The sequence below is a fragment of the Drosophila gunungcola genome, assembly GCF_025200985.1.
Source record: "Drosophila gunungcola strain Sukarami chromosome 2L unlocalized genomic scaffold, Dgunungcola_SK_2 000007F, whole genome shotgun sequence".
Taxonomy (NCBI): domain Eukaryota; kingdom Metazoa; phylum Arthropoda; class Insecta; order Diptera; family Drosophilidae; genus Drosophila; species Drosophila gunungcola.
The window spans coordinates 1,711,205-1,855,383 of NW_026453162.1; the positions used below are offsets into that span (position 1 = coordinate 1,711,205).

Genomic DNA, 144,179 nt, shown 5'->3' on the forward strand with positions numbered 1-144,179 from the left:
CCTGATATTTGTATAGTGTTATTAAAGTCCGTATCAACGAAGTGGTCGGAATATTCTTTAATGAGGAAAGTATCCGCTCCGCTGGCTATAAAAAAAGTGAGTAATTTTTTTGTAAGTTTATGTTTTACTTTTACGATATATTTAAATAAAAAGTAATATTGTGAACTGTGTTGTTTTTATTGTTGAGTTCTTAAAGGAGCTCCTCGTTTTCCGAGTTAATTTGAGCCATTCTAACAGTATTATTTCTATTGTTTTGGTTGATGTAAGATTTATTAATGCATTGTTGGCCTCCATTACCGCGGCTTAGCGGTAGCTTTTATCAAAATTATTGTAGTTTTTATAATTATTTAGTTAATATCCTCGGCCATAACCTCTTGCTCGATAATTTCCTCTATAGTTATTACCTCGGAAATATTGAGTTTTATTTGTATTAAATACATTGCACAGTGGGCCAGAAAATCCAAAAAGTTGGAAAAAAACCGATTTCGGAATTTAAAAAAAGTAGTTGTATTAAAAACGGATATATTGAACTAGTGTTTGTCAAAGTTTCAAAGCATTTGGTTACAAATTACAATTTTTACAAGGAATTTAAATAGAAAAAATTGCTTGAAACTCATATAAATGTACCTTGCCTTAAATACAAATAAATTTTTATTTCTAGTGATACAAAACTATTTATTATTTTTTTACAACTAATAATGTTACGGAAATTTTTCCAAAAATTGAATGATTCGAAAAATGATATCGAACCAGTCTTTGAGTATATTTTAAAAAAGTTACATTTTGATCCAATCAGCTCATCTCAAGAAGCAATGAACCGCTTAAGAGTGTCTTTAGGAACTTTAATATCAAAATACAAAGGAAAGTTGAATAAAGCCAATAGAAAACACGATCGCTTTTTATTAAAAAACGAAGACTGGATGAATTCTTATTTTAATATTCAAACCGAAGGATTCGGATTACTTGAAAAAAGTAATGTAAGTCATGCGGGCCCTGGTCTTCCAAAAAAAAAATTCAGTTCTAGACAGAATCGTTGTAAGAGATACGAAATTGCAAATTTGAGTGCAGAACACAACCATAATGCAGAAAAACTATTGATGGCTTGTAGGTAAAAAACTTAAAACTTATTCAAGCTAGCAAAGTCTAGCTAGAACTGGGACTGAGAGTAGATAAACCGAAACCTGGTGGCTCTGGAACTACAAACGATGGCAATACAGCCCGCAGAGTTTTTGCAAATCCAAAATTGTTTGCTGAAATCTTAGGCCTAGATTCACAACTAGTTTGTAACTTACAAACTATTCTAATAGCACTGTCAACAAAAAGTTGACAATTTGCTACTGCTACTGCAAAAATTTATATTAAATATTATGATTGGTACCCTATGTCAGCAACACTTCAAAAAATTTGTATGCACGGCTCTGAAATAATAAGTGCAAGTTTGCTTCCTATAGGTATGCTTGGAGAAGAAGCATAGAGGCTCGAAATAAAGATTATAAAAATTATAGACAATTTTTGAGTAGAAAACATAGCCGCATAACAACTTTAGAAGATGTTTTTAATCGAGCTATGGACACTTCTGATCCGAAAACATCCTCTATAAACCATTCTTCGCGTCTCAAACGCACAAGATTATTGTCATTACCTAAAGAGGTAATTGACTTATTATTAGGGGCTGCAACTGAAAGTAAATCTTCAGTTGAAAAAGAAGAAGAAGATTTCTATGATGAGGATAAACATAATATGTCAAATATACTCAATGAACCGGATGAAATTGAGCTCTCAGAAAATGAAGAAAATGAAAACATTTAGGAAAATTTTAAAAAATTAAAAAAATAAAAAAAAAATTAAATTTAAATATGCAAAAAAAAATTAAAAAATAAAAAAAAAAATTAAAAAATTAAAAAAAAAAAATTAAAAAACCAAAACAAAAAAAAACGGGATGTTAAATCGGTTTAGGAGCCTTCTCGTGGCACATCCTGAGTGCTTTAGCAAAAGCAGCTAATCCTAAGCGTAATATATAATTATAATACAAAATTATCACAAATCCTTTTTAAAAACATATAAATTTATATAAAAAAATTAAAAATAATGATTAGAAGTAATTTAATAACAAGTTTCAATGAGAATTAATCAGTTTTTAGAAAAGTCATCATGTTCAGTCCGCCATTTTGAGTCCGCCATTTTGAATTTTGAAAATCCAATTTCAGATTCGGAATCAGCGACCCCAAGAACATAAGATAACATACTAAAAGTTTTAATTCTATTGATAATTTGCGAGTTATTAATTTTTGCCACTTTTTCCAATCCTGGCCCACTGTGCATTGTTTGCATTTCCTGTGATTTCCGTGCTGCAATAAATATATATTTTGTAACAGCTTCATTCATTGTTTTAAACATGCCGGCTTCACGAATGGTTTTTAATTTTACATTTTCACAATTCTTTAGCATTGCAGAAATGGCTTCTTTTGTGCTGTATGAAGCTTCAAATAATTTCAGAATATTATTTACTTCAGTTGTAAGTGTTCGTTTATTTCGCTTTTACAACATCATAAGATTCGCCCACTAAAATCTTTGCAAGTCGATTTTTTTCCGTCGAGCTCTGGAATGGCCGAGGTGATTTCTTTTATGTATTATGTTTCGTCGGAGTCCGAGTTTTCCTGATTTGACAGTTCGGTCAGCGTTTATATCGCTGGAATTGTCAAGTTGTGTATGTCCTTTGTTTTTGGGAATTGGATTTTCGGACTGTTAAAGTTGAGAAGGAGTTGAAATGTCTTATTTATATTTTTCTATATATTTTAAAGATTGTTTCTAACTTTAGATAACAGCTTTGAGATATATGTCTATTTTTTACTAGATTTTAAGGTGTGCTTCATTAAAGCTTTCTACTAGAACTTTGGCGTGTTGAAGTATGGTTGTCTCTGACCATTTCTGTTTTGCGAAACACATGTGTATGATTTGTCAAAATTTGTTCTTAAATCTTTTAATTACATTAATTACATTGCCAACCAATGAATTTTTATCAATGGCAGAACAAATCTTTTCTCTTGTAGATAATACTATAGCTCTATAAGCTATGCTACTGTGCGTATTATTGCAATACATTAATATGTGTGTTTTGAGAATAGATCTTAATTTATAATCAAACATGAGTTCTCTTTCCCGTGTGTTTTCTATATATCTGTTTGTGTCTATAATAAAAAAAATGTATATACTTTCCTTATTAGACTTTTTTTGGGCTTTGTGTGTTTACATGTGTATTCACATTATGGTGACAATAAAGCGTCTAGGAAGTCTGCCGGGCATTCCTTTCTAAGTACTGGCAGATGTTTCTCTTTCGGAGGCGACTTTTTCTCAACAGTTTCCCCGATGATTCCAATATTTTGGTTACATTATTTGGGTCCTGGAGTTTTATTGAGCTATGACTTACAAGTTTTTTTAGGTCGTCTAGCTCTGCGTGAAGTTCTCATGCTTGTTTCCATGAGGACTTATCATTTGGGGTTATGATTTTTTTCTGAATCCTCCTTTTCTTTTATTATTTTTAACTTTTTTGTGCATCCTTTTTATATAGTTGTAAAAATGAAGATGAATTGCAGCACAGTGGCAACCCCACGCAGCATAGAAGTATCTGAGGATAAAGAGAGGAAGACACAGTCGTTGAAAAGAAGACAAGCCGTTGCAAGTCGTTCAGTTGTTAAGTCCCGAGAATCCAAAGTTAAGTTGAAAGTCGGGATATGTCGCGGATAATCAAGAATTATATTTAAAACATATAATTATCCAATATCCAATAAAACTATATTAAACTATATTAACCTAAAGCGCAATAACTTTATTTTTGCGCGGTTGCCAAACTGCAGCACCGATTTCTTCGTCCAATATGAATATGAGGGCATGAGCAATGAGGACAAAAAAAGACAACCATCTGGTGTAGTGACAAGGACACAATTAAAGAACTTCCAACAGCAGTGTATGGGGAAGGACAACGAAGGAGAGGATCACCTAAGCTTACTAGAACAAAGTCCAACCCCAAGAGACACAAACATGGCTGAGATGAATAACTAAATCATGTAGCAATAGTTCAGTTGCTTTCCCTAAAAATGCAAGCTGATGAAGTCAAATACAGAAGTATTCTCACAGCTGAGTTCAAACGAGTTCAAACGAATGCCGAAATACATCAAAAGCTAGTGGAAAGAAAAAAAAAAGAGATGAAAACTTCTTAACATAAAAAAAAAATGCTGCTTTAGGACAAGTAGATGAGGAGTCCGTGATCGGATATATAGTGGACGTACTGGACATAAAAAGGGAGTACAAATTCAGTATGTATGACTGCCGATCTTACCAGGAGCTGAAAGAAAAATTCGACGTGTATGGGCGCAAATGTGTGAAAGAACGAACGGCTCTACAGCCAAAAAAAAGGTGTCCACTGAAAAAAGAGACTCTCGTTCCTTTAACTGCGGATCAACAGAACACATGCGAAAGGATTGCAATGCGCAGACAAAATGCTTCAAATGCGTGGTGTTGGGCATATCTCAACCAATTGTATGGAGGCCGTGAAAAAAGTAAACGTTATAAAAGACACGAAACATTGGGAGGCAATTTTATTCAACGGCCTAAAAGTGACGGGTCTCGTTGATACTGGCCCGGATGTGTCCATGCCAATCGATTTTGAAACTCCTGAGAGTGTTCAGTGCTTCAAGGTTAGGGAAATCGCCGAGTGGAACCCCTGGGTTGCTTTATAGGGACTGTACACGTTGATGGAAGCACCTGTTTCTTGTTGTTCCTGATGGAAAAATGGAAAATGACGTCTTATATGGGATTTGATTTTGCTTCGAAATTCAGCTTTTCCCTCAACGAGAATGGAAGTCTTCAGCGCAGCCATATACTGCGGGACAAAGCTAGCTAAGAATTTATAATATAGTCGATTCTAAGCATGAAATCGATGTTCCTCAGAAGATTCAACCTCTTGCCCAGACAATGATTGAAGAATACACACCAATTAAAGTGCCGTCCATTGGTCCTGTTCAGATGAAGATCACACCGGATGAACTAAGAAAGTCATTTCGACAAAAAACAGCTACATACTGGAGGTACCTTGCCTCTTACAAGTTCCGTCATTTTTTGCTTGGTGTGCCATTAAAATTGGTCACCGATTGTGCCGCAATTACTATGACAGTAAAGAAAAAGGATGTGCCGCGCGAAGTTGGTCAGTGGATTTTAAAGTTCAATCAATGGTAACGATTTACTAGTCTTATCAAAGTCAATGGCACACGAAATTATTACATACGCTCATAACATGGGGCATTTCTCGCTGCAAAGAATGAGCACTCATTGCGCCAACAGTTCTGAGTTCTCATATAGAAAGTAGGGCCACACAAGTCGACAGTCCCCTCCACACACTGCATATAGATCACTTGGGACCTATGGATGCAACAAGTACAAGTTCATTTTCGCCGTTGTTGATGCCTGGTTGTCTGGCTGTTTACTACAAAAACAACAAACAGTGAGCAAGTCTTAGGGATTGGTCAGCCGTCTTTGGATAGCCATCCGGCATTGTTAACGATAGAGGAGTAGCCTTTACCTATAATCTGTTCATGGAATCGAACATGTGTGGACTACTACCGGCGTAGCTTGCGGAAACGGACAAATCGAGCGGGTAAACAGATGCATTAATTCCAGTATTTCAAAACTGTCTGCAGAAGATAGTATAAGTTTGTACCGCAGGTCCAGCGGAGTATAAATTCGCACATTCATTGCTCGACTAAGATGACACCTTTTCTACTTATTTCAACGCAGAACAAAGTGAGTGACAACATTCTAATGATAAAAATCATAGGAACGAGAATATATACAAAGAAGGCGATTTGGTCGCAGAAAATTTAATCACTGTTAATCACTGTCACGGTCGTCATGTTAAGAAGAGAATAGGTTCCTTGTATTTTTATTAATTTACTGGCTTGGTTTTTAATAAACATTTATTTGAACTTATTTAGGTCGTGGTATTTTCTAAGCTTTAGATTAGCCCTATGCTGCAGCTGCCTTTTATGTTATATACGATCAGAGAGAGAGAGAGAAGGAACGTTATGGATCAAATTTTTTCAGTCGCCAAGCTGTCGGAACAAGCTGGCGCAACTTATCACTCGCTTATGGCGTGAGCGGTCAATTTACGTTTGCACTTGAAAAGTGCTGGTCCTGCAGATTTGGCTAAAACTGTTGCCGATGGTACAGTGTGTACTGTACTGTACTGTTACATTAAACTTAAAACTAATTTTCATAAAAACTAACTTAAGTCGCCTTCTAATTTTACTTAAATTTACGTAATAGTGTTTTTAAGGTGTGTGAATAATTTTATCTTGAATTGCGTGGCACTGCTAATATCTTTAAGATGGTTTGGGAGCTGATTCCATGATCGAATAGCATTAATTAAAAATTGTCTTTCGGATGTCAATGATCTAGGTCTCATGCAAGTAAGATTGTTTGCTCTTCTAGAGGATGTAAATTGAAGTTTTTCGAAAAGATACGAAAGTTCTTTTTTGAAAATAATTTTTTGCAGAAAAATTAAGATTCGCATCTTTATCCATTCATTTAGCGATATATCGAATATTTTCAGCGAAAGTTCGGATACGTGATCTCTATGTGGTAGGTTGAATATATACCTGGCTATGCAATTAAATAGAACTTTAATTTTGTTCTTACTTGTAGTGTCACAGTTTGAAAAAGCTTCTACTCCATAAAATAGCGCTGGAACAATGCAGGTTTTAGCTATTAGTAAACGTATATGGGTGGGCAGGCAATTTTTAGTTACGGATAATGTCCTTATTATGCCATATGTTTTCCCTACAGACTTTGTAATATGATCATTCCAGGTAAGAGTTCTGTTGAATGTAAAACTTAAGTTTACAGCTGTATCAACGTACTCAACTGGCGTGCTATTCATACTCAGTGGCTGCAAATTGTTAAAAATTATCTTTTTTTTACTTATGACAAGACATTTTGATTTTGATGGGTTGATCCCAAGTCCATTGTTGCCGGCCCAATCATTTACACGTTCAAGTTCTCTGTTACAAACATCTATACATTCATTTATTCTGTTTAAAGGACGACTCACATACATTTGGACATCATCAGCATACAAGTGTACAACTTCTGTTTTTCCTAAAACCAGACTGATTATTAGTGAGCATTGCATTTTCGGACATAAGTTTATTAATTTGATCAGCCATGAGATTCTCAAATACCTTTGATAGGTACGGTAAAATGGAGATGGGTCTCTACTCCTTATTTGATTTAGGGTTTATGTTGTCAGACCCAGTGGCGTCACTTTTAAATTTCACTATACTTTGAAGGACATCACACTGATTAACACACATAAACCTAAATCTAATATCACAGACAGTTTCAGGTACAAATCGTGGGTTCAGATATTTATTTTCAGTGATTTCAGGTACTGTGCAGATTAAGAACTTTTTATTAAGTTCATTTACATTCATGTCTTGTTCAAGTTTTGGTCTAACTTTGCATATTCCCAGGTTTTTAATTATTTTCCATGTCTGAGCAGTGGAAGATGCGTTCTTGAAATTATGGGAATAGAAATTTTTCTTGGCGGTGTCAGTAAGTTTGGTCACTTTATTCTCAATGACTTGAACACTGCGTAATCTTGATGTGTCCTGTACCTTTTCCATTTGTTGTACGCCCCGTCACGCTGTAATATTGCGTCTTTCATGTTTCTTTGGAACCATGGTATTTCAGAAAAACGAATAACTTTGCTACGAACAGGTACGAGACAGTTATATAAATAACAAATATTGTTTTGTAAAAGGTTAACTTGTTCGTCTACTTCGGAAAGGGAATATATGTCATTCCAATTGCAAAAATTAAAGGTGGAGTCCAAAAGGTCATAGTTGATATGTTTGAAGTCCCTTAAAGCTATTGGATGGTCAAGGTATTGTAGGTCAAGTGCGTAAGACAAGTATATGAGGTCATGTTTTGAAAACGATGGGACAATAAGTTGGTCATATGTAGCTACTTTGTCTGTATCAGAGTAAGTCTAAAAGCTAGTTGTGGGATTTGGTAAAATGCGTAGGGGACACAAATTTAACCAACTTCATCCCCAGCGATTTCATGTCCTCTGCAAGGTGGGACTCCCTTAAAATACCGCTATTAAAATCGCCTGTTATAATGACGTCTGAATAATTAATTGACACGTCAGGAATGATGTTTAAAAATTGTTCATAGTCAATCCGGCAGTTAGGTCGGTATATACACCCAATTAGTAGCTTATCAGCATATCTTTGGCGTCTAATTTCTATAAATAAGTATTCAATTGCATTGTTTGAGTGTTTACATACAAACGTGGAACATAACTTTTTACTAACATATATTGCAACCCCACCCCCATGACTATCCCGATCAGAGCGTATGTAGTATGCACACTACAAGAGATGTGGCGGATTTATAAAAATGCTGAAAGCTAGAATAGGACCGATTTTGAGACACAACCACAAAATAATTTTTAAAAGGTCAAATATGTTATTACAAACTAAATTTGTTAAGCAATAATATTCTTAAAACATTAATGAATAAGAATAATAATATAATAAAACAAAACAAAATATTGTTTGCATTTTAACTTTTCGCAAAGTATTTAAGATCAATTAACCTCTGTGCTTGCGGAATTGAATCCGCCAGCCAATGGCTTGGCGGAAAAATTTTGTAATACTTTTCCGGAAGAGGAAGATTCCCTCTTCCGGAAATTTCCATGTGAATATTACGGAAGTGATAACTGGAACAGATCTGGGAAATTCGAATCCGTGTGAATCTTTCGGAAGTGAAAACTAAAACAGGCCTCTATGTTTTTATACCCTTGCAGAGGGTATTATAATTTCAGTCAGAAGTTTGCAACGCAGTGAAGGAGACATCTCCGACCCAATAAAGTATATATATTCTTGATCAGCATCACTAGGCGAGTCGATCTAGCCATGTCCGTCTGTCCGACCGTCTGTCCGTCCGTTTCTATGCAAACTAGTCTCTCAGTTTTAAAGCTATCTGCATGAAACTTTCCCAAAAGTTGTCTTTCTATTGCAGGTAGTATATAAGTCGGAACGCGCCGGATCGGACGACTATAGCATATAGCTCCCATAGGAACAATCGAAAAAATAAATTTAAAAAAATTATAACTTTGCTGTTTTTTAATTTTTCTATCAGTTCTTCGACATATAGTAATGGTTCAATATTTCTGAATTACGGTTTAAATTTCATCAAAATCGGACGGCTATATCATATAGCTCCCATAGGAACAATCGCAAAAAAATACAAAAAAATTATAACTTTGCTGTTTTTTAATTTTTTTTTACTTCTTCGACATATAGTAATGGTTAAATATTTCAGAATTACGGTTTAAATTTCATCAAAATCGGACGACTATATCATATAGCTCCCATAGGAACAATCGCAAAAAAAATACCAAAAAAAATTATAACTTTGCTGTTTTTTAATTTTTTTTTACTTCTTCGACATATAGTAATGGTTAAATATTTAAGAATTACGGTTTAAATTTCATCAAAATCGGACGACTATATCATATAGCTCCCATAGGAACAATCGCAAAAAAATACAAAAAAAATTATAACTTTGCTGTTTTTTTAATTTTTCTATTAGTTCTTCGACATATAGTAATGGTTAAATATTTCAGAATTACATTTTAAATTTCATCAAAATCGGACGTCTATATCATATAGGTCCCATAGGAACAATTGGAAAAAAAATACAAAAAAAATTATAACTTTGCTGTTTTTAAATTTTTCTATTAGTTTAAATTTCATCAAAATCGGACGACTATATCATATAGCTCCCATAGAAATAATACAAATATATAAAATAACTATCTAATAATTGAGCTGCAAATCATCATAGCTTCAATGTTTTTAGACACATACGCAAGTAAATCATAATTTTAATGTTTTAAAAAATATTTAATTTTTGCAATAGCTGCAAGGGTATATGAACTTCGGCTTGCCGAAGTTTGCTTCCTTTCTTATTTTCAATAAAACTCGCTCCGCAGCCCAGAATCCGTGAAATTTTTCGAGCACGGAAGACACAAAATTCTACGATTGATCCGATTATTTTGATTAAATTAGACACTGCCCAAGAGAAAATTGCTTAACCACGCTCCATAGCGTCTTACCAGCGAAAGAAAAAGCTACATGATGGGCTTCGACTTGACGGCAGCTGTGTACGCGAATGAGCAGCTTTTAAGAAAGCATTTCACAGTTTTAAAGAGATGATGCGATTGAAGAAGCTTAAAATTCTTAAAGCTATCGTTACTCGAAGGGACTTAGTCCACGTACGTTCCTCCGAAAGGGGAAAACTATTTTTAAATTGGGCGAAGAGATAAGCCTTCACCGCTTGCGAAAGAACATGTGCCGGAACTCTTCCCCTGTCTCTTCAAGCATGTCGACTGTATCCGCAAGCGGACCAGAAATTGGGACTGCCGCCAATGGGCAAAGAATTGGTTTTCGTTTCTAAATTTTTCTCTTTTAATGTTAGTTAAATTAGTTAGTTAGTTAGTAATTGTTATTCGGTTCACTGGCGTGCTATGCAAATGAGTTTGGTGATTCATGGATAAATGCATACCTAAAGTCCTAAGTAACCAAAAAATGGGTCTCAAAAAAATTGATAAACTTGAGTTCCTGTCCGAGCGTTTCGGAGTTGATGTTATATGCGTCGCGGAGACTTGTTTTTTTTTTTTTTTTTTTTTTTTACCATATTCTTGTGATCTGTCAATAAGTTGTGAGGATTTGTGGTTTATTGTGAGGATCGCTCTAGCAATGGTGGCGGTGTTGTAATTTATGTTAATAACAAACCTATGCAGCCAGATATAAGTGCAATAGAGTACTTGTTTTTAGAAATATCAAATAGACTCGCGGCTGCTAAAACTTTAGTTGTTTGCATATATCGACCCAATCGAAACATCGACTACGAACCCCTTTTGGGTGCTATCTCTGACGTATCTAAAAACAACACCGACATTATTTTTGTGCCATTTTGTAACCATATGTATCTGTGCATTTAATAAACATGACCTTATGTTCTTGATGTGATATATCTTTAGTGTTAAATGTTGAGTCCTATACTTTTAGAGATTTTAGGAATATTAATAACGAAGTACTGAAACTACAATATAATATGTGTGACTGCTAACCTATTTATAGTTTTGCGGATGTGGGTTCCCAGTTAGCACTTCTGTAGAAAAAGGTCACGTTCACCATGTGGAAAGGTTTTAAATTCATCCCATTTGATAATATGAAAATACGCAGTTTAAGTTAGCTTGAGGGGCGTTTGAACGCTCCCATCAAGAATCTTTATTGAATGTTCTTTAATTCTATTACATTGGCGCATATAGCTACGATCGCTCAGCTATGTCGGCAGAGTCGCCAGCAGAGCAGTGATCGACGTTTATGTATTAATGGGTATATATGTGTAAGGCTGACGGAGGATCGCTGCGGGAGTGCACTGAAGAGCGGTCATATTACCTAGCACTTTGGGAACTGCTTAAGTCGTATGTATGTCAGTATTGTGGCCAAGTGCTACAATGTGTTTGTGCTTATATTAATGCATAACACCGAGCACAGTGTGCAATCGATATGTGAACATATTACACTTCTCAACAACAATATTTTCAATTTGTTCGATAAATGTGCTGTTAAAAAAAGAGTGTCTCTAAACCTATCCTTGGTTCAGTCCGGATGTAAGTATAAGATTGTTGTGCGGAATAGTGCGTACCAAGAGTAAAAACGCTACAAAACCGAAAACTTTTATTTGGTCTACACGGGAGCATGATCAGCGGTAACAAAACTAATAAGATCGGCAAAATGTGAGCTATATAGATAAAAGCTTAAATTGGCTATTTCTACCAAGAATGTTTGGAAAGATCTTAAAACTAAAGTCGTAAGGAAGATACAATAACACGTGGACGAAATTGTTGATGTGGGAAGTTTAAGTAATAGGTTTTCTGAGATAAATGTACCTTTAATTTTCATTTAATTTTCATTTGTTAATATCATAACGCTACAAGTACAGACTTATTTTTATTGCTTTAGTCACAACGAATTTGAAAACCGGTTTCAAATTATAATTTTGAAAATTGTAGGAATACTTAGATATTAACAAACATAAAAATAAATACAACTGTTAAAAATTAGAACATTTCTGAGGAAGAAGCTGGATCCGAGAAAAGGCCCAATTCGTCAGCAGACCGAAGCAATGAGAACAATGAAGCCGGGTCTACGTCGCTTACTTGCAAAAATAACGGCGAAACCCCAAACAACGTTAACGTTCCAGAAGTTTCGTTGGAATCCATGAATCGTCAGTTGCAATTACTCCAATTGGAAAACGAGTTGCTGAAAATTTAAGTTCATCGGCGTCAGTCGTTAGACAGTGTGACGGCATCCTTAACAAACGATATGCAACAAGGTCAGAACAACGTGGCAACATCAAATAACAACATTGGATTTTGAAAATGTCGTCGCCGAGGAAGTCAGATCTGGCATATCATCTCCTAATAACAATTATTTGCTGATCATGGTAACAGAAATGCTCCCTGTTTTTGACGGTGCTATTGCTCATCTGCTACGTATGCTAATGCCATTATTAAGATGTACAAACTCAGCGACGATCTAATTCGCATGCTAGTGATGTCCAATTTAAAAGACCGCGCTCGAGTTTGGTTACACTCCACTGAAAATATTTTGACTCTGCCAGCTCAGGAATTACTGACCCAACTTGCGTAAGTTTTTCAGTCCAAGGAAAGTAAGATAATGCCCCGACACAAGTTTCAGGAGCGCAAGTGGCAACCTACCGAAGACTTTGCCACCTATTTCAAAAAAAACACGTTTAGCTGCGCACATTCAGATGGACGACGAGGAGCTGATTGATAATATCATAGAAGGAATCCCGTATACACTTCTGCGTCAACAAGCGCACATGTACTGCTTCAACTCGTCTGCACAACTTTTGCAGGCATTCACGAAAGTTTCGTTACGCAAAACACCGTTTACAACGGGAAAGTGGCTGCCGGGAATGGACCTGGTTTGGGCACCACTTTCAGAAGTTTCAACTGCAACTCTGTTGGACATTTCGCAGCCGTTTGCCGCAAGCTAAGGCGCGAGTTTGGATCCTGCTACGGATGTGGAAGTCTGGAGCACCTAGTGGCTCAGTGCACCGAGAAGAAAAACATACCTAGCTACGAATCCGTAAGACCGTTTCAAAAATACTTTAATACAGAACCTAATCAGTACTTGTTAGTAGAATGCCTAATTGATTCGGGGAGCCCAATTAGTATTAAAAATATATCGTGCGTTGAAAGCATCATGAAAAGTAAATCTATTAGTATGAGTATAATCTTAAATACTTACAATGGCTTAAAAAAAAGCCCTTTAAATTTATATGGAATATTACCATGCTTTGTTGTTATGAATAAAGAAAAATTTAATTTTGAATTACTGGTTGTGGTGAACAAATCAATGGCATATTGCGCTGTTCTAGAAAGAGATTTTATGAAGATATGTTACTTTAAGATCCTTTTGAAAAATGATTGCTCAAATGATAGAAATACTGAAAATGAGTGCTCAAATGATAGGATCACTGAAAATTATTGCTCAAATGATGGAAATATTTAAAATGATTGCTTAAATGAAAGGATTACTGAAAATAGGAAACATTGAAAATTATTGCTCCAATAATAGGATTACTGACAATTATTACTTAAATGATACGATTACTGAAATTGTTTACACGAATGATATGAATATCGAAAATTACAACTGAAATGATAGGATTACTGAAAATGTATTATCGTTGTATTATCGGTTGATAAAAAAAAGGTTAAGAACAGTCTGATGCTAGAATTTAAAATGATAGCAAGATAGATAAAACTAAAAAGTTTAAGAGTAAAGTTAATATTGAATTGGAGAGCAATGTAATGAAATTGAACGCAACTTGAATGGTACAAATGATACGGCAGAATCAAGTCCAAATTTATGCGAGCAATTCGAGTCCTAAATATTGTCAATTGAATACCCGTTTGGATTACGAAACGCCCCTGCGGTGTTCCAAAGATTTGTAAATTTAGTGAGAGAAGACAAGGTTCTTATTTACACGGACGACATTATGATAGCAACAAATAATAGTAAGAGTCATTAAGAAATATTAATTGAAGTATTTAAGAGATTGGTAGATAATAAACTCAAACTAAGGTTAGAAAAGTGTGAATTTCTTCAAAGTGAAATTTAGTATATACATAATATCAGGAAAGGGTATTAAACCTGATTTGAAAGGTATGCAACCGGTAAAAGATTTTTCTGTACCCACAAAAACGCATGAAGTTCAGAGCTTTCTAGGACTGCGTTCCTATTTTAGACGATTTGTAAAAGATTCTTTAACAAAAGCAAAGTCATTATACGATGTGGAAAGAAAGGATAGAAAATTTAATTTTGGTGGGACACAGCTAGAATGCTTCGACGTGTTAAAATGAAATCTTGGCATTGTATAAACCGACAGCTCCGACAGAATTACATTGTGGTGCTAGCGCCTTAGGTTTCGGTTTAATTCTGATGCAGAAAAAGAAAGACAATAAATTTCGCCCGGTGTTCTATTTTTCTAAGCGCACGACAGATTTGGAAGCGAAATACCATAGTTTCAAACTAGGAACTCTCGCAGTAGTTTACTCCTTACGACGGTTTAGGATTTATCTTCAGGGAATATCGTTTAAAATAGTAACAGACTGTAGTGCATTCACCCTGCCGTTGAACAAAAAATAACCATTCCCGAGGATAGCAAGGTGGGCGCTATTTCTTCAGGATTATGACTATAGTCTAGAACATAAAGCTGGAAAGCGCATGCAACACGTTGATGCACTGAGTAGAAACACACACATACTCACGATAGATTCTATCTCATTTAAAGAAAACTTAGTTATTTGTCAGAGTAGAGATAAGGAAATCAAAAGCTTTGTTGAAAAATTGCGAGAAGAACTCAAAGATTATGAAATGCGTAATGGAATCGTTTACAGGAAAAAGGAAGCGAAATGGAAAGACATGTTTTGTTTAGTTGTCATGATCAGTTAGGACACGTTGGTATACATAAAATGGTAGAAGTAATTTCAAAAAGCTACTGGTTCCCAAAAGTTTGAGAAAAAGGCAAGCTACACTTTAATAATTGCCTGAAATGTATTGCCTATTCAGAAAAATCTGGAAAAAATTAGAGTTTTCTTCACAACATCTCCAAAGAAACTACTTCCTTTGACGTAATACACAGTGACCATTTTTGTGCTGTAGATAAAAGTATATCTAACAAACACGTATTAGTAATTATATATGCGTTTATGAAATTTGTAAGGCTTTATCCAGCTAAAACCACAAAACCACGTATAAGGACTATTTTAGGGCTTTTAGTAGGTCGAAATGTGTGATTTCAGACCGGGGAGCATGCTTTACATCCAAAGAATTTCAAGATTTCTTAGAGGAAAACAACGTTAGGAACATAAAATTAGCTACTGGATCTCCGCAGGCAAATGGTCAAGTCGAAAGAGTAACCTAACCAGGGAAGGATATTACTGGAATACAGTTTTTGGAACGGTTGAACATGCTCTTATTTATACAGTTCAAAGATCGATAAATCAACGTCAAAGTAAGGTTTTGTTCGGAGTGTCTCAAAAGGGGAAAGTCATAGATAGCTTTATGGAAGAATTAGAAGAATTAAATAAGCATAGTGAAATAAGAAACTTAGAGAAAATTAGATTAAAGCCAAAACAGCCTCACAGGTACGAACAAGAGGATTTAGTAATGATTAAAATCGAATATGCGCCTCTTGTGTGAAACACGTTGTCAACCGAAAAACCGATCGGTTTAAGTTCCACTCTTGTGAAATAGGTTAGGCATGCATAACTTTGAAAAGACTGAACTCACTTTTGTTGCGACCACTGAATAAACAACACGTAATTATGTCTTCTACACAGTGAATATCACAACAATACAACAGAACATTTGGTAAGTCATTATCTTAATTAGAGAAAATCAAAGGTCCTAGCCAGGACCAAAGTCTCGCCAGGTGTGTTTAGTGGAAAGATTCTGAAATTTAGATCTATAAAAGTCACACTCAGCAGACCTTATCAACAGCCGTACCTCTTTTCTAGCCTGTGAGAATTTTGATTTGAAAAACTCGGTGTTATAGAGCTTCCACTTGTTGTAAAATGTGTCACGGATGGCTATGTTCCTTTAAATGGCATCTGTAAACCATTTTTGCTTGCCGTGAATTTTTTTTTTTAATTTTGCTGTTGAAAGTATTTAATTGATGCTCGATATTAGGAGACAGGTATATGGGCGTCTGATCACAGCAATTACATTCTGAGAATGCTGGTGTTTATGGCGAGGGAGATCTCGGGCAGTATTGTGATATCATTGTCTTAATAGTACGGTTGGCGCGCTCCGTCGGATTTTGCTGGGGGCAGAACGGAGCGGTGTACTCCAGTTGAATACCGTTGTTCCGGCAGAACGCCCGGAAGCTTCGGCTGGTGAATTGCGTGCCGTTGTCGCAAATCAACCTCCTGGGGGCTCCAAAGCGAGAGACGATCCTTTCTCGGAATCCGAACTCCAGTTGGGCGGCAGTGGCCTTCTTCAATGGGATGAGCTCTACCCACTTGGACAATATATCGATGAAAACCATGAGCATGGTGTTTCCGCGTTGGGTCCGGAGAAGGGGTCCAACGAAGTCGGCTCCGACGAGCGCGAACGGCTCCGTTGGTTGGCGAGTGAGCATCTTGCCAGCTGGTTTACGCTGGCTAACCTTGTACTGTTGGCAGGTCAGACAGCTAGTGACATACCGTACCACGTCCCGATGAAGTCCAGTCTTCCGGATGCCCAGGTGCCCGGCGGAGGGATGGTCGTGGCATTCTCCTAGTACGCGTTGACGCTGTTCTCGGGGTACGCACAGCTTCCAGGGGTTGCCTACCCTGACGCCTGTGGGATGCCCTATGTGTCTATAGAGCTGTCCATTATCCAGGGAGTAGTACGGAAATTTCTCGGGACGTCTTTGGACCTGCTCCTGCATCTTTCGTACCCATTTGTAGTGGCACTTAAGTTCCCCGAGTAACTGGAGTCTTCCGAGTGGTTGCCGGGAGAGGGCGTCGGCGACCACGTTGTATTTACCCTTCCGGTAAAGTACGTCGAACTGGTACTGTTGAAGCTCCAATGCCCACCGAGCTACCCGTCGGGTGGCCCACACAATGGCGCGGCACTCCTTTTCCGTGGCCGAGTAGTTCTCCTCTGCCTGCTCGAGTCGACGGCTCACGTAGGCGATTACTCGTTCGTCGCCCTCAATGTTCTGGGTGAGGACCGCGCCGAGTCCTTTGTCGCTGGCGTCCGTCTGAAGTTGGAACTTATACTCAAAATTTGGGCAGGCCAATACCGGGGCGGACGTTAGTCGCGCCTTAAGAAAATCGAACGCCTGCTGTTGGGGTTTTTCGCAGGTCCACTTTACTCCCTTCCTCAGAAGAAGCGACATTGGTTGTACTAGGGAGGCAAAGTCTTGGACAAAACGTCTGTACCAAGATGCGATTCCGAGATGGCAGCGAAGTTCCTTGACGTTAGTCGGGGGATGTAGTCCCTGAATTGCCGCTATTTATACACTTATCTTCTTCGGAAGAACTTGCACTTACCCTGATTTAAGCTCAGATTTGCCTTTCGAAGGCGCCGGAAGACTTCCCTCAGATGGCGCGCATGGTCCTCCCACGTTGCCCGGATGACGATGATGTCGTCTAAATTAACGAAGGCGTGGGGCTCCATATCGGGGCCGATGACGCTGTCCAGGGCTCGTTGGAAAGTCGCTGGGGCGGAGTGAAGTCCAAACGGCATGACTTTCCAGTGGAAGAGTCCACGTCCGGGGACAGTGAATGCGGTGCATTCTCGAGTGGCTTCTGCCATGGGAATCTGCCAGTACCCGTTTTTGAAGTCCAACGTGGAGATGTACCGGGCGTTCCGTAGACGTTCCAGGATATGTATGGACGCACATTCACATGTCCCCTGTCTTCTTTCGGACCAGCACCAGCGGTGCGCTGTGCGGGCAGTTCATCCACCTGCTCGTTGATGATACGCTGCATGGCCGGGTTCTTGGGATAATAGCGCTGTTTTAGCGGTTTATCTTCTCGAAGAGTGATGGTGTGCTCGGCTATATCCGTTGTTCCTTGCAGATGGTCGAAGTGCCTAAGCTCCTCTTGAGGGAACCGGAGGGTTTCCGCGTCGAGAGGTTCTTCAGACACTAGCGATTCCGGCGGAGATTCCGCGACTGTAGCCAGGTGTCCGTGAGGGCAATTCTTCCGGAACGGATTGCGCCTCTGAGCGTTTTCTGTATCCAGTTGGGCGGGTAGTTTATACTTCGTGGGAAGTTCCTCTCGTTGTACTGGCTAAGCGTTCCTGACTCGCGAGATACTTCCGAAAAGGGTTCCTTTTCTTGGACACGGCGGCATCCGGTAGCGGCTGGAGGTTGTACTGGTTTTCCTTGATGGTGACATCGGCCGTTGTTAATTCCGTAATAGTACCGGGGAGGATCGGTGGTGGCGAGTGCTCCGAGGCACACTTGACCGCAGATTAGAATGGCCCGGATGCCGCAGAGGAAGTCAATCCCGAGGATCACCTCGTCCAATATCGTTGGCAGGACCAGGAGGGTCATGCGGACATGTTGTTGGCCTAGGCGCACTTGTGCGTGCAGGGCCTTGGTGACTTCCTTCGGGGATCCGTCCGCCAGGGATATTTGGGTGCGAACCTCTTTAATGTTTTGACCCGAATCGAGTCGGTTGGCGACCGCTTCGCTGACAAAGCTTCTGGAGGCTCCCGTGTCGATTGATGCCGAGAAGAGTTGTCCCTCGATGGAAACCGTGGCGACGATCCGGCCTCCCGTCAAAATGAGAGGTGGATCTTATGGTGGGGGAGCGCTGGGTGGGTCGCCGCCTGCTCCCTGTGTGTGCGAGGACCCTCCGCGCAGCGACTGCAGGCTCGGGCCACGTCGACGGGTGTTTCTGCCTCCTGGGAGATCATCCGGTTTGATTTCGCTGGACTCGGTGTGCTGAAGGGCGTCGTCACTGGTCGTATGGGCTCTCGTCTGCGAGGGCCGGGCGGAGGGCTGCTCCCTGTAGTGTAGCTACCACTGGCGAATGGAACTAGTGCTGCTTGTCTTACTGGGTCTCGATCTCGAGCTATTTCGAACGCGGTGGCTAGTTGCGTCAACCCTTCCAGTGAGGAGAATTCATGGAGCCTTATAAAGAGTTGTAACGACCTGATTTCTATGTATTCTCGCTCGCTACGTTAACGGGCGGCTAGCTCAGAGAGGTTATGGGTTCGTTCCACCAAATTTATATTGGGTGATTGCCTTTGACCAATGAATAACGCAAGAGTTCTGTTGGGATCGTAACTGTCTTTATTCGTCTCCTTGTACAAGCCTCGCGGCTCTTCAGCTGCTGCTGCTCCTCGTCGTCGTCCTCTGCGGCGTCGCTCCTCGTCGCTGTCCTTCGCGGCGTCGCTCCTCGTCGTCGACTGCTTGCTGGTATCTGCCTCGTGACGGCTCCGTCGAGACTCTGGATGTTATGCGAACCTCACTATCGGGACCGGCAAGGTGTTTCGCCTAGCAGGTAGAACGCCGTTCTGCCTTTTCGCCTAGCCACCTTTATCGCAGGCTCCCTAAGTTGGTCCGGATTGTGTCGGCAAGGTGTATCGCCTAGCCGGTTGAACTCGGTTCGACCTCTTCGCCCAGCCACCTTTATCGCAGACTCCACGCAAGGACTCCCTGAGCTCGATTTAACCACGACCTAGCACCCGTTGGATCTCAGCGTTGAAGCCTCAGCCTTGTAGACTCTCAGTCGTTCGGCGTCTCGACTTTGCGATCTTGATCCTGGTACTCGGCACTTGATTAACTTGCTACTGGTCTCGCGTACACGCACTCGCTTTGATTCTCGCACTATTACTTTTTCCTGTGCTGCGCTTGCGCCGCCTTTTATAGCCTGTGATGGTTCCGTTATTTTCCTTTTCCAGCTCGCGTGATCGGGTCCAAGGTCCACTGCCGCACCGTTAGTTCACGGTGCGTCCTCTTTGTGCGGGTCCGAAGTCCGCCAATTTACCGTTCGACCCTGTTGCCGTTGCCGTGTGAGGGTCCAATGTCCAGCGTGGTACCGTTAGTCCACGGTGTCTCCGCTTTGCCCGGGTCCAAGGTCCGTTGTTTACCGTTTGACCTTGTTGCCCTTCACTCCTCCGGCATTCTCGCCTCCTTCGCTGTTGCTATGCAGCTCTCCTGCCTCGGAATTTGTGGGGAGTTTTAAGACTCCTCACATTTCCCCCTTTCTTCGGAAATGTGTGACCGTTTCTTGAGAAATCCAGTATTTTTTTGTACCCATCGATCGCAACTATCGATCGACCGCCTATCGCCTGGCGCCCCCGTCCCTAATTTCCTCACGGCCTCGTTGTTTTGAAAAAACTGGTAAGTGAACTTGCTGATGATAGTTTTCCTTTAATTAACGACTTTTTTCTTTACAGCGACACCATGACCATGATGCCCCTGATGCCCCTGACATGTCTCGGGGTGCTGACCCTGGACCGCGTGCCCCGGGAGACCCTTGCGGCGGCAAGTGACCCCCCTCGCCCTACGCCTGCGGCAGCCTCGTGTTTTCTGCCGGCCCGCGTGCTTGGCCCGCGATTCCCCCCTCACCGCCCCCGTTCCGAGATCGGCTGCTGCGGCGGACCACTCTCTTTTTTCCTGTGTTGTGCCTTGTTGATATCCCCTGCCCAAAAAAAATAACTGCTGGGTTCAAATGCTGTTATCTGTTTATTGGGCCTTAAACACCCGCACCCGGCCCCCTGCCGCTACCGTCGGCGCACGTGGTGGCGGTAGCGGCGGCTGCGTTGCCGACGGCGGCTGCGCTGCCGATGGCGACTGCGGTGCTGGTGGCGACTGCGGTGGCTGCGGCGGCTGCGGCTGCCCCTGCGGCGGCTGCGGCTGCCCCTGCGGCGGCTGTGGCTGCTCCTGCGGCGGCTGCTCCTGTGGCGGCTGCGGCTGCCCCTGCGGCGGCTGTGGCTGCTCCTGCGGCGGCTGCGGCTGCCCCTGCGGCGGCTGTGGCTGCTCCTGCGGCGGCTGCGGCGGCTCCCACAGTGCGGCCTCCTCGGCCTCGGCGTCCCTCAGCCTCTGCTGCTCCCGAGCCCTGCCTCCCGAGCCCTGCCGTCGCCCTGCTCAACCGGCGGCAGATCATCCGGTCCCTCGCCGCTCGCCGCGCCACGTCGTCCTCGTCCGAGGACACCTCGGGACTGACGGTCTCCGTCCCCTCCTCCGCCTCCTCCTCCTCACTCGCCTCTGGCCCACTCTCGTCGGAAGAGATGGCGACGACCTCTGCGACCTCCGTCGCGTCTGCTCCTGGGTCCTCCTCCTCGGACGGCAGCTCCACGTCCGAGATCTCCCCGGTGGACTCCTCGTCAGCCTCGCTGACCGGTGACGGGGATCGCGACACCAGGGGGGACGCCAGAAGCTGGAGAACGGAATCGGAGTCCCGTCTCCACTTCGCCACTGGCTGTTCCCTGGCGCGCTCCTCCCTCACCTCGTGTTCCACTCGCGATTGGGTGTTGCTCTTACGTGCGCTCATAATGGTTATCTATTTTGGAAAGACCTGCACCATGCAGCGCCGTCGCTGACGAAACCTCGGTTCTTCCGCGTATCCTCGGTTCCGTTATTCGCGGAGACTTGTACCGGTAACGGGACTCGCTCTCCGCTCTGTGTCCGTGTAACGTTTACAAGTAACGGTGCCCTCCGTGTACACGCCTCCTACGCAACCCGTGCATGTGTGTGTTTAGCCGGTTACGGTGCCTACGGCTTTTTAAACCCTCCCTGTCCCGCTCTCGCGCTCCTGACGTGTGTGCCTGTGTGTGTGTGCTTGACCGTTAATTTCGATACTGTGTATCGTCCTCCCCCTTTCTTCGGTTAGGGTACAGTGCTCCTCCGATACGCCGGATTTGTGACTGTCCCTCTTTGCTTTGGGGTTTTAACTGGCTTATGTGTGTTTTCCTTTCTTTGCCCGTGTGTTCGTGCCGCAGGTTGCAAATAACCGGAGAATCGAAATTAATTATTTTAAACGGTCCCTCGTATCTGGGGGCCAGTTTCGCCGCGAATTCTTCTGCCGCCTTGGATAGATGGTGCTCCTTGGCCCATACCGTGTCTCCAATCTGTGGTTTCCAAGGGCGCCTCCGGAGATTGTAGTGGCGCGCCTGATCCTGCGCCGCCTTCTCCATGTTCCGTCTGACCAGCTCGAAGATTTCGTTTATTTTTTTCGCATTCTCCGACGGGGTCTGGGTTTCTTTTCCTGTGCCGGTGGTTTCTTCATCAAACAACGCGCTCGGTAACCTGGGCTCTCTACCCTGCGTGACGAATGCCGGCGAATACCCTGTGGACTCGGCTACACTAGTGTTCACGGCCAGCTGCAATTCTGGCCAGTTCTCATCCCACGTTCTCTGGTCTTGTCCGGCAAACTGGGCGATCATTGTTTTTACAGTTCTATTGGCCCTCTCCGTGGGATTTTCTTGTGGTGTGTACGGGGCTGTGAACTGGTGCCGCACTCCCAACTCTGTCAGGAACCGCTTGAACGCCCTGCTCGTGAACTGCACCCCGTTATCGGTGATTAAGACCTTCGGCACGCCGTAACTTGAGACAATCCTTTCCCGGATTGCCTTTTCCAGCGTCTCCGTGGTAGCCCTACGCATTGGCACTATTTCCGTCCACTTCGAGAACCGATCTACGAGCACTAGTAGCATCGAGTTCCCGGCTGCCTGGAGCTGACTGGGCTTGTACCTGAGGCAGCTCTCACAGTTCCGCACGTGCTTCCTAATGTCGCGGTGCATGCCCGGCCAATAATACCTCGCTGCCACCCTCGCGATCGTCTTCCGGCTGCCCATGTGTCCGGCCGTCGGCGTATCGTGGTTCTCCACCATGACTCGCTGCCTTGACCCGATTGGTACGCATAGCTTCCATGCGACCACATCCTCGTTGCCTGCTCTGTGAGGAATGTGCCGGTACAGCCGGTCGGCCTCCACTAAATAGTCCGGATATTTTTGGGGGTTCTGTGCTATCTTGCCCCTTATGTCCCTTATCCAGCTACATTCGGCTTGTTCTGCTGACTGACCAGGTGACTTCGTTTTCAACCTTCGGCAGGTTTCGGGTAAGGGCTGCCGCGACAGTGCGTCCGCCACAATATTCAGCTGGCCTCTTCTGTATGTTATTTCGAAGTCGTATTGCTGGAGCTCCAGTGCCCACCGCGCGATTCTTCCGGTTGGGCTCTCGATGCTATTCAACCACTTCAAGGCCATGTGATCTGTTATCACTTTGAAGTGGTATCCCTCCAGGTATGGCTTTAATTTCCTTATGGCCCACACGATTGCTAAACATTCCTTTTCAGTGGCGGAGTAACTTTTTTCCGACCCGTTTAGGGTCCGACTGGAATAGGATATCACCCGCTCACCCTGGTCGGAATTTTGAGTGAGAATGGCGCCCAGCCCATAATCGCTGGCATCGGTCTGCAGCACAAACGGCTTTGTAAAATCCGGGCATGCCAAAATTGGGTCGGCGACCAATCTTGCCTTGACAGCTTCAAAGGCCTGCTGGTGGTCGTCGGTCCATTCCCATTTGACACCCTTTCGGAGAAGGGCGTTCAGCGGATGCACTAGCGTGGCAAAATCTGGCACAAAACGCCTGTACCACGACGCCACTCCCAAGTACTGCCGTAGTTCCTTGAGATTTGCCGGTGGTTTTAGCAATGCTATCGCTGATACCTTTTCCGGATCCATCCCGATGCCCTGGTCTGTAATGCGATGCCCTAAGTATTGAAGTTCCTTCCTGAAGAATTTACACTTATCCGCGTTTACTTTCAGGTTTGCCGCTCGCAGTCTTCTGAATACTTCCTTTAGGTTCCGCATGTGCTCCTCTAGTGTCCGTCCGATGACGATTATATCATCCTGATACGCGAAAGCGTGCGGCATCATTTCAGGTCCAATTACCTGGTCCAACGCCCGCTGGAATGTTGCTGATGCCGAGTGTAAACCGAAAGGCATAACTTTCCATTGAAACAGGCCTTTCCCTGGCACTGTGAATGCGGTATACTGCCTGCTGGCTGCCTCCAACGGTATTTGCCAGTACCCGTCCTTTATGTCGAGGCTGCTAATATATTTAGCTTCTCGGAGTTGGTCCAGGATGTAGTTGATCATCGGCATTGGATATGCATCCTTCACGGATTTTGCGTTGATCTGCCTGAAATCCACACAGAGCCTCCATTTCCCGGTCTTCTTTCTCACCATGACTATTGGTGAGCTGTACGGACTCCTTGACGGTTCGATGCATCCCTTTTCAAGTAGCTCGTCTTCTTTGGCGTTGATCTCGCCCTGCATTTTTGGATTCTTCGGATAGTACCGCTGTTTGACCGGCTGATCGTCCTTCATGGTGATCCTGTGTACTGCCACGTTTGACGTGCCTTGCAGATCTTCCATGCTCTCCAACTCGGTCTTTAAAAACTGGTCCACATCCTTCTCCGAAAATTCCTTCGCGGCTTCCACGACTGCTACCGACAGTTTTTCCTCTAGCCAGCCTCGGTGTCTGTCCCTCGCCGGTATCATCACTCTGTGACCTGCGCATTTCACCTCGGCTCCGATTTTGGTGAGGAAGTTCCATCCTAGCACCAGTTCGTCAATCAATCCTGGGAGGATCAGCAGCTCCATTGACACTTTTCTTGTGCCAAGTCCGATTTGAATTTCTAACTGCGATTTTACGTCTCCGCATCTACCGTCCGCCATCCGTACTTGCCTCTTTGTGGGTCCAACCTTTCCTGCCGCCTGCAGCCTGTCCGCCAACTCGTTGTCGCGCCGGTGTCCACCGTGGCCTTAACGTTCGCGTCACCTATGAGCACTGTGGCGGACAGTTGCATTTCTTCCGCCTTCAGGTCTCCCATTATTTTTGAGAGGCAGCACCTTACGATCCCTGGCCGCCCCTCGGAGGCTGGGATCGTTGCGCGTTTCCCGAACAGCACTCCACCGTTCGGACGCCTATCTTTCCGCATCGCCAGCAGAATGTGAGTCGCCGGTTCCGGCACTCCTTCGTCCAATGGTCCGCGCCCCCGCATCTGCGACACGCGTTGGCCGGATTCTGTATAAATCCACTGCGATCGGCTGGTGGTCCGTGTTCCTGCGGCGTATGCCTCCGTGGCGCCTCCGTGTCCTCCTGGCACCGCCTACACACCGCACCCTGCTCTGCCCTTGGCCTTGGCACTGGGCGGTTCTGTGTCCTCTGGGAGTGGTTTTCCATTTCAAACTTCTCCCGTTGCTCCTCCAGCTCCTCGAACTCGTCTGCCAGCGCCATCAGGGTGTCCATGTGCCGACACTCGTACGGCCGGATAAACATTCGGAGGGCCGGCGTGCTGTTCTCCTTTATCCTGTTCAGGACTTCTTTGGCAGACATACCCAGGGGCCGCATCATCGTCTGCATGTCCACCATGTAATCTTTAAATTTTTCCCCGTATGTCTGCCTCCGCTGTCTGACCTGGTCCGCTAGCTTCTCCATGTAGCCTCGAGGAAGGAAATATCCTTGGAAGCTGAATATGAAGTCTCCCCAGTTGTCCCACTGCCGGTTGTTGGCTATGAACCACTTTAGGGCTCTGCCCTGCAGCAGCTCCGGCATTGCTCGTGGGATCTGGTTTATATCCAGACCATATGTCACGGCTGACCACTCCACCTCCAGGAACTCCAGTGGCTTGTCGTTGCCGTCATACCGAAAGTTCCACTCTCGGACTTGCTTGGCCACCTTGGCGTAGTCCTGCGGATGAGGCCGTACGCTTTCTTTCCTCTCGCGGCTGCCTTCTCGCTGCCTGCCGTCGCTTGCCATGCTCTGAATATCCAGGCTTGCTATAACTCCTTCGGCATCTGCGGCTGTTAGCTTGAATTTTGCTGCTGCTCCTCTTCGTCGTCCTCTGCGGCGTCGCTCCTCGTCACTGTCCTTCGCGGCGTCGCTCCTCGTCGTCGACTGCTTGCTGGTATCTGCCTCGTGACGGCTCCGTCGAGACTCTGGATGTTATGCGAACCTCACTATCGGGACCGGCAAGGTGTTTCGCCTAGCAGGTAGAACGCCGTTCTGCCTTTTCGCCTAGCCACCTTTATCGCAGGCTCCCTAAGTTGGTCCGGATTGTGTCGGCAAGGTGTATCGCCTAGCCGGTTGAACTCGGTTCTTCGCCCAGCCACCTTTATCGCAGACTCCACGCAAGGACTCCCTGAGCTCGATTTAACCACGACCTAGCACCCGTTGGATCTCAGTGTTGAAGCCTCAGCCTTGTAGACTCTCAGTCGTTCGGCGTCTCGACTTTGCGATCTTGATCCTGGTACTCGGCACTTGATTAACTTGCTACTGGTCTCGCGTACACGCACTCGCTTTGATTCTCGCACTATTACTTTTTCCTGTGCTGCGCTTGCGACGCCTTTTATAGCCTGTGATGGTCCCGTTATTTCCCTTTTGCAGCTCGCGTGATCGGGTCCAAGGTCCACTGCCGCACCGTTAGTTCAAGGTGCGTCCTCTTTGTGCGGGTCCGAAGTCCGCCAATTTACCGTTCGACCCTGTTGCCGTTGCCGTGTCAGGGTCCAATGTCCAGCGTGGTACCGTTAGTCCACGGTGTCTCCGCTTTGCCCGGGTCCAAGGTCCGTTGTTTACCGTTTGACCTTGTTGCCCTTGACTCCTCCGGCATTCTCGCCTCCTTCGCTGTTGCTATGCAGCCTCGGAATTTGTGGGGAGTTTTAAGACTCCTCACAGAGTTGATACTCCGGCAGCAGGTTCTCGTAGATCCTTTCGAGCTCAGGCGTATTTCTACCACATAGAATTTGAAAGGCTCGCCGCCTTGCTGGTGGCGGGCCCTGATTGCATCCTCCAGACGCTGATAATACCGTGGAGGGAGGAAAAACTCCAAGAACTCCCGCTTGAAAGTTTCCCAGGGCACGGCGTGCATCTGGTAGGCTTGGTACCAGCCTTCGGCGCGGCCTGATAGCAAGCCAGCGATGGCCCGTGGGATGTCGCTGTTCCGGACGCTGTATGCTGTAGCGCCTTCCTCGACTCGTTCCATGAAGTGCAGAGGGTCGGTTTGTCCATCGAAAAGGACGCCCCATCCTCGAAGCTTTTCGGCCAACGCGGCTGCTGAAATATGCTGGGGTGGTGATGTGGACCGGTTGGACACTACCTTTGGTGTAGGAGACTCAGGGTAGATGGCCTCCGGGCCTCAGACTCAGGGTAGATGGCCTCCGGGCTGTGGTTGGACCCTCCGATGAACGATGCGAGCCGGGTCGCAGTTCGTCCACCTGGCCGTGGGTGTTCAAACCGAACTCCTTGAGTAGAGCTTGGAGTTCGTTCTTTCGCCGGTAGGAAATCCACTTGACCCCCATGGCTTGGGTCGCGGATGCGTCGTCGGACTCGGAGAACTCCCCTCCTCGATCTGAGCGGCGGTCGACGAAGCTGGTTTTTCTTCTGCGTCCTCCGACGCTTTTCGTTCTAGGTCCGTTTTCATCGGTCGACCCGGTGTACGGTGCGGCTGGGTGTCAGCTGCTGTAGGGATGATGAGGTGGAAGTGGCTGGGTCTCCCGACTGGCGGCGGGGGATCCGGTGTCCTCGTCACGGTGAGTGCTGTAGGTGGTGCGGAATGGGGCGCAAGTCGGCGGCGGAGTTGGCCTCCGGGGTGCTCCTGGTGTGAGCGGGCTGGGTAAGCGCTCGGAGGGCGACGCAGTTGGTCGCTGGGATGCTCGTGGTGGGCGGCGCAGTTGCGGAGTAGATTGGCGTTGTCGTAAGTGGCAGTACCGATTTCCCTATTTACTCTTTGTCTAGGCTTTTAAATCTTGGGTGCTCCTAATCAAAACAAAATCTCACGGCTGGACATTGGTCTTTAAACCATGCGGTTAATACCAAAAAAAAAACCCAACTCCTACAGGATACCTAGGTCGTCCCTGCTCGGGCGCCAAACTGTAAGGACTTTTTCATAGGCTGGGATAGGCTTCAGTCCGGCCAGAGTCCTCTACAGTTAAATTTGTAGAAACGCAGGAGACGAAAACGGGACTGGGAGTTGCCGCCGGGATTTTGTTATCGGGATCACGTAGCCGACCTCGTCGTCCGTGTTGCGTAGAGAAAACAGACCTCGGAAACGCCACACGAAAACGGGACCGGCGTAGATTTAACTTGCGGGGATTTCGACTGGGCCCTGCGCGGAGCGAAGGGGGGGCGCGGGGAAATCGGCGGAGATTTGCCCGTCCGGAAAGTGTTCGGATTGCGCAGAGTAAACCTCGGAAACCGAAAATATGGGAGCTTGTGGATGGGCACGCGGGCAGCTTTGGCTTCCGCGTTTTGTAGAAAAAACCAAACCTCGCAGACGCAACTCAGAAGCCTCACTGGCCCGAAAAAGCCCCTCGGTGAAATTCACTAAATTTTACTAGCCTGTCCCTAACCTGCACGTGAGTAGAAAAGACCGGCGGCAGTTTCCCGCTCCTTTCTCCGGTATGGTAAGCGTTCGTATTGCGTAGAGAAAACAGACTTCGGAGACGCAACACGAGAACTTGCCTGACCTGGAGTAGCACGTGGGTAGCTTTGGTGTCCGCGTTGCGTAGAGATAATAGACCTCGGAAACGCAATACAGCAACCTGGCCAACCCGAAAACACTCCGCGAAGTTCACTAAATTTTATTACCGGCACTTGGGGTTTTTAATTTCACAAGTTTATCTTCCTTTTATTTATTCTTTTATTCTCCCTAAGCTTCAGTACTGCCTGCCTCTGATCTCTGTTGCTTATCTTACTCCTGAGCTTGATCTGATGTCGCCGTCCGCTGGTTCCTTCCGCTGAGTTTTCCTGGTGGTCCGTCCTGTTCGGCTGCCGCAAAAGAAAGAGAGCGATCTCAGTGGATTGCTGTGCCACGCTGTGTTTTTGCGCTTTACAGCACGCTCGCGTTATCAGCACTAAGCTTGCCTTTAACAGCAAGCTCGCGCTTAACAGCACGTTCGCGCCATCCGCGCTAAGCTTGCCTTTAACAGCACGCTTTGCTTAGCAGCACGCTCGCATGTTCACGGGTGATTGCGATAATTTTAACAGCACGCTTGGCGCTTAACAGCACGCTCGCATGTTCACGGGTGATTGCGATAATTTTAACAGCACGCTCGCATGTTCACGGGCGATTGCGATAACTTATCGATACCATCGACTTTCGACCCGACTGGCCAGCTGACCGATCTTGCTGATCAACACTGGCAACCTCGCGCGCTTATGTTTGAAACTAGGATAAGTTAGGTTTTAAGCTTAAATCTATATTTGGAAACTTAACATGTAATGAGAACATAATACTGCCTTCAATGGCTGAGATACTGGGTTTTCAAGTGGGTAAAATGTGCAGTTTTTGGTTGCAATTGCAGAATTTTGGTTGTTAGTACATTCAAATTTTTATTTCTATTTCACGAATGCAAAAAGATAAAAGATGGGCAAAAACACAATTTACAAAACGCCACAGATTAACTTTCAACTTTTAGCACTCTATACCTGGTTGGCCGACTTGATAATTGCAACTTCCTTTTTAACATCCATGTTCCAGCGGCAGCAGCAAATTAAGCATTTAAAGTTGCAGCGGCGAAAGAAACGTCTTGGGCAACACAAAGAACGGTAGAAAATTTCCAGCGACGAAATTTGGTGAATTTAATTTTTTGGCCGAACAGACACGAATAAATTCCTTTTGTGTGTTTGTTGGTAATTGTTATAGTTTACCACCGAAAAAAATGAAAACAAATCGCTAACGTTGGGGTCACCATGAAAATTTAATACTATTTTGTATTAAGGAACGCGAAACTTGTGACTGCAGTAGGTTTGAGACGATTTTTTTGGCGATAATTTGTGTAAAAACTTTTGCGAAAGTACGACAACGGAAAGGGAGTGGTTATGCTGAAGTTCGATTGATCACTAAATTTAATATTCAATTTCTCTTAGAACCTAACTTATGCTAAGTTGGCGAAAGACAGGGCGAATTCGCAAGAGCGAACGGACGAAATCTTTATTGGCTCCCGCTCTCGCCCTTTAACTAGTGACTTCAAATACAAGCGCCAAGTGCGCAAACAAAGGGTATATTGTAATAGTTGAAAAGTATGTAAAGTAAGTATAAAAACCTTTAATAAAGCATTTAAAAAGTCAGTGTAAATGACGTCTGTTTGAAGTATTCTTTTAAAGACTCTTATCACAAATGAAGTGAACTCCAGACTAGTGGTGGTTGGTCTCCGTCCCATAATTCCGTCCTGATGTGGAGATATATTTTCAAAAAGTTTTTAAAATAGACGACAACTTAGATACACCTCTTAGTACTTGTCATTAATTGTAATATCTTTCATGTGAAAAAAGGAAAGGTGATTCGCATTAATTTTGAAGTTAAATAATTAATTTATCAAAACAATTACATGAATATATGTGAACGTAGAGGGGGATGGCCGAGTCCTCTGGAGGTTCCTGGAAGGTGCACAGGTCCTGTAGTTGAATGACGAGTCGTAGGTGTTTCGGTGTTTGGTAGGGGTGTGGGCGCAACCACTTTTATTCACTATGAAAATCGAACTAACTATTCTAACTTATTCTAATGCTATTGAGAGCGCAGTGGAGACTTCATGGAGACTTCGTGGTGGGGAAAAGGGAAGCTGGGTGAGAGCGGAGAGCACATGGGGAGAGCGGAAAGCCGGGAATACCGGGTGCTCCTTCGTGGCCTGAACATTCCGCCCCCCTTGCAAACGCTAGCGTTGCAAAAGAAGATGGCTTCTAAGGTTGGTGGCAGGCGCCGGAAATGATCCACCCAAAAACCGTCTTCTGGGCGACCGGCAGTCCTTCGTCGACCATCAGGAACCCCGACTGGATCACCTTGGGGTACACGTCCGCCCCAAGAATGACAGAAATTGTGGCGGGAAGATAGAACCGCTCATCCGCGAGCTGTATGCCCTTAAATTTGGTACGAACGGCGTCGTTGAGTGTCCGAGTCGGTGTGCGAATGCTCACCTTGGCCTCCATCTTGGTTGTCCCGCATTTGGACTGTATCGTCGCGTTGCACACCTTGTCGTCACCAACAATGGTCGTTGGCAACCGAAATGCGGTGGCCCGAGAAGCGTCGATGCAGCTCACTGGTGTGCAAGGGTCGATTAAAGCTGCGGTCTCGAAAGTCTTGCTTCCGGTCTTCACCATCACCGAAGCAGTCGGAAGGACGTTGACGCTGTGACGTTGTAGCAGCGATGAAAGCGACGGAGCTGGTGTAGGGGACGCTGAGCGCTGCCTTGACGTAGGCGTCGGGCGATTTGGCTTTTTTTTGGATTTTTGCCGGCGCGAACGCTGCGCAGCGTGTGGTGGTTCCGTTGGCACTTCTTGCATTTTCCACTGCGACAGTCAGCTTTCGAGTGGTCGTGGGCAAGACAGTTCGAGCAATACTTGTTTACCAAGACTGCACGAAGCCGCTTCTCAGCGCTCAGCTTCAGAAACCTGCTACACTTCCGTAGAGGATGGACTCCCTTGCAGACTCGGCAACGGTAGGATTTAATACCTCGAGTACGTCTGCCGTCCAGGGGTTCTTCGGTGCGTGTTCGGGGAGCCTTTTTTCTGATCTAGATCATGGATGAATGAAGGTGAATAAAGGGAAATCATATTAGGAATTTTGGATAACAACTTAGGACTAAAAAAATGTGGGCCAATTTATTGTGGAAGTTTTGAAGGCTCCACAGGCAGAAGTACGACTTTGGTTATTGGACGTTTGACAACCCCGCGTGCCGTGTGGATGTCCACTACACGGACATTGCCATCGGCTCCTGGGAAGACAGAGTCAATTCTGCCGAGCCGCCACTCGTTGGAAGGCAAATTCTCGTCCTTTATGACAACCATGTCGCCGACGTGAAGATTCTTCGCGGGGGCCTGCCACTTATTGCGCTTGTGAAGTTCTTTAAGGTATTCTTCCTTCCATCGCATACGAAACTGCTGATGGAGAGCCTTTAGATGCTGCCAGCGGTTGATTATAGACCTGGTGTCCCCTTTGACTTCTGGTTCCACGGTAGACAGAAGAGGTCCTCCAACAAGAAAAAGACCTGGTGTCAGGGCCAAGAGTTCGGTAGGGTCTTCGGACATAGGGGAGAGTGGCCTGGAATTTAGGCAAGCTTCAATTTTTGCCAGAAGCGTCGAAAGCTCTTCGAAAGTATATTTTCGAGTGGCTGTGGACTTATAGAACAGTGTTTTAAAGCTTTTAACACCAGCTTCCCATAGTCCTCCCATGTGAGGGGCTCCCGGAGGTATAAATTGCCAGGTGAGCTGCTGATGACCATAGGCATCTGTCACAGACTCTTTTACAGCCTGAAGGAAGTCGCGAGAAAGCAAGGCGGCAGCGCCAACGAAGGTTTTTCCGTTGTCAGACTGGACTTGTCGAGGACACCCTCTCCGGGAAACGAAGCGAGCGAAAGCGGCGAGAAACTTCTCGGTCGTGAGATCAGAGGTAGGCTCTAAGTGGATGGCCTTGGTGGAAAAACAAACGAACACTAACACATATCCTTTTGTTATGAGACACGCTCTTCCGGTATAATTTTTAATTTCGAATGGGCCGGCGAAGTCCATTCCCGTGTACGTAAATGGTCGGGAGAACGACGCACGGTTTTTCGGCAAAGTGCCCATCTACTGTGTTTGTAGCCTTTTCTTGTAGATCACGCATACCTTGCAGGAGTTTACTATTGCCTTTACTAAGTTCTTTAGTTTTGGTATCCAGTATCTTGACCGAATGAGGCGTACCATTAACTGGTTGCCGCCATGGAGGGTTATGCGATGAGTGAACTGGACAAGTAGGCGAGAAAGTGGGCAGCTATATGGAAGGATAACTGGATGCCGTTCATCATATTGAAGGCTGTCGGAGGCCGTCACGCGACCGCACGCTCTTATCAGACCATGTTGATCTTTGAACGGGTTCATGCTCAGGATAGAACTTGAAGAAGGCACAGAGCGCTTTTCACTTAAGCAGTGATAATCATGGGAGAAGTCTCTGCGCTGAGTATTCAGAATAAGTAGTCATTCCGCGGCGGAAATTTCCGCCGCTAGCAGGTGCTTATCAGAAAGTGTTGCTTGTTTTTTGCATCGCTGGATGAAACGATTGACATAAGCGAGAACCCGCAGTGCTTTGTCGAACTTGGAAAAACGGTCAAGGAAATCTTTAGACGGAATAGTTGCGACGTGGGACTTAAGGGGACGTTTCTCTAGCTCGGTCGCTGGGGAATTGTCGTCCTGACTTGCCCATTGGCTGCGTGGCTTTTGCAACCATGCGGGACCATGCCACCAAAGAGGATTGTCGACCAATTCCTGAAGTGCTACCCCTCTGCTGGCCAGGTCTGCGGGATTGTGTTTGGATTGAACAGGCGACCACTTCTCGGCCTTTGTAGACTGGGTAATCTTGGTCACCCTATTGGCAACAAAGGTAGTCCACTGGCAAGCTGGCTTGTTTAACCATGCGAGCACAATGGTGGAGTCTGTCCAGCAGAAGAGTTCGGATGTGAGTATTGGCATACTCGGAAGAACACTTGCTGCCATTTCAGCCAGTAACAAGGCCCCGCAAAGCTCTAATCTGGGAAGCGATACCGTTTTTACCGGCGCAACTCGCGTCTTTGCAGTGAGAAGGTGCACCATAGTCGTATGCCTCACTTCCACTCGTACATAGATCGCAGCACCGTATGCCGTTTGAGACGCGTCACAAAAACCGTGATGCTCGACTCTGAATTCTGGTCGGAAGGAGACCCACCTTGGAATGCGGATTCGATTCAAGGCGGAATAGCTTTGTAGAAAGCACTGCCATCTCAGACACAGATCACTTGGAAGTTCGTCGTCCCACCCCAGGTCCTGCAGCCAAATCTCCTGCATGAAGATTTTCGCACGCACTACGAAGGGCGCGAGCCACCCTGCAGGGTCAAACAATTTGGCAATTTGTGACAGAACCTGGCGTTTTGTAAGGGACGATTCATCGGATAATTCGGGCGGAACAAAGAAATATTCATCAGATGTGGCTTTCCAACGGACACCGAGCGTTTTTGCCGTGCTTTCGGCATCGATCTCCAGAAAATCGGAGCGCAGAATATGGTCACTCGGAATGTGAGCCAAAATATCCTTATGATTGGAAACCCAGCGGAGTTGAGGGCAATTTGTAGCTCTTGAATCGAGAGCCGAGCGTCTTCTTTAGAGTCGGCGCCAGCTAGGATATCATCTACATACATAAAATGACGAATGACATCACTCGCTTTAGGATGGCTGTGTTGTACGTCAGTGGCCAGTTGTTGAAGCACGCGAATGGCCAGGTACGGAGCGCAATTGACTCCAAAGGTGACCGTTTTCAACTCGAACTCTCGGATGTCCCCATCAGGATTACGGAACAATATCCGCTGGAAAGGCGTGTGCTTCGGATCTACCCAGATCTGCCGATACATCTTTTCAATACCGGCGCTAAACACGTATTGAAAATACCGCCACTTTAGGATTTGAATGGTAAGGTCGGACTGTAAGACTGACCCAGCATTAAGGATATCATTTAAACTGGCCCCATTCGCAGGAGGACTGGATGCGTTGAATACTACGCGCAGCTTTGTAGTAGTGCTCTCAGGCTTAAGTACGGCATGATGTGGAAGGTAGTAGCTGGCGAAATCGTGGGTAGGAAAGACCTCTCTCATATGGTTCAGATCCAGATATTCTTGAATCACTGAGTCGTATCGTATCTTTAGCGGAATGTCTCTTTTTAAGCGTTGCTCGTTTCTCAAAAATTGAGATAACGCAAAAGACCTGGAGTACCCTAACCCTGACCCGGGATGTTCCGGGTCGCGAAAAGGTAGGGTTACAACGTATCTGCCGTTCGCATCTCTCGTGGTCGTTCGGAGAAAATTATCTTCGCAGACGGAATCGGATTCCTTTACCAACTTTATTGGTAGATCCTCCACCTCCCAGAATTTGGTGAGGATTTTATCTAAGCCATTGTCGTACGCTTGGGAAATTTGCGTAGAGAAGGTGGCAATCTGACTCTGGGTGGAAGCGGATACTGGCCCAGTGAGCACCCACCCGAAAATTGTTTCTTGTCCAAGGAGGAGCCACAGATGTTGGTTTTTGCCCCATTTAGGAGAACCGAAGGCAGAATGTCGGCTCCTATCAGAACATCTATCTGTGCGCTCTCATAAAACTTCGGATCCGCCAATGGTAAATCGGGAAGATTTCGAAGAAAGTCTTGCGGAATTGGGTAGGAAGGCAGATTCCCTGCCAGTTGAGGGAGGACATAGGCTGACGTCTCTAACTGCAGAGCGGGCCTACTTGGAGATCTGATTGTAAAATGACAGAGCTTCTTGGACTGAGCGGACACTGTCTGATTTAAGCCTGAGACTTGGGCTTGGACGACTTGGAAGGGTAATTTGAAAAGATTGAACAGACGCTCTGTTACAAATGTTGCTTCGAATTCTGAGTCGATAAGGGCACGAGCTTGGAAATTCGAACGCAGGTGGCAAATATTTATGATGGCTGTCCCCAGCAGAACCGATCTTGCACCTGACGCAAAAAAGACTTGCACTCCCGACTGGTCATCGGAAGCGGCTGAGCCTTCTGTCGAAGTTGCTGGTCGTGACATGGGAACATCAGGCCGACTTGGAGGGCTGGCAAAAGGGTTGCTTCGGTGCAGCAGTGTATGGTGGCGACTGCGGCAGGTGAAGCAGCTGTGGGTGCTTGTGCAGTCCCGAAGCTGGTGCCCTCGGGCAAAGCAGTTCAAGCACAATTGCTTGTTTCTGATATAGGCGGCCCGCTCGTCTACTGTCATTTGGAGGAAACGTGGACAAGTGCGTATAGGGTGGCTTTCCCTTGGGCACAGATCGCAACGTCTCGGTTTCGGAACTATCTTAGTCTCAGAATATATTCTGCTTAAAGACCCGCTCGCGTTCGTTGCTTTGGACTGCGAATGAGGGTTCGATGGCGCTCAGTGAGAAAGGTGTTCAGGTCAACCCATTTTGGAATTGCGGCTTTATCGTGCAAAGACTGCTCCCATAAGGAAAGTGTAAGCTTGGGGAGCTTTGACGAACACATATAGACAAGAATGCAGTCCCAATCTGTAATCAGGATTCCGGACAGTTCCAAGGCGTTCAGACAGCCTTGAATCGTAGTTTGCAGTTCCTTTAGAGCTGCCCCAGATTCTTGCGAAATCGACTGGAGGTTGAAGAGGATTTTAAGCTGGCTATTTACTAGCAATCGCTTGTTGTCGAACCGCTCAGTTAGGTTATCCCAAGCTGAGCGAAAGCCATCGTTGGTGAGAGGGGAATTTGCGATTATGGCATGCGCGTCACCGCTCGTTTTAGCGTTTAAGTGGAACAGCTTTTCCACAGGCGTGAGCCTTGGATTATTTATATATATCGCTGTAAAAAGGACCCGGAAAGTGGGCCAGCGTAAGTAATCGCCTGAGAAAACCTCTGTGTCGCACGGAGGCAGCCGACAGCCAGAGGAGATATAGTTCTGGGCAGGGGCTTGAGCTTGAGCTGGCGGAGCTGTGCCCTGTTGGATTATATCTGTGAGCTGAGCGGCGTATCTCTTATACACTGTATAACAGTAGTTATACTTTGACTTGAGAATAAGCAATGTGGAAGCTGCATCCTCGCCTGCTGCCGTAATGCACTCTGAGCATACGTCGAACTCTTTCTCCACCTTGTCCCATAACACTCGGACTTGCTCCCGACGGATTTGGAGCATGGAAACGCTTGGAGTTTCGTTCCCAGGAGTGTTGGTTCTGCTTTCGAGATCGCTTAGACGATCTGAGACCGCAATGAACTTATTTAAAGCTAACTCGTAAGCAGTTGAAGCCATTTTTTGTATGGATCGAGTCACCCTTGAACTGGGTTTGGCGTTTGGACTTAATGAACTTGGAGTTTTTGGCGTAGCCGGCTTCACCACGATGCTTGGTGGGCTCTTGGAGCTTTTGGTTGCCAGCGGCGAGAGCGTGGACTTGGTTTTGCTCAAGGGGGAAGCAGATACCTTTTTCTTATCGTCTCCACCGGGCATACTAAGACCAAAAAACGCTCGCGAATAGCTGTGGATCTCGCCACACTATGTTTGTGTCAGTTTGGATGAAAAAAAATTCGGAATTGTAGGTGTGTGGAACGATTGGAATGGGGCACGCTACTTGAAAAAATTGTATTTTTGAGTTTTTATGGACTCTGACTTTTCCGGAATGTTGGAATTGGAATTGGAATTTTTCAATTCCCAGGCGAGAAAAAAAACAAATGTTGATTTTTGTGCATAAGCCTCCTGTTTCTTTTTGCACCTCCGCCCATGAATATAGTATCTCGGAGTTTTTTATGGACTCGGGCTTTTCCGGAATGTTGGAATTGGAATTTTTGAATTACCCAGACGAGAAAAAAAAACAAATATTGATTTTGTGCATAAGCCACCTGTTTCTTTCTGCACCTCCGCCCAAGAATAGCTGAAATCAAATGTTCATATATGTATTTTGGTCAAATAACCATATGTAAGAGGCTGCACTGTAAATATGTATTTTCGCTCAGAGTAGAATATGTAAGTATGAAGCCTCTGTAAATATGTACACTCGCTCTGAGAAAAATATGTAAGTATGAAGCTTCTGTAAGTATGTGTGCTCGCTCAGAGAAAAAATATGTAAGTCTGAAGGCTCTGCAAATATGTATTTTCGCTCAGAGAATAAAATGTAAGTAGATCAGAGAGTAATATGTAAGTAAAAAATGCGATTGGACAATTTTGTATTTTATTTGCAGCGCCGACGGGAAAAATGTAAATGTATGGTTGCATGTAATTTTTTTACCAGGGGAGGTGAAACATAGTTAATATTTCTTGCCGGCGGGTATGTGTAATGTTTGTAATTGTGATTTTTTTTGTTTTGGAGATAAGTGGACAGTAGAATGTATGTAAATGTGAATGTAAAATGTAACTTTTTGAGCGGAGGCTCTACACAGTGAAAAAGAACAAAAACGAATGGGGGCCAATATTGCCGATACAATTTAATTGAAAATTGTAATATTTTTTCACTGTGGCACGCGCAAAAAATTAACACTTTTTTTTAATTTAGGAGTTTGTAAAATTATTCGTAGGAATTTTTTGGAAAATTGCAGGTTGATGTATGAATGATGCACGGCCAACTGGACTTAGAATTTTTGTACATTAATATGCACAAAGGGGGGAACGATTAAGATGGCCGCACACAAATTGCAAGTGGAAAAGTGAAAATTTGAAGTTATTGATTGCCGTAATGTCGGATTGAAATCGGAATTTGATTTGACATGAATATCATCCAGAAAGTAAGACGAAATTGTATATTCGAAACACTTACTGGAGACCGGCAATTAGTAATTTATTTCGTACTTATCTTGCTGTTGTATGTTGAAGAGGATCGAGCCACCGAAGCGGGGTATAAAAGAAAAATATCCGGCTGAAGGATCAAAAATGAACGTAGAGGGGGATGGCCGAGTCCTCTGGAGGTTCCTGGAAGGTGCACAGGTCCTGTAGTTGAATGACGAGTCGTAGGTGTTTCGGTGTTTGGTAGGGGTCTGGGCGCAACCACTTTTATTCACTATGAAAATCGAACTAACTATTCTAACTTATTCTAATGCTATTGAGAGCGCAGTGGAGACTTCATGGAGACTTCGTGGTGGGGAAAAGGGAAGCTGGGTGAGAGCGGAGAGCAGATGGGGAGAGCGGAAAGACGGGAATACCGGGTGCTCCCTCGTGGCCTGAACAATATGTTAAATATGAATACGAAAATGTTATTTTCAGGAAAGTGTAACTATTAAATTTGAGTGTCATTTATTTATTTATTATTAATAAAGGAAACATTTTGTAAAAAATATTACATTTTTTTAATTAAGACTTTTTTCAATTGGTATCTTTAAAAACTAGACTTAGTAACGTACGTCCGTAAATGGCAGTTATTTGATTTTATTTTTAGCCAAGCTTTCCTTTAAGCTTCTCCCAGAATGAGGGCTCTGCGGTCGCTTCTTCCTCCATCTGTAGAAAGAGATTATTAGCTTATTTCGGCATGTGTATGACTAATCGAATACTCACTTTCGAGGATTGAGGTTGAAACTGGATCTTGCTTTTGGATCCATTTTGATCTTCAACTTGAGCTTGCTGCTGCCCAAGATCCTCAAACTGCTGGTTCCAGTCCGGGTCCTCAACCTGCTTTTGCTGTTCAAGACCCTCCAGATTTCCGTTCCATCCTAGATCCTCCACCTGCTGCTGTTCAGAGGGATCCTCTTCCTGTTGTGACGGTTCATCCCCAGCCGACCGATTCCACTTTCCCATGGTTGCAGAGGCGCTAGCAAAGGATCCGGCGGCTCCCCCGCTTGCCGAGGACGAGGCTGTGCCTATTGGTACGTTGAAGTTGTATTCCTGACGCCGGTACTCGTACCCGCCTACTGGCCCACCCTTGTTTTGTGGAACAGGCGTGGATGTGGACATAATGGGAGAGGGATGCGGAGGTCGAGGAAGGCTCATCTCGCCCTCTAGACCCGGTTCGTCACCCTCGTCAAAGGTCTCCCCGTAGGTGTGCGGCGGCTGGTCACCGCGTTCTTTGGAGAATATTGGTTTGTAGACAGCAGTGGCGTTGGTGCTCCCTGGATCCAGAACGTATCCACCGTCAGCGCTGCTGCTTATCGGTAGGTCAATAAGTCCCTGACTAAGCAGGAAAAGGGTTCGACGCCATGCAACCAACTCGTCTCCAAACTTGCCGTATCTACTCTGCAAACGCTTCAGGCACCACTGGTGACGCGATTCCCACTTTTGGACTTCGGTGACAGACATAAGGGTGCGGTGGTTCTCGTAGGCTAGATGGAGCAGTTCACCCTCGCGAAATTGTTGCAGGTCACTCTGCGACATGCCGTAGTATTGTGCCAACTGCTTTATGCGCTCAAGTTCCTGCTTCTGCCAGTCCTTGAGCTGCTGCTCCGAGATTTCATACCTCTGAGAAAAGTCTTGCAGTAAGCGGGAGTTTTGGCTCTGCCAGCTCATTAGCTCTACCTGCGTCATGTTTTGGTTGCCGATGAAATCGTAAAGGCGGTCACGTTCCCGCTGCTGCCAATTAGTAAGATTGTTCAGACGGCGCTGCTCCAGCAACTGCTCACGGGCCATGTTGCCGATAAAAATGCGTTGCACTGGCGCTAACTGAACCAGACCCACCTGATAGAGGTGGGCCAATTGCGTCTGGAACTTCATGTCCTGTGAGATGAACTCAAGGAGCTCTTGCTCAGTTATTACTATGGCGGTTGCTACTTCGCGTAAGCGTTTTCGCTCCTGATTGCGCCAGTTGTTGTCCGGACGTCCAGTGTCTACGAAAAATCCCATGTCCGAGAAACGAAGCAGCTTATCCTGAATAAATAGACGCAGCTCTTCCACAGTGATTCGATACTCTCGGGCCAGGACTTGGACGTCACGTAATAATTGATTTTCTAGAAACTTTCGACTATTGCCCTGGTTTTTCAGGGTTGCTAAGTAGATCCGTTTAATTTCAGGACTCTGCCACCAAAGGCCTTGACCGCGGTCGATCCTGCGCTGCTTCAGCAGTTGATTAAGCTCGTTTTGGTACCATCTTCTCAGCTCCTCGACAGTCACATGATATTGAGCAATGACATCCTGGATGTGCTTCAGATCGTTTTCCAGTCGGAGTTCAAGCTCCTCGATGGTCCACCTCAGCCGCATGCGCCCTTGCTGGTTGATCAGATCTTCGATGTGTAACCGTTCATTGTCTTGCCAAGCGGAAGTGACTAGGCCCTCGTTGCTAGCACTCTTTTGCAGCCAAAAGTGGATATCTTCGATAGTCACGTGGTACTGGCGTGCGATCTGCTCAAATATCGGCTTGTTACGAATCAAATAGCTCTCAAACTCTTGCCTAGAGAATGGTCGCTGGTGGGTAACACTTCGAAGACGCGCCACCAGTTCTTCTTTCCAGGAGGAAGACTTGTCTTCAACCCATATTTTGCCAATATCCTCGTACTTGACGTTGTCCTGCGGACGATCTATGACTCCAATGAGCGAAAGACGAGCGGCTTCTTTTTGAACCTGTTTAAAAAAGGTGTTAAGTTATTTTAGAATTTAAATTTACAATTAAACAATAAATAAATCTAATAAATTGTCTGTCATATCTGCCCAAATTTGCATAATGTTTTTGCTGTTATATATAACTTTGTCAACATTTAACTAATCCCAACATTTGTATATGTTACATTTTAAAATTGATTTAAAGTCCACCAATCTTACTGTCAAAATGCTTTAACTGTTAATTATTGTTGTAATTACTGTTAATTATTAACAAACAGTAAAATAACCAAAAATTGTACATTTAAAATGCTCAAAACAAAACAAATTAGTTAAAAATAGAACGAGAACCGCTTTCGACTTTTAGATACCCGTAATTCTGCCACCTCCGGCAGGTGACGCCAGCAAAGAATTTCGCTAGATATAAAGTAGAAAGCATTATATTTTATAGAAAACATATAAAGAGATAACGCTTGCAATGACATAACTGATTATGTTTGATTTAAATGGCTTCTAAAATAGTTGATCGATTTTAAAAAATGTTTGGTGTGTCGATAGATATAGACCGAGTAACCACATACCATTACTTTGCAGTGTCGGAAACGCTTAATTCTTATAGCAAGACGAACGTAAACCAATTTTTACCAAAGGATTACACTATGAGTACCTTAATCTTTAGTTGTTAAGTTAGTAAAGTTATGTGAGTACAGCTTATTAAGCATCCATCGATGAAAGCGCTTTCGGCGGCGGAAAGCTGCTATTTGGAAGGAACTTAAAACTGTATTTATTTAAACATTTCCCAAAACCTCTAAAGGAATTCTCGTACTTTTGCATGGGATTTCTTCTTTGACTTTTTTTTTGTTACTTTAAGCCTAATTCATATTTAAAACTACCAAAAAAACTCCAAAAAAGCCACACATTCCTTATTTTTACTCACTCACTAGATAACTCACTCTATTCGCACACCAAAGATTAATAGAAAAAAACAATAAGACTAATTTAATTCCATTGATTTTTCCACATTGCTGCAGCTTTTGCTGCTTAATTTCTGGTCGGGCCTAAGGATTAGGCTATATGCAGATATTATGCCCCTTCTCGTGGTGCAACTCAGAAACCTTCAACGGCAAGGTCGACTTTGGCGAAACGCTCGATCTCGCGCCGGACACTGCTTTAATCGCCGGTTTCTTTTGCTCTGCTCCTTCTCCTTTTGAAGCGGCGATTTTGCTGGCTTTTGGCACTGCAGCACTGGCCTACACCTATGCAAGAAATTGAGCCCCCTTAGAAAATCTAACAGACCTCATTCGCTTCTTACTCACCCCTGACTTGGCCGTAATCCCACTAATGCTGGGCTATTCCTTTTGGGCTCCTTTGCCGTGATACTTGCTGTTGGTTGCCTCGCCCGATTGAGCACTTTTGCTTTGAACTTTATATTAAACACCACTTCTTGAGCCAACTAATCACTTTGGATGCCAAACTAGGAATGGCACTAATGACGCTGCAATAAAGGCGGCAACCTATCTCCCCACCTAGTTGGAGAAATTCTCTCACTCAGGGATTGTCTGGCAATTCGCCCTGTTTCCCGATTCATCTTAACCAGGCCACCGAGATCAAGATGGCCGATTATTACTTTGCATCTAGATGGCGTGGGACCATCTGCAGCTGCACCAAGCGCTACAGGTTCATGAAACAATATGCCCGCGATCAAAAAGATGTGGTACCTAAAAACCTGATTGACCAGGAATGCTGAAAGAATGATACGCCAAATAGAAATAGATAAAAATTTGCAGGCATTGGAAATATTAGTTGACTCATATGACAAGCCAAAACAGCTTGCGACCACAGTTATTAGTGGATTGCTGGACCAGAACTATATCTAACTATTATAGAATCCCTCGCCTCGTTAAAGGGCCCAGGCATTCACGTTTTAACTAAGGATCCATTTTTTGTCGTGATGCTGTCAAAATAAGCTGGTCATACCAAATAGGGCTTTGTATGAGCAAAACCTTGGAAGCTCTAAGTCAATACAGCCTTTGCATACAATGCTTGATTTCCTTGACCAAAGAATACGAATTTTAAATACAGGAAAATCTGAGGAAATGTCGAAATCAAACAATTTGACGTGTGCATCATCAACAAGGGGCAAAGTATATTCTGTAGGAAGGAATGTGAGGAATTGAAACCAGAGAGGTATTCGAACGGTTAAATTGGGTACTGAAACTGAAAATATGACATTGAAGCTCCACGAGGGTGGTTTTACACAACGAATTGAAGCATTGTCATTACCCCATATATCAGCCGATCAACCGCCCAATCAGATTATATAAATTTTTGACCCAACCATGTCGAAAGTTGTTTCACGAGAACTATGACATGGGTGTCTGATGACTTTCCTTCTGCTTGCCTGATTTTGTATAGTTCGATTGCAGCTTCCGTTGAGACCGGAAGCATTTGGACTGGTGCTAGATTATATCTGATTTTATTGAGTTGTTCTTTTAGTTGCTTCGGAGAGTCCAGAGGACAACTAATTGACCGATGACTAATATCAGTTAATAGGTTTGTCTGTTTGTATTCGTTGCAGACTGGAGGTTAGCAAAATCAGATGAGCTGTTAATACCATGTATGCTTGCTTAAGGTGTTCACCTTGAAATTTTCCGTCCTTTAGGCGGTTATCAGTGGCTACCCTGCTCCTTTTGATGTTTTTTTGATAGTTCATAGTTAGTGCTACCCACTATATTCTACACCGGAAATTAAAAATGGACTTGCTTGTGTGACTCGTCTGCTGTCAGGTTTCCCATGATCTTTTGCATCAGTTTGGGCCTGGTGCATCCAGAGCATTGTTCGGCAATAAAATGTTATGCTTTGATTTGTAAGAAGGTGCTGATTTTTCTTTCCACGGATTCTTATTACACCATCCTCGTCCAGTACGGTAGACAATTATGCTATGCGGCACTTATAACGTTGTAATTGGTGTAGTTCTGCAGCAAACTCTATTTGTTGGATAGTACGCAGAATTAAGCTTTGAGCGCGATGCAGGTCTCGTGAGGTTACCGTTACCGTTGTTGTTGTTGTTTTTTTTTTGTAGCAGAAACGCGCTAATCGCTGCAAATTATGGAATGAATTGATGGGCTTGCAGTTATAGAGTTCTGGTCCAATTGTGTTTGGTGAAATTGGTAAGCTTATATATTTTTTTCTTTCCAGCGGTGGACCATTAGCATGTCGAGCCATGCAAAAATAGTGGTCCGTAGAACCACAGATTATGATCGTCTAGTTTTCTGGCGAGGATACCTCGTGATAGGACATTCACTGCATCGTTCGCGGATGATACGTGGCGGCATTGAGCTTGACTTATTGTACATATGTTGATGCTGATGTATTACTACATGATAATACCACCGTGGAATCACTCCAGAAGTATACTTTAATGCTAGAATTAAAGGACAGATTCTTTATGACCCTTTCGGTGAGTTTGGCTTCTAACACTGCAGCTTATAGTTCCAATCAAGACAGCGTCTGCTGCGCCTTCGGGGCTACTCGGGACTTTGAGCAGAGTAGTCGATCTGAGACCTGGTTGTTTTGTAAGATGATTTTTTTGCCTTAGCCACAACCGGTGCCAGCAGCCCTAACGGATTAAAGATCTGTGCCAAATCAGAGCAGACAATTCTTTTTGTGATGTTTGAAGAGTGGCCATTTTGCAATATTTCACATAGTTGATCGCATCCATATAAGACCCAGCGTTCTTACGTGATGTTCAACGGCTTCGTCAATGCTTGCGTTGTGAACAATGTCATTTTTGGAATTTTCTTCTATTTTTTTTTTTATTTGAGCACATTTTGCGGAGCTTGAAACCAACAGGAAGACAAATTTGTGTCAAGAATCTGAATAATTCCATCAATCTTATCTGCTCCTGATAGGCAGTCGTCCACGTAGAAGTCATTTCAGAGCTGATCCCAACGGATACTTTTCTTTCGTATCATCGCTAAGTGGTTTAAACATTTTGTTGCCAAAAACGAAGCAGATGTAGTATCATTCGATACTCTTAAGTTCTTCCGACTGCGTTTTTCCTTCTCCAGCCTGCGTATTCCTTGAATAACTTTGAATTTTTCAGAGATAATGATAGATTGGCTATTATATGGGGTAACACAAATGCTTTATTTCGCTGTGTAAAATCACCATACTGTAACTTCACTATATGTGAATCCCTTCAATGTGGCATCGTAGAGCTTCAACGACAACATTGAAACCATTCATTCAGTGATCAGGTTAGTTTGTGATTCAGAGTCAAGCAGAGTTCTGAAATAAGCGTATTGCCCACTATTGGCTTGCACTTCCACCTTGGCTGTGGCAAGAAGGTTGTAGATATTGTTGTTCGCCGCACCCACAGTTGGTGCTTGAGGCTCCATAGATCTTTATGCGTTTTCAATATAAACAAGAAAGGAAGCAACCTTCGGCAAGCCGAAGGTCATATATCCTTGCCGATATTGGAAAAACTAAAGATTCTTGAAGACATTAAAATTATGATTTACTTGCGTGTATGTTTAAAAGCTTTGAAGCTATGATGATTTGCAGCTCAATTATTTGAGTTCCTATGGCAGCTATATGATATCGGCAAGCCGAAGGTCATATACCCTTGCAGCTATTGCAAATATTTAAGATTCTTGAAGACATTAAAATTATGATTTACTTGCGTGTAAGAGCTATACGCTATAGTCGTCCGATTTTGATGAATTTTAAGCCGTAATTCTGAAATATTTAAATATTACTATATGTCGAAGAACTAAAAAAAATTAAAAAACAGCAAAGTTATAATTTTTTTATTTGTTTTTCTGATCGTTCCTATGGGAGCTATGAGAACCGGTTCGTTCCGACTTATATACTATTTACCTGCAATAGAAGATCGGACGGTCAGACGGACATGGCTAGATCGAGTCTCCCAGTGATGCTGATGCTTTATAGGGTCGGAAACGTCTCCTTCACTGCGTTACAAACTTCTGACTGAAATCATAATACCCTTGTAAAATTCTTAATCGACTACCAAAAGTCGATGCCTGCCGCAGCTCCGACATACGCTCATAACTGTAAGCAACAGTAATGCAGCAAGCCTCTAAAAAATTCAGACGATCAAATGTTGGAAACACCCAAAGCCCGAAATAGAGCCCCTTAAGAATCTTGACGAGCCACCAACACGTCGAATAAAGTAGTGATGTGTAGCACTATGTTAGCAGTTCTGGCACTAATGCTTATTTTCCCCTAGCACTGGCACCGCTCGGATGGCAGTTTCAGAATGGACACTTATCATTTTTTTTTTTTTTTTTACATATGCATTTTATTTATTGAATAAGTATATAAAATCTTAAATTAAAAAGCTATATCTGACAGTCAAGTTGACTGACGCGGGATGTAAGGGCTCTAATAACTATTGCTGAGCTGGAAGGTCATTTCGTTGCAATCGGGTCCGGTTGGAAACCCTGGCTAGGCCCCTGGCGAGCTGGTTTGGATGAGATGTTAGCTTGGTGTGGTAGGACGCCTTTTGTTTCGAAATTTCATCTTTTACGGGTAGAACGCCAAGATCTCTGTGGATGTTGTCGTTCCGAACATACCAAGGTGCCCCAGTGATAGTTCTCAGGATTTTTGATTGTGCTCGCTGTTTCCCCACAATTGGGAGCCGTAAGTACAGACTGGCTTAAGCGTTGAATTGTAGAGCAGGACCTTGAAGTCCAGGCAGAGGGGGAGCGAGCGTTTATGAGTCAATGAAGGCTATTGGATTTTAGTTTTAGATGAATTTTCTTAGCTTCTATTTGTCTCCGCCATGTAAGTCTCCTGTCTAGGTGGACGCCAAGGTACGTTACATCGTCAGCTTGTGGAAGTGGCGTGTTATTCAGAGTTAGCGGGGGACACGTTTGTCTGTTAAGAGTAAACGTTATGTGTTTACACTTTTGCGCATTTATTTTTATACGCCAGTCTGATAACCACCTCTCCACTACCACGAGATGATCAGCTAGTAGTGCTGTTGCCTGAATTGGGCATTCGGACCGACTTAGGATCGCAGTATCGTCTGCGAATGTAGAAGTAGTTAGCCGCTTGTTCGTGGCAATATCTGCGGTGTAAAGGAGAAATAAAGTTGGACCAAGGGCGCTACCTTGAGGAACTCCAACTATCGTGTAATCGTCGGATATTGTAGTGTTGCATCTCACGGCGAAGGCTCTGTTGTAAAGATGAGTGACTTGATCTATTGTTCCTTGGCTTTCTCGAAAGCCAAATTGATGTGCCGGAATAAGGTTGTGCTCCTTCAGATGTGGGATTATGCGCGTCAGAAGGCATTTTTCGAGCAGTTTTGACAGACACGAGAGTAAACTTATCGGTATGTATGAAGCTGGTATTGTGTGATCTTTTCCTGGCTTTGGGATCATTATGATCACCGACTTTTTTCCGTTTTTTTGGGAAGTAGCCAAGTCGTGTTATCCCGTTAAAGAGTTTACAAATTACCTCAACTGCACAGTTGGGAAGTTCAATTAGCATCTTAGGAGTTATTAGATCACCGCCTGGGGCCTTTTTGTTTTTAATTGCTCGCTGATGACTTTTGCAACTTCGTTTGTTTGGAACAGAATTGGCGCCGTCTCAGTTCCACCTCGAATTGACGGCGACGGTAGTGTGAATGAATTATTGCAGGGTTTGGCTGAAAAACATTTCGAAGGTGTAAAGCAAATGTACAGGCTCTGTCTTTGTCGCTTCTGGCCCAGCTGCCTGAAGAGTCTCTTACGGGAATTACTGTTTCGGCCGGCGCACTTAGATTTTGGTGGGCCCTCCACAGGGGATGCTTGGTGCTGGTGGGTGAAAGTTTCTCAATGTACTGGCGTTGTGCTTTTTCTTCTTCGTGCCTTAGAGCCCTGGTAAGTCTGCGACCAGCTTCCTTAAGACTATGTTTTGAGGATGGCGATCTGCTGGTTTGCCAAGCACGCCTCAAACGTCTTTTCTCCAAAACAAGCTGTTCGATTTCAAGGTTAGTTTTGTGTTGGTGTGTGTGCCCAACCCTCCCTTGCGTTGTAGAGACTTTGGCTGCTGCGATGAGTACAGACTCCAGTGCATTGGCATAGCAATCGATGTCCTCCTTGAAGTTGAGCTGTGGAGTTAGTTCGATGTGGGAACTTACGTACTTTTTGAACTTCAGCCAGTTGGTTCGATGCGACGTCAGCCTGCAAGGGTGCTCGATTAATTCCGGGCTTTGAAGAAGAGTTATTAGCACTGGTGAGTGGTCCGATGATAGATTCAAAAGCGATTTTGCAGATATTAGATTGCGAGATATATTTTTTGTCACAGCAAAATCAATTAAATCAGGTAGTTTTCTAGGATCTGTTGGCCAGTATGTAGGACTGCCTGGTGAAACGTAGTCCAGTTTGTTGCATGTTTTGATGAGTGCATTATATAGTTGCCTTCCTTTGGGGGTAACAAGGCGGGATCCCCAGTGTGTGTGCTTGGCGTTGTAATCACCTGCTGCTATGAATCGCTCTCCAAGTGAATTGTAGAAGTCCATGAATTGGTCTTCTGAGACTGAAAAGCGGGGTGGGCAGTAGACAGCGGCAATGGCAAGGTTGCTGGTGCCCAACTGTAATTTTATCGATGTAGCTTGCAGATAATTTTTTGCAAACCGTTGGTGAAAGTGGTGTTTGATACGGTCTCTTATTAAGATGCCGGCTCCGCCATGTGCTTTACCATCTGGATGATCGGTGCCGTAGAACGTGTATCCTCGTATTTGAAAGTTATATTTGCTGGTGAGATGCGTTTCTGCTGGCAACATAACGTCGATGTGATTTTCGTTCAGAAATTGAGTTATTTCAGGTATATGCCGTGAAACACCGTTGGCGTTCCACAGAGTTATTCGGAGGCTAGGCATAATTTATTTGGACTGCTGAGCTGCAAGCATTTGTCACAAGATATTTTGGTTTTGCATTAGAGTTTGCATGGTGATTTTCATGAAGGACATAAATTCCATCATATTTTGTTGCAAAGTTATCATCATAGTTTCCATGTTACTTTGTGGCTGTCCCATGGCCTGCTGTATGTTATCAGTTTTCGGCTCTATGTGAGCTGTGCCTGATCTTAGAGCACTGGCGTAGGAAATGCTGTTGGTGGTAATTGAAGGGCCAAATGATGACCTGGCTGCTTTTGCGAAGAAAACTTCGGGTGTCACTCATCATATAGTACGATTTGTACTCATAACATGGTGACTAGCCCAAAGGTGCCGGAAAATGCAAAATAAACAAGCATGGGAGTCAATTCCAATTCTATTATTCTGATTATCGTCATCGGTCAATTTTTCCTACTCTTCTCACTCCGAAGCAACAAAAAGAACAACTCGATAAAATCAGAGATCTTATAGCACCAGAGCAAATGCTTCCGGTCTCAGCAGAATATGCAATCGAAATATACAAAATCACGCAAACAAAAGGAACAACAACAGACACCCATGTCATAGTCTATGTTAATTTTCCATTGGTATCCACAACGCCTTAAGAAGTCTACAGTATTATTCCAATCTCGACATGGATGTCAAGAACATAGAACTCATTTAAACTATGTCTTACATTATTGTGGTCAACGCCCACAGTGATCAATTCATGGGATTCACTGAAGAAGAGTACCAACGATGCCGAGCTGTTGCCGCCGTTGCTTACATCTGTTAGTATTCAGCGAACCAGCACTCCGTAAAATCAAATCATTGAAATTATTGCAAAATCATTGAAACAACTTCCAACAGGGCTTGGGTCAAAACTTCACAACTAAACAACTGGAACTTTGCAACCTTTTATCGACTGGATCTTCAATCTTTCTGCAACGGTCAGCACTCATAAAAAGCGTGGTGCGCTCCTCCTTCAGTCGATTGGGAAAAATAAGCTATTATGACGAACAAAGGACCGATTTAGCCCACAAGGAGCTGGATAAAATTCAACAAAACTTAAGGAAATTTGATCATCATTTGATTTCGACTCCAGTATTATGCTTTAAGTTAGACTTGGCTTAATTCACCCGTCTCTGATAATAACAATTACTTTCTGTATAGACGAGGTGGCTTTGAACATTTCGAAATGAGACGACATTGAATTCGTTTATGTATCTTTATCCTTGTGTAACCTACTCCTATATTCCACCAGGTTCGGATGATTCAATCTTCTTGAAGCACCTCGCCGCTATCAGGAATATATCCTAACTCACAGATGATTCTCACGAATAAATATATTGGGTGACTTTTATATACCACAACTATCATGCTCAACATGTGCTGATTTTGCTGCACTAGTTCCTAGTGATTAAAATGAGTTCATAGATGGTCTTATAGACTTATCCCTTGGTCATTCCATATCAAATCAGAACGGAAGATTGCTAGATCCTAGATTTGTATCTGACGGTGATGCAACTCGCGCCACTCCGCTGTCCGTTCCAGAGGACCCTCATCATCCAACTCTGAAAATTTCTATGAACGGTATTTTTCAGTTTCCTAACACTCCCAAGACGCTACTGCTAAATCAATGTTTCCGGAAGGTCGACTACTCTCGAATGTCGACTTTCTTATTCCTAATTGACTGGTCCGGTCTGTACAATCTTCCACTTGAGGAGTCCGCATTTAATTTTTAAAATAACTTTTATTCGTCGTTCAATGCATTTCTTCCTTCCATAGCTCAAAAAACCTCTAACAGTCCTCCGTGGTCGACCAAACACTTGGCTCATCTAAAAAATGTTAAGACTCGACTGTATAAAAGGTTTGTAAAAACTGGAATCGGATCCTATTTCTCAAAATAAAGCGTCGCAAAGTCCAATTTATCCTTCATAATTGTGAATGCTATAATAGCTTTCTATTACGCTGCAAAAATTAATTCCGCAGCAATCCAAAATTATTTTACTCATTCGTTAGATCAAAGCATAAGCTTAACATATTTCCTCCATCCCTTCGTTTGAGCAAATGAAACTGCGTCAAATGATCAGAAAATTAGTTACATGTTCGCAGATTTTTTCCAATCCACCTATTCGCCCCATTCAACTCATCTTAATATTAATTTAAGTAAGTCTCTTCACCTACTCCACACAGATTCTATATTCATTCCCTTAATAAATGCGAAGTCCTACGCAGCCTATCAATGATAAGTCGGTTTTTTTCACCAGATCCGGATATGGTGCTAAGCTGCGTCCTTAAGTACTGTGCAGTACCACTTGCATTTCCATTAACCAACTGTTCGATCAACTGCAGCATCAGTGTCGCTCACTAATATCGCCGCTTCAATATAGTTTCACAAAATGTCGGTCTACTACAACAAACATCCTAGAATTCACGACCTTCATTAGTCAAGGGTTTTTATCCTTAAAAAACTGATGTAATTTTTACTGACTTCAGCAAAGCTTTCGATTCAGTGAACCATAAGCTACAGATCCATAAGCTCCTCCTGCTCTAGCTCCTCGATCCAACCTTAAAGGCCGGACACAAAAGGTTCAATACAATGGAATAAAATCCAAAACACTTTTTGTAAGCCTTGGTCCATTATTATTTGGCTTATTTATTAATGGTCTTTCTCAAATTATTGAGGCCTGTCAAGTTTTGATGTATGCAGATGATGAGAAGTTGATTGAGCATATGACATCATCTGGCTCCTACATGCAGCTCCGGCTAGACTTAAATAAACTTCAATCCTGGTGCCAAGTCAATACGCTACAGCTTAATCCAGGTAAAAGTTAATTCGTCGTTTTATCGAACCATCCCAACTGATAACTTCTTTAAACTGGAATGTTTCATGCAGACCGACGCGTCGATTCCGTCCGTTAGCACTGCCGGTGTTCTCTAGGACAATTCTAATGAACATTATCTTTTGAGTGCTTCTATGATGTAAATTCTAGTAGAGTCATACAATTTTTGCAATCCATAAATGTGTCTTTAACTTTGTGTTGATTAATTAATATTATAGTTAAATTGTTTAAGTATTGTTAAATTCCTGTATAATTATTAAGTCCATCGAGGTGTTCATGGCTCCAAACAATCAAGTAAATAAAAACATATAAAAATATGGCCGACCCTCAAGGTCTTAAAAAAACATTTCAGTAGGCTAGCAGTTTAGCCGCTATTTTGGACATAATTTTAAAAATATAATGTGGTTGTTTTTTACTTAATTACAAGCTTAAAAAAAGAACGGATTTATCCTTTAAACATAAATTCCTTTCCTTTTTTCATACTTCCATAAGTCACTCACCAATTTAGTCATTAAAAAACTACTTAATTTTCAAGTGTACAAAAAGTACTTGTAAAGCAAAGTATTTGGTTGCTCAAAAGTTTCTTCTTCCTTAAAGTTCTTGTCGAACTTGAAGAAATAAATAAGAGATTAAGCTTAATTAATAAATTACCATCAAACTGGCAATCGATTGTATCAAAATATGGTGCTTTTTATACCCTTGCAGAGGGTATTATAATTTCAGTCAGAAGTTTGCAACGCAGTGAAGGAGACATCTCCGACCCAATAAAGTATAAATATTCTTGATCAGCATCACTAGGCGAGTCGATCTAGCCATGTCCGTCTGTCCGTCTGTCCGTCCGTTTCTATGCAAACTAGTCTCTCAGTTTTAAAGCTATCTGCATAAAGCTTTCCCAAAAGTTGTTTTTCTATTGCAGGTAGTATATAAGTCGGAACGAGCCGGATCGGACGACTATAGCATATAGCTCGAAAAAATAAATTTAAAAAAAATTATAACCTTGCTGTTTTTTAATTTTTCTATCAGTTCTTCGACATATAGTAATGGTTAAATATTTCAGAATTACGGTTTAAATTTCATCAAAATCGGACGACTATATCATATAGCTCCCATAGGAACAATCGCAAAAAAATACAAAAAAAATTATAACTTTGATGTTTTTTAATTTTTTTTTGCTTCTTAGACATATAGTAATGGTTAAATATTTCAGAATTACGGTTAAAATTTCATCAAAATCGGACGCCTATATCATATAGCTCCCATAGAAATAATACAAATATATAAAATAACTATATAATAATTGAGCTGCAAATCATCATAGCTTCAATGTTTTTAGACATATACGCAAGTAAATCATAATTTTAATGTTTTAAAAAATATTTAATTTTTGCAATAGCTGCAAGGGTATATGAACTTCGGCTTGCCGAAGTTTGCTTCATTTCTTGTTTTAAATAAATCGGTTAATTCTAACCTCAAAAAAAAAGCTTGGAATTTCATGTAAATATAATTGATTACTTTTTACTTGACCTAATATTTATTTCTTGGTATGTTGATCAATATCGAGGGCTTGACAGACAGGTCAATCTGCTAAGTCTTTATATTTTTTTAATACATTTAGAAAAACAATGCCAAAAATCCATCCAATGAATGTTGGCATACATTAGCCTTATGAATACTAAAAAGGACCCAATACTTGTTTTATTAATTTTCCCAAAAAAAAAACCTTTTGACCATTGTGCAACGTAGTGATAGAGACTTTTTCGACCCTATATATTAATCCAACAAAAACACCTCTATAGTCGAGTTCCTCGACAATTAAACACCCGTTACTTAGCTAGCAATATTAAAAACAAATATTCCCCCAGAAAACAATAAGTTCATAGCTGGCGCTATCTGACGAACTGTTGTGACAACACTGCAAGCAAAGAGCGAGCAGCATTATAGAATAGACAAAAAACGCTGTTGGCACACACACATTTACTGAGAAAATTAATTAGTATTATTAACGAACTCCGTATTCAAATGTGCAGAGACGTCATTATAAAATATAATTGCCAATAACTTCTAAAATAATAGCTCGATTCTGAAAATGACCGAAACCTAACACAGAGGTCACACAGACATGTTAACTAAGGTCTAACATGTCTCAGAGTGATTTAGCGATTACTAGAATCTAAACGTTAAACCACAAATCTCTAGCTTTTATAGTTTCCGAGATCTCGAATTTCATACAGACGGTCAGACGGAAAAACAGACCGACATAGCTTGATCGACTCGTCTATTGATCCCGATCAAGAAAAGGTCCGAAACGCTTCTGTCAACCTGTTACATAAATTTAAACGAATACAATATACCATTTTACTTTATATAGAAATTAAAAAATAACATAAATATTAAGTACATTTTGCTTCACATAAGTCAACTATATATAATCGATAAAAAAAATTGAATAGTTTGTGGGATAGCTCTTCATTTTTATAACCCTATGTGTCCGTCCAGGCATGGATGTGCTGAGTTTTCGGAATAAGGTTGATCGATTTTCTGCTACTTTTTTTTAGCGCTGCCATCAGATCAGATGTATTTCGAACTGCCCGACCCCTTAAGTTCACGTCCAATTTATTCCACACACTAGATAGGTATTAAGATCAGCACTCTGCTGTGGAGTTTTAAGCAAGCACAGGCGAATATTCAAGGCCGTATTGTTTGGGTCATTATCCTGGTAAAAGTAAAAAGGTGACCCAATGACGAGGCGATCTGCGCTTTGTTTAAGCTTTCGTTTCAGAATATCAATGTTCATTTTGTGGCATACACAACCCCAAACCATTGCACCTCCTCAACCGTGTTTTTAAGTTTTTATCGGCATCTCCAGGCCGTCGCCAAACTTTAAAACTCCCATCTGATCCAAATATATTGTACATAGACACATTAGTAAAAATAACATTGAGCCAGAATTCAAAAAGATAATATGTTAAAACCGCTGTTTTCACTCAGACATTGATAAGTTTCCCCGTAAAAATAACATACACAAATTGAGAGCGAGCATTTATTAGTATGTGTGTTCTCCGCTGCTCCTGCAGTTTACACACGTGTAAACGAAGGTCTAACATGTCTCACAGTGATGTCGCGATTCGTGGTCGTTAGCGTAGGCGGGTCTCCGTTCTAAAAAAAAAAACTAGAATCTGCATTTGAAATCCCAAACCTCTTGCTCTAATGGTTTCCGAGATCTCGACGATCATACAGACGGACAGAAAAAGAATATATATACTTTATAAAGTCTTCTTTCTACCTGTTACATACTTTTAAACAAATACACTATACCCTTTTACTGGAGTTTACAAAAAAGCCGCTTAAATATAAACAGAAAAAACCTAGATTTGGCTATAATTCCGTAGTTTTTGTACTTAAAGAAATCGGTTTCAGGATCTTCAAACATCGATTTGATTAAAACAAACAAACAAATAAACAGGAGGGGAAAAGATTTCATTTCAGTACGGTTGATTTGTGCCATAAAATGAATAATTATTAGAAATTATTTTTGCTTGTTAGATGAGTTTCTGAAATTAACATGATGTCAATTTCAATCTAGAGTTTAAGCTTCGGCAGATCTAGCTTGTGCTGGGAAATTTCGTTTGAATTCCAAAAGCAAATTATTAAAAATTTTGTTGTCTGCGTGAATGTTGCAGAGTGGCGATCAGTAATTCCTTGCCATTTGGCGTTTTTTAGTTGTTTTTTTGGATCTTTTGAATCGCTGTTTGTTTGTGGTACTGGCCCAGATGTTGTGATTGGAACCACTTCGATACCCAAGAGCGTTAGCGAATGACACTCCGGGTGTTGTGTATAATGGGAGTATAATGGGGTTTCTGCGTTTGTGTGTCTGGCCAGTGGGGGTACTGAAGAATATTGTCAGATGAGACTTCCGGGGTAGTGTTGACAGACAGCGCCATATCTGATACGTAGCATGTAATGCAAACCAATAATTTAAGTAGGTTTTGTATTCACTGTGCAACTGTGAAAAAAAAATTTTTAAAATAATTTATTCGTTTCCTAACATTTCAATTGGAAACCATCAAATCAATCACGTGTATTGTGCAAATTTTTATTCAATTTCAACAGCAGGCATTTGTCTTTAAGGTGGAAAGTTGAACTGTGTAAATTATCTGGATTGTGCATTTGAGGTTAAATTCACCACTTATCACCGTGCGAGCATCGCAGAAAATTACCGACTGGGACAAAGCGTGAGGACACGAAGATCATTGGCATCATACAATCGCTTGGCATTCCAATATGATCCCACTGCGAACAGCAGTGATGAAGTAAATTTTGATATTGGACCAATGACGACTATATGCCGATATTGCAATGCGTTAAAGTTCAAAAGAGAAACGGCTGTATTGCGCTGCGCAAGTTGAAAATTCAAACTGGATCCATTACTTACATCACCACAGCCACTGAATCTATTGTTCGATGGAATTGATACACCACACACTACACCATCACACGATCAGAAGTTACACCCTATTCATCAACAAATGATTGTTTGCAATTACAGATATAACGACAAATATATCATTGACGGTTCAATGGTGCTAACAGCAGATGAGCCACATCAATTTCTGCAAATATATTTCATTTTGTCGTAGGTGGATCGGCTGAATGTGCGGTGCAATATAGTTGTATTATTGATTTTCCTTTGAACGTCGTATTGAGATGATTGACGTGCCTTGTCAAAACAATCTGACAGTCAGTGTAACAACACCCTTTCGCCGTTTTAGCATTATTATTATATCCAGAGGGTATTATAACTTCAGTCAGAAGTTTTCAGAAAAGGAGACATTTCCGTCCCTATAAAGTGTATATATTCTTGATCAGCATCACTAGGAGAGTCTAGCCATGTCCGTCTGTCCGCCCGTCCGTTTCTACGCAAACTAGTCTCTCAGTTTTAAAGCTACCTACAAACTTTCCCAAAAGTAGTATGTAGTACATAGGTCGAAACGAGCCGGATCGGAAGACTATAGCATGGGAGCTATATGCTATAGGCGTCCAATCCGGAACCATTGGAAAAATAAGTGAAAAAAAAATTATAACTTTGTGGTTTTTTATTTTTTTTTATCTCTTCGACATATAGTAATGGTTAAATATTTCAGAATTACGGTTTAAATTTTTGTTCAAATCGGAAAACGACATAATATAGCTCCCATAGGAACAATCGGAAAAAAATATATAAAAAAAAAAATAATAACTTTGCTGTTTTCAATTTTTTTTTTAGTTCTTCGACATATAGTAATAGTTATTTCAGAAGTACGGTTTGAATTTCATCACCATCGGACGACTATATCATATAGCAAAAAAACAGTAAAAATATACAAAAATTTGTTTTTTTATATGTAACTTATCTATTTTTTTTTTTTTTGACTCATTGATAATTTGAAAGTTTAGAATTACGCTTTTAACATTATTAAAATCGAAAAACGATATCGTATATCTGTAATAGGAACTATCGAAGAACTAAGCTGCAAATCATCATAGCTTTAATGTTTTTAAACATAAACGCAAGTTTGCCGAAGTTTGCTTCCTTTCTTGCTTTTAAATGATAATGAAAAACTAATGCAATGGCGTAATTACACAACTTTGGTATGCACCAGCTCTAATAAAAGCATTGCCTTGTCATTTTTTAAGATTCGACTATTCTTTGCTGATTTCAATATTTCGGATACATATAGTAGTCTTAATCGTACCTTAAGCTCTGTTTGCAGCTGTTTACATTCAATAACAACCCGTCTTTTACATTAGCTGGTGGATTTTTGAAATTCCTTCCCATAGAAATTATAATCCGTATACTTATTATATATTTATATAAATTCAAAGAAAAACAAGAAGGGACACTATTGTCAGGTGCCCCTTTATTTTTAAAAAACTATTGGGTTTTAGGTGGCATCATCTGTACATTTACACTAAATGCTTATAAATTAATGACAGACAGTCTTTTGCGATTTGTGGCTTTTAGAGTGGGAGTGGCCACTCAATCCCAAACTTCTACCTTTTGTACTTTCCGAGATCTCGACGTTCATCCGTGCGTACAGACAGACAGTCATAAGGACATGCCATATAAAAAAGGTTTTCATAAAAACTTGCCGCTTTTTGATTTTTGCTCAAAATTAAAAATATAAAAAAAAACAGTTTTGAGTTAAATCTTATTTAAATAACTTACCCACTTCTCCACCTGCTCGACTGTCACGTGATAGTCGGAGGCGATACCGTCTAGCCGCTGCTTGTCTCGCTTGAGAAAATCAACGAACTCTTGGTAGCTTGAGCCGTTGCGCTGCTGCTTCAACCAGTCGTTGAATCCATTGCTGATCTTCTGCTGCCACTGGGTCTGCTGCTCAAACTGGACGAGGCCGGAGCTTTGTAGGCGCCGCAGCTCCTCCCGCAGCCATTGGTCGACCTGGTCGATGCCAATATGATGCGTCTGCGAGAGGCTCTGTAGCCGGGCATGATCCTGGTTCAGCTCCTGTTCCACCTGCTCGTATGGAATCTCTTTCTGCTTCTTTAGCAGCAGCTCTACTAGTCGTTGTTGTTCATCCACCTGCCACTTGCTTAAGCTCTCGACCTTTGCGTGACCCCTTGTTCGGAGGTTGATCAGCTGTTGGCGTAGCCATTCCTCAATATCTGCAACGTTGACGGAATGCTGGTTAGCTAGCTTTTGTAGACGCTCCCGCTCCTGGTTTAGCTCCATCTCGAACTCCACAAAGGTTAGGTGGTTTTGCTGTTTAACTAGATTTTGCAGGCGCGCCAGCTCGGACTCCTGCCAGACACTAAGGTTCCTTATAGATTCTTCCGTGCTGCCCCGCAGGCGTTTTAGTTCCGCAATCATCCACTCTTCGATCTGCTCCACATTTAAGCGGTACTGATCAGCTAGGTGCTTCAGATGAGTGCGGTCAGCCAGAAGTTTTTCTTCGTACTCCGCCGTAGTCAGACCGTTTTTGTATTCAGCAATTAAGCTCTTAATGTAGTCTCGCTCGACCCTCTGCCATGTTTGGAGTTGCTCGATCTCAAACTGGCCATTTTTGCGTAAGTCTTCGATCACCTGCTTCACATAGTCTTCCACTTCCACAATACGCACGTGGTGTTGTTCCGCGAGCTTTATTAGAAAACGGCGATCGTTGTGCACCTGCAATTAAGAAGTTTGTAAGTATATATTTTCTAAAATTTCTAATAAAAACAAAAAGAATGTTCCTTTTTCAGAAAAAATTGCCCCATTCCATGTAACATTTTATTTTAATTTATGAATGTGCCAAATTCCATTCGTGAATATTTGTTTATGTACATACCGACATAAAAGTTATCAGCACAGGCGTTAAAAAAAAAAAATTTGTGTAGCCAATCACACTGAAGCCGTGAATTTTAGCAAATTATCAGAGATTTTATAACGCCATAGAATACACAGCATTTTTTTTTTTTAAATATAACATTTAAAAAAAAATGTGTCTTTAAAAGTAAATGTGTTAATATTCAATTTAAATCAAGATGGGCTAAAAATTTTAAAAGTTTTAAAAGGTGCTGTTATTTTTGCAAATGGGCGGTCTCTTTCAAAAAAGGGGCCCTGGGGACCGAACAGGGGTGGTGAATCCCGCAACGGGCGCCGGAAGGAAATTTGTCGGCCACCGGGGGAGCTATACCATACCGTATTAACTGTAGTATACGCACATATCGGGTTCACACTGTACATTACACTCTTTGTAGCACTTTACCGCAATAAATATATAAAATCTAACGGCCAGCATATTTTTAATTGCATGTGTAATATAAAACCCGACTTTCGCTGTGTAGGCCGGCCACCTAAATACCATATACATGTCGCATCCACTGCATTGAGGGGTAACTCAAACTAGATTAAAACGAATATTAGTAGATGCATAAGCAATTAATAAGTAACAAGTGGTATATAAGATTATTTGTACCTTAGTGCCGTTAACTGTTTATTAAGCATAGCCGTCTAAAGGGTCCGGGCTTAGACTTGTCTACCAGCGTAGTAAATTTTTGGACAATTGCATTGTTAGCATTTTCCCCGCTGTACGCAAAGGTCTGTCAAACAGACTTAGAATTGAGGCAGTATCGCAAATGAGAAATACAGAGGTAAACAGCTTGTGTACATTATGAAACGCAACGTCGAATTTATAAGTAATATTTTGGATCATTGGGGGACAGAATAATAACTACATAACAAATAAGGAGTCGAAGAGGCGCAAAAATGAGGCCTACCGATGGACGCCACGGCGGAAATCGGCAGCCTTCAGGTGTTCGACAAGCAACCCAAAATCGGTCGAACGCCCCACCATCAGCGCCACCGGACCTGTTCCCATTTGAGCAGGTTGGCAAAAGCGAGACGCCAAAAAGGAGCAGGGATGCAATGAGCCCAACAAGCTCCGAAAAGCAGGCCAAGAAGACTAAGTGGCAAAAGCCCCCAGTCGAGCTAGTGCTTGAATTGGTAAATTTAATAGACGGACTGATCTCATCGTGTATAGTGAAGAAGACAGCAGTTCGCAACATGAATCAGTGCATGAAAGATACTTGAATGAGCAACAAGGACATCCAGCTATAAATTAGCGAAAGATTGGAGGTGGCAGAGGCTGCAAAAGGGCGATTGGCCGCAAAGCAGGGCCAGAGGCAACAAGGTTTTCCTTGCTGGAGATTGGGGTGCGTCCGAGATTGTCCGGGCAGACGCCCTTGCTATAGCTGGGGCAGAAGGCCACTCCTACGGCGAAATTGTCAACAAGGTAAAGAGGAGAGAGGACAATAAGCTGCAGGACGTCCGCAAGAATTGTGCGTACGAAAAAACGCACGGCAAAGGGAGATCTGCTTCTGGAACTAGACGGCTCCGCAAGGAGCGACACGCCCTTCGTCAAGGAAAATATTGGACGAGTCCTCGGCGACTATGCGGGAAATTGTGGACTAAGAAAGAGGTAGCAGCTTTGCTTCACGTGTCAAAGCGCTTCGCTCAGCCTATGCGGACACAAAAATGGCCGTACTCGGACTCGTACCACAAGTAGCAGCAAAACTTCTCGCAGAGGTGAAAGTAAAAGTGGGCTGGTCCAACTGCCTGGTTCGGAAACGGCGGCCGAACGGCGCTGTTATAAGTGTCTGGAGTTCTGGCTCATATCGGCCCGGTGCAAGAGCGGAAGATATTACAGCGACTGCTGTCTGAAGTGCGGGAAACCGGAGAAAAGGTAGCAAGCTGCTCGCAAAAACCAAATAGCTTTCTATGTGTTAGCGCTAGGAGGACAGCGGTTAATCACATAACAGGTAGTAGGAGTTGCCCTCTGAGCAAAAAACCTTCAGAACAGTGAAAATTCTACAAGTAAACATTAACCACTGCGGCGCCGCGCATGACCTACTAAGCCAGACCGGCGTCTTGACGATCAGGTCATTCCGGCCACAGGACTTGCGAACCGGTTCGTTTTTTAATCGAGCTACTGTGAACGAGGTTTCCATCTACTGTTGTTACATGCCATCCAGCCTCACTCTCCAGGAATTCGCGGCAGTTTTGGACGAAATGGTGGATGACGCAAAAGGAAGACGAAAGTAATCATCGCAGGCAATTTTAAGGCGTGGGCCATGGAGTGTCCGTGGAGTGTCCATGGAGCACTCCACCAACTAGGCGTACGCGAAACCTTGGTAGCCATTCTACAGTCCTCTTTTAGCGATCGCATCCTACTCTATGATACGAATAGCGGCGTGATGGTGGCGTGGAGTTTCCCAAGGATCTGTACTGGGACCGCTGCTCTGGAGTGCTGTGTATGATAGTTTTCGGTAGGCTTTGCATAGCCATCGTTATTTTGACCAAAACACTGCAAGAAGCAGAGCGTCTTGGAAGCGATGCTGTTGCAATTTTCGAGGAGTGGCTCTCAACGGTTGGCTTTAATATTGCGCACCACAAAACCGAGGCAGTTCTCATATCCAGCCGTAAGGAAGTAGATTCAGCAAACATTCAAGTCGGTGGCTGTACGATAATGACAACCAGAGCAATACGGTACCTAGGAGTCATGATCGTCGTCATCGATCTGCTGGCTGTCGAAGCTAAGGAGATCCACAAAGAAGTCGATAATCTGGGAAGGCAGTGCACTCCCTCACAGAGACGGGAAATAAACGCAAGAGGGAAAAGTCTAGAGGCGTGGCAGGCATCGCTGGCATCAATCAGCTAAGGGATGCTGGACTCACCGAGTTATACCTGTCATCAAAAATGGATGCAAAGACCAAAAGGAGAGGTAAACTTGTGTCTGAACCAGATACTAAGCGGTCATGGATGTTTTAGGAGCTAGCTCACCTGACAATAAACTAACTGATTTAAAAAAAAAAACCTACGGCCTAACATGTCTCAGAGCGACGTGTCAGACATGTTAAGTGTTTTGCGATTTGTGGGCGCTGAGTGGGCGTGGCTTCGTTTTTAAATAAACTTGCGATGCGTAGGAAAAACTTAAATATGCATGCCCAAACCCAAATCTCTAGCCTTTGTAGTTTCCGAGATCTCTACGTTCATACAGACGGATATGGCTAGATCGAATCGGATATTGTTTCTTGTTCATTAATGTAAGCAATAAACTGCTTGTCAAAACCTAATACTTTTTATCTTCTATGATGCCAAACCACATTACGGGGAAATTTTTAACGATGTGCCCCTGCTCACATCGAGTGGTAGGCACATAGAATCACGAATCAGAATATGACAAAAAAGTTAACAAATTATTGTAATTACACGCTAAAGAAATTTTGAACAACAAAACATGACTGAGACAATTATAATTATCACAAATAACACGGAAAGGGTCATAAAGGGCATAGGTGGACTTGCACAATCACATAGACAAAGAGACAAGGGCCGAAAACGACGACGGCACGGTACGTTCCTGTTAAGGGAACAAGTTCTACAATTACTCAGGGAGGGCAAATCAATTAAACCTAACGTATCGCTATAAGATGGCAACCGTCGATTAGTGTCATAGTTAAAACCTCTTGGAACAAATAACAAAAACTGCTTTTGAACATACTCTATCATATGCACAAACCATACTCTAAAGATCCCCGGACAAGGGAAACGTATTAAAGCTTAGTTGTGTAAGGGTCATCAAACTCCATTGACCAAATTTTCATAAAAGCTTTGTTGGAAATCGTCGAAATATGATCGTTAAAACAATGTTTTGGAAGTTGTATTATTGAATTTCACTTTTTGAGAGCGGTTAAAGATATTGGAATGTATCCACAACATTAACCTCGGGGAAAACCCATTAATGATGATTTTTTTGTTAGTACTATATAGTTTACCGAGTCAAAAGCTTTCGAAAAATCGGTAAAGATAATATCAGTTTTTTGTTTATTTAAAAAACTACGATTAACAAGTGCGGTAAACTCAAATCATGATACTTTATAAGGTCGCTTCCTTCTACTTTCACCCTACAATATACCCTTTTACTCTACGAGTAACGGGTATAAAAAGAGAGCGCTATAGTCGAGATCCACGACTATTAGATACCCGTTACTCAGCTAACAAATTTCAAAATATATGTTCCCCCAGAAAACAGTCGGGTTTTCGGTGGCGGCAACTGCCGAGCTGCACTACAATCAAAGAGCAGGCTGCACCCCACCACGCCACAGCAACCCTTTCTTATGCAGAACAGCGCCAGAGCATACACGAACAGTATAAAACACATACACATTGACAAGTTTCCCTATCAAAATTATTTCCGAACATGCTCTTCGCTGCTCTTCATGTACGACATCTGTTTTAAATAAGCAATGACGTTATTACCAAACATATTTCCCAATAAGTTCTTAAATAAAATGTTTGTGTTTACCGATAGATTTGGCTGAAACACACAACAAACACTATGGTCTTACATGTCACAGAGTTACTTTTGCAATTTGTGGGCGTAAGAGTGAGCTTTACTCCGTGTTGAAATAAACTTGCGCTGCGTAAAAATCCAAAATTACAATAGTTTCCGAGATTCCGACGTTCATATGGACGGACATACAGACGGACATGGATAGATCAACTCAGCTATTAATCCTGATCAAGGATATGTACACTTTAAAGAGTAGGAAACGCGTTCTTCTACCTGTTCCATACTTATTAACGAATACAATAAACACTTTTACTCTACGATTAATGAGTATAAAAAGATTAGTTTAAAGGAAATACGAAATGCCATTAAAGAGCCACACGACTTCTTCTTCCTAGCCTTCTCATTTATTCTTTCCTATCCGATTTCTTTTATTTGTTGTTCTGTTTTGCTTACAGTTTTCTGGTTTAAAACGGAGATTCTTTGATTCGAAATTTTTCGTCCCTTATTTTTCATGTTCGATATATTTTTATGCATACCTTCTTAAAACTTTCATAATAACCCAATATGTTTATAGTATTCAGCAAGTCAAGCTAAACTAGGTAGTGTTTAAAATTTTGGGAAAAAGCAAGAATTCCCACAAGGGCATTGCCTTACTGCGTCAAAAAACATATGGATTTGTACTATGCTTGGAGAGAGCTGCAAAAACTTTGTAAAATAAACTCTAGCCGCTTTTAAGGACCGAGAAAAGAATTTTAAAACAAGTCATAATATTGCAAATGCTGATGCCTTGAAAATAATAAAAATAGAGGAAGACAAACTATTTTTAAATAAACAAAGAGAATCAGGACGACCACGATATTTAGCTGGTCTGGACAAAAAATTGACGGAGAAAGGAGAAAGAGCTAGGCAAAAACCATTGAAAGAAGAGGAAAGGCGTATAAAGCAAAGAGAGCTATTGGATTTTGCATCTACTTCTATACCAAGCAACTTACAGTATTCGGAAGATTCGGACTAAGATCTTATAAATCCTGAACTGGTTTTGCTATACGTTGCTTGCTCTGAAAAAAGTATAAAAAGTGGTAGAAAGAATCTCATCACACCTAAACTTGTCGAAGCTTTAGATCGATGCCAGTTGAGTATAAGAGACTCCGTATACATTCTTCAGGCGGTAGTAGAAGCGCTTGATATGAGCAGCGAGGATTTTCCTATCAACAAATCATCGATTCAGCGAATTCGTACTGAGACTAGAAAATCAAGCGCAGAAGCAATTAAAACTTAATTATAAAACAATATACCTGACATCCTCAAACTATTACCCGGATTGTTAATAGTTAAAAAGTTAAAAGGAATAACGCTTGCCAATTATTGCTTCATTTGATGGTAGAGAACAGTTAAAAAGTTAAAAGGAATAACGCTTGAAAATTATTGCTTCATTTGATGGTAGAGAACAGTACCGAAAACTAGAGAGTTCTTCTGGAAAAGATCAGGCCAAAGCAATCTAAACTACTTTGTTTGACTGGAACCTACAAAATAAGGTACAAATATGACTGCATCGAATACTGGTCGTTTCAATGGAGCTTGTGCTATTTTGGAACAGACCTTAGAAAGATAAATTTTGCTTTTCGCTTGTCGTCATCATGTTTATAAGTTGGTCCTGAAAGCTGCTTTTCAAACCAAGATAAACCAAGCAAATTACTATTAGCTCTTATATTCCGCTCTTTAAAAAGTTCAGAGATAATTTAAAAAAAATCGATTCAAATGACATTCAACTGTGCCTTCATTTCATAAATGCACATGTTTCCGAAACAAAAATTTCGTCTTTGTTAATTTTTTATAAGACACAACTAAGCACAGTTTTTTTTTATAAGAGACGATTACCGCGAGTTGACGAAGTCGATAACCAAATTAAGACAAAAATGATTGCCAGCTTAAGCAGGGCCAAAAGTTCAAATTTTTGAAAACGCTATATTCCATCAAGGGAAGAATTATCGCAAGAGTTGTTAGGTAAGATATTTTTATAGGTATAATTATTATATTTTTCTTGTTATTCAACTTGTTTTTTTCTTTAAGATTAAACGCTCGATGATTTTGTTTCAGATAAAAGGAAACAATTTCTATCTCGACTGCAGATCGACGACAGCTTTCTTCAAGAAAATTTTAGAATTAGTCATTTAAAGGTGGTAAATGACACTGCTGAAAGGGCTGCTAAATTAGTACAGGGTTTTAACGGGCTTATCACGTCAAAGAAGAACAAAAACAGTTTTTGCTGCGCTGTGTTCAAGAACACAGAAATTTTTATCCAGACTGTAAAAAAAGTACACTACAGAAAAGTTACCCTGGATGATCAAAGCTATTTTATGTTCTAAATAAATACTACTGTCTATGCAAGTTCATTTTAACTTTTACTGACTTCACTTATCGTAATAACGTAGCAGACCGAAATATTAAACCAAAATAGGATTTTGGATAAACTTTGTAGATCGGTCGGCACGGGTTGCAATAATGCTAGAAAGGTAACATTTTGTAATCAAATTTCTTTTAGCATTTATAAAAAATAAGCGGGTATGCATTTAAAAAATTAAAAAAAAAAAAACTGTTTTCTTCATATTAGGGACACCTCAATGTACACAAATTATAGGTTTTATCGTCCATTCAAACGAGGAGGTGAAGTCTTGATTGCTGTTGACTCAAACTTCAAACTAATTATTTATTTAATAAAGTGAAAAGAATGACATCGAATCCTGTGTATAAATTTTTCTTTTTCCGTTAGTTTTATAAATATTGCTCATATACTACTGTGGATAAAAAGTAAGGATGATTTGTATCATAACATCTTTATTTATTCTTCTAATTCAAGTTCATCCCCTTCAAAGAAATTCCCCAATGGCGATTTTGTCCCCTGATGAAACAACAATCTTTTCACACCATAGAGCAGCACGAATTTATTAACGGCTTGCTTGACATTGCGGTATCCAGTAAACCATATTCAGAATATGGTATATTTTAATTTTGCTTTTAGTCCACAAGGCGTTTGTCCGTTAAGAACGGCGCCACTTAAGCTACCTGAAGATTCCTCTCACCAACTCTCGAGCTTTTTTTCTGTTTACATTTACATTTTATTTATTTAATCTTCTCGTCAGTGAGACTAACAATAAGTGTATTAAATCTTAAATTAAAATGCTATATTACAGTCAAGACGCAAGATAAAGGGGTTCTAGTAATTATTGCTGAGCTAGATGGTCATTGCGTTGTAGGCGGGTTCGGTTGAGAACCCGGGTTAAACACCTTGTGGGATGGTTTGGTTAAAAGGTTCGTTGGTGTTACGGGTGAAAAACCCAGATATCTGTAAATGTTTTTGTTTCAAATATATACCATGGTACCCAAGTGATTGTTCTTAGGATTTTTAATTGAGCGTGCTGGATAATGTCGATGCTGGAATAGCTCTCATTACCCCACAGCTGGGAGCCGTTAGTTCAGAGTAACTTAAGCGTAGAGTTGTAGAGCAGGACCATTTAGTCCGCGCAGAGGGCAGAATGGGCGTTTATAATCCATATTTTCTTAGCTTTGATTTGTTTCCGCCAAATAGGTGGACGCATGTCAAGGTGGACGCCGCTTCTGAGGGTTTTAAGAGCGTTAGGTAGATTGTTTCATAGGCGAATGGCATTTATAAAAAATTGTCTAGGGATGATAAAGTTTTGTGTTCTTTGCGAAGAAGTTTCTGAAACACGTAAGACGGTTCACAGGTGCACAAAATTTTTTAAAAATAAATTAAAGTCTTAAGGTCAATTCTCTGTCTTATATGGGAAGTGTGGTCAGTACGACGGAGACGTAACACGTACCGGACAATTGAAATACAAGCAACAGATAATTTTTGCATATTTTGAGTGTCGCAATGCCCAAAAATTTCAACACCGTTAAACAGGGTGGGAACTAGAATTGTTTTGGCCACTAGCATTCGTAGTTGAGTTGGCAAGAACGAGTGAGAAGTTAAAAGATGTTTCAGAAAACCATATGTTGGCCAAGCTGCTTTGGAAATATGTTTGGTTCATGTTAAGGTGTTACCCAGGCTATTGCCAATTAATTAATTCAGGCACTTGTTGCATGTAGTTTTAGGTACATCGAATTGCAAAAACTTCCAGTTCAGATCAATGACGTCCACTAGGTGGGGGGAAAACTGCTTCCTTTTACCAATTCCAATATTATTAAGTTCACGCCACATTGCAATTGCTAGATTTTGTATTTGGACCCATAAAAGTCACACTTTGCAGATCTAATGATCTGTAGAACCTAATCACGCGCCCGAGTGTTATGATTTCTAAAAAAATTGATTTTATATCGCTTCCACTTATTGTAACATGCGTCACGGATCGCTATGTTTCATTTAATGTTATGGGTATCCAAGGAATTTTGCATTGGATTGCACATTTATTATACAGGTATTCAATGTTGCTGTTAAAAATATGCAAGCCAATAGATTCGAAACCATCGAGCAGATGTCTTTCTCTTAAGATATTGCTTTTGAAGTCCCCAGTAATAATAACGTCTGTATAGTCAACAAATATTTCAGACAAAACATTTTCCAGGGAGCATTGTCAATGTTACGATTCGGCCGGTAGATGCATCCAATCAATGCTTTCAAAGAAAGATTTTTACCAGAAAGTTCTAAAAGTAGATATTCAATTTCGCTATCGATTGGGTGCTTACATTTAACGGTACAATTCAATTTTTGCCTACAGAAATAACGACACCACCAGCGTGACTAAAACGATCTGCACGGTAAATAACATGACCATCACACGCAATAGACAGATCACTAAAATCGGACAAGATCAAATATCAAATAACATCAACGTTATACTGAACAAACAAGCATCTAAATTCATCAATTTTCTTCATAAGAATCTGTGCATTAATATGGACAAACTTAATACACTTTTATTGCTTAACTAGGAACCAATTAAACTCGTAGCTATGGAACTATCTATTTCAGTATAGTCGAACATATTGAGGACCTACTGGGAAGCGCGCTCTAGAAAAATGAGGACATCAAGATATGACATAAATCATATTATCACCGCAGCGGACATGCACAAGGCCTCTGCGAGTGTAGTCTTCTGACAAAATTGTTTGATTTTTAAGCTTCTTAGCCTCTTTAAAAACAATATATTTCTATTATAATGACATAGAACAAATTTGCGTATTTCTGGTCCGGAAAATTTCCGTAAATTTGGGCGGCGGAGTGAGCTGCAGCGAAAAACCAAGTTTGTTGTAGAGGATCTTCAGATTTTCACTCTCTAGAATTCCGTGCATGCGTAAGTCGCAGGCCTGAGTTGCCATTTGCTGAGAAGAAAGTTTGGCTTCTATCTCCCCCATTCCTTGTTTCAAAATGTTCAGTTCGCAGACCTCCACCTCCAGATTATTAATACTCCTTCATCTTGTCCTTGATTTTGGAAAAGGCCAGTTATTTTTAAAGTTTGTTCTTCGAGACGCAAGTTCAGCGTCTCTAGCAGTTGAGGTGACGGGGCATCAGACATAGGCTCGTTGCTGATCCCGTTGCAGTAGTTGTTCTTGATGCGCAGACGCTTGTTAGACGATGCCATGGTTACAGCATGTATGTAGGGTAAGTGACTATGTAGAAGTTCAAAAGTTGTTGAAAACAAGGCGTTAAATCTAGGTTCGATTCGCAAGTGCAGATGACGGGTTCGATGCACAAAAACATAGGTTCGAAGTTTGGGATTTTTAATTGTTTTAAATCGTTTTTAAACTTTGAAAGGTCAGTGGCGATGCAGGTTCACAATGTTCACAGTGAGAACAGGAGATTGTCCAAATTTTACACCGAAGATTTAAATTGTACGTCCTAAAATACTAGGTAAAAACTTGATTTTCTACGGATCTATTGAAAACACGTAAGTTGATACTGATTATTGTGATCATGAGCGATATTCGTAGGCAAGACAAGGCTTATTTGGGCTACTGAGATGCAAGCATCTTTTTCAATAAATTTTGATTTAAGGTTTTGCAAAGTGGTTTTCATGAATGACATTAGACTTGGTTGGCAAGTGATCATCATAGTTTCGATATTGCTCTGTGGCTGTTCCAAGGCTGGCTGGATGTATTCGGTTCTCAGCACTGCGTGAGTTGTTCTTGTTCTTATAGCACTGGCATAGGAGATCCCGTGGGTGGTGATTGAAGGGCCAAACGAGGGTCTGGCTACCGAAGAAAACTTCAGATGTGGTTTGCGATGTAAAGTGAACGTTTTGTGTTGTCTAGACAACGTACCGTTGTTGCACGATGAATACGAGTTTCAGCTCATCATAGAGAGGACAATAGAGGCTGCTGTGTGATTTTTTCCACAATTACTAAACTTTTGTATTAGAGACTTTTATTTGTTGGCAGGACAAGGTTTAGAGTCATGGCAGTCTCCACAGGCTTAACAGACTGGCCTCAGATCGACTTTGAAAAGTAATTGTGACTTTTTATTTCTGTTTATTATGTTTATCACATTTTTGACAACGAATCATTTTTCCTTTAAAGACTCTGTGATTTCGTGATTTCGGGTTCTATTCCTTTTGACAACTTGCAATCCTTTGTAGCTTTTATGTTGGTACGTATAGTAATTCTTTTTTGAATCGTTTAGGTTATTCGAAACGACTCGGAAATCTTCTTTTTTTTTGCAGAGGGTATTATAATTTCAGTCAGAAGTTTGCAACGCAGCGAAGTGGACATTTCCGACCCTATAAAGTATATATAATCTTGATCAGCATCACTTGGAGAGCCGATCTAGCCCTGTCCGTCTGTCCGACTTTCCGTCCGTCCGTTTCTACGCAAACTAGTCTCTCAGTTTTAAAGCTGTCTTCATGAAACTTTCCCACAAGTTGTCTTTCTATTGCAGGTAGTATATAAGTCGGAACGAGTCGGATCGGACGACTATAGCATATAGCTCCCACGGAAACAATCGAAAAAAAAAATTTTAAAAAAATATAACTTTGCTGTTTTTAATTTTTTTTTAGTACTTCGACATATAGTAATGGTTAAATATTTCAGAATTACGTTTTATATTTCATCAAAATCATAAATTAAGTTCTTCGACATATAGTAAAGGTTAAATATTTAAGAATTACGGTTTAAATTTCATCAAAATCGAACGACTATATCAAATAGCTCTCATAGGAACAATCGAAAAAAAAAATACAACAAAAATTTTAACTTCGCTGTTTTAAATTTTTTTTTAGTTCTTCGACATATAGTAAAGGTTAAATATTTTAGAATTACGGTTTAAATTTCATCAAAATCGGACGACTATATCATATAGCTCCCATAGAAATAATTCAAATATATAAAAAACTATCTAATAATTGAGCTGCAAATCATCATAGCTTCAATGTTTTGAACCACATACGCAAGTAAAACATAATTTTAATGTTTTAAAAAATATTTAATTTTTGCAATAGCTGCAAGGGTATATGAACTTCGGCTTGTTTGCTTTCTTTCTTGTTTTTAAAGAAATACGCTATACATGGATTTTTTTGTTATTTGGTTTTTATGGGGCGGTGGAAAGGCGTGGTCAAACTGGCAAGCAATATTTTTTCGAAATTCTACCTTAGTCTCCCAAAAATTTCAGAATTTTAGGTTTATTTTTAAAAGTTTATGTTAAAGATTTTTACTTTTCGACAATACAGCTCTGTAGGGTAGGGAATCCTTATCTGACCACTGTTACATCAAGTTTACCATTAATACGCTATACCCTTACCTTGAAGAAATCACACATTTAAAGAAAAGTAATTGGGTGTACTACACTAAACTTTTAGCTACTAACCTAGAAACAATACCTTCATATATTCCGAACACCCGGGAAAACTAGAGGAAACAGTAAACATCATCACAGACACCAGCAACCAAACCCTAAACCTACATGGCGGGCTACCATCCTAACGCACATCAAAAAGGAGTGCAGACAACAATTTAGCAAGGTTAAACATTACAACACTGAAAATATCCTGAGTACTATAGGAAACTTCGGGTATACAAAAAAGAAATAGGACAGGCCAAACGTTAAGAATGGGCACGCTTTTGCAGTAGCATAGAGTCGACCACCGACCACAGTATACCTAAAATATCCGTTAGGCAGGTGGACAAAGACCAGCCATGAAACACTAGAGCTGCTCCTAGACACTCAGTTTCTTCCCAACCCTAAAGGGGCAATGACTTGTAATAGTTCGGACCCCCTCGACAAGGAAAAAAAGTATGACGAGAAATCATCTAAGCTTTGTACTCCCATTGCTTTAAAACTAGTTATTTTTCAGTTTTTTGCAATTTTTAAAAACGATTTCTCTTTATTTTTTTGTTGATTAGCCCTTAGCCCCAAAAAGTTGTTTTCGAAAGGTATTAAGCAACAAAAACGGACTTTTCTCAGTTCAGAGTAGATAACACTGCCTGGGCATTCATTTTCTCCCAAAAGTATGCATCACTAATTTGGTGAAGAAAATGTTATAAAAATGGGTTTCAATACAAAAAAAGAAAGGAAGCAAACTTTGGCAAGACGTATTCATATAAAATTATGATTTACTTGCGTGTATTTTTAAAAGCATTGTAGCTATGATGATTTGCAGCTCAATTATTTGAGTTCCTATGGCAGCTATGTATATAATATTGTTTTCCGATTTTAATAAAATTAAAAGCCTAGTTCTGAACTGTCAAATAATTAAATAATCAAAAAGAATTTAAAAAAAAAAATTACAAAATAAAAAAGTTACATTTAAAAAAATTTTTTTTTTAATATTTTTTTTGTTTTTATAGGAGCTATATGATATAGTTGTCCGATTTTGATGAAATTTAAACCGTAACTCTGAAATATTTAACCATAACTATATGTCGAAAAAAAAAAAAAAATAAATAAAAAACTGCAACTGCAACTGCAACTGCTATATGCTATAGTGGCTCGTTCCGACTTATGTACTACCTGCAATAGAAATATAACTTTTGGAAAAGTTTCATTCATATAGCTTTAAAACTGAGAGACTAGTTTGCGTAGAAACGGACGGACAGACGGACATACAGACAGACGGACAGACGGACGGACGGACAGACGGACATGGCTAGATCGACTCGCCTAGTGATGCTGATCAAGAATATATATACTTTATAGGGTCGGAAATGTCTCCTTCACTGCGTTGCAAACTTCTGACTGAAATTATAATACCCTCGGCAAGAGAATAACAACTATAACATTTTGTTAGACCGGCCCCAACAGCACCAGTTTTCTTAATTTTTACTTATGCTCTTTCTCCTAAACCTATTCATCTTTGTAAAATTTTTGTAAGTACACCATTTTCCTTCGGCGACACTTTTCGTTTGGTGCATTTTCGTTTTGACCGGACCATCCTCTAAAATGAAGTTCATCTAACATGAACTGTCGTCCCCCACAAAACAACCAACATTAGAAGCTAAGAGCGTGCAGCACCCTCACTCCCCGCTAACAGTATTTCGTTATGTTTGTCTACATCAGCTATTACCGGAAGAGCAGCGGCCGAAAAGCGGCCGGGCAGAGGCAGAGGCACGTCAGAGGACTAAATAACTTCCAAAATAATAGCTCGATTTTTAAAATTGTTTGTACAACAGCTAAGGTCTAACATGTTTGGTGTGTTGCGATTGGTGGGCGTTAGAGTGGGCGTGGCTTTGAAATAAACTTGCGCTGCATAGAAAAAACTAGAAACTACATGCTGCATCACAAACCTCTAGCTTTTGTAGTCTCCCCCTCTTTCTAGCTACATCTACAAAACATATGTACATTAAATGGTCTTAAATATTCAATTTGTCGACAAAGTTCATGGGTTGCAAAGAGCGTGCCGAGCTGAGAGGAGATTCACTTTAGCCGAGTGTGGCGCAATTTTTGTTACAAAGAGAGAGCTGAGAAGAATGACAAGAGAAATAAACTGAAAGATGGTGATGTCACTGCTGGCTGGAAACAGATTTTTAAACTTGGCAGTTCTAATATTGTTAAAAGTAACTTACAAATATTGGCAGCTTTGGATATTTTTGAAATAAAACTAGAAGTTTTATTTTTTGATGGATAATTAAGCACGACATTATGATAGGGTAGCGTAGAGAATCACAAAGGAAATCAAATGCCGCACGTTTAATATTTTTAACAAAATCACATTTCTGAAAAGTCCAAAACCGTAAGTTAAGTGGTTGCATTAAGTGTTAACTAAGCAACGGTCACAGATCATTAGCTAATAGCTGAAGAGCAGCGTGACGGGTATAGTAAGATGACAAAGCCAGGATTGTGTTTCGCAAAATTGAGAGAAATGGCAATCCTCGCTGCCTACCTGTAATTACGAGAGCTTTAAGCTTTTCGGTTATTAATCAAGTGTACGGGGTTGTAATGCACCATGTATGTCAAAAACCCCAAACAAAGTTTATGAACAATATTGGTTTGAATGCATGTCAAAGTATATCCAAAAGTTCGTGGAAAAATATATGATCTCCAAACCCTCGTCAAGCAAGGTACTTATGGTAACGCACCCCATATGCAAGGAAGAAACTCCTTGGCTTACTAAATACATAGGCGTTAGACAAGTTGAGTGGCAATACCAAGTATGTTTATTTATATTATACCGAAAGTTGTGTAAGGTAGAAGCTTGGCTAGTGCAGTGTTCCGCGTTGTTTTTTATCAAATAAAATCGATTTACATTTGATAGCTACAGGGGTAAGTAGAGAAAACGGACAAAAGGACGTGGTGAGTGCAAGGAGACAAGCAAATGTTTTCAGCAGGATGCACTAAAACACGTCAGTTAGAATTGAGTTGTACAATAAACTAGGTTACTAAATTCCGACTTTTAGAGCTTCTGATTGGAATTAACTATCTGAGTTAATTGAAGATAATGACGGAGTTTAAATATACATTGGTAAAGAATGGATATCTGTCGAGAAATGCACAGAAAATCACACACAGTGTCTAGTTTGACATAAGTTACTAACGCATGCGTTTCCCCATAGTTCGGAAAAAAATGGTTTAGGGACTGCATTGTACAAAAGAACTTTGCACTCCATCTTCGATGTGCCAAGAAAGCCGTCTACCAGGTGGACTCCAAAATAAAATAAATTTTTTTTTAATTTCCATAATAGTTCGAGTTCTTTCAAATCTTTTTTTTTTTGTTCTGAAAACTGGACCTTCGCAAAGGGGGTTGCCCATTTAAAAGACCTAAAAGTTTTATTTAAGTTTAAAAAGTGTATTTCTGAAGTTTAAACTTACAAATTCTATTTCTAAAAGAACTGAAAAAAAGAGTCAACCACAAGGTTGACCCTATCTTTAAACATCATTCTTAAAGTGTTTTGTGTTATTTTTTGCATTTGGCACTGTTTTAGTCAAGATATGCAGTATATGCGGGGAAAAAAAACATTTTTATGTTTCAAGAACTCCTACCAAATATAAGTGAAAATATACATTTAAGAACAGTTTTTGAATAATATGATATTATGACCAGATTCCATTAACACATTACTGGATTTTGTAAAAGTGCGTGATTCATTGGAAAATGTATGTATGTAATAATTATACACCGAAATGTGAATGGCACGAAGAGCTAATCTTGATTTGCTTAGTTTTTTTTTCCATGGTTACAAATCCAAACGAGTATATGGAACTCCTAAGTTCTCAGCAGCATATCCTTAATACAATCGTGTCATTTACCAACATGGACGACGAGGAACAGGAGCTGATAAAGATATTTGAGGGATATGCCCTCTGCAGCCACAGTTTTATAAAAACAACGAGAGAGACTTTTATACACATTTATTTCGCACTTCAATTCTTAACGTCATGTTCAGCCTTATGAGAGTTTCTGTATGAACTAATTTTAAAAGTCAGTGATTGTGCTCAAACGTGTCATTGAAATAAGGTTATTATAGTTTACTGATGATAAGCGTACTCATTTTATTTAAAAATATGAAAATCTTAATACTGCTCTTTTGTGATCTTACAATGTTTTTCACAAAAACATTTTACCCACTTAACCCAGAATAAAACTGAAGGGAAACTGACCTTTGCTTGGAACTGCTCCAAAGTTGTGTTAGAGTGCTGCTGGAGTAGCGATAGGACTCGTTGCTGCTCAATACGCTGCCATGCAGTCAGTTGTTCAATGTTGACTTTTCCCTGCTGCTTCAGTCGATCGATTTCGCTATGAAGCCATTTCTCAATATCCTCGACTGAGGTGTGGTACTGGAATGCCATTGTCTGCATGTGTTCACGATCCTTCTCTAGCTCGGTTCTCAACTCCTCGGCGCTCCATAGCTTGTTTTCTTTAATTAGGGACTCTAGACGCTCGCGCTCCGCCAGCTGCCAAGAGGTAAGATTGTTGATCTGAAGCTGACCCTCGTCCCGCATGCGCGCCAGTTCCTGCTTCATCCAGCTTTCGATATCCTCCACCTGGACGCTGTACTGGCGGGCCAGACGCTCAAGGAGCTGACGATCTTGTTTAAGGCGGGCCTCCAGTTGCTCAGTGGACTTGTACTGCTGCTGGGCCAGATTCCTTAGGTGCAACCGCTCCACCTCCTGCCAATTGGTCAGCTTCTCACTTGGCTTTAAAAGGCCCATGCCGATAAAGCGCTGCTCTTCCTTCTTAACAAACTGTTCTATTTCCTCGATCTGCAGGTTGTGCTGCATGGCCAAATTCTGTAATTGGGTACGGTCCTTAAGCAGCCACTTGTGAAATTCTTCGACGGTGAAGTCGCGGTCCTGTACCATGTTGGTGAGGTTGCCACGCCACTCTAGCTGCCAGTTCTTCAATTTCTGCATCTCAATCAGCCCCTGGTCCTGCAACTTTTGGATCTGCTGCTTAGTCCAGCGCTCGATTTCCTCTACACGTACTTGGTACTGTTGGGCCAAGCTGTAGAGGTGAGTCTGGTCCTTCCCGATCCTTGACTCTATCTCGTCGATGGATAAATTATTCTTGTTAATAAGGTCCAGGAGGCGCTGGCGCTCGATCTTTTGCCAGTTGCTGAGCTGTGTTTCCATACTCAACTGACCCTCGTGTTGGAGTCGATCGCCCTCTGACTTGATCCATTGCTCTATCTCAGATACCTTGACATTATAGGTGTTGGAGAGTTCTTGCAAGCGTGCCCGGTCAGCTAACATCTTGCGCTGAAACTCGTCGACCGAGTATTTATTTTGCTGCACCAGCAACGAGATCTGGGCGCGCTCAGATTGCTGCCAGTCTTTCAGAGTTTCCGCTTTGACCAGTCCCTCACTCTGGAAACGCAACAGCTCTTTCTTTAGCCAGTCTTGCATGTCTTCGACGCTGATCTTGTACTTGTCTGCTAGCTTAAAAAAGTGTTCCTGATCGTTTTTGATCTTAGTCTCCAGCTGCTCCACAGTCAAAGAATTGTGTTGCACAATGGCCTGAAGGCGCTCACGTTCTTTCTGCTGCCAACTCTTCAACTCTCGCTCCACCTCCTTTATCAAACCCTCTGACTGCAACTTCTTCAGCTCGCTCTTGATCCACTGTTCGATCTCCTCCACCTTAACCTTATAGATGCGCGCCATCTCCTCCAAATGACTGCGATCGTTGACAATGGAGTTACGGAACTCCTCAATGCTCAGCTCGTTTTGACCAACGATATCGCGCAGGTTGTTGCTTACGCTGGCCTGCCAGTCCTTAATATGATCTTCCAGTTGCTGCTGTCCATGCATTTGAAGACGCCGCAATTCTTCATGTTGCCATTTCTCTAGCTCCTCAACGGTCACTTTATACTTAGTGGCCAGATTCTGCAGGTAGTTCCTATCTTGGTATATCCGTTGCTGCATATCACTCACAGAGCCGCGGTGTTGAGTGAGTATGTTCTCAAGGCGCGAGCGCTCCGAGCGCTGCCAAGCAGTGATCTTGGTAACCTGATCGTTTTGATCCTTAATTAGGCCACCGATTCGTGCCACCTCACCGCGGAGCCACTGCGTTTGACCTTGCATGTCACCCTGGTACTTGATCGAAAGGTTCTTCAGTCGTTGTTGGTCGGTTATAATCGAGTTTTGGAGAGCGGCAATAGTGGCATTGTGCTGACGTATTAGTGCCTCCAGACGCTGTTGCTCCACAGTGTTATCCTCAGATTGGGAACTTGTCAAAGGGAAGTTATAGGTGGTCTGTGGAACTGATGGTACCTGCGGTAACAGCGACTCGTTCTGGTTGAAGTGCATGTGAAGGCGTTGCAACTCTTCGCGCTGCCACTGCTGTAATTGGTTTTGACTGATGCCGTGCTGTTGGGCCGTCTGGGCAAGCTTGCGGTCGTTCTCAATTTGCCAGCGCCTTATTTCCTCTGCCGTAAAGCCGTTTTGTTGAATCAGCCAGTCCCAACGACTGCGCTCCTGCCTTTGCCAGCCGCCTGTGTCCTGAACCTGCGGCTCGTTCTGCCCCTGAAGACCCTGGTAGCGGGCCAGTTCATGGCGGTGAAACTCCTTTAGCATGGGCAAACTTATCTGATATCGTTGAACAACGCCAAGAAGGCGCTCCTCCTGCTGCTGCTGCCAGTCGTCAAGTCGTTGCGGCGTGGTCAGAAACCAAAAGAGCCTCTCACGCTCCTCGCGCTTCCACTCTTCGTCCCGCGGAATCTGCATATGAGCGAAGGGCTGCTGCCTATCGAAAACTAAATTGCCAGCTTTCCAGAGCTGTTGAGACTCGGAACCACCTACGGTAATAGGTCCGTCCGGATTCGTTGAAATAGTTTTGTTAAGGCTGTGAACTAACACGGTCGTGCTGGTTCCGGGCGACGCAAGGGCCATCTGATTGAAGACGCTGTTGTTCAACTGACTATCCACATTAACCACTGAGTTGTAACCGACAACGCTTGGTTCCATGTTTCCCCTTACCCAGTCTTGGAAGGTCTTCTTTCGCGTAATGGTGGTTGTAGTGCTGCTAAGCGGAAGAGATGTCTTGTCATTGGCGAAAAATCCATGGTTCAGTTGAGCAGAGGCACCGTAGCCCGACAGCCTCTTGGCCTCAGTGCAGTTACGGTGCACCACGTAGGTCTTGCCATCAACAACCTTCACCTCGGCGGGATACGCAAATCCACTCAAGTCCATGGGTTTAAAAGGACCAAGGGCCACTGTCTGTTGCAGGTTGGCGCTTTCACCTCCAGCGTAGCGCTCCAGCAGCTCTGCTGCCTTTGCTTCAAAGAAGTTGGGCTGCGCTATGGTACCATACATAATCATGCCTTGGCGCATGTCTGCCACCAGCTTCTGACTGATTTCTGTACTCAGGACTTCCAGTTGGGCGGCGCTCATTCCGGTAAGGTCTAAAATAGAAGCTGAAAAAGCAGAACTAGTTAGAGCATATTGAACGGCTGAATAACAAGACCAAATACTGCTGGTTACTGATATATTACAATATAAAAATATGCAAACTTGGTAACTTACTTATAATTGCAAAATTTTGGGATAATTATAATTAATAATTAATAATTCATTTTATACAGTTATAATACAAGTAAGCTGTTAATTTACAAATACCTTCAAATGATAAACTTGTCATAGAAGCATATCGGTTTTCTGTGCGATTGTAATTTTTTGGAACGAAAAAAAGTTACTAAATGCTGCAAAGGTGTTTAAAGGCATAAAAACAAAGGATTGCTTTGATTGAATCAATCCAACATAGCTGTGGAATGCCTACTTATCTGATTTATCTGGCTTCTCAAATCAGCTGTCATTTTGTCGAACCGAAAAAGCCTTGAATGAGAGTTCGGGTCCCTGTTAGTGTGAGCTCTCACATAATGATGATTTTAAGATTGGCAAGGAGTCCGTAGAAAAAAAAATGTTATATATGTATATTTTATATTTTATAGTAGTCTTGCAGACACCTAAGTTTATATTATCATGTAACACTCTCAAGGAACTCGCCGTTTGAGTAAAGATTGAAGCATGGCTGCAGAAAAGGGAAAGTCTGCTACCAGTAAGGTCTGTTTGTTGTGTGCTGTCTTGAAAGGCGAATCTGACTTTGCGGAAAAGTCAGTTGAGACGATTGACAGTTAAATAAATAATAACAAAAAAAGGAATAAAGATCATACACATGACCAATACCAGTTTTCTTAGGATAAGCCAAAGCAAGGCGTTAAAAGTCAGCTGTAGCAAAGTCAATATATTTATTTAGTTTATTACAATTAATTATTAGACAACGGTCCTATTACTTTTAGTGGATGAGAAGTCTCTTCGATGGAGTAGTGTCTGACTAGCAAGCCTTTTAGGAAGGGTATAAAGATTAACCTTAGGCTTAGCTCTCACCTTATCGATTCCATTTTTAACGGATCCCACATTTAAATCTTAATGAATATTTTTACCAGTGTTAGTTCTCAATATCTTTGGCTAAGCTCTCTAGTTTTTTCTACGATACTAACGCATCGTTTTTCCATAGGCATATGCCCAAACTGGATTAAGGACGGTATTGTATTATAATACAATACAATATAACACAATACAATACAAAAGTACCCAAAAGTGGCCCAAAAAAATCAAGTACGCACCCTTCTAGCATTGTGGGCAATTATTAAGTTCGCGAGAAAAACACAAACTCATTTATAAAAATAGTTCCAAGCATGATTCTGTGACTCACAAGAGTTGGTAAATTAAGCAATTGTAATCTACTAGAGTAAGAAGGCTATAGAATAATTTGGTGGCAATTTCCAAATCCAGAGATGGGAGATTTTAAACTAACAAATTCTAACACATTAGGGTTATCAGTCTGAATTATGGCCAATGTAAGACTGGAGTTCACAGCAATTAGCACCCCACCTCCCCTACGAGAAACGCGATCAGTTCAATAAGTGTTAAAGTTGTTTGGAAAAACTTCGGAGTTGGAAATTTCCGGTTTCAGCCACGTCTCTGTGAAGAAACTTTTTATATTCATTAAAGGCAGAGGAGTCAGCGAACAGCCAAGGTAGCTTCATACTAAGTCCCCCAATATTTTGATAGGCTAGAAATATAGGTGTTCAGTTTTTTGAAACAGACTATAAAATCGGAGGCTGATTATAATTTTTTTGTCTTTTAGGAGCAAATATATTTATTTTTAGTTCATCATCAGTTAAAAGATTCATATTTTAAAAGAGGATATCTTGCGAGCGTATGAAAATTTAAATTGTTCAACTATAATTATTGGAGATGGGTATTTTTCTTTAATAAACTCCATAACATTATCAGATGTTGTTTCGGGGGTAAATCGAGAAAAAAATAATTGTTTCCTATGGGGAAAAACAGTAAGATTATTTTTACCACTACCACCAACATTTTGAACACTTTGAACATTTTTACTCCGACTTTCTGATGAAGGTTTCCTATGGGGAAAAACAGTAAGATTATTTTTACCACTACCACCAACATTTTGAACACTTTGAACATTTTTACTCCGACTTTCTGATGAAGGGAATTACGAACCTCTGGCTGTAAAGCTTTTAATCCACCGGGCTGCTCTACAACTTCTCCAGTGAAAACGGCTAGTGAGCTAGGTGCCGGTAAAGACCTATTACAAACATTTAAAATTGAAATTACTAAATTGTTCACTTACAGCTTTGAACCCTTCAGTGAGTTGTTTTAATACTCCAAAAAGATTCTTAAAACCGCCACGCGTCTGCCTCTGAAAGCCACACATCTCAAGTTCCATTTCTCTGCTGGACTGACTTGAACACAGTCCGAAGGACAATGTAATCTCTAACTCTGTAACGCTTGGCGCAGCTGCAGATGGTCCAACGCCATCTAGATGCAAAGTAATAATCGGTGGCGCCAACTAGATCTCGCTGGGGAGGATCGGTGGCCTAGAAGGGTTTGATGAATCGGGGTAACAGGGCGAAGTGTCAGAATTTCCCAGAGAGAGAGAATTTTTCCAATTAGGTGGAGAGATAGGTTGCCGCCTTTATGGCAGCGTCATTAGCCGCCATTCCTAGTTTGGCATCTAAACTGATTAGTTGGCTCAGGAAGTGGTGTTTAATATAAAGTTCAAAGCAGAGGTGCTCAATCAGGCGAGGCAACCACCAACAGCAGCAGCAAGTATCACGGCCAAGGAGCCCGAAAGGAATAGCCCAGAATTAGTGGGATTACGGCTTAATCCAGGGGTGAGTGAGAAGCAAATGAGGTCTATTAGTTTTTCTAGGGGGGCTGCCGCCCCAAGTCCCAAGAAGCAACACTCTAAATCGGCGAAGGCAAGCGCAACCCGTAGAATCGGAGGATGCAGGCGCACCAGAATGTTTTTTGCAGTGCTGTGAAGCCACCACAGCGCAAAAGCCACCAAAATCACCGCTTCCAAAGGAGAGGGAGAAGACCCCGGACGGGCGTCCAGCAGAAGCGCAAAAGAAACCGGCGATCAAAGCAGTGTTCGGCGCGAGATCGAGCGTTCCGCCTATAGCCTAATCCTCAGCCCCGACCATAAAATAAGCAGCAAAAGCTGCGGCAATGTAGAAAAATCAATAGCATTAAATTAGTATTAGTGCTTTTTTCTATTAGTCTTTGGTGTGCGAATGGAGTGAGTGATCTAGCAAGTGAGTAAAAATAAGGAATGTGTGGCGATTTTTGAGTTTTTTTGGTAGTAGGAAATTGGTGAGTGATGAGCTCAAGAGAGCGTTATTAACCCAATTTAATATAAATCGCAATATCACCCCTTTATGACTGTTCCTATATTGCGTCTATTTTTTTATTTGAAGCAAACCTTTTAATTAATTCAGTTACAAAAAAAAAAATAAATTATACACTACCGTTCGCTAGGGTCCTTAAAAAAATGTAAACAAAAGCAGAAGAACTAAAAAATTTTAATGCATTTATATGTTTGGGTGAACGCAACCCAATCGCCTTTTTAAAGTCTTCCTGTCCTCTGCCTTAAGCAAATAACTTGTCCAAGCTGAATTTTATTGTGTCATGATATACTGTTAATTTTATTGATTGCACTTTGACATCATTTATATATTTTTTTAAATTTTTATATTTACCATTATATATTTTATTGCATGTCGATTCCAATATTTATATATTTATTTTCCCCCGATTTTAATGTGTATTTTAAAAATATTATTTCGCCTTAGTTTTAATAAATATTTTTATAATGTTTTAAGCATCTATTTTTTTGCCACAGCTAGCAAGAAGCCTCAGTAGGTTAGGGTATCTAGGCCCAAAAAGGGGTCATCAACAAATGAAAAAACAAAAGGATATGATAGCCATAGGTAGGGCGGGCAGAAGACCTCCTCGGTCATCGGAGGTGTACTGAAACTTTATTTCTGCTAAAAGAAACCGATGTCCCTCTCCCCTATTTTAGTATGAGTTCTCTTCTTCCGGTTTATTATGCTTGAAACCTAAATTATTCGTGATTCGTTACAGTTATATATAGTTCAGACAATAATGATTATTAATTCTTTGGCGACCATCGTTTCCGTCGCATATTTAAATGTGCTCACAAACTCATACTATCAATAGCTTTCTTTTCTCTGCGTAGGATGTCAGCAATTCGGCTATGAGCTAAACCAATCGGTAGTGGCTTAGTCAGGGTGTTGGATATTATGACAGCTGTTGGCGTTCACTTTCAAAACAAAAGTTCTCTCAGTTCCGCTGCACTTCCGATCTGGCGATTTGGAATAAAGACTATCCGAATTATCAGTAGTAGGTTAGTCGGCCACGTTAAACGGAAGCAGCAGAGGAACATTAGCTTTCCTATACACTATACCAGGGTAGCCCCCAAAGTACGGTATATCAGTACGCTTAGGAGAAGCAGGCTGACAATCATTTTGGAAATGATTCGTCTGACTACGGATAATTTGCTGTAGTAGGGGGCTAAGTCTTTATGGGCCAAAGCATAATCCTTTATCAAGCATCTGCATAGGATTTATTGTAACAGCCTTTCACAAGGGGGTTGCAGGCCACAGATGATGGCAAAAGTTAAGTGCTTCATTCTTAGCAAAGAAAAGCGCAGGTAGTAGTCGCTTGGTCATCAGTCATTGGTTATCTCTTAGGAGCGGCAACTGACAGCGGACCACCCTCGCAGCAGCGCTGTTTATTGTTGTTTAGCGCGCCGTTTTTGCTGTCTTTGTTTTCTTTGGTTTCTTTAAAGTTGCCAATTTTGGATAAGTTCAAGGCCAGTACTTATTCGCAGGGGAATAAGCTATGCTTGTTGGTCAAATGTTTTATAATATTTTTTGTTTTAATCATTCAAAATTTCTGGTTAGTTAAGTTATTACGTTTTTAGGTATTACAATTATTTCAGCTAAATAACTGGTGGGATTGCAGAACCAATTATTCTGGCAAAACATTTTGTACTATTCATTGTTTTTTTTCGCTGTTCGCGACGAGCGAAAATCTGTTCAAGCTGAGGAGGTCATTGATCTCAAAGTTTGAAAGTGCGGAAAGCAGTCGAACAACAACAGTCACGGGTATCTAACTAAGATTAATTAAAAGTTTTGGGCCCAGTGGTTTTAAATTTAGAAGTAAGAATGGTGTCGAGCGATGAGAAAGCCGCTGGGTCTGCACCCAAATGCGTTTTATGCAAAATGACCTTGGCGTGGGCACCAACGCTGCAAATTAAATGAGGCCATAAATTCCACAAAGCCTGTTTCGAGTCGTATTCCAAGACCAAAAATGCTTGTCCGATCTGCAAAGAGAATCCTCACGATACCAGACAGCGTAAACGGCAAAACAGGGTGCAGGAACTATATCTGAGCAAGCTATAGCGAACATTGTGTCACAACAAGTCAAAGCCATGCAAAACGAGCTGCTTACACAGCTATCGGAAAAGATGGCTTAGCTGATTCAAGTCAACTTAGCGGATCATATGCCGTCACCACCCAGCGACCCTCCCGCAATAAACGCGAGGCGGTTATCAGAGTCGGTAAACTTTTAGGTTGAAGGCCCAACAAGCATGGTACACGGTTCAGGCCTAGCAACACCGAGGACCGAAGTCAACGAGCTTTGTCACAGGCCAGTAGGGAGCTACAAAGAGGGCTTGAGCGTACACAATTTTATATACAGAGGGCAGGCACACACAAAGCAGACACTCGATTCGAACAATGAGGCTTTGTGTGGCAATGCAAGTATCTTGTTTGAGGGAAAGGCCAGGGATTTCTATTGAAGGTTTCATATATCGGTCAGAGTGGTCAACTGGGATGGACGAGAAGCGAGAGATAAGAAGCAAAAGGATAAACAAGATTTTGATACACTTCACGACGCTGTCTTTCAGTTTATGGACAATTTAGAGTATCCAATGCCGGAACGCGAAATTGTAGATACCTTGAGCAGGAATTTAAGACCAGAAATTCGTCATGAGCTGTTAAATGTCAGAGTCAGCACAGTAGATAGCTTGCGCGAAATTTGTCGGCGTAGAGAAAGGTTTTAAGAGGACGTAAAGCGAAACTATAGCTACTAAAACACGGTTCCGTTCCGCAAAAATGTGGCAGAACTTGTAGAGGAAGCCCAATCGGATGATACAACCGAATTTTCAGACTCGATCGCGAAGGAGGACCCAGTCGGCAACCCAGCCGAGCAGGTTTTTCCAGAAGAGCTTTAGGCTCCCGGAGACGAAGAGCCGGAGGACGGCTATTCTACCGACGCATCGTTAAGCAGAGTGATGCAGGCGAAGAATCCGGCTGTAGGAGACGACTCCCTTGGTGACGATGAGGAAGCCGACGTCACGGTGGTGGAAGGTCATTAAGACTACTGCAATATGGCCTCCGAATCAGCCTACCCTAAATGCAAGCCGCGAGGATCCAAAAAGCCTCCTTGGCACCAATATAAGCTGGAATTAGCCTCCTACAAGAAGGTCTTAAGAAAAGGAAAACCATCAGCTTGGCAGACCTTCTACTCAAACATAGAGGAAACAACCGATGCAGCTCGGCTTAGGAAGATCCTCTCAAAACAACCCCCTCCTTGGGATACCTTAAAAACCAGATGGCTCATGGTCAGACTCCAGTGAGGAGTCCCTAAGCCTACTTCTAAACACCCACTTTCCGGGTAGTCCCCCGGTTGAACGACTTCCAGAAAATCAGGCTGATCAAGCGACCTGGAAACGCTTTTTTCAGAACGCAACATTAAATGGGCCATAAACAGTTTCAAACCTTTCAAATCACCGACACCTGATCATCTCTTCTCTGCGCACATCCAAAATGCAGGTCAACTTGTCGTCAACTGGCCAAAGAATATTTTTCACACCATACTTCAGATAGGAACATTGCCATCAACATGGAGGGAAACAAAGGTAGTCTTTATACCCAAAGCGGGCCAAGCCTCGCACACGACGACGAAAAATTTCAGGCCTATAAGCCTGACAACCTTTCTACTTAAAAGTTTTGAACGACTGATTGGACTGCACATAAGCTCAGTCATGGTCTCAAACAATTATCATACTCAAAGGGCAAGTCCACCGAATCAGCTCTACACGCGGTAGTCAGCCAAATCTAAAAGTCATTCATCCGCAAGGAATACGCACTAGTTGCATTCCTGGAATAAGAGGGCGCTTTCAACAATGTTCTCCGTGCAGCCATAACCGAATCCTTCCACGACTTGGGTGTTGAGGTTCAAGTCGTGGAGCTAGTCCATAAATTGCTGATGAGCAGAACGGTAACCTCCACCCTAGGATACTCAACACAAACAAGGCTCGTGAACAGGGGTGGTGTACTCTCCCCTCTACTATGGAACATCGCAGTGAATAAGCTGCTGTGTAACATGGAAGGGGTGGATGTAAGGTTGTGGCATATGCGGACGACTTAACCAATATTTTCTCAGGGAAATTCCCTCAGACACTATGCGATCTAATGACCGCCAAACTTAAAATGCTATCTGACTGGACAACAGAAAGAGGACTAGGGGTAAACCCCTCAAAAACGGAGCTAAAACTAACTAAACCCACCAACATTAAATAACTGCTCTCTCTCTTTCAATGATAACGCTAGATATTGGGGTAAGTACTAGATAAGCGTCTAACAATTGCCCTCTATTCCTGCAAAAAAGCCATCGGAACGAAATGGGGCATGTCCCCGAAAATCGTCAACTGGATACACACAGCGATACTCAAGCCTATTCTACTCTACAAAGTGTCAATATGGTGGCCTGCGCTAATGAAACCGACAACCACAGCAAACCTCAACAAGATTCAACGAATGGAATCCTTATGCATAAGCGGAGCCTTTCGCACCACCCCCAACGAGGCGCTGAATGCTATTCTAAACAGCCTGGATTTAGACGCCATGGAGCAGATCTTGACTGTACCACTTGGGGAATCCCTTCATGAGCAGTCTATCTGAACTGGCGAATATAAGCCTAAAATCGAATAATAAAAGTTATGAAAGCAACCGGATGGGAGCTGTGCTAGGTCAGCTGCGGTAAGAGCAGCAGACAATAATATAAGAAAGGGGACACAGATCCCCGCGGAATCACAATGGACCTTCTAGGTCTAAGTGTGTCAACAATTTGACAGCTGTTCTAACCTTACCTTACCCTTGCAGAGGGTTTTATAATTCCAGTCAAAAGTTCTCAACGCAGTGAAGGAGACGTTTCCGACTCTATAAAGTATATATATTCCTGATCAGCATCACTAGGAGAGTCGATCTAGCCATGTCCGTCTGTCCGTTCCTTTCTATGCAAACTAGTCTTTCAGTTTTAAAGCTGTCTGCATGAAACTTTCCCAAAAGTAGTCTTTCTATTGCAGGTAGTACATAAGTTTGAATGAGCCGGATCGGATCCCATAGGAACAATCGGAAAAATTAATGAAAGAAAAATATAAGTTTGCTATTCTTTTGATCAAAATCGGACTAGTTAACATAAAGCTCCCATAAAAGCAATAAAAATATAAAAAAAAAATGTTGTTTAAAAATTTAACTTATTTTTTTTGTAATTTTTTTCAAAAATTCTTTTTGACTTATTAATAATTTTATAGTTGATAATTACGTTTTTAATTTTTCTTAAATTCGGAAAAACGATATCATATAGGTGCCATAAGAACTATCGATTAATTGAGCTGCAAATCATCATAGCTTTAATGTTTTTAAACATATACGCAGGTAAATCATAACTTTAATGTTTACAAGAATATTTAATTTTTGCAATAGCTGCAACGGTATATGAACTTCGGCTTGTTAAAGCTTGATTCCTTTGATTGTATCAAAGTTGGAACCTAATGATGACTGATGTCGTAAGTATATCCTTTTCAATAATTTATTATTTTATTTAAGTACAATAATTTGGCAGGAAACAGAGTTGTTATCAGCGGAGGACAGCCATAATGCTGTATCGAGTATCGGCACTAAGACGGAGTTTCGGTCAAAAGTCATTTTAGGTACCTGATTTTAATCAAGTATTTATTGATTTTTATTGACAATTTATTATTTTGTTTAATAGAATTAAAAAAAAATAGATTTTGCCAATGCAAAATAAAGGAAACAGCGATCGAGTTGTGAAGAAAACTATATAATACTATTTAGATTGAACAGAAAAATGTTTAAAATAATTATGGGCTTTGATTTATTGTAAATATGAACTAAATTTAAAATAAATATTTAAGTTTGAAATGTTCAAAACAATTATGAAAATAGTTACTATGATTTACTACGAGGCGTTTTTTAATTAACTATGCGCATAATTAGATAAAAAAAACTATGCAACTTATTTTTATATGCTATTTCTATGTGTGGTTCTAAATAGTGAAATTTACTACTTTTTTTTTTACCAGTGTGCTCTTGTTTCAGATTTGTAGAAAGCCAACTTGTCACTTTACAGATTGCTACACACAAAAAAAAACAATCTATAGTTCAATTCGAGAACGACTGGTCCATTTGAGATTTACAAGAAATTTTCATTTTTACCATTGAAAAAGCTTCAGTTGATGTTGGAAAAGGGTAAATTTTAAATTTCTCTCTCTTTGAAAGTTCTCTTAATCATGCAAGATGGAGAAAAAAATCAATAAGCTAGAGGGAGAAGGACAGTAACGGATTTTAGCTCCCGAGTCCTACACGTGTTGTCCCGCTTACATGAATTTCGCATTGCTTGTTTTTCGGTAATTTGAATTTAATGTTCGTTCTACAAGTGGAGTGCAAGAAAGGGTGAGAAGTGTTTTCTAAACCTTATAATTAAGTAAAATGTTAGTGATGAGTTAAAAAAGTTATTGTTTTAAGCCTAGTACTCAGATTGACAAAAGGAAAACAATTAACAATTCACCCAGAGAAATCTGGCAGCGTTTGCAATTATTTGCCTCTCGCTCTCACTCATAGCTGGCGTACGAATTCCGTCGATCTGAGTACTTGGCTTTAGTATTTAAAATTGCATAATTCTTTTGTGTTGCAAGTATGTGAATGTCTATGCTGGCCGGCAAAATGTGTGTGTGAGTCTATTCCAAACACGATTCCGAAATTTCTGGACCGCAATAAGGCATACACGGTAACTGATGCATTATTTTTGCCGGCCGGCATAGACTTTCACGCAATATAAATGTTTAAGATTTCAAGTTTAAAATCAAGACAAGAAAATAGAACCTAATTCCATTTCTCCCTAGATTTCCTTTTTTAGAAGTAAGGAAGGAACCGCATATATGTACGATTCATCCACAACAACATTTTGGAAAATTTATTTTCATAAGAAAAAATTTGTGTTTATAAAAAAATTTATACACATATTTTAAGTAAGTTGTAAAACAAACGTACACACTTTTAGCAAGCGTTAACAAAATTGCTTAAGTAAACAATCTCTCCTCTGCTTCTACATTTATTTTTAATAAAATAATTAATATACAATATTATCAATTTGTTTTTATACCCTTGCAGAGGGTATTATAATTTCAGTCAGAAGTTTGCAACGCAGTGAAGGAGACGTTTCCGACCCTATAAAGTATATATATTCTTGATCAGCATCACTAGTAGAGTCGATCTAGCCATGTCCGTCTGTCCGTCTGTCCGTCCGTTTATATGCAAACTAGTCTCTCAGTTTTTAAGCTATCTGCATGAAACTTTCCCAAAAGTTGTCTTTCTATTGCAGGTAGTATATAAGTCGGAGCGAGCCGGATCGGACGACTATAGCATATAGCTCCCATAGGAACAATCGGAAAAATAAATGAAAAAAAATTATAACTTTTCTGTTTTTCAATTTTTTTTTAGTTCTTCGAGATATAGTAATGGATAAATATTTCAGAATTACGGTTTAAATTTCATCAAAATCGGACGACTATAGCATGTAGCTCCCATAGGAACAATCATAAAAATAAATGAAAAAAAATGATAGCATTTCTGTTTTTTAATTTTTTTTTAGTTCTTCGAGATATAGTAATGGATAAAAATTTTAGAATTACTGTTTTAATTTCATCAAAATCGGACGACTATTGCATATAGCTCCCATAGGAACAATCATAAAAGTAAATAAAAAAAATTATAACTTTGGTGTTTTTAAATTTTTCTATAAGTTCTTCGATATATAGTAATGGATAAATTTTTCAGAATTACGGTTAAAATTTCATCAAAATAGGACGACTATATCATATAGCTCCAAAAGAAATAATAAAATTATATAAAATAACTACCTAATAATGAGCTGCAAATCATCATTGCTTCAATGTTTTTAGACATATACGCAAGTAAATCATAATTTTAATGTTTTCAAAAATATTTAATTCTTGCAATAGCTGCAAGGGTATATAAACTTCGGCTTGCCGAAGTTTGCTTCCTTTCTTGTTTCTAATATCAAATGTGCGATAATAAAGTTTTGATATTAAAATATGAAATTAACAAAAGCATCGATTCTACATTGAAATATCAAAAAATATTAAATAATTTGATTCTTTTTCTGTGAAGAATTGATACCAACGTATATTTTTACATTTACATTGAACTGACAATAAAAAAAAGTAGAATTGCTTGCATAGAATTGCTTGCTTGAGTAAAAACCACAGTTTATAGGAACCGTCACAAAGCGTTCGCAAAACATTTTAGCTAACAGGATAAAATTTGCTATTGTCATAATATAAATTCACTGTTTAATGAGCTTAAGCATGAGCATAGCCCAAAAGAATGCGCTTGTTTTTAGACGGCAGCGAAGAAATTTTGAAACAGTTATTTGGCACAATGGCAATTCAAAACCATCTATTCCCATTGCTCACGCAGAAAACACAAAGGAGAGATTAACACGATGGAAATATATTCAATAAGACACTTTGCAATGGAAAATTTGAGCGGACTTAAAACTGGTCGGGATGCTGTGTAGGATACATGGTGGCTATACAAATATTGCTGCTTTTTCTGCCTGTCGGGAAGGCGAGCTGATAAGTTGCACTACAAAAAAAAGCAAATGGCCAACAAAGGAAAACGCTGTCATTGGTGCAAATAACATCAAGTTTAAGCCGCTAGTGCAGAAGGAAAGCGTCATTCTTCCACCGCTACACATAAAGTTAGGCCTTTGTTGAGGCCCTTGACAAAGAAGGTCCTGCTTTTCAACATGTTGTGTCACTCTTTCCGAGAATCTCCTACGCGAAAATAAAAGAAAGAGTTTTTGCATGTCCAGAGATTAAAAAACTTTTAAACAACACTGATTTGGAGTTGTATTTTTCACCGCTTGAAGCGGCAGCTTTTAAATCATTTAGGCTTATGGTTGAAAACTTTCTTGCAAAAACGAAAGCCAAAAAAAACTACAAGACTATCGTAAGAGTCCTTTAAAAATAAATAAAAATCTATGAGTGAGCTGGTATTCTTCTAATGGTTTGAAGATAAGCTTTTCTTAGTTTGTTTTTGGCAGGAGTGCATATGTCCCTAAAAATGAGCATGAAGAGCGTTTCTATTAGCAAATTGAAGGTAATCGGGCGACTATATCACGGCTTTTGGGTAGAAGTGATGATGGTGATGATGATTTCCAAAGCTACTTCAAGAGGCAAAAACAAAGCCAACCGGTATTCCAAAATAAATAAAACGTTCTCCATTTTATATAATAAACACTATATCTAAAGATGCATTCGACTTTTATTTATTAAATTTATTGTGATTAAAGAAACATGTAGCTAATTTTGTATCTTTCTCTTGTTTTATGATATTTCACACACTCAAGTGGTTTTGGTAAATCGTAATTTAACCGTGTTTAGCTTCGATTGGGGTAAACTTTTTTTGTTTGATCCAAGAACACTTTTTACAGTTTACAGGTCATAAGCCTACTAAGATATTGTTCAAATTTGGTGCTTAACGGCAGAAAAAAACTAAAACGCCTAACCCTAAAAATCTAAAAGAATTCGAATTTCCAATAAATTTCTGACATGATTAGCTTGTCCGATTTAGTCGGATACCCATTTTAAGTTAGAACTTATAACGATTTTTTATCGATTTTTTTTTAGTTTTTAAAAATATACAGTCGTATAACAGCCCAACATTTTCGAAAAGTTTGTGTTTGTCGAGCTCTTTGAGACAAATGACTTATCCAATCCAATTATTCAGTATGACAACGTTAAAAAGTGGTCTATTGGTAGTAAAACTTTGTAAAATGCACCAAAATTTTAAACTTTTAAAAATTTTTTAAAAAAATGTCCCAAAGAAAAAAATTTGAGTGGTTTATACGTAATCTTGAACTCGTACCCTAAGGTATGTCTAAATTAATGGCTGTTGCATGAATAGTAATGCTTAGCATAGCGTAGACAATCAAAAAATATGCATATATTTTCATGGATGCTTAACATAATTTTCAGAATCGTTCTCTCAGTTACAACAAAGGAGACAAAAAGAATATCATGTGACGTTAACTCACACTAAAATTGACAGACGGTGAAGTCGACAAAAAAAAATAGTTAAATTACGATATAACAATTTATAATATAAGTGAAAAACTGAAGTGTAATTATTACTATTTTTGTTTTTACGATACTATTATCTTGGAAATAAACACACATAAAACTAGAAGGTATCGCAACAAAAAACTACAAAAGAAAAATATCATTTTTTTTGTCAACTTTAATAGTAGTTTTACTATAAATTTGTACTGGAGGAAAGACAACAAAATTCAAAGGAACATAAATTTATTTTTCTTAATGTTTGAATAGTAACTTTACTATTAAATACGTCAGAAAAGCAACAACAAATTACTTTAAGATGTATTACATAGTAAAGTAAAATTATTCAAGGTTAATTATACGATTGGTGTGTTCACACTTGACAAAGAAAGCAAAAACAAAATGCAGGAAAAATCATAAAATAATTAAATAACCATTTTCGTATGCTAATTTTACCTATACAATTTGTTGGTGTGTACGCACCTAAACGGACAGAAGGACTGACAGACGAACATGAAGTCGACTCTCCTAGTGACTATATATAATTTATAGGGTCGAAAATGTTCCCTTCACTGCGCTGCAAGCTTCTGAATGGCATTGTAATACCCTTCGCAAGGGTATAAAAATGAGATCAAACGAATATGTTCTGTAACTAAGTAACGGTATCTAACAGTCGGAAAAATCGACTATAGCGATCCTTCTCTTGTTAATTTAAATTTATTTTATTATATATATTTATTTAAATTATTTAGAAAACACTTTAAGTAAAAAATATAAATTAATAAATAAAGATTTTTTTAATCGTATGGTGTTTTTAATTGTTGGACAACCGTTTTTATTGAAAGCATTATTATACATTTTGGTAACGGGTATAATCATTTATTTATCAGAGATAGTTTAAAGGTTTCAAGGAAATAAATTAACATACTTTGATCATCTTAAAATTAGTCTTAAAAATTTTGAAACTTCCTTGTTTTAACTAAAAATTTACCTCAGAGCGCAGTTATTCTTCTTGGTTTATATTCTATAAGTCAATAAAACTTACCACTCCACGGCAATGAGTAGCCAAAGCTAGCCGATTTTTGGGAAAAAACGTTGAATTTCTGTTTCAATTGGTTGGCCAGCTCTCGCACTTCGTTGAAGTGCGCGGAGGCCCAAGAACTTAGCTGCGGTACCAACTGTGGGGTCTTTCCATCGCCGTAGGATGACGACAAGCTAGATCTAAAATTGGACTGCTGATAGCTCTCGTAGCTCTGACAAATGGCAACCGCCAAGAGCAAGGAGAGCACTCCTAAAATTTTCATGCCGCTTCAAGCTGAAAAATAAGAACAACATGCAAAAATAACCCGTGTCAATAAGGAACAGTAAAGATTTCAGAAGGAAGATGGTGCTCCCGCAGAAGTTTAAAAGTAGAATTATTAAGCCTAAGTATGATTATTTTCGGCGCTCATAGCGAGGGGATGTCGAATCTAGTTCAGACCGTAACTTAAGATTATCGCACCAGTTCCGGACCGTGGGTCGGCAAAGGTCAATCATGCGATAATGCGCGCACTACTTGGAGCAGGCCATGAAAACAGTCTTCTAGTTTATAATTCACTGTTCATTTTGGGTGTTAATTGTTTTTTGTTCCCATAATTAAATTTAAGTGGCCCTGAGTTCCCATTTCATCCGGCTTATATTGATAAGTTAAACAGTTCTGACGACCTGTATCTTTGAGGCTCCTCAATACACGACACCTCAAATGGGTCACACATGCGTTTTCCCAATTTAGTATTATTTATTTCTGGAACACACATTTGGGGCTACTCCAGTCTGCCACTAGTTATTTTTAAAAATCTTCTTTAACTATATCTATTTTGATCTGTTCTTGACACTGGTGCTCAATTTGGAATGAAATTATGGCTGTCGCGAACAATATTTTACGCAGATAACTTTTGTATAGATTTGAGTCGGGACTCTTTACTCACAGCTTCTACCAAAATATGTGTTGACTCGAGAGGAAACCGTTTCGTTTTGTTGCGCTGTGAAACACCAACTGACAGCCGAGCACCCAGTACAAAGCTTTTATGGGGAAGATCGCCCACCACAAAAGGCTGCAGAAAACAGAATCAAAATTTTAAGCGGGAGAGAGGAGAGAGTGTGTTTTTACTCGTCATGACACAAGGGCGGGCAGATAAGTTGGTGGAAGAGTCTCGTATTTATTTTACACAATTGAGTCATAAGCCGGTAGCTTGCTCTCCGAGCGCGTTTTATTCGCTAGCAGTAAATCGAAATAATAATCGAATCTCTTTAGCTGCAAGGAACTTGTAATTTTTGATATGATTCCTGGAAATTGGGCTAGAGGCACGAAAATGAAGTACCCTTCAATATTATGAGTTTCAGTTAAATTTGGCAACACGAAACCATTAAGTGTACATCAAGGGTTTAATAAAGTGAACATACCTACATGTTTAAGTACACTTAGAATAAAAAATGGCCTGAATTCTTACAAATCGGCTTAAAATAAGAATCGCACTTAAAATCTGAAAAAAAATTCTTATATTTAGAATTATTTTTCTTTCAGAAAAAAAATTTGAAATTGAGTAGTTGTATACCAAACTTTTTGAGAGCTTTTTTTCCATAAAACGCTTTCAAACGTAGCTAGTAAAAGAGATTTTATTTACTGATAAGTTTTAAGAAAAAGTTTTTAAAAAAGTTGTACTATGTTTTTTAAATGTTTATTTAAAAATTGTAAGCTAATTTAAAAATAAAAACAAGAAAGGAAGCTAGCTTCGGCACGCCTAAGTTAATATACTGTTGCAGCTATTTCATAAATTAAGTACTCTTCAATACAACAACATTCAGATTTGTGTGTTTAACAACAGGGAAGCAATTATGGTTTTTCGCTAAATTATTCGATCATTCGTTGTTGAAATTAAAACCGGAAATCTGAAAAAATAACAACCATGTATCAAAGTATATTCAAAACAATTGAAGCGAAGTTAAAATGTTCTCCATATATTTTTCCGAATGTCGCCCGATTTTATATCTTTTAAATTTAAAGAAAAAAATTTCAAAAAAAGTTTGTACTACTTTTTATGACAAATAAATATTTTTAAGCACTAATTGCTAGAAATCATCAAGATAGCTTCTACCAATCAGAAGTTAATAAAAAAAGAGTAAATGTTAGTCTTTTAAAAAGGTGCCCAAAATTGACTTTTAAGCCCATGTAACTTCCATTAAACTTCCAATTTCTCAAACCCAAAAAGCCAAAGACTTTCATGAAAATCGAACCTACGAATTTTAGGTGGCCCACTTAGCAGACTTTAACTCAATTACCGTTTAAATTTGATTAAAATCGGATGACTATATGATATAGCTTCTCTTAAGCTGCTATGATGAATTTCAAAAATTAATTCTTTCACTGCATCGATGTTCCTGAGTTGGAAAATCTAACAATCGCCCGAAGTTACGTTTATTGGATATAAAGTGATCAGTTGTGTGAGCGAACTTTGTTTTGATCAAAAGGCAGTGTTGAGCTTGACAACCAAGCTTTGTAAAGTGCAAATTTGTCATCTGCAATATAACAATTTGCAAAGCAATCAGTTTTGTTGTTGTATGTGCTTCTTGTCTCTCATAGAGAATAGCGCTCCTAGAATCGCTGTCAGCAGGTCGTCGATAAAGCAGTTGTTATTAGACTTATTGTCTATTGTTTATCTGCAAAATAAACATGGCTCCAGCACCGTAACGCCATAAAGCAGTTGTTATAAGACTTATTGTCTATTGTTCTGCAAAATAAACATGGATCCAGCACCTTAACGCCACCGTGAGAACACTTGCGTCGATCTAAATAAATCAGAACTTCGATGTGCTTCCTGAAGCTATGCAAAACCACTTTATGGACATGCTGGTTGAGCAGACGGGACTTCTTAAGGGCAATGCACTTGAATCCGAGCAACAAGTAATTAAAGCTATTGATGAGAAGATCGGAGCCAAGTCGAAGCAAATTGAAGATATGACCGCTGTGACTATTAAGCTCAACCAACGCATTACACTGCTTGAATATAACACCCAAGAAGTTAAAGAGATGGATCGGAGGATCATAAAGCTTCAAGCCGAACTTTACAGTAACAGGATTACGACGACTAACTTGGATCTGATTGTGGGTGAGCTGTCTTCATTTTGAGAGATGAGCGCTCAGCAAATCTCAACCAATGCTTGTAATTTTCGTATGCATTTGTATTTTGTATTTATAATAAAATGGCATCCTAACGCTACAAGTTAAGTTAATGCGCTAGTCATTAAGTCACATTGGTGTACCGTTTGTAAACGAGGAAAAAACGGAAGGTCCTTTCCAACACCCTGTGCTTTAATTTGATACTCACACCTCCGCATAAAATTCGTGAAATATTCCGGGCACGTAAAACGCAACCGGACCCGGTTATTATCCAAAAGATGGAAAACTGTTTCGCGCAGCAGGCATTTTCCGTCGAGATAATGGGCAGCCCCTATTATAAAATTGGTGCTGGTGCATGTACGATGTGATGATACCATTTACTGAGTTGAGAAAATAGAAGGGCTGTTTGATCTCTCAGCCGATCAACAGAAGGAGCCATCCTCCCCTCGGCCGCCTACTGATGTGGCTCCTGATTTAACTGCCGGCAGCTTTCGCAAATAGTTCCAAATATCAACTTTTAATAATGGTTTGTTCTACCAGCCTAAGAACTATTAGTATTCTATATTTAAATATATATTACGTGTCTATGTGTATTACTAATTTAAAATTATGTTTATATTTTCATTGCGTTTTCTGGTTTTCTTTTTATACCCGTGCAGTATTATAATTTCAGTCAGAAGTTTGCCCAGTGAAGGAGACATTTCCGACCCTATAAAGTATATAAACTCTTGATCAGCATCACTAGGAGAGTCGATCAGGCCATGTCCGCCCGTCTGTCCGTCCGTTTCTACGTAAACTAGTCACTCAGTTTTAAAGCTATCTGAAATAAACGTTCCCAAAAGTTGTCTTTCTATCGCAGGTAGTACATAACGAGCCGGATCGGACGACTATTGTAATGGTTAAATATTTCAGAGTTACGGTTTAAATTTCATCAAAATCGAACAATCATATCATATTCCATAAAGACAATAAAAGTATTAACAAATTTCTAACATTTTTTTGACCTATTAATAATTTGACAGTTAAGAATAACGCTTTTAATTCTATTAAAATCGGAAAACGATGTCGTATAGCTGTCATAGGAACTATTGAATAATGGAGCTGCAAATCATCATAGCTTCGATGCTATTAAACATATACGCAAGTAAATCATAATTTTAATGTTTTCAAGAATATTAAATTTTTCAAATAGCTGCAAGGGTATATGAACTTCGGCTAGCCGAAGTTTGCTTCCTTTCTTGTTAGTACATTAATTTGTCTTTACGTTTGTTTTTTTTTTTTATTTTTGAGAATACTCTATAATGTTTCACAGTAGTAGCAGTGAATAAGGAGGGAAAAACCTAGTCCGTACCAATCCATATATTCATATTCAAAACTGGAAATTAAAAGATGCTTTGTTTTGTTTTGGATTATCAAAAATACCCTATTTTCAAAATCTGTTTTTTAATGTTATTCTTTTATAGTCGTATATGCTCATTTTCGTTTTTTATTTTTTAATTTTTTTAGACATTTAATAAATTTCTATTTATAATTATCTAATCAGTGTATATATATATATATATATATATTTGTTTTTTAGATTGAATATATTTTTATGATAATTCTTTTTTCGATTATTGTCGTTAGCTTGGCTTAATCCCTTTTTGTAATAGACTTATTGTGTAAAATATACGCCCTTTAAACAATATACGCACAAAAATTATAACAATTATCAATAACAATATATTTGACAAATGGGGGTCGATATTCGTTTTAATTTTATTTTATTTATTACATTAGCAGTGGAGTCCACTGTCTTAGTATCGACTTAACCCATTCTGGGTATTATCTTTCTACTTTCCTTATATATTTATGTTTTGCTTATTGCATTACTGTAAATAAAAATATATTAATTAAAAAATATTATTTTTTAAACTCAAATATTAAGAATTAATACAAAATTTTTGTTAATATTTTTTTTCTTATTTGCATTTTAAATTTCCTTGTTGTGTTTTTTGTTTACAAATAATTAACCTGCCTTTCAACCTGCCTTTTTTCGGGCCGTTCTCACGTACAGCTCAAAATTACAATGCTTTAATTTTATATACATATCAATAAAGTAGTGTTGGAATGGGAGGGAGGCTGAGAGCATCCTGGTTGACGGTGAGGTTCAATAAGGGAAAACTTGCTGCCCCTGGAGTTCTCTTTTGGTCATTAGCGTGATGTGTATAGAGGGTCTCGTTTTTGTCCCATTGTCCACCCAAACCTTGGCTGACCTGTCGTTGATGATTATGATCACGTATGTGATTGGGTGCACGTCGCTCTGTTGTGTTCGGCAATGCGCAACCCACCTGCATGCAGTTCTTAGGCGCATGAACTCTCTGTCGCAAACGACAGAATGTGGCTCCCGGTGACACGGAACAGTTTTTAATAGCGTGATTTTCTCCGCCACATTCCGCTATAATGTTGTCCATTATCTGCATCATTGTCTCACTATGGGCGATTGGAAAAATGGTTATCTTTTTACTAGCTAATTTTATTTTAGGAAATTTTATGATGAAATGTAAAACGTTAAAGGACGAAACAGACAAAAGATCACCTATGGGAGTGTTGGTGGGTTCCTCAATCCAAACTGATTTTAATTCTTCGTCATCTAAAATATTCGGATTAACAATATTAATTTTGGCAAGGGTTATTGCAAGCATTAAATTCTGAAATTCCATCATCAACATTCTGTTTCTAGCAAGTAGTGTCTTATATAAGTGTCCAGTGACTACTTGATTAACGGTCGATGATAGTTGATTAATCTGGTTTTGAATTTTGGTGTTTATTTGAATTTGTCTATTGCTCGACTTAACTAACTTAATTTCGGTAAATCTGATTTTTTCTAAGACGCCGGCGTCCGGTGTCTCTGCTACGACCATTAGCATCGATTTTAAGAAATCTTAACTCCAAGCTACTCTGTGATGAACGCTCAACGACTCTTCATATAGGATAGGGGAAATATGTCGATCATGTTGTTTGTTTGCTCTGTTACGTGCGCATATTCCGAAAGGTCCGATGTATGAGTGACGAATGCAAACTCCTCCCATACTAGGATCTTACCGTCAACAAAGGGAATATATCTGGCCTGCGATAGGATAGGAAGAGAACCTGTGGAATTGAACTTTAGCTATTTTTTGCTTGCATTGCACCACCAATGAAATAAACTTAAAATAAACTATGATAGTGGCAATGGAACTTATATCTAGTAAGATTTTGCGCCAAGTGGCTTAAAAGTGTAATAAAAATGAATAAACATAAAGGACAGTGTTTGATTGTATTATTTAAGATTTTCCTGGTGAACCATACATCCTTAATGAGGACCGTGGTCCCCAGGTCCGCTTCTAAGGCTCTCTCCTCACACAACTGTGTGAGTATATTTCCAAGCCTTTTGTTGGACTTTACCAATATTTTTTCGCAAACTTCAAAGACCCTATTCTGCCGAGACGCGTTTTCCCTCTTTCTTAGTGCGTTTTGGGCCCTTTTTTTATTTTTCCTGGATTCCTCTTTGTAAGTCGTCCGAGTTGGCCTGCACAACATCAGCTGGTCTTTTGTCAATTACCAAGTGAACTGATTTGTTGTACTTGGTAGTGGCTAGTAAAATTAACTCTATGGTGTCGGTTATACCTTTGTTGATTTTAATGCATTAAACGATTTCCAGTAGAGTGCTGTGAAAGCGTTCTGCCAGCCCGTTAGGTACACTGTGTAAGGGTGGTGATTTTACGATAGTAACTCCAAAGTCTTAGTCAGCAGGCCGAGATCGTATTCGAATTCAATGACGGTTCGTTGTCAATAGATCGTTTTGGCATTTGGAAAATAATTCATTAACCGCAACAGGGTCGGTTCGAGGTCCGCAATCGTTCTAGCGGGAATATGTTGCACGATAGCGAACTTTGAGAACTTATCGATGCACGTCAGAAAATATTTCCTGTCTGTTGAGAAGATATCAATATGTAACATTTCACCTGCACAGGAGGGGATTGGTGACTCGCCGATTTCTTGTTTCTTTGGATGTCTATCGTATTTGGGCCTCGCACAGGTCTTGCAGTTTTGGACGATTTTGTTGGCTAATTTTGTCATTTTATGAAAGTATTATTCGGAGAGTACCTGCTTGACAATCTCCTGAGCCAATCTGTGTGCCCTATTTTTGCTCGGTAGTTTGCAAAAATATCCATTACGCGATTTTTGCAATACCAAAATTTTGTGGCTGGAAATTGGCAAACCAGTTCGTCTTTCCCCATTGTGAGCGTGTGCAAATCACAATGGATGGCGTTCACGCCCTTAGGAACGATTATGTCTGCGAGCTCATCAAGTAATGAAAGCAATTCATCCGATGTTTCAACTGTGTGAGTCAAGGAGAGTTCGCTGTTTATAGTGGCTGCGCACGACTCAGCCTCTTGTTCCCCCATGAAATTAAGTTGCAACAAGATTTTCCTTACCGAGTTTGTAAAAACACGCGAACCGGACTCGTCGATGCGAGCTTTCCACCTTTTCATTTTTGCATTCGGAATTAGATTCCGATGCTGCAAAAGTTAATGGCTGGTGGTCGGTGAATATATATATATATATATATATTTTACCGCGTAAAAATTGTGTCATAGTTTGGCCAAAGCCCATACGATGTCTAGTAACGCCCTCTCATTTGTGGTGTAGTTAATTTCTCTGTATTTTAACGTTGAAACCTTGAAATCATTGTAATGAGGCGTACTTTTTGTAATCCAGGTATCTTAGCATGTCATCTTCAGATGCCAAGATATTTCGCAGCTTCTGAAACCCGTGTTCTTACGTTTCAGAGATCTGGACCGGAATGTGACCTATGCCTACTAACACTTCCGTTTTCGCCTTTAAAAATGTCTGAAATAAGTCTTGCTATTGCTGCAAAATCGTTTATAAAACATCTGTAGTAGCTTACCAGGCCGAGGAACCATCTGACTTAAAATACGGATTTTGGTTCCGATAAGTCTTGAAGGGCTTTGACCTTCTCTGGGTCACCGCTACTGGTGCCTATAAATCCCAGAAAGCCCACACTCTTTTTGAAGAAGCACCCTCATGTTGGCTTCATAAAGAATCTTAAGGACCCAATCTACATGCGTCACGTGTGGTTTTTCGTCTTCTGAAAAAATAATCATATCATCCAAATATACGTAACAAAATTTGTCGATTTGTTCACTCAAAATGTGGTCAATTGTCTTTTGAAATATGCTGGCTGGATTTTTCAGACCAAAAGCGAGTTTTCGAAATTCATACTTCCCCCGTTTACCGAAAGGAAATTTTTTTCACGATCGCGTGACTTGAGGTCCAATGTCGTGAAATACTTGGCCTTGCCCAAGTTCCTCAATATAACACCTCAGTAGTAGCCACTATAAGAACAGAAGATGAAGGGCCCCTTTATGCCAAACTGTACCCAATGGTGCGGCCTATTTTGTCAACAAAAGATTCAAAATCTGTTGAGTAACGGCATAATTAAAAAATCAGTGTCTCCATAAGACAACCCCATATGGGTAGTAGACAAGAAGGGCACCGACGAAATGGGTAACTATAACATGCGACTAGTAGGTCAAAGGCAAAGGCCTTTTTTCCGCTTTTTAGCATTTTCATGAAAGCGCCTCTCATTAAAGAGGGTGCATCAACGTTAGTAAAACTTCACATCAGTGCAGGTATGGAAGGCAATTTCTTTGATTTCCGTGCCCAATGGAAGACTCTTAGTATTAAGCAACGTGATGCCCCAGCCTGTGTTAACAAGTCGATGCAGATTATCCCATCGAACGTTGATAAGTCCGATAGAATAAAGAATGTTGTCTTAATATTAAAAATTGAGACAAGGCATTTCTGTGTTATTTGGGTTGTGCCATGGATGGAACAAATATTGAAAGGGACTTCTACTGGAAGGACGCCCTTTAGCCCCTTGTAAGGTCTTATAAAGTTTTTAGAATCGCCCGTGTCTATAAGCAATTTTATAACAGTGCCCGCTAATCTCTGTCTGAGGACCGGTAGCAGGGTTTTTCCCTGAAAAATTAATGACATCGTTTTCTTCATCTTCATCGATATTTGTTGCTGCACTGGAGGCTGCGTTTGCGTAACTTTTTTCAACCTGCTCGCCACTCTGAATAACATGATTAACTCTTTATCTTTTTTGAACGTTTGTTCGGTCAGACGCGGAGATAAATACTTGTAAAGCGTCTTCGCGGAATTTATCGCACAATACTTTAGCCATAGCTGCTTCGACCGATATATTGACCTTGTTCGTCAATAACGTGAATTTTTTTTCAACCTCGTCGTAGTATTGTAACAAAGTTAGGTCCGCCGCATGAATCGGCTTTTTGTCGCTGTATGTAAAGTCTAAGCGAATTATAATCGCGTCGAAATTTAACACAGTCCCAAACGAAGATAACACCGCATCGGCGGGGCCCCTGATCTTACTCCTAATAATGTTGACCGCTTGATAGAGGCGGGAGCTACCATCGTATCGTCTGAAAATGTGATAGGGGGCTACAGCCGCTTGTCGCCAGGATATATAAGATTCCTGTGTTCCAACAAATTCGATAAGACATTTCGTCATCTAAAGGTTCGTTGCATTATACGTCTTCTCCTATCTCTAGGCCACATATGTTTATACTTGAGGGGCCTGGACTGATGCTGGCACAGTGCTAACTGCCGCTACTCGCCCGGTCAACTCCTCAATTTATTGCCTAAGCACTTGCTCTCTCAGCTGGTTTTGGGCGGCCAGTTCTGCAAGGGCATTACTAAGGACGGCCTATATAACGGTTCTGAAACGGATCACTCTTGGGCAGCTGAGTTCAATTGCACAGAAATCCGTGCGCGGAAGCAAAAGCGCTAGCCAAACAAAGACAGAGTCGAAAGACTTATTTCCTCGCAATAATCGGGGCATTAAAAAAAAAACGATGCCTGCAGGGTGGCAGAATATATGTGCCGCTGTAAAAAAAATTATATTAAGAACACACTGAAAAAAAAAATCGCTGAAACTCCACACGAAATAATGATGTGCCGTACGCAGCACACTGAGCCAGAAATCTAATTTTTTGGCCAAAAATCTGGAATTTCTTTCCTGGTACAGCTAAGAAGCTGAAATAAAGCAGATTATCTTCTTAAAAGACTGATATTTTCAACCGAATAATAATCAAATTTTAAGTATTTTCAAATGATACAGTGACTCCAATCCAAAGTCGAAAGATATTTAAATTTTTTGCATATTTTATTTCTAGAAAAAAAAATAGGAAACGGATTCAATTCATTTTAACAAACATTTAAGTATAAATCAACAAATCAAAAAAACGTTGAAAATATTAAGTGGCTAGAGACTTATCAACTTTTTTTGTTTGTTTTTTCTTTGCATCTGCATCATCAAAAGTTTAAAACACAATTATTTATTTTTTAAGTATTTAAAATGTTTTCTGATAACACCGAACGGCTCTTCAGTGTATGCAGCTTTTATGTTTTGCTTATGTTTTTATGAGTATGTGAAGATGCAGCATACTTTTGGGCTTCGGTGGCCTGCATAAAACATTCAAATCTGCCTCTCCTTCAAACTAAGTTCATACTTAAAACCGCGAGTCTCGAAAACCAGAAAAAAACCGCGCGAAATCGGCGGGTGATTTTGATAGCTATTTTATTTATTTTTTTTTTTTTTTCGCCAAAACAATGTTTAATAGGCTCATTGAGGGCATATTTAGTCCTACAATGCTTAATAAAAAATGGTTTGTGAGAACGTAAAGACCTGCATGGCACACAAAAGTCTATTTTGGTAAGCAACACAGGGCAATCAAGGCTACCAGCAAGAAGATCGTCCAGGATAAGTTAGGCTTGTATTTTCCTACGGTCTTCAAGGCTAGAAAGTTGGACAAGACGACATCTGCTAGAGTAAGATGGCAAAGGGTCAGCAAAATTAAGTGAAGAAAGAGCAAATCTGAGAATTTTTTGAGTGCGCTCAATTCTATTAACGTGCGAAGAAGCCGTAGGGTTCCAAATGAAAGAGGCATAATCTAATTTGGAGCGCACAAATGCTGAATAGAGTGTAAGTTTAGTATAAGGGTGAAAATGCATACTATTTCGCTTAACAAACCCAAACATAGCATAGACTTTGGGTATAATATAGTTAAGGTGCTCAGAAAAATTAAATTTACAGTCAAACAAGACCCCGAGGTCTAAAGACTCACATTTGTGTGGCAAAAGCTGTGAGTACAATGAATTGGGACTTAAAATATCAAAAGTGCGTTTACTAAACCTGACGAAAAAACAATTATTTAAGTTAAGTGGGAGCAAATTATTGACACACCACGCACTAACGAGGTTCAGGTCAGCTTGAAGCAGGCTAGTGTCAGCAACTGAACGCATAGCTCTAAAAATCCTAATATCATCAGCATATAAAAATATTTTGAGTTCATAAAACAGCAGAAAACGTCATTAATAAATATTATAAAAAGAAGAGGGCCAAGGGCACTACCTTGAGCAAGGCCTGAAGTTGATGGGAAAGAATGATTACCATTTATGTTGACCCCATAGGTTTTCCTATCCAAATATGATATAATCAATTTTAGCAACAAGGGATGAAATCCAAATTGCCGAAACTTGGCGAAAAGTGCTTTATGGCTAATTTTATCAAATGATTTTGCAAAATCCAGGTAAATACCATCAACCTGACACTGACATTGAAATTTATTGAGACAATAATTACTAAAAACTGCTAACCTCCAGAAAGTTTTAAGATTTTGTTTAAGACCATTCTCAACATTGATAATGTACTGGTTGTACATAAATTTATTTAAATATTCAAACTCCCGCTTGTGCTGCCTGTATCGTTCCCAGTCAAGAGAGTTACGAGTTGCCAGATATCGCTTGTAAAACTTATTACGAAGGTTTTTATATTTCTTTAGACCACTTGTGTACCATGACAGCCTATAAGGACTCCGTACCTTCAGAGGACAATTCCATTTATTTTCATTAAATGTATAAAATGAACTTGAGGTAATTCACGCTCAAAAGTATAAAATTGTAAATTTAAAAGCAATGGCATATGATGAACATCGCACTTCGAAATAGGACATCCGCATAGGCTTATTAGAATAATTAATTTCTGAATTCACAAAAACTAGATCTAAAAATCTATTTTAACTGTTAAAGATTGTGTTTATCTGGGTTTAGCCCAAACAGAACAAGTCATCAATAGGATCTCATGTGGTAAGTGAACGTTGCTGGGAATTAAATTAGAGTGGGGACCCTGCACCAAAACAAGAATCCTAGATTAAAGTCACCCAATACGCAGATATGATTGGTATCCAGTAGCCCTTGATGAACTCATGAAATGTTATCCAAATGGGCCTCATAGAGGCTGAAGTCGCTGTTAGGTGGTATGTATGATGCAACATGTATATAACTTTTACATATGGCCCAACAACTGAAACGGAAATCTGGTCCACCAATGAATCCTCATTTGAGAGAATAATATTTTCGGAAAGAAGAGTGCGTCGGACTGCCACAATAACTCCTCTACCTCTTGAATGGTGCGTTTTCTCAGCATCCCTATCTTTACGATAAATCAGGAACTGGTTAAAATCAAAGAAAACAAGAAAGGAAGCAAACTTCGGCAAGCCGAAGTTCATATACCCTTGCAGCTATTTCAAAAACTAAATACTCTTGAAAACGTTAAAATTTTGCGTGTATGTTTAAAAACATTGAAGCTATTATGATTTGCAGCTTAATTTTGATAGTTTCTATGGCAGCTATACGATTGTTCCTATGGGAGCTATATGCTATAGTCGTCCGATTTTGTTGAAATTTAAACCGTAATTCTGAAATATTTAACCATTACTATATCTCGAAGAACTAAAAATAAATTAAAAAACAGAAAAGTTATAATTTTTTTTCATTTATTTTTCCGATTGTTCCTATGGTTGCTATATGCTATAGACGTCCGATGCGGCTCGATCCGACTTATATACTACCTGCAATAGAAAGACAACTTTTGGGAAAGTTTCATGCAGATAGCTTTAAAACTGAGAGACTAGTTTGCGTAGAAACGGACGGACAGACGGACATGGCTAGATCGGCTCTCCTAGTGATGCTGATCAAGAATATATATACTTTATAGGGTCGGAGATGTCTCCTTCACTGCGTTGCAAACTTCTGACTGAAATTATAATACCCTCTGCAAGGGTATAAAAAGTTGGAGTTGGGCCAGGTCTCAACTAATATTATTTTTTTTTTTATTTGTATTTTTGTATTTATTATAAAATTTCATCCTAACGCTACAAGTTTGGAACTTATAAGGTAATGCGCTAGTCACTACGAGTTTGCAAATATTTAATTGTTACATTATACTTAAAACTAATTTTCATAAAAACTAACCTAAGTCGCCTTCTATTTTTACTTTAATTTACGTAATAGTGTTTTTAAGGTGTGTGAATAATTTTATTTTGAATTGCGTGGCACTGCTAATATTTTTAAGATGGTTTGGGAGCTGATTCCATGATCGTATAGCAATAATTAAAAATTGTCTTTCGGATGTCAATGATCTAGGTCTTATGCAAGTAAGATTGTTTGCTCTTCTAGAGGATGTAAATTGAAGTTTTTCGAAAAGATACAAAGGTTCTTTTTGGAAAATAATTTTTTGCAGAAAAATTAAGTTCCGCATCTTTATCCATTCATTTAGCGAGATATCGAATATTTTCAGCGAAAATTTGGATACGTGATCTGTATGTGGTTGGTTGAATATATACCTGGCTATGCAATTAAATAGAACTTTAATTTTGTTCTTACTGGTAGTGTCACAGCTTGAAAAAACTTCTACTCCATAAAATAGCGCTGGAACAATGCAGGTTTTAGCTATTAGTAAACGTATATGGGTGGGCAGGCAATTTTTAGTTACGGATAATGTCCTTATTATGCCATATGTTTTCCCTACAGACTTTTTAATATGATCATTCCAGGTAAGAGTTCTGTTGAATGTAAAACTTAAGTTTACAGCTGTATCAACGTACTCAACTGGCGTGCTATTCATACTCAGTGGCTGCAAATTGTTAAAAATTATCTTTCATTTACTTATGACAAGACATTTTGATTTTGATGGGTTGATCCCAAGTCCATTGTTGCCGGCCCAATCATTTACACGTTCAAGTTCTCTGTTACAAACATCTATACATTCATTTATTCTGTTTAAAGGACGACTCACATACATTTGGACATCATCAGCATACAAGTGTACAACTTCTGTTTTTCCTAAAACCAGACTGATTATTAGTGAGCATTGCATTTTCGGACATAAATTTATTAATTTGATCAGCCATGAGATTCCCAAATACCTATGATAGGTACGGTAAAATGGAGATGGGTCTCTACTCCTTATTTGATTTAGGAATCGGAATTATTTTTGCCGCTTTCCAACAGTCCGGATAAGTAGATTTTGTCAGTACAGTATTAAAGGTATAGGTTATGTATGGCAGGATTTTTGGCAGCAGAATTTTTATGAATTTAGGGTTTGTGTTGTCAGACCCAGTGGCGTCACTCTTAATTCTTAGTATACTTTGTAGGACATCACACTGATTAACACACAAAAACCTAAATCTAATATCACTGACAGTTTCAGATACAAATCGTGGGTTCAGATATTTATTTTCAGTGATTTCAGGTACTTAAGCTTAAGAACTTTTTATTAAGTTCATTTACATTAATGTCTTGTTCAAGTCTTGGTTTAACTTTGCATATTCCCAGGTTTTTAATTATTTTCCATGTCTGAGCAGTGGAAGATTCGTTGTTGAATTTATGGGAATAGAAATTTGCCTTGGCGGTGTCAGTAAGTTTGGTCACTTTTTTTCTTAATGACTTGAACACTGCGTAAGCTTGAGGTGTCCTGTACCTTCTCCACTTATTGTACGCCCCGTCACGCTGTAATATTGCGTCTTTGATGTTTCTTTGGAACCATGGTTTTTTAGAAAAACGAATAACTTTGCTACGAACAGGTACGACACAGTTATATAAATAACAAATATTGTTTTGTAAAAGGTTAACTTGTTCGTCTACTTCGGAAAGGGAATATATGTCATTCCAATTGCACAAATTAAAGGTGGAGTCCAAAAGGTCATAGTTGATATTTCTAAAGTCCCTAAAAACTATTGGATGGTCAAGGTATTGTAGGTCAAGTGCGTAAGTCAAGTATATGAGGTCATGTTTTGAGAACGATGGGACAATAAGTTGGTCATATGTAGCTACTTTGTCTGTATTAGACACAAAAAATAAGTCTAAAAGCGAGTTGCGGGTTTTGGTAAAATGCGTAGGGGACACAAAGTTAACCAACTTCATCCCCAGCGATTTATGTCCTCTGCAAGGTGGGAATCCCTTAAAATATCGCTATTAAAATCGCCTGTTATAATGACGTCTGAATAATTAATTGACACGTCAGAAATGATGTTTAAAAATTGTTCATAGTCAATACGGCAGTTAGGTCGGTATACACACCCAATTAGTAGCTTATCAGCATATCTTTGGCATCTAATTTCTATAAATAAGTATTCAATTGCACTACTGGTTGAGTGTTTACATATAAACGTGGAACATAACTTTTTACTAACATATATTGCAACCCCACCCCCATGACTATCACGATCAGAGCGATGCAAATTATAACCATGACATTCAACTAAAACATCACATAAATTAGGAACAAACCAAGTTTCAGAAACACATATATCATCTACACTCGAATTGATAAAGAGGTATCTAAATTCTTCAATTTTTCGTGTGAGGCTTTATATGACACACATTAAGACCAGCTCTCTTCTCTCCGAGAACCCTTAACATCGCATGGCTATTTGATCGATTTGGATTTATGTTTATGTTATTGTTGTTGCTGTCACCCATTTTAAATTATTTAATTGTAATATTAGCTGCGCTCGCAGTCTATAAATATTTATGACATAAAGACACACCACACCAAGAAACAAAATAAAATTAATGCGACTGATACTAATCCTAAATAAATATAATAAAACTACTGATAATTTCACAACAATGGTATATAAATATAAGCGCCTCTTAGGTGCGAAATGAAGCTTCCAGCGCAGCTAATTCCTCGGGAGTGCAAATCTCCATTTGAGCCAGTTCGCCCAGGCTTTGCACGCAAATGGCCTCCCCTCCCTCTCTCTCCTTTACGAAGATATCTCCACGGCGAGAGAAAACAGCTGTTAGGCGCTTCAGCCTCTTGAGATGCATCGCCCGCTTGAAAATTTCATATTTTGTTTTGGTCAGCTGTTCGTTTATATATATAAACGCTGGCGAGTCTAGGCCGATGAGCTTTAAGCTCAGTTGCGTTTTGTTTTCTTTTCGGTATGCCCCGATCGCACGCAGCAGTGTCGCCTTATCGTGCACGTGTTCCATTTTAATAATTATAATTGGATCCACTACTGTACGGGTCGAATTTCGCGGTCGCGTTCGAAAAATCGTACGTACTTTAGGCGGCGGGGTCAGTTTGAGAGAGAAGCACAGTGCGTGAAAAAGTGCTTTCACATTTTCCCCCTGGACTTGTGGGACCCCATGCCAACGCAAGTCACAGGCGACTTCAGACGCCGCCTGTGCGTTGCAGGAGGCCACCCACTTTGCCTCCAACTCGTCAACGCGCTGATCCTGGCAGTTTTTAAAAAGTTTCGCCTCCAGCTCCTGGACCCGCTGCCTCAGCATCCCCATCTCTCTCACCTCGCTCTCCAATTGAGTGACTCTCAGTGTGAGTTTGTTGCAGTCAGCTGCTATTAACTTAAATTTTTCTTCCAGAGTGCCGGTTATACGTGCCTCGCCATCACGGATCTCCCCTGCAAGACTTTCCTTTAGCTCGGAAAATCTGAGGTCGATCGTGTGAAGCAGTTGAGCATCGGAGTCACGGGCTCCCTTCAGATCGGAGTGAGTTTCCTTCCTAAGTCGCTTTGCTGCTGAAGACATTATTGTGTTGGTGCCGAGAGGGTTGAGTGTTTTGATGTGTTGAGTGTTTTGATGTGCTGAGTGTTTTGTCTCTGTGCTCTTGTGGTTTGCTATGCACTGTTTCTTTATTGGATTGTTGTTGCACTTAAGTGTGGATTTATTAAGAATCGATTTACTGCTTAAAACCGATTTATTCCGGGCAACAAGAACTTTAACGTGTTGTACTCTTATTAATGATGCTGCCGTAAGCAGTTTTTAATTTTTTAAGCCGAGTTTAAGGTGTTTTTCGGTGTTTAAAGCGGAGCTTCACAAAATCTATTATCACATCAAAGTCGCAGGTATAGTCATAAAATAAACCAACTCAGCCTTGGTTCGCATGCCTTATATATTTTGGAAGTATGTCTTAAGAGAATCCTTCCGGCCAGCTATATGTGCTCGCGTGTGTGGCACCGCAGAAGGAAGATTGCAAGAATAATTTGCAAGCTCAATCGCTGAACCAGAAGCGTCCTTTCCAGTTTGTGACTGAGGCTTGTGGACTCCACAGATTGCCTTTAATATCGATGAAATTTTAATATTTATTTTATCCTCTTCATGATTTGGCAAAAAATTGAAAAATGTTCGCAGGTTGAGATAATCCGATGATTTCTGAGCCAGCACAGTTGTGTATTCAATCATTGTGCCTGAAGCCTGTAGATACCACAGAGTGTCTTTAGTATCAAGGAGAGTTTTATGGGGGGCAAGCCCTCCTCCTAATTCGTGGAAAAATCCAAAAAGTTGGAACAGAGCTCTCAGCAGGAAACACTAAGTTAGAAATTTCGGAATTAGTTGAAGGTGGAATGGAAACGCTGCAATTGGAGCTGCAGTGGTAATGGCCGTCTTGTTCCGCGGCATAGTATCAACATAATTAGACAAATGCGGCAGAGCCGAAATCTGAAACTTAAAAAAAATTGAAAGAGATAAAAATAGGGGAGAGAAGTTCTCTCTCAAATTGTTCCGAAAGTACCGAAGTATTCTTCGGGTCTTGTCGTTTCCCTTTAAAATTTTCGCCCGCAGCGCGGGGTAAAGTTTTGCCTTTGATTGAGCGCAAAGAAGTGGAACCATTGGACATCACAGAAGATAACCGATTGTTCGACCTTTTGGTCGAATTTAAGTTGTTGGAGCCCGAGCGATAATTGCACAGTAAGTAAATAATATATGATTAAATGAAAATTAAATATATAATTATTATTATATACATGTAGAAATAATACTTAATATAACAATTTTCATTTAATTAGAGCAAGTTTGATTGTATTTATTTATTTCTGAACAAAAAAAAACTGTTTCGAATGTTTAAATTCACTATGTAACACGTGCTTAAGTGAAACAAAAGATTTAACACGAGTTGTGAAATATAAATTTACCGCAAGTAACGCTGCTTCAGTTCGTGTATGCATGTATGTGTTTTTTGGTTTCCTTTGATTCTTATTCTTGTTCGACTTGTAAATGCTCGCACAACGTCACAGTCGTAAGAGTTAGAATCATAAGAAACAAAAAAAAAAAACACATACATATGTACATAGACTGCAGCAGTGTCATTGCGGTAAATTTATATTTCACAACTCGTGCTAAATCTTTTGTTTGACGGTGCGGCAGTGAACCTTGAACCCGATCACGCGACCTGGAGTAGAGGTATAACGGGACCATCACAGGCTATAAGATGGCGGCGCAAGCGCAGCTCAGCCCGAAGTAATAGTGCGAGAATCAAAGCGGGTGCGTGTACGCGAGACTAGTAGCAAGTCGAGACGCCGAACTACTATAAGTCTACAAGGCTGAGACTACAACGCTGAGATACAACGGGTGCTAGGTGGGGTTTAAATCCTTTCGTGGAGTCTGCGATAAAAATGGCTGGGCGAAGAGGCAGAACCTAGTTCTACCTTTCCAGAGTCTCGGTGGAGCCGTCACGAGTCTGACACAAGGCAAGCAGTCGACGACGAGGATCGACGCCGCAGAGGACAACGACGAGGAGCAGCAGTAACAGTTGCAGACGAAAAAAAACCTTTACGATTCTAACACAACCCTTGTGTTATCTTTGGTCAAAGGCAATTTGGTATAACTATCTCACAACCTCTCTGAGCTAGCCGCACGTTTACGTTACGTTACAATATACAGATTTTAGAAAGGCTGTTCTGTTAACCATTCTCTTTTTTTATTTAAATTAGATCAGCTCGGGTTTTCGAATTATCTTTTAACTTGGATTTCAAGGTATTTGAATGGAAGAATTCAGAGGGTTATTTTCAATATGATTATAACAGCTGATGTTGAAAAAATTTTCGGACAAATAAGGCAAATAAAGACGATCAAGATTACATGCGAATATTGTGGAGAAGAAAATCAAATGAAAACATAAAAGAATTTAAGCTAAAAACGGTAGCATTTGGAACCGCATCTGTTTCCTTTTTAGCAACGAGAACTCAATTTGAAATTGGAAAAACATGTAACGACGAAAGAATAAAATAAATATGTCAGAACTATTTTTACATGGAAGACTTAATGACAGGTTCCGAAGACATCAGAAAATGTGTTAAAATTCAGAATAGTATATCAACAGAGCTGGGAAGATCTGGTTAACATTTACCTTATTGGGCGTCAAACCTGCGTAAAATACTAGCTTCATTACCAAAAACTTCAATTTAGAAAATGTTTGAAGTAAACAACGAAGAGACAGTAAAAACACTGGGATTGATTTGAAAGCCCCAAAGGGATGAGTTTGGGTTTAAAATCAATATAACAGAAAAAAAAAATTATAGGAGCATTGACCTTAGCAAGAATATTTGATCCAATGCGTTGGTTGGCAATAAAATAAAAATAAAATTCAACAATATGGGAAAATTGATAAAAGTAATGGCTTATGTACTGAGATTCTAAAGTCTTTGTAAAAAAGAAACCATGTCAGGATCAAATAATTTATCAGTAGAAGAATTGGAACGAGCAGAATTAAAAAGAAAAAAAAGAAGAAGAAATTGAAAAATTGAATGGAAAGGAAAGGATGCACATTTCGGCAAGACGAAGTTCAAATACCCCTGCAGCTATTTCAAACATTAAATGTTCTTGAAAACAATAAAATTATGATTTACTGAGTATATGTTTACAAACATTAAAGCTATGATGATTTGCAACTCAATTATTCGATAGTATCTATGACAGCTGTACAATATCGTTTTCCGATTTTAATAAAATTAAAAGTGTAATTCTGAACTGACAAATTATTAATAATTAAACTAAGCAATTTTTTTTTATATTTTGCATTTTGCATTTGTTCCCCCGGCAAGTCCTTACTTTGGTGGAATTTGAGAAGCTGAATGTGAAAAGCGCGGCAGCAAAGAGAAGAACACCGAACCGCATCGAAACAGCGAAGCTTCGCGGCGGTTACTTCGGAATTGCATTCGGAACAGATTGACATAGCGAAAAAGAAAGTACGTCCGATCGCAATGAGAGCTGAATGAAGACTAATTTGATCAAATAACTTTTTTTTTAAGGAATAACTTTATTTCCAGAGGGTACCCGAAAGTAATCTAAAGCAAAGTATCCCAATACGAAAAAAAGGATGATTATTTAAAGTTTTTGTCAATATTTTATAAATAAGTAAGAAATCCAGCTGAATTACATTTTTCCTTGACATTTTAATCAATTTCAATGACTTCACAAGAAATTCGATCTGCTTAATATTAATCTTTTTTCAGGAAATTTTTTATTTATTATAAATTTTGAATGAAATTGAACCTTTAAAATTAAAAAAAAAATCCATTCAGTGAGATTCTTTGAAATGTTGGCATAAATTAGCTTAATGTATATAACAATTTTTATTTTTCTCTAAAATAAATAAAAAAAAATGTGTGCACAGAAAGAAAAATACGCACTAAAGCTAAAAAAATTATTATTATTCTTGTTTTCGAGGACAAAATTATGCGCAACAATATTATAATTACAATATAAAGAAAAAATATGGGGCACGACTTTAATACGCATTTTAACTAATAAATTTATCGTTTTTGTTAATTTTAACCTTTTTGCAGAAAAAATTATGTGCAATAAAATTATAATTACACTCTGTAATTAGACGCAATAAGAAAATATCATAACTATGTCTGTCAAATTAAATACTGAGATTCTTTGAAAAACACTCACTTCACACTCATTTATTTATATATTTTGATTTTTTTTCACTTTGTTGTTACAAGCAAAGAATTTTATGCTTGTTTTTTTGAGATTTTACCCTGGGTAAAACGGGGTTTTTTTCCGCGTTGCCGTAGGTAGGGTAATAAGTTACCACTACTTGAGCGCCAATTAATCAATTTAAATAATATAAGGTAGTGTTGGACTGATCGCGCGTTGTGGTCATAATTATGGATGGCCGGTTGGCCGGTCGTTCCTTGGTTCCTGAATGTGGAGGTCAGCACAGTAGTCAATGGCCAGTTGTCCGCCGGAAATCTAGTAATGAATTATGAATTACGGAAGAAGGGTGACTGCCCTTCATAACCGGCTTGCCTAGGGACTCAGACAATGTAAAGTAGATAAGCAATTTACGGCGGTTTGCCGAAGGTTTTTTTCGCAATAGAAATTTTTCTTTATTGGTTGAAACTACAAAATGAACTGAAGCTAAGGGAACTTATAGCTAACAGAAGCTCACAGCAGTCACGCAAATTTGCTGTGTTTGCCGTCTGTGCACGAGCATCCGACCCATTGCTAGGTCAGCAATTTGGCCGGAGCGAACAGTGACCACATTGTTTCTGGGCAATCTTTTGGGCATTAATTTTTTAGATCAGGAAGCTAATTTGCACTTGGCGGCTGTATCTTTGGTTTTTCCACTCCGATTTCTGGTATATGTACCGGAGGTGGCTGAGTTGTTTTGTCCCCTTTTCATTTGTCGTAACTTTCTTTAAGTGATCTAGTTCCGAGAAGAGTTTGCATCCCTCTTCCCAGGTAACTTCACTATTACCGACTTTTTCCTGATTTCTTTCATTTTTTTAAAGTCCTTTTTTCGTATTTCGCCTTTGTTTCTATTTCCCCTTTTTGTCGACGTTCATTTTTTATATTTCCATTTATCCACTTTACACCGTTTTGACTTATTGATTTTATATGCAGAATTTTTATTGTACATTTTTTTTGTAGTTCCGACTATTGCACGGCCGCTATGTAGAATTAAAGTTTATGCACAACCACCACAAATAATTAAAGACACATAATGTTTCTGATCATGTTTGTTTTTCTTTTATTTTATTTAAACAACGATTGTTATCCGCTTACATGTTACAATTGTTCTCTTACGATTGTCTTACAATTCATTTTCATATATGATTATATCCTTAAACCGCGCAGCTGCGCTGACGGCTAAGCCAGCAGCGGAGCGATCAGCGCCATTGTATCTATGTATATAAGTCGGCGGCGACGTACGGTCGCTGCCGCAGAGAATATGTGTTATGTTCACTTGGTGACAGAGACATGCCGACTCAGCTTTTCCAGGCCCCATATATTCAAGTGTGGTTATATTATCGGGAACTTGTGGATAGGCATAAGACTTATATTGGGTAATAAACATTCTGGCCAAGTGCTACAATGTGTTTGTATTATTTATGCATAACACTGAGTATAGTGTGCATTCGCTATGTGCACATACTACAAGTGGCTAGTACAGTTGTTAAAATAATCGATAGTTAAAAAATAAATCTTGTATAAGTACATTTTGGTCAATAAGGAGGGAACACAACCAATCTTTTAAATGAAAATCACTTAAAAAGGCGGATTTTAAAAGCAGTTCTGAGAATTCAACCTAACTATTCACACAGGTCAGCTAAATTTGTGGACCAATTTAGCATGGCACCAGTTTTGGTCAACCAATTAAACCAGAGTTTGGGTGCCACACTTAAAAAATATATTACTGGATTTTACAGCTTTTATCCGTAACAAAGTCGAAGTTGATGATCTAAAAGTCGAACAATTTAAATTTTCTTTTGCTTGGAGAGTATAATCGCTTAAGATCGGTATTACTTGACTTAATTTTGCCTCTTTGCGAAAGAGAACTAGTCTTCTCATTTCTTATTTCCTATCCGAACACTTTTATTTATTTTTTTTATACCCTTGCAGAGGGTTTTATAATTTTGATCAGAAGTTTGTAGCGCAGTGAAGGAGTCGTATTCGACCCCATAAAGTATATATATTCTTGATCAGGATCAATAGGGGTGGCGATATAGTAATGTCCGTCTGTCCGTTTGTCTGTCTGTTTCAAAACCAAAGGAAAAATCGGATATAACTTGCAAGAATTGAAGTTATTTCAGCAGTGTAAAAGCTATTGACGTGCATCTTTCCAAATTGTATTTTCGTATGCATACCTTGATCAGGGCATAAGCGCGTGCTGATCGGACGTCTATATCCTATAGCTCCCATAGGAACAATGGGGTGGAGTCAGTTAAAATTTAATGCTTTCAGCATATTTCGCGCAGTATATAAGCAGTACCATTTGCTTGTGAGATGCGTCTCTACAAGTAGCATAATGTCTATATGATTTGCATTCAGGAACTGTGTTATTTAAAGTTTGTGCCGGTAAACGCCATTGGCGCTCCACATGGTTATTCGTAGGTTTGCTATCAATTATTTGGACTGCTTAGCTGCAAGCAACTGTTACACCATGTTCTGGTTTTGGAACCAGTGTTTGCATGGTCGTTTTCATGAAGGACATAAATTCCATCATATTTTGTTGCATGGTTACCACCATTGATTTCAGTGTGCTTTGTGACTGTCCTGAGACCTGCTGAAGGTTTCCTAGACTAGACCGGAGTGGGTTTTCCGTTCCAGATCGAAGGGCATCGGCGTCTGGGAAGTCCTTCTGGGTATTAAACTGACCAGCTGAGGATCTTGAAGCCGTGCCGAAAAAAGCTTCCGGCGTCGTTTTTGAGTAAGTGAGGATTTTGATGACGCGTAGTTGTCACTCGTCGCATGCGGTTTTTCAACTCAACCCTGTTTCCACATTTCTTTTTTGGGGGTCTTCCTTGTTGGCAGGGCGGATTTGTGAAAGTCTCCACATACTACAATGATCGGAGTTTGCAGTATGTGCTGGTGTGTCCATACTCCTGACAGTTTGTTCATTGCACTTCCTTTTTTCCTTTCCTTTTTTTCTTTGAGGGCTCGATTCCTATTAATACAACCCTGTTGCTAGTTGCTGCTTTTTAGTTGGTACGTGTAGTAGTTTTTCATAGCTTCCTCGTGAATATTCCCTTTGGTGAGCGGAACAACATGAAAATTTCCGTCCCCGACTAGCGCAACAATTTTGTTGACCAGGGCGTTTGAGCTTTTCTCCCTAATGTAAATTGATGGGGGCTTAGGTTTTGGTTGGGTCTCTTTACCCAGTTCTGGCTGAATTTCAGCTAGGAGGGCAAATCTGTTGTCGTTAGATCTCCCGGGTAATTCGTTGTCTCTTTGGACACGGGGTATGTAGCGATCCGGATGCCGTATTGTATGTCCCGATTTTTGAATATTGTTTTGGTTTTGCTTAGCTGTCAGAGTTTTTGTTGTCGATGAATATGGCGCTGCTGACGACGTCTTCGCAGTCGGTTTCGCAATAAGAGCTGTTGTCTCAGTTGTTAATTTTGCTGTCGTTGATATAGTTGTTGCTATTTCTTTTGGTGCAATTGCAGACGTTTTACCGCTGCATATTGTTGGTGCGCCAGTGGTCGAGTCTAATGGTGGGAGGCCTTACCCTGTGGGGGCCAGAATTTATAGGAAAATAAATTTCAATGAATTTAGCGAAATGTATTTTGCCCTTCAAATTCGAATACTCCTCGACTCACAAGTAGTGTATATCGCTGACATGATCGAATAGCGCTCTCTCTTTCTCTCAGAACAGTTGCGTGCTTAGGCAGAGAAAAAGCGAAAGAAGTATAGGAAAATTACATTGAAGTTTGGCAACGTTGCGTTAAGCAGGCAGACGAGCGTCAGCTAGTCGCATCGTTCTCTCGTGTTGACGGAGTCGCATAGCGCGATCTCTCTCGCGCGTCAGCGAAAGCGCATAGGAGCCAGAAAAGAGAACAAAAACCTGGAAGGATTCCGTTATTTGAAGTTTCGCAACCTCGCTTAGTGCAGAAAGCAGCGCGTGCCAGAATTTTCGTTCACTTCATTTCAAATCGTAAAACAGTACACACGTCTACGCTGCGAGCGCAATTTCGAAAGTGAATACAAATTTTAACGCCACGTGTAACTAGTGAAAAGTGTTTTATACCGGCGAGACAGCCAATATTGAGTTATAGTGCTACGCATTTGATTAAAAAAAAACTACAGAAGGTAATTGTGAATACGATAGGCAGGTCAGAAAGTGATAGTGTTATTTTGTTGCAGCAGGCCAATATCGTGGTGTTAGTAAAAGCTGGCCAGGAAGTACCGAGCTTGCTACTATCGCGCTCGATTACTGGTCGGTGGACAGCTTGAGGATCAGCATTGTGAGGCAGCGTTAAATTCTTGTGTCCACATCGCTCGGTTACGTCACCGGAACACCGCACGCCACGTGCGGCTGGATTATAGACATCCCTTCCTCATCAAAGACGCCCAAAAGGAGACCGAGCCAGCAAATATATCTGGCTTGAAAACTTCTGCAACTAGCCCGCCGAACGGATACGAGTTCTGACCGCAGCATGCCAAGTGCTGCGTGGTGATTATCAACATTACATATGTGTGGCCAAGAATAACAGCCGTCTACAAGCTTAACACTGTGCTGAGACCGCTGCGCACAGCACGCCACACGCGGCCACCATGATCTAGGATCACCCCAATCTTATGGAAGGCGTTGAGGCAGGCATCTGACTGCAGCTTCATAACCTCACCAGCACGCGCCACGCGCGGTATGAATAAAGTATAACTGACGAAACCCAGGATTTAGCAAGTTGCCCAAGGAGGATCTTTTCTTCGAGCAGTCTCTGAACTAAGGATTACTGGAAGATGTTGTCAATTTAAAAATGTGACGAGCAGTCTCTGGACTAACGATTACTGGAAGATGTTGTAAATGTGTGACGAACAGTCGAGTTTTTCTTTTCTTTTGTAAAGATAGTTTAGATTTTTTTTAATAACTCTTGTATTTTAGGTTTTTGATCATAGCCGTTCATTTTGAATCCATTTATACGAGATAAATTATGTTATAAACCCCAGCCGTGCAAATCACACACATGTTCAGCCCACTGTGAAAACCAATTTTTCTGATAACTTTACATAATGTAGGTTGCTGCTGTTGTAAATTTAAAAATGTGACGAACAGTCGAGTTTTTCTTTTCTTTTGTAAAGATAGTTTAGATTTTTTTTAATAACTCTTGTATTTTAGGTTTTTGATCATAGCCGTTCATTTTGAATCCATTTATACGAGATAAATTATGTTATAAACCCCAGCCGTGCAAATCACACACATGTTCAGCCCACTGTGAAAACCAATTTTTCTGATAACTTTACATAATGTAGGTTGCTGCAGCGTCTTCGATGGGCCCAACGAAACTGCGTCAACGGATATGTACGTAAGTGAACGAAAACCTTATATCGCATTTCATGAATATAATATTTTTGGGGATTTGATTGTGTGTCGTTTAATCGGATAGGCTTGAACGTATATATATATGTGAGTGACGTATTACCAAATACTCCAGACATAAACATAACACCCAACCTGTATATCCCGAGATACCCATTAATTCATTTGTCAAACATAACATTTCAGAGCCTACTATAGGAGTTATTCAAAATAATCAGACATAAACATTTCCCGTTAGACATAAACATTTCCCACGCCTGTTATCAACAGTCCCCTTATTATAAACATTTCACACGCCCTTACCGACGACAGCAGACATAAACAAGAGGTAAACTTTTAAACAAAGGGTCCAGCATGAGAACCCATTCATCAGCATAAAAGCTTTAACCAATCCAAATTTAATAAACAAAAGATGCAGCCTGACAACCCACCCATCAGGCCACCAATTCGACCAATCGAAATCTTCTGATCGAAGTCCACTTTTGCTGCTAGCGTCGCTGTCACCGATAAAAGCCATAGTTATAAGAATAATGCAATTGTAAAGACAGTTCAATTTTGGGAATCTAACTATTAAGACATTACCAATAAAACTCCACTGTATATTAAAAAAAAAATCGATTTTTTTTAATATATCGCAAAGTGAAAAATCTAACTGGCGCAGCCGGTAATATCCTCGCGAGTGACTACCTAAAAAGGACTTCAAAAAAATCACTTCGTGAAAATAAATTAATTATATCCGCAAAACGAACTTACTTAAAATATTGTGAAAATAAAACAACAATATTAGTCAAATAACGAATGAGGATTTCTAATGTCTAAATTTAAATAATAAATCTAATAACTGATATATTTCGTGTTAACAAAAAATTTTTAAAAAAAATTAAAAAAAAAAAAAAATTATTAAATTTTCAAAATGGAAATGCCATCAACATCAGCCGCAGCCACAGCCGCAAAAGTAACACAAATTCTTACAGACGTGGCCATGAACCATTTTTTTCTGCAACTAAAACAGATAAACAAATTTAATGGAGCCCACTCTACTTGACTCTCTTCATAAAAGAAGTCGACGAAATAGTTAACCATTATCCGACAAAATCAGAAGCCCAACATCAAATTATACAAGCAGCCATCCGAAACCTTCTAATAGGACGAGCCCGAACATTGTTGATGAGAAATATACCACAGGACTGGAAGGAATTAAGGACTTTACTTATCAGCGAATACAACAGCGCAACACCTCCACATCGGATGATTATGGAATTACGTGATACTAAATATAAAAATAATTTACGTAGATTTGTCGAAGAATTAGAAGAACAAACAAGTAGAATATGTTGTAAACTCAGCTTAGATAACAATCCATCAAACACGGTTTTAGTTTCAAGAACTTTGAATGAACAAGCTGCCCAAGCTGTAGGATTGTTTGTAGATAAACCTTTAAATACCCGCTCGTATACATCCCAAAACTCTAATGATGAATATCCATACTTTAGATCAGCAAGAAACTTTAACCCAAATAATCAGTCAGATAATAGTCAAGGAGAAAGAATCCAAAATAATAATTACCAAAATCGATATAACAACAATCAACAGAGGCAGAACAAGTTCGGCTCAAATAGGAACTGGTGTAATAATAGCAGCTATAATAATAATTTTTCTGGCAATCATTATTATCCTAGATCTTTTCAAAATAATCAAGTACAAAATGCCCAGACTACTCAAAGTACTAATATTCCCCAAAAACGTGCCCGAACCTCAGACTCAGGTCAACAACGTAGAACTGAGCCAATGGACACAATTAATTTTCAGACAACAGCCTCGGAAGAAACACCACCGCAATAAAAATTAAAATTGATAACAAACTATGCCTCTGTCTTATTGATACAGGCTCAAGCATAAATTTAATAAACGAAAACTTTTTGAAATATCCAACTAAAAATATTTTGACAAAAGTCCAAACGATAGGAGAATCTGTAACTTTAGAATAATATATCAAATTTAGAATCCCAAAAGTATTTTCATCCAAGCAAACATACTTTTTAAAAAATTTTTCAAATCATTATGATATTCTTATAGGAAGAAAAATTCTAAAAGAAACCTCAGCCAAAATTGATTTCATGAGAAACACTATTATTCTAAATAATTACGAATTCCCAATGATAAATATAACAGAGGAACGTAATCAAACCTTTTCCAGTATAACAAACGATGACGAATATATTTATGCCATGCAAACAGACTTAACAAATAATTATTTAATAGACGATCACTTAAATAATGAAGAAAAAACTGAACTTCATTATTTAATGTCCAAGTATTTTGATATTCTGTATCACGAAGGTGACAATTTGACTTTCACGAACGAAATCAAACACATAATAAAAACGAAACATGAAGAACCGATTTATAGGAGACCAAATAGTTATCCGTACATTTATGACACAGAAGTAGAAAAACAAATTGAGGAAATGATAAATCAAGGTATTATCAGAAAATAAAAATCTCATTATTGTAGTCCTATTGTAATGGTACCAAAGAAAAAGGATGCATCGGGCATTCCCAAATTTCGTATGGCCATTGATTACAGAGGACTCAATAAAATAACCATATTTGACAAATTTCCTATTCCAAACATGGATAAAATATTAGATAAATTAGGTAAATGTCAATACTTTACAACATAAGACCTAGATAAAGGATTCCATCAAATTGAAATGGACCCAGGATCTGCATTTTCCACCAAGAAAGGTCACTATGAGTATACTAGGATGCCATTTGGTCTAAAAAATGCCCCCGCGACATTTCAGCGTTTCATGAATAATATTTTATACGACATAATAGGTACCCATTGTCTTGTGTATTTGGACGATATTGTCATATTTTCAACCTCTTTGCAAGAGCATATCCAATCTCTTAGAAAAGTATTCGAACTTCTTCGCAGATCTAATCTTAAACTGCAATTAGATAAATGTGAGTTTATGAAACGAGAAACTGAATTTTTAGGACATATAATTACAACTGAAGGAATCAAAGCAAATCCAAATAAGATTCAAGCTATTCAAGATTTTAAAATTCCAAACTCTCCGAAACAAATAAAATCGTTTTTAGGCCTTTGACTCTTTGTTTAAAGAAAGGAGCCAAAATAAATGTTAAAGATCCCACTTATAACGAAGCATTTGAAAAATTAAAAACTCAAATAAGTAACGACCCAATTCTCACATATCCGGATTTCGAAAAAAAGTTTGATTTAACTACAGATGCAAGCAGTTATGCATTAGGTGCTGTTTTATCACAAGAAGGTAAGCCTATTTGTTTCGCCAGTAGAACTTAAAATGAACATGAGTTAAATTACGCAGCTATTGAAAAAGAATTACTAGCTATAGTATGGGCAACCAAATATTTCCGCCCTTATATTTTTGGAAGAAGTTTTAAAATATGCTCAGACCATAAACCGCTTGTTTGGTTACATAATATAAAAGAACCTAATATGAAGTTACAACGTTGGAAAATTAAACTTAGAGAGTTTGATTATGAAATAAAATACATTAAAGGAAAAGAGAATCACGTAGCAGATGCTTTATCAAGAATTACAAAAAAGGAAACTAAAGATAAAAAATTTGAAGAAGTTTTTCAAAATGTTGATGAATTAGAAACTACTGCAGCAACAGTGCATAGTGCACAAAAAGATAATGGCAATTGCATACAGATCACTGAACGACCTATTAACGTTTTTAATCACCAACTAATATTTGAAAAAGGAAATAAAGACACTAACGAACTTACTCACTACTTTAACAAAACTATTAACAAAATAATTTACAGTGACATGACTGACCGTTTAGCAAAAGATATAATTATAAAATTCATATGCGGACACAATTTTGTTATGTTCATTAATAATGACGAAGACTTTGCTATCTTTCAACGAGCCTATATGGATTTAATTAAACCAAACACTGGTACAAAATTAATGAAAACTTCAGTAATACTTCCCAACTTGTCCACATATGCAGACTTCCATGAAAAAATATTAGAAATACACGAAAATACGATACACCAAGGCATTAAAAAGACGTATGACGATTTTAAAACTAAATATTATTTCCCAGACGCACAAAAACTTATTCAAAACATTATAAATAAATGCGAGGCCTGTAATTTATGCAAAGCAGAGCACAGAAAAGTTGCACTCCCTTTTGAAAAGAATTCCTGAAACTCAAAATATTCGTGATAAATATGTTATTGACTATTATTTTGTTGACCAACGTAAATTTTTGACATGTATTGACATTCATTCAAAATTCATTTCCATCATAGAAACAAAAACCACAGACTGGATTGAAAGTAAAAAAGCATTACTCAAAATTTTTTGTATGATAGGTAAACCGAAAACTATTAAAATGGATCAAGATCCCGGCCTAGTATCGAAATTTTTACAAAACTGGCTACAGAAAGAAAATATTAATATTGAAATCACTAGTAGTAAAAACGGTATAGCTGACATAGAAAGGGTTCATAAAACAATTAACGAAAAACTTAGAATCATAAATACTCTCTCAGATGCTGAAGACAAATTAATGAATATAGAAAAAGCAACGTATGTCTACAATCACGAAATAACCCATGATGCCACTGGTAAAACCCCTGCTCAAGTCTTTCATTATGGTATGGAACCGAGCAAAAATATGCAAAAACAAAAAGAACATAAAATAGATAAAATTAATCAAAATCGCGAGGAACATGAAGTGGATATTAGATATACCAAAGTTGAAAAAGAAATGAAACGTAAAGCGAAATTAGTAAACCCATTCAAAAAGACAGGAGCACTAGAACAGAAAGACGAAAAGCATTGGCAAGAAACTAATAGAGGTCATAAAGTAATAAAGCACATAAGTAAATTTAAACAAGAAAGAAAGCAAACTTCGGCAAGCCGAAGTTCATATACCCTTGCAGCTATTGCAAGAATTAAACATTTTTGAAAACATTAAAATTATGATTTACTTTCGTATATGTTTAAAAACATTGAAGCTATGATGATTTGCAGCTCAATTATTTGATAGTTATTTTATATATTTTATTATTTCTAAGGGAGCTATATGATATAGACGTCCGATTTTGATAAAATTTAAACCATAATTCTGAAATATTTAACCATTGCTATATGTCGAAGAACTAAACAAAAAATTAAAAAACAGAAAAGTTATAATTTTTTTCATTTATTTTTCCGATTGTTCCTATGAGAGCTATATGATATAGTCGTCCGACTTTGATGAAATTTAATCCGTAAATCGGAAATATTTAACCATTACTAAATGTCGAAGAACTAAACAAAAAAATAAAAAACAGAAAAGTTATAATTTTTTTTCATATATTTTTCCGATTGTTCCTATGGGAGCTATATGATATAGTCGTCCGACTTTGATGAAATTTAAACCGTAAATCGGAAATATGTAACTATTACTAAATGTCGAAGAACTAAACAAAAAATTGAAAAACAGCAAAGTTATAATTTTTTTCATTTATTTTTCCGATTGTTCCTATGGGAGCTATATGCTATAGTCGTCCGATTTTGATGAAATTTAAACCGTAAATCGGAAGTATTTAACCATTACTAAATGTCGAAGAACTAAACAAAAAATTGAAAAACAGCAAAGTTATAATTTTTTTTCATTTATTTTTCCGATTGTTCCTATGGGAGCTATATGCTATAGTCGTCCGATCCGGCTCGTTCCGACTTATATACTACCTGCAATAGAAAGACAACTTTTGGGAAAGTTTCATGCAGATAGCTTTAAAACTGAGAGACTAGTTTGCATATAAACGGACGGACAGACGGACGGACAGACGGACATGGCTAGATCGACTCTACTAGTGATGCTGATCAAGAATATATATACTTTATAGGGTCGGAAACGTCTCCTTCACTGCGTTGCAAACTTCTGACTGAAATTATAATACCCTCTGCAAGGGTATAAAAAGCTAAAGCGCAAAATCTCTCTGATCATTCCAGGGAATCTGACAATACTGACTCTGATCTTGAAAATGATCTTGATAAGGACTTGGACGAAAGTAACATCGACAACAGCTCAACAAATTAGTATTACACCTATCACTTCTAATAACGGTTATTTACTTCTGAACACAGGGATTGTAAAAATACCTTTAAGTTACGAACATCATATGATACAGATTAATCAAACAAAAATATTAGAAACATACCAGGACTTTATGAAATACGAAAACAAGTTTAATTACGTACCAGATATTGCCTTAGAACTAAAACATGAAATCAAGGGAATTATTTCTACACAAAGACAAAAACGAGGATTAATTAACATTGTAGGAACTGCTTATAAATACTTATTTGGGACATTAACTGAAGACGATAAAAAAGAGCTAGAAGATAACTTAGAAAATTTACAAGATCAAGTAATTAAAATAAAGATTTTAATGAAATAGTTACAGTAATAAATAAACAATCCGAAGACATAACAAGACTTGTGAAAGATGAAGAAGAAATGGATGCATTACACATTTTTAGATATTCATTAAACATTTTCCTTGAGTATATTGAAGATTTACAAATGGGATTACAATTAACAAGAATAGGAATATTCAATCCTAAAATATTGAAACATGAAGAGTTGGATGATATAGACGAAGAAAAACTTTTATCAATCAAAACTTCAGCTTGGATAAGTAGCCAGACTAAAGACACTTTTATTTTAGTTCATATACCAACTTCATTTAAGCAAACCCAAAAATATAGAATTATAAAATACCCAGATAATATAGGCCGACAAATTGACATAAATGATAACTTTGAATATTTTGTAACTGGTAAAAACATTGTTTTTATTTAGAAAATACACCAAGTTTAGACCAAAAATTTATAATCACTGATCAATGTACCTCTCAAATTCTTACTAATCAACTAGCGAATTGTCAACACACGTTTATATCAGAAAATGAATCTATAAAATATATTGAACCGAACATCATTATAACTTATAATTTAAGCAAAACACAAGTTAAACAAGATTGTGAAATATTCAACAAAACGATACAGGGAAACAACGTAATACAATTAAGTCAATGCACTTTAGAAATAAGAAACATAAAATTTACTACTTCAAAAATTATAAACGAATATAAAATTATATTATCTAGCACGAATGTAACATTATATGAACCAATTCCATTGTTAAAAATTAATAAATCAATTAGTTATCAAGAAAAGCAAGAAACAGTTTACAAGTGGATTGTATTCACAATTTTAATAACTATAGTTTTAACCATCACTACTTACATCATATTTACCTATAGGCGCCTAGCCAACAAAAAAGAAATTTTTGTTAGATTCAACAAGGATGTTGAATGTTCTGAAGGAGGGGCGAGTGACGTATTACCAAATACTCCAGACATCAAGCCTAACACCCAGCCTGTATATCCCGAGATACCCATTACTTCATTTGTCAAACATAACACCCAACCTGTATATCCCGAGATACCCATTAATTCATTTGTCAAACATAACATTTCAGAGCCTACTATAGGAGTTATTCAAAATAATCAGACATAAACATTTACCGTTAGACATAAACATTTCCCACGCCTGTTATCAACAGTCCCCTTATTATAAACATTTCACACGCCCTTACCGACGACAGCAGACATAAACAAGAGGTAAACTTTTAAACAAAGGGTCCAGCATGAGAACCCATTCATCAGCATAAAAGCTTTAACCAATACAAATTTAATAAACAAAAGATGCAGCCTGACAACCCACCCATCAGGCCACCAATTCGACCAATCGAAATCTTCTGATCGAAGTCCACTTTTGCTGCTAGCGTCGCTGTCACCGATAAAAGCCATAGTTATAAGAATAATGCAATTGTAAAGACAGTTCAATTTTGGGAATCTAACTATTAAGACATTACCAATAAAACTCCACTGTATATTAAAATAAAAATCGTTTTTTTTAATATATCGCAAAGTGAAAAATCTAATTTGTATACATAATTTACTTTGTATTAAAATCTCCAATTGAATAATGAAAAGGTTAAGGCAAAATATCCCGTTAATAACTGATCGTTAATAAGTTAAAACATATAGAATGAAACGCACCGGACGCGTATATGTGAATATTTAGTTTGATAATAAGTAATTTGAATTTAAAAATGAAAATGTTTGATTAATTTGGACCAGATAAGTCCGTGTTTGAAATACAATGCTGCTGTTACATGAATTAAGTTCGTGAATTTATAAATAAAATCAAATAAGGGATAACCGCCAAATTTCTCACGTGTTATCAAGGTAGGGAGGGTACAGAACGGGGAGTGAATATCACCTAGCTACCCCGAACTTTTGATTAATCTTGATCTACTTAGTCTTCATCGTCCGTCCGCTTATCAAAAAGTCTGTTTACATCCCTATTTGTTTGGAACCTGTTAGATTACCGCTTAGTGCACTTAAAACTTTTTTTGTTTTGTGTGACAGTGTTTATCATATAGAGGACGAGGAAAGAACCACCCCCCATCCGGCGAGTTTAGTACCGAGCAATGCTAAAAGTGCACGACTCCGACTCTTCTATACACTAGATGGAATATTTTCCGCCAACGCGCGGCGTGCTGTACACTACAACCCTGAGAAGTCCAAGCCGTGCTCTTAGGCTATCGACCGTCAGTAGTGCAGAGTTACCCTTAGTGGACGTTTATTGTTGAATAACTATTTATTTATGACTTTATTTTCTAATTTTTTTTGTTTGTATATTTTTTTTATTTGTTTTAAAAACATTCACTTTCTTCAATTTTTACCGGAGCTCGCGCGAAACACGTTCGCTCACTTCAGCTGCACTTATTGTTTCTGAGATTCCCAAGATTCTTAGGGCCGACATTTTTTGACTCTTAGTGACATTCATTGGGCCATAGGGCCAAAACGAGCTTATGGCTAGGTAAGGGTTACATGGGTTTGAGATGCTTTTATGCGTATTCAAATGGTATACTAGTTTAACGGTTAATTACATTCTAGTTATCTTATTCTAATATCTGCAATACCTCTTCAGATAACTAGGGTTTCCATCCAGACTTATTACATAGTTTTTAATACGGTTGTCGTCTTGGCTAACCGTTTGATAAAGATTTGTCTCACGATCGAACAGTGGGATTCGAAATATGCTAAATTTCCTTTCATTAAAAAAACAATTTTTTTTGTTTTTTTGAATAAAAACGTGTTTTTTCAGTTGATTATTATTTTAATTCAGTCTAGGTGTTAGTTTTGTATTTGATTCTTTTTATCTATTTTTGTAATTTAATTATTTTCATTTAAACTGACAATTTTATTTTTTCCAAGATATCTATTTTGCCATTTATTTACAGTTTAATTTTTCAATAAAAATTCTTGACCTATTTAAAGCTATAATTTATAAGCCTTTTTATAATTTTTTTTTTTTTTTTTTGATTTGTTTAAACATTTTTAATTACATTTTTTGCTTACATATGTGCTAGTTGTTGTTTATATTTTACTTCCTCATTATAATAATCTATATGGTAAATAGGTTCGATGCTATTAGTTTAAAACAAAAAATTCGTCGGCATCTTTCCATAGACAAGTTCAAATAGACAATAACTAGATGGGGTGATACTAAAGCAATAGGTAAAATATTGAATTGATTATTGATTCGACCCAGTTATCTTTTTGTATTGATATTAATGTATGATCTTTTGTATTTGTTAAATGTTCTATGGGATCTTTCTCATGTGCATAGAATTTGATGGCGGTGTTGCGGAATTATTTTTATACCCTTGCAGAGGGTATTATAATTTCAGTCAGAAGTTTGCAACGCAGTGAAGGAGACGTCTCCGACCCTAAAAAGGATATATATTCTTGATGAGCATCACTAGGAGAGTCGATCTTGCCATGTCCGTCTGACCGTCCGTCTGTCCGTCCGCATACTAGTCCCTCAGTTTTAAAGCTATCTGCATGAAACTTTCCCAAAAGTTGTCTTTTTATTGCAGGTAGTATATAAGTCGGAACGAGCCGGATCGGCTCCCATTCTAGCATATAGCTCCCATAGGAACAATCGAAAAAATAAACAAAAAAAATTATAACTTTGCTGTTTTATAATTTTTTTTTAGTTCTTCGACATAAAGTAATGGTTAAATATTTCCGAATTACGGGTTAAATTTCATCAAATTAATGTCATCGTTGTTTTGTGGTGCTTAAATATTTTTCCTAATTTACATTTTTCACAGGCTTTAACATATTTGTTAATGTCTCTTTTCATAATTTTTCAGCTAAATTCTCTTCTTATTTTTTTTAATGTTCTTCAAACACGACTGGACTGTAATGGTATCTATCCCAAATATTTGGAATCTCCTTGTCATTTAAATTTATTATTTCTACCAAAGATAAAATTCCAAGTTTTGTATTTTTCAAATACTTATTATCTTTTGTTTAAACTCTAGCATTGGGGTGTTTTTAAATATCTTTTCAAAGCCATTTTTTTTTTTATTTTTTAACTTTGTTATTACTGGCCTCTTGTTCTAGGCTTGGTTGATTATAAAAGTGACTACTTTGAATTTTTATTCTTGCGTGATACAATTCTTTTTATTAAACTTTAAGAATGAATGGTTATTGCTTCGGATACTTTGGTTTTTCAATATGTCAATTTTCTGAAGTGTTTTTCTCTTTTCTTTTTAACCGATGATGATCTAGTTGTTAATTGCTAGTTTTCTTATATTTTTAAATTCTACTTTTGAAAGTGCACAAGCCGCTTTATTTTTCTGTTTTCTGATATGTTCTATTACAAAATCGTATTCTTCTAAATAAAGTCTAATTCTAAAAAGCTTTGATGTATTTGTTAAGGAAAAGAGGTAAAGCAATGGCTTTATTTAAAAATTTTTTCCGTATATGTATGGCCTGAAGTGATTAACGCCAAATGAATTGTAGCATATAACCTGCAACATGTTCGCCGGTTCTTGAAACACAATCTGATGGGCGGTGCTTTCAGGAATAGTCGCACGTGCTGGTTCCGGCTGTATGATCGGGAGAAGGTGGGGCTCTATAGAGTCCTTGTGCTGCTAGCTCGAAAATACTTTAAAACTTAAAAAAAAAGGTCTGGACAACGATCGAATGGGGTGGTAGAGTTACATGGGTTAATGTGTACATGGGGGAAACAAAATTGTTTCTTAACACCCTACGGGAAAGGCCACTCCAGGGCTGCCGTTTAATTTACACTGGGCTGGTGTTATTGCCACAGGGTATGCCCACCCAACCATGATCACCAAATTCCATTAATAAACGGCGACGCTAACTCATCCTCCAGTCACAGCATAATGCATGACTCCCAAATATAAACAGCCTAGAGGTTAATTTTTAAATTATCAACAAGACATTTAATCATTTTAATTTGTTTTATAAAATTCCAAGGCTAAAGGTTGCGCAGGAAAATTAAATTTACTAATATAAAAAGGTGTAAGTAGAATTAGATTGGCCTTAACTGTATGTAATTGAACGACAATAAGTATTCGACTATACATATTAAGATGTTTATCTTGTTTGTTTTATAAATGCATTATATATAGAGAATAACAATTTATCGAAAGAAATAAGAAATGAAATTAATACAAAATTCTAATAATGCAACAAAAAAAATTTTATTGCTAGTAATAAACATTTAATTATTTAATTCTTCTTTTCAGCTTATTATCAAAAGTGTTTAAGTTATTTGAAAAATTAGTCTTATATATTTATTTTTAATACATTTTTCAATATTATATATAATTATTTTTCTAAGTGTAGTCATTGTTATGTGAGCGGTGTTAAAAGCACTGATAAATGATTGTCAAACTGTGTGGGAGCTTGCAGTTATTACAGATGTTTTTATTTTGTATTGAATTCATGTTTTTTTATTTTCTCACTTATTTATCAATTATTCACAGCTCACATAAAGTATTCTTTTTATTTTACTTTATAATCACCAAATAACTAAATCTAAAGAAAATATAAAATAATTAGTTTTAAGTTCACTTACATATGTTTTCCACATCCAAAAGATCTTTTGTCGGTGTGAGGGTGCTCTGTTTATGTAATGTTATGACGTATTTTTAAAGTTTGGTGATAAGAAAGATGGATTTAATCGCAATGTATTGAGTTTGTTTTTATTTTAAATTGTTTTTGTTTGCATTTTACTTTTTCTGTATGCCATTTTGCGTTTACTTTTGTAAAATATAATATTGTTTTTATTTCACTTTTCATGTTGGAGCCTTAATAAAAAATAACAAAAAAAAATTATTACTACAAAAATATATTACAAAAAAAATTATACGTATAACTTTAAATGCTGTTATGGCGCCACCTAAAATTCGATTAATTTGTAGGATTAATACTTACTTTGAAGTTTGTTGCTGAGTAACCAGTCGGGAAACTCGACTATAGCGTTCCCTTTTGTTTTTATGAAATGAATGAACACAGGGTTCGTGTATAAAATTATATAAATTGAACATATATGCCGCCATAATTAATGCGAATAACCCTTCCGTTATCCAGTCCACTTTTGATAAACTGTCAGCTAAAGGTAATTTAACAGTATAAATTGATTTTAATAGAGAGAATTCTTCCCCTATGATTCCCTGGTTCCCTTCCAGAAGACAAAGACGAACGACGTGGCAAGCCTGCCAAAAACGACGGGAAGAAAGGGGAGTAAGGTTCCACGACAAGCAAGGAAAAGAAGTAGGAGAAACGACGCTCTCCAATAACGACGTATATCATCCATTTGTAATCCACTAATTATCTTTATACCCTTGCAGAGAGTATTATAATTTCAGTCAGAAGTTTGCAACGCAGTGAAGGAGACATTTCCGACCCTATAAAGTATACATACATATTCGGCATAATTATTTTGACGAAAAACTAATGGTTCAAATTTGTATGTAACTTTTTAATGGTTTAATATAACTCAATGATTTTTTTTTTCTGTTTTACTTAGTGCTAATACAAACTTAAAAATAATGAATTCAACATTTTGTCATATGAACTTAAAAAAATATAAGCTAAAGTAATTTTCATGTGGTGGCATAAGTATTTTGACAAGTACCTTTTAATATGAATAATAAAGCTTAAACTTAAAAAAACCAAAGGAAAAAAAATAATTTAGTAAAATATATAATTTCCTTTGGTTTCAACAACTTTTTGCAAGCGTCGCGGTACTGAATCGACCAAATTTTGGATAATCTCTAGAGATATCTCTTCCCAAAGGGAAGTGACCTCAGAAATTGTCTCCTCTCTGGTTTTATTCAACGATACTGTTCTTTTACGTTTTATAAGAGACCAGACGTTTTCAATTATATTTAAATCTGGACTTTGAGGTGGCCAGTCCAAAGTGGTAACACCAACATCCTTCAAAAATGTTGTAATCATTTTGGCTTTGTGACATGGGGCGTTATCCTGTTGCAAAATGAAGGTGTGTCCAATAAGCCTGTCTCCGGAACTAAACGCATTATCATTTAGAACCCGCAAATACTGGCCTTGGTTCATCGAGCCAGTGACAGGAACGAGGTCACCCAGTCCATTATAAGCCACACATCCCCAGAACATCACAGAGCCTCCACCATGGCTTACTTTTTGGCAAACGGGCCGCCGTTTCTGCCTTTGGACCATTGGTAATCTTACAAAAAATTTATTTTTTGATGAATTATACTCAAAGGAGCTTTCATCTGTCCATAGAACGCTTCTCCAGAACTCCTTTGGCTTATGAAGATGTTCCTTTGCGAAAGACAGTCTTTTCAGCTTGTTTTTTTCTGTTATATATGGTACGTCCTTGGCTTTATAAGTCTTAAAATCGCATTCTTTTAATCGCCGACGGACTGTGCGCTCACTAATCGGTGTCTTAGCTGTCAAATTAAATTGATCTGCTGCGGATTGGGGCTTTAAAAAAATATTCTTTTTAAATTCCCGTATAAGGACTCGGTCTTCACTGAGATCTGTTTTGCGCTTAGCACCCGATCTTTTTAAATTACGCATGTCATTATGCTTTTTAAACTTTTTAATTTGGTAATGCACAGTTTGACGCGACACACAAAACTCATTGGCAATGTCTTTGACTGCTATTCCAGCGTTAAACTTTGCTACTATTGAAGATCTGGTAACCAAACTTAGCTCAGCCGTTTTACCCATGTTATTGACTGATTTTTAATAACTTTCTGTTTTAATAACAACGTTTAATATTACTCCAAATGAAACACAGAAGTTCATTGGTTCTCGCGTGCTTAAAAGTGTGAAAATATTTCCATAAAGATGCTGTCAAAATACATGTGCCACGCAGAAAACCGTTGTCCACATGCATTCTTATCAGTAGAAAGTGAATGCAAAAGGTAAAGGAAATAAAATTTGGCATGCACATAGGTAAAAATATATTCTTTGTTTTGCGCCTCATTTTCGCACCGTTATTTGACGATTTCCAGCAACGCTAAGTTCAATAGTCAAAAAAGAGTTTCGTCAAAATAATTATGCCGACTAGTGTATATATTCTTGATCAGAATCACTAGGAGAGTCGATCTAGGTCTGTCCGTCTGTCCGGCCGTCTGTCCGTCCGTTTCTACGCAAACTAGTCTCTCAGTTTTAAAGCTATCTACATGAAACTTTCCCAAAAGTTGTCTATTATTATTTAATTTTTTTTTTCTACATATGCATTTTATTTATTGAATCTTCTCAGAATTGAGACTAACAATAAGTATATAAAATCTTAAATTAAAAAGCTATATCTGACAGTCAAGTTGACTGACGCGGGATGTAAGGGCTCTAATAACTATTGCTGAGCTGGAAGGTCATTTCGTTGCAATCGGGTCCGGTTGGAAACCCTGGCTAGGCCCCTGGCGAGCTGGTTTGGATGAGAAGTTAGCTTGGTGTGGTAGGACGCCTTTTGTTTTGAAATTTCATCTTTTACGGGTAGAATGCCAAGATCTCTGTGGATGTTGTCGTTCCGAACATACCAAGGTGCCCCAGTGATAGTTCTCAGGATTTTTGATTGTGCTCGCTGGATAATGTCGATGTTACTGCTGCTCGCGTTTCCCCACAATTGGGAGCCGTAAGTCCAGACTGGCTTAAGCGTTGAATTGTAGAGCAGAACCTTGAAGTCCAGGCAGAGGGGGGAGCGAGCGTTTATGAGCCAATGGAGGTTATTGGATTTTAGTTTTAGATGAATTTTCTTAGCTTCGATATGTCTCCGCCATGTAAGTCTTCTGTCAAGGTGGACGCCAAGGTACGTTACATCGTCAGCTTGTGGAAGTGGCGTGTTATTCAGAGTTAGCGGGGGACACGTTTATCTTTTAAGAGTAAACGTTATGTGTTTACACTTTTGCGCATTTATTTTTATACGCCAGTCTGATAACCACCTCTCCACTACCACGAGATGATCAGCTAGTTGTGCTGTTGCCTGAATTGGGCATTTGGACCGACTTATGATCGCGGTATCGTCTGCGAATGTAGAAGTAGTTATCCGCTCGTTCGTGGGAATATCTGCGGTGTAAAGGAGAAATAGAGTTGGACCAAGGGCGCTACCTTGAGGAACTCCAGCCTCTATCGTGTAATCGTCGGATATTGTAGTGTTGCATCTCACGGCGAAGGCTCTGTTGTAAAGGTACGATTCAAGTATCCTGTGAGTGTTTTCCGGTAGTAACGCTCTGATTTTATGCATAAGGCCATCGAGCCAGACTCGGTCGAAAGCCTGCGCAACGTCAAGGAATACCGAACTGCAGTATTCCCGAGACTCGAATGCAGTTCGTATTTCAGTTGTTAATCTGTTAACTTGCTCTATTGTTCCATGGCTTTCTCGAAAGCCAAATTGATGCGCCGGAATAATGTTGTGCTCTTTCAGATATGGGATTATGCGTGTCAAAAGGCATTTTTCGAGCAGTTTTGACAGACTGCGTAAAGTAAACTTATCGGTCTATATGAGGCTGGTATTGTGTGATCTTTTCCTGGCTTTGGGATCATTATGATTACCGACTTTTTCCATTTTTTTGGGAAGTAGCCAAGTCGTGTAATCCCGTTAAATAGTTTACAAATTACCTCAACTGCACAGTTTGGGAGTTCAATTAGCATCTTAGGAGATATTAGATCACCGCCTGGGGCCTTTTTTGTTTTTAATTGCTCGCTGATGACTTTTGCAACTTCGTTTGTTTGGAACAGAATTGGCGCCGTCTCAGTTCCACCTCGAATTGACGGCGACGGTAGTGTGAATGAATTATTTGCAGGGTTTGGCTGAAAAACATTTCGAAGGTGTAAAGCAAATGTACAGGCTCTGTCTTTGTCGCTTCTGGCCCAGCTGCCTGAAGAGTCTCTTACGGGAATTACTGTTTCGGCCGGCGCACTTAGATTTTGGTGGGCCCTCCACAGGGGATGCTTGGTGCTGGAGGGTGAAAGTTTCTCAATGTACTGGCGTTGTGCTTTTTCTTCTTCGTGCCTTAGAGCCCTGGTAAGTCTGCGACCAGCTTCCTTAAGACTATGTTTTGAGGATGGCGATCTGCTGGTTTGCCAAGCACGCCTCAAACGTCTTTTCTCCAAAACAAGCTGTTCGATTTCAAGGTTAGTTTTGTGTTGGTGTGTGTGCCCATCCCTCCCTTGCGTTGTAGAGACTTTGGCTGCTGCGATGAGTACAGACTCCAGTGCATTGGCATAGCAGTCGATGTCCTCCTTGAAGTTGAGCTGTGGAGTTAGTTCGATGTGGGAACTAACGTACTTTTTGAACTTCAGCCAGTTGGTTCGATGCGACGTCAGCCTGCAAGGGTGCTCGATTAATTCCGGGCTTTGAAGAAGAGTTATTAGCACTGGTGAGTGGTCCGATGATAAATCCAAAAGCGATTTTGCAGATATTAGATTGCGAGAAATATTTTTTGTCACAGCAAAATCAATTAAATCAGGTAGTTTTCTAGGATCTGTTGGCCAGTATGTAGGACTGCCTGGTGAAACGTAGTCTAGTTTGTTGCATGTTTTGATGAGTGCATTATATAGTTGCCTTCCTTTGGGGGTAACAAGGCGGGATCCCCAGTGTGTGTGCTTGGCGTTGTAATCACCTGCTGCTATGAATCGCTCTACAAGTGAATTGTAGAAGTCCATGAATTGGTCTTCTGAGACTGTAAAGCGGGGTGGGCAGTAGACAGGGGCAATGGCAATGTTGGTGGTGCCCAACTGTAATTTTATTGATGTAGCTTGCAGATAATTTTTTGCAAACCGTTGGTGAAAGTGGTGTTTGATACGGTCTCTTATTAAGATGCCGGCTCCGCCATGTGCTTTACCATCTGGATGATCGGTGCCGTAGAACGTGTATCCTCGTATTTGAAAGTTATATTTGCTAGTGAGATGCGTTTCTGCCAGCAACATAACGTCGTTGTGATTTTCGTTCAGAAATTGAGTTATTTCAGGTATATGCCGTGAAACACCGTTGGCGTTCCACAGAGTTATTCGAAGGCAGGCATAATTTATTTGGACTGCTGATCTGCAAGCATTTGTAACAAGATATTTTGGTTTTGCATTAGAGTTTGCATGGTGGTTTTCATGAAGGACATAAATTCCATCATATTTTGTTGCAAAGTTATCATCATAGTTTCCATGTTACTTTGTGGCTGTCCCATGGCCTGCTGTATGTTATCAGTTTTCGGCTCTTTTACTGTGATCCTACGGTGCAGAAGGTTCTGCAACTTGTAGATCGGGTGCACTGCGTTTTTTTTTCAAAGTTCTGCTGTCTGGCTCCAGCTCGACCTTGAGAAGTGGTTGCGGCTTCTTGTCTTTGTTCATAATGTTTATAACATTTTTGGCGCAAAAACCGTTTTCTTTTAAAGCCTCTATAATTTCAGAGGGGGTCACATCGGGTTCTATTCCCTTGAGGACAACTTGTAAGCCCTTGCAACTTTTCAGCTGGTACGTGTAGTAATTCTTTTTTGGCATTGTTTAGGTACTTCGACACTGCTCGGAAATCATCTTCGGTTTTGGTTTGAAGTTTGGTTTCGCTTATATTCCCTTTCATAAGCGGAATAACATGAAAGTTATCCTTCCCGACAAGCTCAACTATTTTATTGACTAGGACGTTGGAGATCTTCTCCCGAATAAAGATAGGTGGGGGCTTAAGTTTTTTTGGGGCTTATTCTTCGTACTCTGTTTCAGGCTCCGCCAGAATGGAAAATCTACTTCCATTTAATGGCCCGAGATTTTAAGGGGCCTTTGTTGGTACGGTTTATTTTGGGCATATTGCCGTCAGATTTTTTTGGGGGGGTTAGCTTGCGCTTGGAAATATTAATATAGCGATCCATGCCTGTCTGCATGGCCGAACCCGATTTTTGCACTTGGTTGTGTTGTTGCTTTACCCGCTGTAGAAGAAAAGAGTGGAGTCGTTATTGCATTGTTGGCGACAGAGACCGTTGTAGTTGACGTAGTAGTTGCTGTTGTTGTTGCACTAGGTGGCAGAAGCTCGGTTGGAGTTTTGCATTGCTCACTCCATGGTGTTTGTGCGGTGAAAAGCAGGGCGGGAGAGCAAGAACTAGCTCTCTGGTTTTCGGCGGTCAATAAACTTGCAAGTGCATCTTGCACTTTCGGTTGTAGAGTATTACTCGTGAACGAAAAATAAGCATTGTTTCGGGCCAAAGAGAGACGACGTTTGTCTTACTCTCTCTGAATTTTTTCACGGGCTTCGTCTTGTTGTTTTTGGCGTTGAGTGCGCTGATCCACGTTCTTACTCATTTGTTGCTAGAGCGTAATATTAATTAATTAATTAACTAAAACTTTAGTTTACGATATGCGAATTAGCATCGCGAATCGCAAAACCTCGCGTTTATAAATTTTTTCGAACGTTTTCGACTTAGTGGCTTATTGTTTTTCCGGAGCGTTAAGAAAACACGTCTACACGCGACCGAAGTTGATTCTTTATCATTTAATGAAATACATCAAGTAAGATGTGTTAATCTCTTTAACGTTATTACAACCCATTCGTTTCAATTTATATACTGCCTGCAATACAAAGACCACTTTTAGAAAAGTTTCATGCTGATCACATTAAAAATGGGAGACTAGTTCGAATCTCTTGGTGATGGGTTGGGAAATGACTCTTTCACTGCGTTGCAAACTTCTGACGGCTAAAAAAGTCAAATACCGTTTTTTTATATTTAAACTAGTAGCCATCGGCATAGTAATGCTCTTTATAAGGAAGGAGAGAGATGGTAGTGCCATGTCTTGCCAGCACGTCAGCTGTACAGTTGCCAGCGTTGTTCCGGTGTCCGGGGATCCATATTAGGTTGATGCTTAGCTGTGTAGCCATCTCGTGCAGAGATCGGCACCAGTTTGATGTTGTTTGAGGGTTTGTGTTGGTCGCATAGATCGTCCTTATAGCCCCTTCTAAATGTTGAAGTGCATCTCCAATGGCATATGATTTGATGATATAATCATCATATCATATTCTATTGGTTTGAATTGATCCGTTTTGGTTGGGATTGATTTGTCTTGCTTTAGAATGCTGGCGTGACCATATGTTTGTGGTTTTCATTGTTCAGTGTCTCCATCTCTCTCACCAGATTGATACTCCTTAAAGCAGAATAGGCTGACATATTGATATGCATATCCATATCACTAAAGGGGGGCTTAATTGTGGAACCTTATATCTATATGTTAATATCACTAGTTCAGTTTTCGAGGGACTAGGAGTTCTTTCTCCGCAGTCCAGTCGGAGAGTATGTTTAGCTTGGCGGTCGTTAGATCGCATAGTGCGAATTTGCACGAGAGGATGATGGCTAAATCGTCTGCTATGCCACAACCATACATTCGACCCTTCTAAGGAAAAGTGAACACCACCATAAGGGAGCCCAATGTTCACGAACCTGGTATGTGTTGAGATCACTAAGGGTGAGGTTACCATTCTGCCCATCAGGAATTTATGGATTGATTCCAAAATCAGGACCTCAACACCCAGGTCAGTGGCGGATTAGGTTTGGCTGTTGTTTAAACCGGATAGCAACCGGCGCGTAATCCATAACACTAAGAGCCTTTTTGATTTGGCTGATAACTGCGTGTAATTGTTGATTCGGTGGATTTTCCTTTTGAGTATGAATGCTTTGCTGCTGATATTTGGGTCGATGATTGTTCTTATGTGCAGACAAATCTACCGCTCAAAATTAGAAGGGAGGATATCAGACAGATCGGTCTGAAATCCTTGGTCGTTGTGTGCGAAGCTTTGCCCGCTTTGGGTATGAAGACCACATTTGTTTTCCGGAAAATTATGGCTGGCCAATTTATGGCCAGCGGTTCTGCCAAGCAGATCCTTTTGCTTTCCTTATCACCTTCTTTTCTTATCAGCTTCAGTTAATTTTTTTCTGGGTTATCTAGGTTAAGTAGATTGTTCTCTTCATTTGTGGGCTCCATAGTTAGAATACCAAGTTCAGCTATTTTGTAGATACGCAATTTTGCTTGTTGTCGTTTGGGACTGCCCTTGTATTCCTTGGTGCCTAGTCCAGAAACCTTACCTTCTACTACCCAAAGTTTCTGTACCAGGACTATGCCTGCTCCGCTTTCAGCCAAGCGAAACAATAGTGCTGCAGACGCTGCATAACAGTGGTGGAGGTTCACTTGCAGGAGTCCTAGCGACATCTTCGCAGCTTTTTTCCACCAGAATAGAGTCGGTTTCCTCGCGCCCGTTTCCTCTGCTTAGCGACCCGTCGGTAGAGTAGCCGTCCTCAGGCTCTTCCTCTCCAGGAGCTTCAAACTAGTCGGCGAAGACCTGCTCGGCTGCATTGCCTACCTACCTTCTTCAGCCATTCGGCTGGGTTGGGAATCTTGCCCCTTATGTGGGCAAGCTGCTGATATAACGCTCTGCATCGATGAAGTCCATGAAAAAACGCCACCGGCCAAAAAGAGCGCATATTCAGAATACGATTTTCAGTCCAGTGTATCGTTGGACCAGTCAGGGACTCCCTGATTCATGGCACTCAATATTTTTTTCTATTGAATTTATTGTGCGGCTAGCTCAGAAGATGTTCGTCCCGCCAAACTTAATGAACATAACCGCCTAAATTACTAGCAAGAAGGCACAGAATTTTCGGGTATACAAAACGATCTATATTTGCCGACTTGACCCTCGGTCTAGGGCTGATAATGACAAATAGGTAACTGTCTCGCCTTCTTCGATGAACCCGACTCAGCACTCTTCTTCCTACGACTATGCTCCGGGTGGCTACTGCGTTGATCAACTCGCTCCGGCAAGATTCCGCTGCTGCAGATTCCGCCCGTAGTGCTCGTGTATCCTTCTACTGTCGTTGGCTCGGCGCACTTAAAAAAATACATTTTGGGAATTTTTTACAAAAAACTATAAAAGATATTGAAGTTTGGTAAAAAGATCTTTGTGATACAAATGTTAATGGGCCTATGACACTACATTGTTAGCCTCATTCATTGCTCATTTATTTTTTTAACTATACGATTTTACGTAAGTGTGAGCAGGACAAACGTATGAGGATTCCAATGAGCAAAGAATGGAGAAAATTGACAAAACCCAATACCCGATAGTGAAATACCAGACGGAATTGGGCAACAAAAATAACATTCGATAAAATACCACCGGGGCCGATACATCAATGAGACAAATTGTTATTAAAAAAGTAAAATTTTGCTCATTCATTGGAGTTGACGACAAAACAGAATAAAAAAGCGTGGCTTAAATGTCTACGAAATATTTTTTACCAGTTTAAGGTAACTTAAAATGTTAAAATTAGCGGGATAAACACAATATAATAAACAAAACAATAACGTTTTAATTTAAAGTTAAAAGGCAGTGTGACCGTGAACTTATTACCAATAGAATCGCAAGCAGTATCCATATAGTTGTCTCTGTCTGTGAGCTTTAATGAAACCGTCAATGAAAAAGGCGAACAATGTAGTGTCATACCCGTATAAATAATGTTACAGAACTTTTTCAGAGCTCTTCAAAACAAAATTGCGGCTTGGCAGTAGATTTCTATGGCCGGCAAGGTTTCTCCTGCAATTTTACGGTTTGGGCTATGAAATAAAAAAATTTCGATTTAGTATAATATCAGCTATGGAAGTACCTTTACAATTTTTTTTATAATCATTTCGAAACAATTTTAATTTTCTATATAAAAAACCCTACGTTTTTCGATAGAGAAAGTATTGTTGAATATGCACAAGAAATTTGAGACCGATTGGAAAAAAACTCTTTGAAAAATCTTACCGACCTACTTGGAAAATGTTGTTTAAAGAAAAACGCGGTCAAAGTTTTAGTACTAAAAAAAGTATTGATAAATCGTATATACCTTTAATCTGCGATGCCTGCTCCATACAATTGGCCTTCTAGATTAACATCTTCCTCTTGCTCTTCCTTCCTGATTGGTTTTAGATTCGTTCTCGCATTTTTGCAGCCTCAGTCATGGATTTCTCGCGATACGCCTATTGTCGATTTCGGAAATAGGCTCGGCCCGATTTTAATGTCGATTATTTGCATAAATGATGCAAAGCCATCGTTAAAAATACAGACAGCTACATATATTCGTTGCCACATCAAGAACTAGTGCACCACTTGACACTGTTTTTGGAGCCAGTGCCTAGACCGTAGCATTGAAAGATACTTTGTTATTTGTTGAGTACCCGCCGAGGCAACGAGTATGGAGATCATCACTGCTCAGTTCTTCATATATGGGTGTTATGGCTTTTTATATAACCGTCAAAGGTGTCAGTAGCTTTGGCTATCTGCCACAAACACCACTTCTCCAGGCGCCCATCGATCAGTTGCAGTTTGGAGACCGTCGACTTTTTATGATCAACAGTGGACCATATTTCATTTCTCATTTTATCTACCGAATGACAATTTTGGCGTATCGATAAACCGTAATAAACAGTTCATCAACAAACATCCCAGTCAATTTACCTTTTCCTCCCAGGCCTTTGGTTTTTTTTTTTCGTGACTCGCAGACGTGTACCCATACGCTTCTGAACGTAATCGATGCAAATAGTCCTATACGGCTTTTCATCAATAATACCTTTGAAGGTTTTAGAGTCGCCATCAGCGATATAGTTAGCTTATTTAACATCAGGCCCACAAGCGAGCAACTCGGTCACCACCAATTTAAACCCTAAGCCTCGTTTGCTACTTTTAATGAACTTTACGACCGATTTAGATACTTTGCACACTAATAAGGTCGAAAGAGTAGTAAAAACTGATATAAAATCAATTATTCGGTAGCCGAAAGCCGGATCAACTTTCACATCAAACAGATCTTTCGACGATTTCAATTTTTTTGCAGACGAGCTGACATTAATTTTATCCGGAGCGTCCATCTCGTGACCATCAACCAATCAACGATCGGCGACGACTAGTCATTGACCTGTGTCCAGTAGTATGCTTCAATCCTTTCTTGTCATTATAAACCACCTTTACCCCACTCATAGTAGAAAAAAAGACTATCAAAACGATAAGAAACTTTAACTATTTCAATACACAACTTATTTTAAAACAAAACCGGTAAAAGACAAATGCTGAGAATACGTGTGGTAGCATCCTTTTCAAACATTCAACTGGCACGAGGCACGACTAAAGGCCTGTAGATGTATGATATATGTACAAACAAAAAGAAAGTCTTAAAGTTCAATTTGATAAAGACTGTTAAGTTTGATATTTACAAGAGATTTTCATTTTAACCATTGAAAAATGTACATTTGGTGTTGGTACCATAATGGTATTTTTTCAATTTCTCTCTTTCTGAAAGTGCTCTCAAGTCGAAACAAAAATCATGCAAGATGGCGACAAAAATCCAATAAGTTGAATGGAGCAGAACAGTTACGAAATTCGAATTCCCGAATTCTACACGTGTTGTCCCGCTTGCACGGCTTTCGCATTGGTTGTTTTACGGTCAGTCAAAATAATTGTGGTAAAGTGATCGGTGCGTTTTGCAAGTGGAGTGAAGAAAAGAAAAAGTGAGTAGTCTTTTTATACCCTTGCAGAGGGTATTATAATTTCAGTCAGAATACATATACATTACATATTCTTGATCAGCATCACTCGGAGAGTCGATCTAGCAATGTCCGTATGTCCGTCCGTCTGTCCTTCCGTTTCTACGCAAACTAGTCTCTCAGTTTAAAGCTATCTG

At 39.8% G+C, this 144,179-nt stretch overlaps 2 protein-coding genes and 1 pseudogene across 3 annotated transcripts; all 3 read right to left on the bottom strand.

The window, feature by feature from the left end:
- Positions 1-30,715: 30,715 nt before the first annotated feature.
- On the bottom strand, positions 30,716-38,645 carry LOC128253097 (uncharacterized). The gene is made up of 2 exons (XM_052981247.1): positions 38,452-38,645; positions 30,716-31,685 (listed from the first exon to the last, which is right to left on the bottom strand). The coding sequence occupies exon 2, from the start codon at positions 31,453-31,455 to the stop codon at positions 30,856-30,858; it is 600 nt and encodes a 199-aa protein (XP_052837207.1). The 5' UTR covers positions 31,456-31,685; positions 38,452-38,645; the 3' UTR covers positions 30,716-30,855.
- LOC128253208 (uncharacterized) lies at positions 31,774-37,129 on the bottom strand (annotated as a pseudogene).
- Positions 38,646-38,930: 285 nt separating the features above from the next.
- LOC128253195 (tiggrin) lies at positions 38,931-94,483 on the bottom strand. Of its 2 annotated transcripts, XM_052981418.1 has the most exons (6): positions 94,372-94,483; positions 93,450-93,719; positions 75,721-78,971; positions 58,052-59,011; positions 39,151-41,142; positions 38,931-39,093 (listed from the first exon to the last, which is right to left on the bottom strand). In XM_052981418.1, the coding sequence occupies exons 2-6, from the start codon at positions 93,706-93,708 to the stop codon at positions 39,031-39,033; spliced, it is 6,525 nt and encodes a 2,174-aa protein (XP_052837378.1). In that variant the 5' UTR covers positions 93,709-93,719; positions 94,372-94,483; the 3' UTR covers positions 38,931-39,030. The 2 variants fall into 2 exon arrangements, with proteins under 2 accessions (XP_052837378.1, XP_052837379.1); XM_052981419.1 differs by lacking the exons at positions 93,450-93,719; positions 94,372-94,483 and adding an exon at positions 79,174-79,245.
- Between the last annotated feature and the right edge of the window lie 49,696 nt (positions 94,484-144,179).

What these genes read in the sequence shown, in the direction of transcription:
- LOC128253097 (XM_052981247.1), bottom strand. Translation starts at nt 31,455, where the DNA reads ATGCAAGAAGTGCCAACGGAACCACCACACGCTGCGCAGCGTTCGCGC.
- LOC128253195 (XM_052981418.1), bottom strand. Translation starts at nt 93,708, where the DNA reads ATGAAAATTTTAGGAGTGCTCTCCTTGCTCTTGGCGGTTGCCATTTGT. An exon ending in CTACTCATTGCCGTGGAGTG is followed by an intron (nt 78,972 to 93,449) that starts GTAAGTTTTATT and finishes CTGCTTTTTCAG; the next exon opens with CTTCTATTTTAGACCTTACC. An exon ending in TGGAGCAGTTCCAAGCAAAG is followed by an intron (nt 59,012 to 75,720) that starts GTCAGTTTCCCT and finishes TCTTAATTGCAG; the next exon opens with GTGCACAACGATCGCCGTTT.